Raw genomic sequence first — 144,179 nt, 5'->3', positions numbered from 1 at the left:
TAAGAGATTAAAATCCTGTACCTGTGTTGTATCAATAGACATTATTGCACAGAGTATCAGTATTTTTTTTCTGAATGAAAGGCATGTTAAACTCACTAAACGTGAAATTTTAATGTCTTTAGAATTTGTAATCAGTAAAAAATTGTTTATTCAATGTGTACTTGTTCTTTGTTGGCATGGCATTCATCTTTATTCTCTGTTGGGAAAGGGGGTAGATCATATTTTATAATATATAATATTAACATTAATTAGGAGCCATTCATGTTTAATTATCAGCACTAATAAACTGAGCTCCCATTGTTTAAAATAAATGCGTTGTTTAAAATTGTTGTGATGGATTATCTTGACTTTTCCTTCTCACTTCAGAGAACCTTCATCACAGCTGTTCCTCATAGGCAGTGTGCGACATACTGTATTTTAGACCGGGAACGAAAAAAAGATTAAACTAGGGAAGCAGTAAAACCGTTAGCATCCAATTTAGCACAGTGTTAAGAATAACAAGATGTTTTTTTAAAAGAAAGGTCTTGCAGTGCTTAGTGTAACACTTAGTGTAGTACAGTTTGATATGCTGTCATTTCTGATTATTAGCATTACATCAATTGGAAGTCTTGGTAAATAGCTTCCAACTTTACATCCTATGGGATTGTCAAAAAACACCATGAGACCTCACTGGCTACACTGGTCACACAATACAGTTAAGGACATTATATCTTAACCATTTTAAACCCAGGGACTGGCCCATCTAGGGGCTCAGACATTTAGGCCATGATCATCACAATGAAGTGCTTGCATCGTACCTTGAGCGCACATACAGTACTGTACAATTATCACAGGACTGCCAATGTTTTAGACCACATACTTCTAACACAAATTCTGTGTGAAAAGAGGAAAAGTCAGCAACATGTAAACAAATCATTATACACATGTCTAGTTTATCTTTAAAAAACAGTCAACGTTTAATAAAGTAAATCGTAATAAAAGCAGTACAACTTTAAAAAGATTGGTGTTCTTTTTTTCTCTGCAGTAAAGCAAACCGCTCTACTATAAAGCAGTAGCACATTCACCTGCAAATTGATTTTAAAATGAGTAGCTCTCTTAATTAAAACAGATAAAACATGAATTAACTAGAAATATGGATTTTTATAGTTATTTAGTTTTAGTTAGAGTTAATTCTCAGGTCAGTCCAGATTAATCCTACATTTTCTTTGGTTTTGGTATAAAATCTATTTCCAGTTTCTTTCATTCCTGTCTTCCAAGTTTGTAGGAAATTATACCCTATTAGCTGTTGTGTATAGTTAATGGCCAATATTATATACAGGCATGTATAAGTGTGGACAAAAAAAACACAATTTTAAAAAATCTAAAACTTTTAATGTACTGTATATTGATATACAGTATAGGGAATATATGTAGGGTAAATATACTGTATAATACCCTATATACAGTTTAAAGGAATTTAATCCTTTATAGGATTTACTGTTGTAATTGTTGGTTTAATTAAAAAAAGGTGTAAAGTTAGTGTAGTGGCAAATGTTTTATAAATGTAAAAAAAAATTCCTAATGAAGCAGAACTGGATGTTTAGCAAGCTTTTTAACAATGTTTAAAAAAAGCAAGATTTAAAAGACTGATCTTTTAACACACCATGAATGATAAATTCTTACAGTATATATAAATAAAATGCATACAATTATTAAATAAATCAAGTAGTCCTTTTGGTTTAAAAACATCCTAACGAGTTACAAAACAATTTAGGATTTATTTTTGCTTTAGGATTTTAAGATTGCGTGCATTGCGCAGTAAAAAACAAAAATAAATATGAATCCAAGTATCATCCATCTCACAGATTTTACATTCTTGGGATGAATTATGAAAAATACATTTTTTATAAAAATACAATGAAATGTAAATCATATAATTCTAGTTCAAGTGTTATTTACCTTTACTAAATGGTATAGTGTCATATAATTCAAATAAAATTACAAAATTCTTGTAATAAAATGTTCAGATTTCTGTTTTCTTTTCAAATAATTTTTCTAGCAGTCAAAGGAAAACACATTATTTTAAAATGCTGAGGAAGAACTACTGCAGATTCACTAATTTTATTTCTTCTCAGAGGGCTTGTACTCACATAAAGGTAATTCAAGGCTTCATTTTTCAGTCCTCATGATTTTAACCCATCGTGAGTCTAAAGTCCACCTCAAAACGCAAATTCTCTTTTTCCATTGAAGCATACCAGATCTCTTAAATGCTTCAGTGACTGTATAACTGTTTAATTTTTACACAACTCATTTTCTCATAGATCTGAAATGTTGTGTTTAATTATTCAAATTGTACAAATTAAGCATACATGCTAGGAAATTGGCAACCACTAATTTAATATTCTTTTTGCAATTTGGAGATATTTCTTTTATAAAAGATCTAAGTATTTATCTGTCCTTGCAATTCTTTCATTTTTCTCCTTTACACATTTATTTATGACTTTTTTTCCTTTTCTTGGAATTTCCTCTTTCTCTTCTGGAATAAAGGAAATTGCAAGAAAACATGGGTATACTGTACAGTATTGAAGATGAGTATGTATTTGATTTTTAACGCACTTGTACGCCTATAAAACTGAGATGTACAGTAAAAAGCATTGTAAATATTAATGAAAAATGCACTAGCCTGATCTTAAATTGAAGTTTATTAAAGTGCAGTGGCTAAAAATTTGATCATATATTTAAGTTTTCAAAAAACAGGACTTTACTGGAGTACTCATAAACCTACTCTTGTCAATATGTGAAGATGTTTTCAATGGATGGTGCTTCATGACAGAATGCACAATCAAACCAGATTTTTATAAATGTTGTGAGTGGCAGAAGATTCTATGGAAAAGACTGTCCACACACATTATACAGACACACACAATAGATTTTGTTTTGAAACCAATTCACTTTTAATTGCTGTTTCATTTTTTCTCGAGATTCGGAGGCAAGCCTCTAGCAGTGTGCTGAAGGTATGTTTATGCTGTTATGCCCTCTGGCTTTGCTGCCAGCCTATTCCCACAGATCTAAGCCGGAAGGCAGACTGCTTAAGAATACCGATCACCTTGCCCAGACCGAATCCTTTGAGCTCTCTCTGGCATCTTTTCCTTCTGCCAGTTTCCTCCTCTGCTCCTCTCTTTCCTTCTGAAGTTGACAACAAAGACATCCTCAGGGTCCTCCTTGATGTAAGACCCACGCTTGATGTTTTTTCCTATGTTTTTTGTACCTTAAAGTTGCACTACTTTCATATTCCACTAGCACAATATTTACACACCACAAGACAAAGAAAAAGTGAATCTTTTATGCAGCTTCAAATATATTAATCACCTCCTCCTCCTTCTTTAGAACTCGGATCATGTTTAACGAGAATAATAATAATGAAAAAAAAGACATAAAGAAATCTTCTACTGAGAATCCTCCCATCAGATATCAGGACCAAACCAAGAGGAAACTGATCCATTTTGATTGACCATAATGTTGCTTTTTCATCTTAAATTGCCTAACCGGTCACTTTAATATTAAATCACAGCCATACCGTAGCAGGATGAGAGACGATTTTCTATCAAACCCAAACTTTTGAACAGTTCCTGTCCTCTGTGATAGCAATTTTTCTTTTCATAAAAAGAAATCTCTAAAGAGCTAATTAGTAGTGGAATGGAGGCCAGGAAGGAACGGAGGTGAAGAATAAAATAGACACTGCGTGAGAGGCTGTGGTCAGGGCTGACAGAAGGTGACTGTGTGCAGGTAGTAACTGTAGGCTACTAACTGACAAGGACAATAAATAGTGCCTCTGAGTCTGCAAGACAATGACAGGCATTGCTTAGGTTCTCCAGAGATGTCCCATTCACTCCAGCAGGGATACCCCCTGCATACCAATGCCCTAGGGAAGCCCTTGCATCACCCTTTACTCTATATGGAGGGTATTTATAAATTAATTTGAACTAATTGAGTTTTTTCTTCAGCATGACATTGATGTGCTCCCCCACCTTGTGTTCAACGTTCATGCTGAAACAATGAGAGGGTTCCAAAGAGTCTCTTTCTTGAGACGGGCATTTAAAAAGGCATCATAGTAAAAACCCATTTGTGCTTTGATGCGCTGAGCACAGTTTAAACAGTGTTTCTTGTCACCTCAAGGCTTAAGGGTAAAACAGTAGGTTGGTTTTCACCATTGTAAAAAAAGAAAATCAGAAAAAAAACAGAAGTGTATTATTTGTATGACATTTACCAGGTTTTGGATACATATAGAAAAATACTGGCATTTAGTTTTCTTTAATCTGCTACTAATTGAATAATAATTTACTTCTTCTGCAAGGCAGATGTACAGTAGATGTAGAACAACAGCTATAAAAACAACAGGATGAAATGTGGTAAAATTGATCTGGGGAAGATTTTAAAATGATCATCAACCCCTTTTATCATAATAACTTATTATTATGTCAGTTCTTGTGAAAAAATATTAATATTTTTTTCTAAATATACAGTACAAGGAGTCTCCTTCTTTAATTTTTTTATTATTTTTAAATAATAAATAATAAATAAATAAAAATTTCAACACCTCTAGTGCTTATATTTGTTCCTCTTTCTCAAATATCAACTGATTTTGTGAAGTTTGCTGGGACAACTTGCACCAGAATCAGTACAGGGGATGTCTGAGTTGTATAAGGCTCCATCTGGTGTCACCCACGTGGTGTGATAAGTTTCTTCTTTGTACAGTATGTGAAGCTCTTTAGAGTCCTTTGGGATGAAAAGTACTTTTTTATTATTTTAATTATAGTTTAACAAAACATCTTGTGACTTTTCTGTGTTCATGTTATCTATAGTTGTTTTTTCACCTTGCCTTCGGAAAATAAAGATGTATTTTGTTCTGGAGCTAAAACAAGAACTAACAGGTGTCCCATAGTAAGACATCATTTTTGGTACATTTGACATTTACAGTTCAAATGTCTCCCAGAGGACAGGTAAAGAAGAGTTCAGAGTTTGAGATGAATGCACTACAGTTCTATTATCCAGTGAAGAGGAGTGCTCATTTACTTACAAACACATGTATAGTAACTGGGTGACTGAGGACAAGATCAGATTAACACAGTTTAGTTTTTCCAAAACATTCAAAATGTATTAAGTGTTAGACCATTTCTCTGCAAAAGTATCAAACCTTTGGTACAGATAATACAAATAAACGATTTTTCGGCAATGTCAGGCCTATTATCTACAATCATCAGTATCAATACTAATATTGATGTGGTTCAATATAATTTAACTTTTTTATTTCTCAGTTCCTCACAATTTTAAGATACAAGGTCATATGTTTTATATTGCATACAAATACTGTACTTCTGGAAACTTATCTAAATGCTTGTATTTTTCATTAATATTTCCCATATATAAAACAGAAAGCAATGTTATGTAAGATTTCAAGCAGTGTTACGTTCTTACTGTATATACGAATGAGTCTAAGCAGGGATTCAAAAAGTCATCAGAGTTTATTTGAAATACTGTATACTGTTCCTGCCAAGATTCGTTTTCTTGTAACGTTCTGAAAGTTATCTTTTAAAGATAAGTAATCTGGTAACACTCCTCAACTAAATTTTAAAACTAAATGAATTGCTTGTACCAAAGTACATGATTTTGTTTCTACTTGCTGTTCTGCTTGGTCTTCAAAACAGATGTATACTCAAATCACAGGTTTTACACATCAGCTCATCAGTAAAAATCCTCATGATTTTAAATTAAAACGGAGTGAAGGTTTAATACCAATTAAAATCTTTATGCATTAACAGCACCTGTTATAATCAGATTAACAGACTGTACTTCCTAAACACGATGCAATTTTCTTTAACCAAAAAAAAGTTTTTCAAAGTATCACATGCACACTTCATGTAAAAGCACGATCTTCGAAATTTAGCTTGGATCCCAGAAAATGAAAGGGATAAACAGAAATGGCCCCTTTCAAAAGCCTCTGAAATGGAACACCGTGTGTAAGGAATCTTAAAGAGATGGGCATCAGGAATCGGGGAAAAAGGTGGAAAAATCAAAGATGTCTCTATGGAATCTGAGAGTCTCTTAAAAACAGTAAGAAACTGTATATATACATTCTCTCTATACGGTATATACAGTATAAAGGAAACTGATTTCAAATATTGTGGTGAAGCCCAAGGTATGTGTGAGCAGATTACATGGCCAAGTTACCCATGTGTAAGTGTGAAATACCCTTCTGAGCTCCTGTCTTAGCATCAGAGAAAAGGGAAATTAATAATATTTCTGGCATGATCTTAGAAAAATAAAGTTCCCTTTGGTGCTCATATGGAATCTAAATCTTTTATAGTATTTCTTGTTTTTACCAATGAATAATTTTGTCCTTTAGAGCCCCACTGTGATGATCAGCGGCAGAAAATAAGCCATTATCACAGCTCGCTCTATAGCCCTTTGCAGAATAATTTGCAGTTTTGAAGTGGCAAGACTGGGGAGTTCGGAGGAAATGCATGGTTTTATAACTGCTATGGAAAGCTGTGAGCATGTCACTGACTTTGTTAACAGTACTTTGTATTTATAAATAAAGTAATTATAGCGATATAGAGAGTACTGAAGTTAATGAAAAGGTGTACAAAATTTACAGGAAAATGGACAGAAAAAATCAGCCGTTTTGGTACAATATTGACAACAGTGACACAGGCACTAATATAATAATAATAATACACTTTATTTTCTATTGCACCTTTAAAGGTGGCTTCTCAAAGCGCTTTACAGAACAACACCAACAATAAAAAATACACAAGATATGCACAATGAGGGGAGACAGTAGATGGGGGTACTGAATACAGTAGGAGCAGAGGGGTTAAGAATAGAACCAGTTACGTAAAGGCTCTTCTGAAGAAGCAGGTTTTGAGTCCAGATCTGAAGGAGTTTAGGAAAGGTGACTCTCTGATACTGTATATCTACTTATACTGTAGGTCTGTTGGTTTTCAGTTTTTTTATTGCTGGTTATTCAATTTTATTTATATACTGTATGCTACAGGAAAGGTATGTTATTTGATGTTTATGTCATAAATTTACTGTGATATAAAGCAAAAATATACACATCTATATAGAGAACTCTGTATTAAAGGTAGCCAAATTTCAAGAATCAATAGATTGAGAAGTATGAACAGAAGCAACAAAGTCTGCTAGTTGAAAAAGAGAGCTGTACTTGTTCATGAATAATTGGGGGATTTTTACACCACATCCCACCAAATTCTCCTCTTTTTTTGTATAACAAAGAACATTCAGACTCCTGTTATAATGCCTAGAATTAGCAGCAGCCTAAACACATCTAGACACATTTTTTAAAACCCCCTTTTAAAAACAGTAAAACAAGGAAGGAAGAACCAAATAATTACTGTATGAGGGTTTCTTACAAGCAACAAGGAAAGAAATAAAAGCCACAATAATGTAGAGACCGTACTGACTTACAGTCTTGGAATCGACATGTAAAATCTCTTTGATAGAACAGATCATTGCTGTGAGCCTTAGCCAGTTGTAAGACTAACGCTCAGCAATTAAGTGAGGCAGGAACGAGCCGTCATGTACTATAGCAACAACAGAACAGATTGTGTTGAGGAAAATGCCGTTTTAAAAACACGCGAATATCAAACGAAGTTTAACCAATAACGTTTTAAAATAGAGCTGTTACAACTGCTTCATAAAACTAAGAATTTTCTAGATAGTTGTGTGTACATACTGTTTTTTATTAGCCGTTTTTCACAATCAGAAAACATTCTGCCAAGTTACAATAGTATTTGCTCCCATATCAAAACAATTAATTTAATTGGAAGCAGAACTATTTGCTAACTGGTGAGCTGGTGAACTCCTCACCCATGCATTCTAATGTGCTACAAAAAGGTAAAAATGTCCATACTGTATGAAATGAGTGGTGGAGATTTCTGAAAAGCACTGCAAACTGTGTTCACTGGTGGCCTCCGCGTGTTACTGGACAGCTGCTCTTTTGGTTATTTGCTTTTATATAAAGTCAAGAGTCAAGTCACTAAGTTTGTGCTGCAAAAGTAAATTCTGATACTATTCAGAATGCAAAGCAAATGCATAACTTATGTGTTTCTCGGCAGTGGGGTTATACTACTTTCGGAAATGAAATGCCCCTAATACCCACCTGGGTTCTGTCATTAACAACCTGCGTCGCGATGATTCATTTTGAAATGATTCCAAGGTGTCCTATCTTTTGGTACCTTTTTATCTGAACAGCGAGTGTATGCAGCGCTCAGTTTAGCTTCCGTTATCCTTCTATTTCATGTATATGATTGTGGGGTATCGCTATACATTAAAGCATGTCGAAGTAATAGATTATTTTAATAGCAACTTTTCTCCCCAGCTGCATGATATCGGAAGTGAAAAGAACTGAACAAACCCTAAAACTTTTTTTTTTTAGAATTTCCAGAAAGGATCAAAAGCCTCCCGTAGTTCAAAAGGACAAAAAAAAACACAGTGGCAATTGATAAGTTTTGTAAATACGGCATTTTGCTTGGCCGGCGTTATAAAATGCTGTGCCTCACAAGCGTTTATCAAACGCAACGTTGCAAAACGAAAAACTTTGTATGTTTTAGCACCGTAAAAAAAAAGAGTGGCCGTGCACGGGGTTTACAAAAGATATATTTTTAATTGAAATTTCATTCATTTTCACAACAAGTGTCGTGGTGATGGTGGAGGTGAAAGTCAATTTACTGAATGACGAACGTTTTCTTTAATCCCCATTGTTTTACTGTATAAACCAAGAGTTGTTTTCTAAATGGGTCGCGTTTGCCTTCACATAAGATATAAACGAGTTTGCTACCCTTGATTTTCAGGATTTCACTGGGGAACTGTGATGTTTGGTCTCCGGTGTAAAGCTAAGCTGTGCAATCCTTGTATCGAAAACATATCCCCCAGTACATTGTAATTATGTACAATGATACTTTTTTCTTTTAATAGGATCTACTGGCAAAATGTGGAGAGGCAATTTAATAACACATTATTCATCCTAATATTTTCTTTTAAATGACATGAAGTTCTGAGTCTTGTAGAAGGGTAAACAGTTTAATGTAAACCTTACACATAGATCATTAAAAAAGGATGAAACTAAATTGAAAATAAAAAGAATGTTGTACATTGCCTTACAAGGACTCCGCCAGTCTCTAAAAATAGAGTTTTCGCAGTCTGGGGATTCTAGTTGAAAAAGTGCTTGGCTCCTCCAGCACAGTTGCTTAACAATGCTGTAATGAATATTTTAGAATGTACCCCAGTTTTACGCTGTGTAGTTTTTTCTTGTACAGTACATAGCACTATGTTGAAAGCTTGACTACATGCTGATACAACTAACGGATATTGTTTTATTTTCTTCTGAAAGCTCAAAACTATCAATTACAAATGCTGCCTTAACATGCCAGTAATTGCATATTTACCAGCATGATGATAATGAACCAAGTCCCTTGTTCCCCTCTTTTCTGGCAAGTGTGTCGCTAGCCTGTGCTGCTTTTGCAAATTCCCAATCTTACTAAATAATTCACTCTTTTATCAATAAACCTCATGGTACTGTATAATTACATTCAATCATAACCTAATTTTACACATTTCTACTGTCTTACCCGACCACAGAATAATCTAAAGTTCTAAAAGGCTTTTCAGAAGTTCCTGTATTGCATCGGTCAACACACCTGCTAGCTTATTACACAGTTTTGCTGGATTAGATTTCATTAACTCTGTGTGATTCATTAGAAAGACATGTCCCACTGTACCATCTGAGCTTGAGACTGTGCATTTTACAAACATTTGACGTGTGGCACGATAGGAATGTCTGTTTTTCAGTTCAAATTCAAATTGAGTTTGTCCATGAAACCGAACCTTGATCCACAAAACAAACAAATCAAGCAAATAGAGTAAATAAGGGTCAGACAAATTACATATGTAAAATCATAACACCTTAAAATGTTCATTTCATATCTTCAATCATGCATCGTGTACAGTATGTCGTTTTCATTGTTGTACGTCTAAAGGCTGCCCTCTGCATGAAGAAGACATGAATTCTGTGTTTGGCAAGAAAACTAGTGCACTGACACTGTCTTTCATTGGACAGGAATTCACAGGCAGCAACAACTAAAAACACTGCTGCAGGATTACTTAATTACACCATTGGGAAGTCATTAGACCTATATTTTTTTTAAATTATGGACTCTTCCATTGTGTTTATGTGACAGAGTGACAAAATGTGGGTGTGAGACAACAGGTATCAGGGGCTACGCTGACTTTATGTTTACATACATTAGAATGGCCAATGTCTCCCAAAGGGTTGAAGCTTTTCTCTCCTTGTCCTTGGAGCTTCCCATTGATCAAAGGCCCTCCTTGTGCAGACGCTAGTTAATGAGCACACAGCTCAGAGGTGACATGTGGGATTGTGAGACAGGTCTAACTGGACCTCAGACTGAGAGGGGGGCTCTGGACCAGGGTACGAAAACACAGTGCATCATTACACCTGTCCATCTGCATACAGTCAGTTTGTTTATCAGCCCCCAGCTGTTACCTCTGCCCACACCCAAGACAAAACTGGGAGACAATAACTAGGTCTCCTGAATGGCTCAACGTCTGCAAGGATCCAACATTTAATCAGCTGAGACACACAGAAGACACAGTTATTGACTGTCGGTCTTGTTGAAATTGAACTGATTAAGAATGTCCTTGTCAGCAACCATGAAATCAGAATTTAATAATGAAGTAGACTGATGTACAACCTTGTTTATTCCCATTGAAGCTTTAGAAGAAGCTAGTCCATACACATTTGTAGAAAGTGTGCCATTTATGTGTATGATTGATTCAACTCATTGAAAAACATTAGCAGAATGAAACTGTTCCATGTTACTGTTTTATATGGGTAATAGATACTCTGTACTCCCATGAGTCAAACAGATTAGATCTGAACATTAATTATTTCTTATGTGTGGTCACCCACAGGTGTGGAAAGAAATTAGTAGCAGACTAACAAGAAATTCACTTAATGTTGATTTCCAGCAAGACAAGAAAATAATGTTATACTTTCTATAAAACAGGCATGTACAACGGTCGTTGCATTGAAAAAGAGAGATAAACAGAAAGAGAGAACCACACAATCTAAATGAAAATAATCCTTTGCAGATATAATAATCCTCTTTTGAACTTTATGGCATCCGAACCTGCTTTTGTACTGTAGATGAAATTGTTGAGTAGTTTGAGGTTAAATATTAAAAATAGAATACAAAAGTTCAAGCAAACAAAAATGTTTTATGTCTTTTTACAGAGCTATCAACATACCCCAGAATGCTTTAGGGAATGAACCATTAGCCTTGGTCACCTGACCAGGTGGCACAAGACAATTTGTCAGGTGACAATTTAAAAAGCAGGAAGCAGGGGCTTCCAACCCTTGGTCTATCTTTTGTCTGGAAATGGAGGATAGATACTCTGCAGTGCCCATTGGCTAGAAGGAAGGAAGGAGAGATGGAAGGAAGTACTGTAGGATGTAAAGAATGAAGGGATTAATGGGATTTTGAAAGCACTTTTGAGAAGATTGTCATGGAAAGACTGAACGTTTGAAGACTCTCAGAAAATGAAAGACCAGAGTTTGAAATTTGTTTTGTGTGAAGGCTTTTAAACAGCTTAGCTGTCCAGCTACTTTTAGTTCAGGACTGCAAAGGTCAAGTTAGAAGTTCAAAAAAGAACTTAGATTTTTGCTTGTTTTAGAGTTTAGTAGTTTTCCTGTACACTGTAAATAAAAGAGCACTTTCTCTTTCTCATACATTTATTATATGTGTTTTATTCTGAGCTGCCTATGATAATCCTATTTTTTCACACCCTGCATCAGGGTGTGTCACAGTCAGCAAAACAATATCATGAAGGTGTAATGGATTCCCTTTTCTCAGCTTTTGAAAAGTACTAAAACATCTGGAACTTTGTCTGAATTAGTTGTATGTAGTTTCGCATAGATTCACAACAGTTAGAAGTTACATTTAATTTTTAATCTTAAATAGGATCTATAAAATATGTAGCATTTGAAGCAATCAGTTTAAGATAAGTAGAATATCTCTACTCTAGGTGACAGGCAAAAAGCTTATTTCTAAGATACAAAAAGTAAGATCATGCACTACATTCTATAACATACCTGTACTCATAGTCACATTGTTCAAATTTCTCTTGCAGTTGTGTTACTGTGTACTCATGCAGACACACCTTAAACACAAAGGGAATATGAAAACATATCTAGAAAATAAATTAAAATAATTTAGAGTTGTTATGTATCTTTTTCATTTTTTATCATATTTTATTATTTATTATCTATATTTTAAAAAGAGTTATAATATGTTCATCAATTAAATGCTACATACAAAAGTAATATAAAAAATATCCTCAGAAACAGTAGTAACACTGTTCAGCATTTCCTCGTATGCTTCCAATCACATTCTGCAACCAGAAAGTTAAGTACTTCAATCCAATCTGTCATCTGAAATTGTAGTCATTTTGTTGAATTGCTGCCTTTGAACCCTTCCTCACCAGTATGTGTTAGCATGGAATCCCACATCTTTCAGATATCCTCACAGATACATATTTCACAGACTTAAATCAAGTGTCATTGGTGTCCAAGTCAGTTTCCACCATGACTATAGGAACAACTGTAGCCTAAGATGTTTAATGATGCATCATGAACTTCATACTCTCTACAAAAGCTTCTCTATAATTCTCCTTTTGAAAATAATGTTTTGCAATGAAGGTTTTCATTCACAGGGTACGACAAGAGCTTGAACACCTCCTGTTGCATTGTGTTCTGGGATAGTACCTTTTTTATGTTCAAGCTGTGCATCTAGTTTTGTTTATAACATACAGTAGTCTTGGATGCTATTGGATGGAAAAGATATGAAGTCCTGATTTAACAAATTATGATATGTACAATAATGACTGTGAAAAGATGAAAAGAGACCACAGCAATTATTTTATCTCCATCATAGATTTTGCTTCTCTATATAAAATTTAAAAATACTTCAAACCTCCAAAACATGGTGGCGCTGTGGTGTTTGAAGTGGCACAAGATGGGAGGTGTATTTTTTACAGGCAACTCAGTATCTCTGAGCCTACCTATACTTGCCAGTTTTCAGTACCTGGTTCACTACGATTTGTATTAACCCATGTGCCCAGGCAGGCAGCATATGCTAACACCAACGGCCTGCTAACTGGGACTCATAAGGACAGGGTTCCATTTTTTTTAACCTGGTTCCATGACAGGGAATTGAACCCAATCCGTGGCAGTGAGCATGCCAGGACCTAACCCCTAAACCACAGAGGCAGTGATTGCCAAGAAAACCTCCTTTTTAACAATTTTGCCAAAAAGGTGTGTGCGTGTCTGTGAAACTAAGGGTGTTAATCAATTACAATCAATCTTCTTTTATGTCATGGCCTTATAATATCTATACAGAGGTGTAAATTGAAACATTTTTGGAAAAAGTGCCAGGATATGTACGGTAACTATATGTCATTACTTTTTTCTGGTTCGGTTTCCTATACGCTGATGTCCTAGAATTACCTCATAGAAGATACATGTACTGTATGCATTTAGCAGCTTTGGTAATTGATATACTGTATCACAGAAATGAACCCCCTTCAAACACGCACTGTGCTGCTCATGACAGTCAGATATGAGTAGGTGCATTTAGACTGGTGCAGACAGAATCAAGAAAGGACCATGTACAGTAATGTTCTCAGATGAGTGGAGATCCTGGTAGCCTTGTAGCCTTGTTACTGCAAGGGAATAATTACCCTCCTCAAATGGTTACTTAAAAATTGAATTTCTGTGATAGCAGTATGAGTGTTCTAAAGATAACAGAACTCAGGTTAACATCGTAGGAATGATTATCATTGAATTTGATAGGACGAATATGGACATCTTACTTTGGACAGGTACTGTACGTCATCAGGTTGTTTTGTTGCTGAACACAGTCTGCCTCACTGATGCCTGCCTCCACACAAAATGCAGCAGCAGGTCGTGGTTCTACAAAAGGAATGGCATTGTGTCTCTAAGATGTGGCTGATCTGACTGGAAAGAAAATACACTGCCAAGACTGCCTTAAGGTTATGCTGAACCAACCCGTTTTATGTAATGTAAAAAAGGAATTGTTGCCTTTGAGGCTACTGTAGGAGTGCTGCTGATGGAACTGCCTCACCTTTTAAGTTCTCACTAAGAGTACACTTAATTTATTCATATATTTGGAGGGGATTTATTGGGCTTTGTAATATTATAAAGTACTATTCTGTGCCTTTTGTGATCAGATTAGGTATTTATAGAATACATTTGAAAGATTAAATACAATTTTGTTTAAGACCAGATCAATTAATCCTGAGACATCTTTTTTTGTTGTAAAAACCTTGTGTTAAGTATGTGTAAAGAGAAATAAATGAGGTTAAGTGTAAGGAACCCTTGACAATGAGACATTTAAGTACTGAACATAACAGATGAGCTATTTGAGAACTTCATACTTGGAATTGCAAAAAAAGAAACAACAGCAGAGGCCATAATGTAAATTACTGATGCTAATTACACACTGTACATTCCCGAACTCCTGATTTTGAGTCTATGTCTAAGACTTAGAGAGAAAAACATAGATGACATGCTTTATTACATTATATTATATTATACATTGATGGATGATTATAGGTGTGGAAGTTGTAATCTTTTAAAACCTGTTTGGCAAATATTCTGTTATTTCTGATTCAAAAACCTTTAAAATGTTCTTATTATCTCAGAATTGTAACTTCTGCTTACACATATTACCTAGTCAGACAGACAAGGAGCATCTGAAGACTATAAGTAGTATATCTCTTTTCTCAAATTAAAAAGCAGCCAATAGAACTCATTCAATAAGTTTTTTTGATTGGAGTATAGTGACCTAACCACATTTACACGATACTTGCATATTTCACATTGTGTTATTTTAAGTTTTGGCTTAATTGCTTCAGTTACCCCTTACTACAGATGACCTAAATGACAAGTCAGACTGGAGAGAAGACTTTGGCAAGACAGTCAAATTTTTCTAATAAGAAACCTGGAAATGCAGTTCGATTTTCCCAGTTTCTGCCTTATTGGACATTTACTTGGCAATTGTAATCATTTTTTAGTTGATCAGACGCATAGGTTTTATGTTGCAATTTTGAATCTCATGATTATTAATTTTGGCTAATGGGTTAAAACAAGTTCCTTGCCAGAACACAAAATTCCACAGAAGAAAGAAAAATTTTTGAATCCTTATAAACCACCAAAGTGCTTTGATTATCCTCTTCTTGCTTATCAAGTTACATTTGGATATGAAAGTGTACTGTAAATATTTACCAAACTACTACTTTGAAAGAGCTTCTAACAGTTATTTTGGGCAAGATCTGTCATCCTAAAACTTATTTTAAGGAAAATTAAATATTTTATGTTCTGAAAAAAATTACCTGAAGCACTTTTTTTGCATTTCTGTAATAGATGTTTCACCCATTGAGTGTGCTAAGCACAAGGAATAGTTTAACGAGGCTTCTTTGATGCCCTTTGTGCACTTTAACAATAGTTGGAGTATGTGCACATACTCTTCACCTTTAGCTATGCTGTAAGATCTAGTCATCAAACATAGGATGTAGGAGAAGTGTACTTATTAATTTCATGCATAAGCCTATTGAGACTCATTCAGTGCAGCCATGTGCATTGCCTTTCTTTTCATCATCTCAAGGAAGCACAGAAGGCCAGGAAATCCATGTCATCCTTCTTTTATGTTTTCTACATCAAGCATTAAGAGAAATATTTTCCTCACCTTCTGTTGGCTTATTTTTCCAAGATTACTGCAAAGTTTTTCTGTCGTGCTTAAAGTGACACAAAAATCCCTGATAAAAACATGATCTCTCAACGCAGACTTCACCGTAGATATGCAATAAAGTTTATCTTGCGGAATTTGGCTGTAGTTTCATACTGAGTCTTTTTTCCCCAAAATAATAAAAGCAAACTGATTTAAAGTTTGATTTTGGGTTTTTGTCAGTTCATCTTCTTATTAAAACAAAATGGACAAATAATGCACGAAGCAGTGATGTACTGTATGAAATTGAGTTTGTAAATAAGTGAAACTTAGTCCCAGTTTTATGAATTCCAAAAATGAACAAAGTTTAATCATTGACAGACAAAGAGATAGATGAAAAATAGTCATTTCCATGTTGCTGTCGATACAGAGCAAAAAATATTACCTTACAACGTGTTTAGTGTTTGGCTAAGTGGAGATGACAGAATTATAACAGGTAGCCTTGTCCTCTAGAGACCTGATGTGCGGCCTTCTGACTACAGGAACATTCCTGGAGGCAACCTGCAAGGCCTGTCTCTCACAAAAGACTGTCACATGGGAAGCTCCAGAAGTCCATGGTTAGCTTGACAGGCTTTCTCCATTTTTCGGTACAACATGACCCTTGAAACTCTCTCATACTCTAAAGAAGGGAAACTTTTAGTTTAACGATGATGGCTGTCAGAAAGAAACTTGTGTCTTTTCAGTTTTGTTTTTAAATATCATGTACAGTATTCACAGGTTAGCCTTGTTAATAATTATGTACATGATTATTCCTCCATCTGATTATGTATAGTTCAATACTAAAGAATAAATAAAAAATCATATGAAAAAATCCATATCTCCAAAAAAACAACTTAGCTGGCTGTCAAGGTTTTTAAAGGTCTAGTTAGCAGAAGTAATAGATGAGAGATGTCAGTTTTGCAGTTTATGAGCCCTTCATATCTCTGGAGATCCACTCATAGCCTCTGGCCATTCTCCTCTTACCTTAGGCATCCTGTAGAAAAAAAATATACAAAAAACCTGATGCTTCTAGTCATTCTGCATCCCTGCATCTATCTGAAAATAATTGGTGAAGTACCTCTCCACAAACAAGAAGAATAAAAAAGTAATAGCTAGCAGCAACAAAAAAAAAAACTTACTAGAAAATTGGTGCTTCTTTTTCAGAAAATGTTGTGTTTGGGGTTAATACATTAATAGAAAAGTTTCCTAAAACTTCCTGAAATATTTCTGGTAACACATCTTTCTTTGCACATACTGTAAATCCCCTTTATTTCTTTGAACTTGTGCTAGCCTAAAAAACTTAAAGAATGTGGATATTCTACTTGCCCTCAGTTCTGAGACAGAGTTCTACATTTCCCACATAATAACAGTATAGTGACATTATATTCGAAGCAAAATAACTGTGGTTATTTCTTCAATTAGAACTCACTAGGAATAACAACAACCAGAAATTCACTATATTGGGGATGTTTATTGGGTGTTTTCGTCATAGTAAGTTTGGCTTAACCAGCTTGGCTGCAGGCTGTCCTCCTGGCCACAGGACAAGGAACATGAGATTCCCCTGAAGAGTGAGGAGTGACCAAGGGGCAGCTGCACAGGGAGGAGGAATGCAGGAGATGAATGTGAGGAGAAGGCTTTATACAGTACCTTTTTAACATAAGGAAATTATGTCACAAATGATTACATTTTAGGGCAGGTGAGGCTGGTTGAACTTGGCTGTTGTCATCCCTCCTGAAAGTTTGTCATTAACTCCATTATATTTCAAAGCAACATGCTGAAGCTCTTGGTATTTTACATAACTAAGATGTTTTACATGACAGATAGATATTAAAATAAAGTATTCTTTAAACTTGACAGTTTATAGTTCAGCTCACTATACACTACTTGAAGTATATTTTTAGAAAAATGTCTTTCTTAGAATGTGTCTGACAATAATTAAGCATGTGTTTAGCTAATTCTTTATTCTTGTTTATTTTGGCTTCTTGGAAAATATACATTGTTTGCTCTTTGTACAGAATATTATCTGATACTGTATTTCAGTATTATAGTTATGCACCTAAGAATATTCCAAACAAAATGCAGATGGTCTCCAAGCATGTATTGAACCTACTGACAGGTTTAGAACAAAAGAACATTGGGTACATTCTAAAGTTTTAGTAATGTTTGCTAAGAACTATATAATAATTTGTCTGACAAATACAGGCATATGATTTGCACAACCAATCTCAATTGCACTTCTTGATCTCAAGAAGAGTGACAACTTGTGCAAAAGTGATGTCTTTATGTTTAAATGTACAGTTGTTACAGTAAATAACAATGTCACAAGTTAACAATGTCACAGTGGAGTGAAAGAGGAAAGTTGCTGTGGCACTATCACTGGCAGGAATGTTTCATGACATCCAGTGTTCATTCATTCACATCACTAAACTACAACAATGCTAGCAACTGACAGGAAGCACAAGGGATCAGCTCAGACACAATAAACCATGTGTAAGGTCTCTGGAAGGACTGTAAAGCAACTGGCTACTGATCCAACTGGGCACCGTGGAAGTCTCATAAACCAATTACATTCATTATAGAATAGAACGATTCAGCTCAATGGTTCAGAGTTGATGCAGGTACCCCTGCCTTTGTAAGGTTAGGATTCTTTTCTACTGGACGGTATAACCATTGCTAAATACTTTGGAATACTAGGAATGGTGTTTTCTCATAATGACGTTTCTCATTTCTCATAGTTTTCTCATGATATTTATGTTCTGCCAACTTGGAACAACTGGGTCAGTCAACTGTAACCCTGTGTTTGCAGTGCTACAGTAGCTTATTTGCATGAGACTGTTGAAGCAAGGCTATCAGACCAGAGGTGACACCAGCAGCAGTGGCAGCATTTTTACTGTTATTATTATTATTGACTGAGCACTTGCTGTAATTTAGAACTAGTAAGTTTAGCACCCAACAAGATCTAGGTTTTCTTTTGCGTCTCAGCTGTAAAGTTTTTTTGCTTGCTTGTGTACTGTATTTTGTCTTCAGATTACCCTCGAAAAATATCTCAGTATTTATGCTAGAATTTTAGTGTTCAGTGTGTAACACTGATTCTGGGTCAAGGAAATATCTCTGCAGGTGATGGTTCTCTATTCCCCACACCTCCTCTGCAGGTCTGTCTGTTTAAGTCTTTCACTGAAACAGGGCTGCATGCTGGCACATGCAAAATCTTTCTGGGATTTCTTCTGCACAACAGACCCTCTGTATCCACAGTCTCTGTAACTACTTAAACAAATAATGTGTTGATATTTGTCTGGTCTGCAATTCCACTGCGTGTTATGGTGTAGTTGGAGACACACGTTCAAGAACATTCATTGCAGGAACCTTCCGAATTGTACATATCCTTATTTCTGGACCTGGATCCATCTGCCTGTTACCATCAACATGAAAAGACTAGCTCCTTTGAGACTTTGAAACTTCAGAGGAGATTGCACCGGGCTTGAGGCGGTACACTTAATAAGATGGTCAGTGTCCAAGACAGCCTGACAGAACAAAGTCTGCAGTGGATCTCTGGCTTTTTAAAGAGCTCTCTCAGAATGGAGATCTCTCAGAACGGAGATCATTGGGAACTCACCTTATGCATGGATGGCTTTGATTGGGGATGACCAGTCCAGATCAATTGATTAGTTCAAGATATTGACACCTTACAGTGGATTTACAAGGTTTGTATTCTTAGGCTCAATATCCTTATTCCGCAGCACAGTTTGATATTCATTTTCTGCATTATTGTTAGTATGTGTTGATGCCTGTCAACCAAGAATAGTTGAGTATCCGTAGAGATACTACTTACATCTAGTTAACAGTTTTTTGTTCATTCATCTGAATAATACTTTCCTACACTTACCTAGTCTTTCTATTGCAAATGCTACTGTACTGTAGGCACGAATACTGTATCACTGTCTACAGTTAAAGGACATGGCAGAATATATATTTTCTGTCATTGATAACGACCCTTCAGACAGAACCAAATAGTGCCAACAGATAAGGTAAAGAGGCTTCATGTCTGTCACCATACTAACCAAATCAGAATCTGTGTTACGACCCCAAGTGTCTAGGGGTAAAGGAGTGTAACATCCCAAAAGAGCCTCCATTAGTTTAGGTTGTCGGGTATATTCTGCACAAGTAGTTAATCTTTGCATTAGTAACACTAGTTTAGGACAAGTGAGTGCCTTTTGTCTTGTATGTTTTTTGTGTGGTTAGTGAAGGTTAGATAGGGCGTTAGAAGATGCCGAAGACCGAGTGTTTTGGGTTTTGTTTTTGTAGTTAGGTCAGCTTTCCCTCACTTTATTAGCCAGTTCCATTTTGTTTATTTTTTTATTTTCTTTGGCACGGCTCTAGTTCACTTTCCCTGTGTGTTATTGTGTCCTATTTATGTACCGGTCACTTATTCACTTTAAAATAAATCACTTTGCACCAAAACTTATTGCCACGCTTCCGAAGTCACTCACCAGAAACCCACCTGCATCCAAACCATCCTAAATGAGTTGGAAGTTGATTCGTACTTTGGTGCATTTGAGCGAATTGCCACATCGCTTCGCTGGCCTAAGGAGGTCTGGTCACTGCTTTTGCAGTGTCGATTAGTTGGCGGAGCTCAGGAAGTTTGCTCTACACTTTCTCTAGAAGAAAGTTTGCCCAAAAATGTGGGCATCTCATGGAGAGCAAGCTGGCGTATGTGAAAAGATGAATTCCTAATGCAAGAAATTGTATAGGGCTAATAAAGTGATGTTATGTTATGTTAATGGCGAAACAATGGATAACACAAACAAAGAAAGAACAAGGAGTCGAACACAAACCAACAAAGCCGAAGCTATACGGAAACACACAAAGCAAAACGAAGGAAACGAAGAGAAGCAAAGCCAAAGCAAAACGAAAAGCAAAGCAAAAACCGAAGCTGAGCCCAGCAGAACCGAAGTCAAGCGAAAGACCCTTTCATTCTGATAGCTTTCAAGTTATAAACTGAATAAGCTGAGTTCTGATTGGTCGAGAGTTAATTAAATACGGAAACGATGGTGTAATAATGGACCAATGGGGGAGGGAGAACAATCAAAGTCAGGGAGTGTGGAACATACCAACAAAAACACACATGGACCACACACTGGGACATAACAATCTGTATTGATCCAAAAGCTCACCAAGTAATTAAGATCATCAAGATCACCAGATAAGAACACTGCTTTCTACATACTGTTTACAAAGTAGTAGCTGGAATGCAGAATAGCAAGTATTCTGGGTCCTGGGTGAAATTAACTAGTGGCACTGACTTCAACTAAATACTTCTTGTAACTGTTTATCAGTCATTTGCATTGGCTTTTAGCAAAAGCTTTTGGCACATTCTTCATTATGGAACTGCTTCAGATTGACATTTAAGGGGTTCCTTGCATGAGACGCTTACTTCTGGTCCTGTCATAACATTTCCATGAGGATTAGGTCTAGACTGATCAGTCCAAAATGTGAATCTGTTCTTCAGCCGTTTGGTTTTATATCTGCTTGTATGTTTGGAATAATTGTTCTAATGCTTGTCTCAGCTTCAACTGACAAATGGATAACCTGACACACTATTCCAGAATTTGCTGATCAAATGCTGAATTCATGGTTCCTTCAATGATGACAACCCATCCATATTGCACTGTAGTGAAGCATCCAGATGTACAGTACTTTGGCAAACTTAAAACTTTTTCTTAGGATCGTTTAGTATCTACACATTTGGTAAAAGTATCTCCTCAGCATGGACTGGACAGCTTGTTAGGATTGAAGGATAATGGTACAGAGCAAAGTACAGAGAAATACGAGAGGATCACGTTTTAGTCTGCTGAAGACTTAAAACTGATGGGAAAATTTACCATTCAAAGCACAGGGCCAAAGCAACACTGAAGTTTAAAAATAAGAAAGTGAATGTCGCTCAGTGCCAGTTACCATGAAAATGCATTCTGACGGGAAACCTGTATCTCCTGCGAGCAATGTACTGTACCTACCTCAGGACAGGGACTGTGTTTGACTGCACCATGCTCTGCCTGTTTCCCCATCCATTCTGCACATGGGTTCACCTTACGAATCAGACCACTGCCTAATTCCACCTTCAGCAGTGGATATAACAGGTGCTGTGCAAAATTGGTGGAGACTGACCTAAAAAGACTTGTCTGTTATTGCTGCTAAACTTGATTCCACCTAATTCTGGGTACATTGATCTGAATACTTCAGCAAATAACATATTTGATCTTTTCTCCTTAGTTTTTGCTGGCATTTACTGTAAATCATTTAAATCTTAAGTCTTTATTTTGAGCATCCAACTTTTGGATACATTTTAAAAATGTGCAGGCATCACTTTATAGTTTCACAAAATGGGACATCGTAGGAAAGGTCTGAATACTTTTACAAGGCACTGTTTGTAGAAATCAGGAAGTAGTCAGCATGGATTAAGAAAAGCAAAACAAACAAGCAACAAAAGTAATGAATTCACAAAAGCGTATGATGTGGTGCATTTTCATTTTAAGAAGGCTTTGATAACGTTCTGCATAAAAGATTTAATATAAAATTTACAGGCAGTATGGTTTTAGGGAAATGTTAGTGTTTGGATTTTGGAGAATTGGTTAATAAATAAAACTCACAGAGTACATATAAGAAGCGAATGCTCATATTGTAGTAATGGAGTACCACAAGGATCTGTTCAAGAACCATTGTCAGAATACAGATGTATTTTTTAAAGGATACATTTTTGCCACATATGTGCAGAGAGCACCAAACTAGTATTAAAAATTACAATGATTATGGGTGTGGGGTTGTTCGTTGTTTTGAAAGAACAGTATAGTTTATATTTTTAAAGAAAAAATATATAACCTATAATTAGAGCAATTCCCATGTATTTATTTGCTTTTTCAAGATGTAAAGGAGTGCAGATTCTTCTCCAGCAAAAAGTAAGACTGGTGTCCTGAAATAAAACAAGAAGAGAAACAGTTGTAAGCACAGAGACAAGAAAAAAAAACAAGCCGAAATTAAGTAAAAAAATATTACTCTCAATGAGACGTCCTGGGATTGATCAGGCTACAAATCAAAGCCCATCTCTTAGGGTACTTAAACATTCACTTTAAAATATGAACCTGATTGTACTTTTATGGTAATTTCATGCCATCAATGACTCCCTTCTCTCCTGTCTTGAGGTCCTCTTCTTTCCCAGTAGATCTTATTCACTCCTCTTCATTAGAATTCTCTAGGTAAGAAATCAGGAGAAATGAGAGAAATATGTAAATTCAGGGGAAGAGGAAAGGTTCTGATCTTTCCCTTTAAAAAAGAAAAAAGTAAAATTGGGATGAAAAAATAGACAGAATTAAATCTGTGGCGAGAAAGGTCAGACAGGAGTTGCATTTATAAAGTAATAATTATTGGATTCCATCAAGAAAAGGAAGTACATAACATGGAAATATTTTTTTTTAAATCAAACAGTCATTTCAAATTTGACAACCCTATTGATGTGCTGATGGAAATGATTGGGGTTTATATCTAGTTATGGAGATTTGTATCTTATCTGCATTTAAATAATGACTTGAAGAACCCCATGTGTCATAGCACTTGAAACTGACAAGGATGGGTTTTGATTTGTCTTTGGTGCTCAACGGGACAACTTGTACAAACAGCTTCAGAGGGTTTTGATAAACATATTGTTAGGTGTTTCTGTAGGTTTGAAATTGTTTACATTTTAATGTGAGGTTCATTTCATAAATGTCATGAGTATGTTTGTCAACATTGTTCCTTCTGAGCACATTTTGTCTTTTATTTGGGTCATTTTTATACAGTATAAACTTTACCCCAGTCTGAAATTTGATATTTGATTTTTTTTTTCTGAATCAGCTCAATAAATAAATTAGATTATGATCTATATGAGGCCTTTCTTTCAAGAAAAACAATAGTATTCAATTTATTTCTGTTTAAGGAAAAAGGTATCTGTTTTTTTAGCTGAGGTATAAGAAGATTAGAAAATAGAAGAAAACCGAAGATTATGTGGCAACAATTATTCTTCCTTGATTTATATTTAATCACACATTTCAAATGCTCATTTTTAAGATCCCGTACAAGCTGGTGTTCTGCCTATTCCATAGGTTATGAAAAGAAAAGGAATGCACACCCCCAATTGTTGAGATTCTGTCCATTAACAGCTTCAACAATTTTCAGTTGTTTTCTGGTTCTTTGTACCAATTTCTTGCCTCTGCTCTTTTTGTTTCTTGCTGCAGAGTGTAATGCAGAACCTTGTTGTTTTATTTTTGGAACTTTAAGGTGAGCTGGATGGGCTGGAGGGTGTGACTTCAAAGATACTGTGCAATGCTTTAATATAAAATGAACAGGATGCACACTTTCTCTACTCCAAAATATTTTTTCTTATAACTCGTCAACATTTTGGCATACTCTTCATAAGGACAGTCAGAACTGGCTCCCGTAAAGTGTGTTTTTAAAGACCCTATGCGTGACGGTGCAATCCGGAAGTGTATGGAGAAGCACATCAGAAAAAGGCCGGGTCGACAGACGGGGGGCAGTGACAGTGGTGGTCCGGTGCACGGAGAAAGGGAGCAGGCAACAAATCCAAGGGAGGTCCAATGGGGCAGTTCGGGCGCAGTCCAATGCCCAATGCTGGGAGGTCCATCCGAGACAAAGACAGATAGAACTAGAACAGGAACTAGGATTGGGAACACAGAAGATAAAAACATAACGGGACTGGGCACTCCGAGCCCTGGACTCAGAGGTCAGGACGTCTGGAGATCAGGCCTTGCCCTCGGGCTGCTCCTGAGCCCGGAGAATAGGCTGGCCTTCAGATGTCCATCTTCCAAAAATATATATCAGTTTGTTATTATGATAAGGAGAAATAAATGAATATATATTGTTACAGGATGAGATAGGTGCCAATTGAGGTGTAGATGAAGCATGTAACGCCTGGCAGTATAAACATCTCCAGTTTCAAAGCAGAGGGGATGTTTGCTGAGATGTAGGAGGTCCAGAGTCTGTGATCAAAATAATCTCAAAGTTTACCTGCCTTTACTTAATTAAGTTCTGAGTTTCAGTCTGGTCTGGGATGAAGTGTCACTCAACAGTCCAGAAAGACACCGTAGAAGATCAGATCAAGACAGAAAGGAGGGAAAGAAGAAAAAAAAAAGAGGCAGACCACGAGAGAGAGAGGAGACAGGAGCAGATGGAACTTGAACTTGTGCCGGGCGAGAGTCTCTACTTCATGATCATCCGAAAAAAATCGACCTTGTCGTTACATACTGTATACATAGTGAAACTTGTGTGTTATATATGTATGTGTAATGTAGTGTAGTGTGTGTCACTGTCATTGTTAATAAATATTTGTTTAATCAGGTGTGCCTGAATTATTATTCTTTTTACCAAAGCTCAGCCAGAGAACAAAGAATTAACTTGCCTCCAAGTACAATATACCAGCTGCTTGTGTATATTCTTGGAAAAATCCTTACAAAATTTTTACAACTTTGTTATTGACTAAGCCATTTGGACAATTCCTGTTATTTACCATTTTAGTAACCTTCCATTTGTAAACTATATCAACCAACATGCATTCAAATAATTATCTTCATATCAAGAAAAGACCATTTGTTTTACAATGAAGGTATAATTTTTACAATTTTTTAGAAGAAATGCTTGAAATCAAATTACATGTTCAATCCATTTTATTAAAGTAAGAGATCCAAAAATACCCCCCCACACCTTTAAAAATATATTATTAATATCCCCACTCCTAGAGATGTGGACCTTTTTAATGAATTATATAGGTTAGAAATGGTCACTTATTAAGTGTACCGATATTAAATGAATTTTAAAAATTTATCACACATGCCTTGTTCCATTCATACAATAATTTATATTTTCTCCTTGCCCATTTGTCTGTTAGCATATGCTGATACAATTTTTGGAAACCATGCTGATTCTGTACTTTTATGTATACAATGGGTTATACTAAAACAACAAAACATAACACATTACATTAGGGACTGCAAATACAATTTACAACATTGAATATATTCTATACAATAAATCTGTTATCTAGTGTAATACTTTAATAATAAAGACATTTACATATGCAAAAAATATGTTTTACGTCACTAGGATGCTTTTCAGCCACAAGTAATAGGGTAACACTGCAAGCACACAGCAGAAAATATTATTAACAATGCTCATGTAAGAGGAAATATGCACATGAAGCAATGCAGAGCAAGACTTAGGCCATACCTGTAGGTAGGATGCCAAGCAGTGTAAATATTTTGAGATAAAATAAGGCAACACACTCATACACCATGTCTGCATTTTGGTGGATGTTTCTAATAACAGAGCACACCAAACGATGGCAGTGAAAGAGGATGTGTTACGGACAAGGTCTGTAGTCCGTGTCGGGTTTTGTAATAGACCCTCTGCGATGCGGTAAGAGCTGGAGGAAACAGGAGGTGTGGTATGGGAAAACACACAGGGGTTTAATGGTGCACAAAATAATATAAAAATACAAATACTCTTTAATATCAGCAAAAGGCTTATTAGAGCCAAAACCCTGTTGGACCCTCACTCTACTCCGCTGAAGTCTGTTATGCCGCAGTAGCCTGTCCTAGGGAACAAAAATAAAAGTAACAAAAGGAAAACATAGTTCAGGTTGGTAGCTGCATCAGCATGCGTAGGTTGCAAAGGAACAAGTAATAGGTTTATTCCATGCTGAAAAAAAGAAAGAAAACACAACGTTTCGGCCGTAGAGCCTTCTTCAGGTGACACCACGGCCGAAACGTTGTTTTCTTTCTTTTTTTCATCATAGAATAAACCTATTACTTGTTCCTCAAAAAGAAAACATGCCCACTTCCAGGTCTGCAAAGGCTTTACAAGAAAACCCCTCTTCTTTGATCTCTTCTATGGCAGATCAGGGAGCTCCTGCTTTCTTATTAATTAGCCCAGCAGTAGCTGTTGTCACAGGATGGTTGCTGAGGAGCTTGTCCAGTGTCCACACAGTCATGGCGGATGTGCCAGTGTGGACCCAGACCTGGAAATTGTAATAGAACATTGGCAGCTATCTTCACATTTTTTCCTTGGCTCTCATCAATTAACACAGTTCAAGTTTGACAGTTCTGTGGTGTCGACCATACCTGTAAATGCACACCCCAATACTAGCCAATCATCATAAAATACTACCCATCTGCATACTGTCGTAGCCATGTAGCCAGAAGCCTACTGTATCTGGAAGGGAGGGACAAAAGAGGGTGATAAACAACACACTCTAACACTTACCAATCATCATTCAATATTGGTCCTCAGCTGATATGTGTTTCACAACCAAACTGGAATCAGAATTTTTCAAAACAGGAAAGGATGATTCTGTATTGTTTTAAAGAGAAAATGCCAATTAGTGGAGCATTAGTCTAGTTAGTTTATAAGAGACCTATGTAATGTTTTTATTCATCAACAATCATTACTTACAGTGTCAAAGAATTATTTGATATTTTAAGAATACTATAAATACATACATATACTGTATAAAGTATACACATGTTTTTTTGTAAACGACTAAATCTTATTCAAAAAGGGGCTGACTGACTTTATGAACTGACAAGAACTGATGTTCCTGAAGGTTTATAGTCCCTTTTGATCACATACATGTGAATACCTCTGTGAATTAACTGGTACTTTACAAGAATTTTATTCTGACTGAAAATCTGCTTGTCCCATAGGCTTCAGGTCCGACGAATTGCCATATTTCCATCTAATTTTTCAAGCTATGAAAGTTAGATAAAAAGAGATCAGAATTTAACCATGGTGCTGAGACGTCTTGTTAAACAATACACACATTCACAGTAGTGACAAAGGTGGGTAATACTTCAGTACAGGGGAGTGAACATTTCTGTATACACACCTTATAATCCACAATACATGAAGATAATGTTAATACAAGTCAACAACCTGGCAGTAAGTGGGTCCACTGATTTAAATAGATTAAAATTCACAATGGTGAAACCATACAGTCCAGGAGGCTTCATTGCAGAGCTTTCAATAAATTTACAACAAGAAGAGTCAGATGCCCCACACTGCTACCAATACTCAACCACACCGAAAACACTGTGAGACCCTTTATATCCCAAAATATGACTAATTACACATACTGTGTGGGACTATAGAATGAAAAGTGAAATGAAATTAGTCTTTGTCCACTCTGTCTTTCCCTTCCAATTAAGTATTTAAAGCATTAACTGCTCTGATTAATGGATAAGAGGCCTTGCTGGTTATAGTATTAAACCATCAGTAATCTAAACAGAAATGCTCTATAGATGTCCTTGGACAGGTTCTTTCTGTGAGGGTGGTCATTGAGTTCTTTGTGACTTCTCTGACCAAGGTCCTTCTTGTCTGGCTGCTCAGTTTGGGAGAATGGCCTGCTCTAGAAAGAGACTGGGTGGTTCTTAATTCTTCCCTTTTCCTAACAGCCGACCTGACTGTGGTGCTGGGAATTTTCATCACCCTAGATATGTTTCTTTACCTCTTCCCAGATCTATGCCTCTTCACAATTATTATTATTCAGAATGATGAAAGCAATTCATAGATGGGGATTATTGGGAGGCCATGATTGGTAAGGGCCAATGGGAAATTTGGCCAGGTTACACTTCTACTCTTTTTGAGAAACGCCCTGGGATTTTTAATGACCACAGAGAAGCAGGACCACAGTTTTACATCTCATCTGAAGGATGGCACCTTTTAACAGTATAATCTCCCCGTCACTATAGTGGAGCATTAGGACACACATAGACTGCAGGCTGAGTGCCCCCTGCTGGCTTCACTCACACCTCTTCCAGCAGCAACCTTAGTTTTTCCCAGGAGGTCTCCCATCCAGGTACTGGCCAGGCTCACACCTGTTTAGCTTCAGTGGGTTGCCAGTTGTGAGTTGCAGAGTGATTATGGCTACTGGCTCAATTACATCACAGAGTTGTACAGACAGCTCCGTGGTTTTCAAAGTAGGGTTTCCACTCATACAGGCACTGTGAACTAAGGAATATTATACAGACAGGTGTTTTTTTCTGAAAGTATGTTACTAAATTGAACTGATCACAGGTGCACCCCATTCACGTGTTAGAGTGATCGATCCATCCATTTTCTAACCACTATATCTAATATGGGGCCACCTGTACCAGAACATACTGTACAGTATGTGTTAGAGTGATCTCGTAGAGAAATTAGATGTATCTGGTCTCAATATTGAGTGTCATAACAAAGGGACAAATCCATCAAATCAAGACACTTCACTGTATTCTTTTAAATTACATGCAAAAGAAATCCAGAACTTTTGTTCTACTTTGGCATTATAATATCAAATATATAAGGGGGGTATAAAGGGCCTCACAGTGTTTTGACATTATATTGTATTATGTCAAAGTAAAGTAATTTGTATAGATGAATGACAAAATAAATTCCATATAAATGCATTTTTTATGAATTCACAACATATTAAGAAAAAAAAGAAAGGAGGGCACTTTCCATCAGAAACTTGGGAGTGTTGCTCTGTTAACACATGGATCTCACTCAGAAGCAAACCTCCCGTCTGCTTGACAACCTAGAGTTTAGTTTCTGCGGTTCAGTGATGGTTAATGTCATGGCTATGCCACACGGATCTTGAGATTCCCAGACTCCCATACTGTAGCATGGTCTGGTAAAGGATTGAAAAGAGTTTCTGTAAAAGCTGCAGTCTAAGGGTCATGAGATGAACCCAGCAGCAGGTGAGGGAAACTCAAGGGGAAACCAGTAGACAAGTACAGCAAACAGGAAAAACAGACAAAACAGTCCAGATTCATAGTCGTAGCAATCAGGGTTTGAAGCCAGGTAACACGGAGTGAAAGTACAAAAGGTAAATCCAAAAGGCAGGTTTAAGGCAAGCAAGCAAGGTTTGTAGCAGAGGTAATTTCAGTTCAGTTGTACAAGGAAATAATGGGAGAGAAGGGCAAAACAAAGCAGGGCTGATAATCCAAGCAAAGCAAAAAACAGAATTAGAAATTAAGAAAAACTTTAGAATTTGAGAGGCTCTGATTAAACACTATGACAGAGCATTGTCAGACCTTAAGTAGCCTGTTTCACCTGAGATGGGGAGGTTGAATTGCCAACAGGTAAACCAACCTTCCTGTCTGATTATGTAACCATGGCAACCGACCCTAAATGAATAGGTGAAAAGAGGCGTTGTCACGTGAGCCGGTCCTGACTCCCGTGAAATGTGTAGTAAAGACCCTATGCGGATAGTATAATCCGGAAGTGGCTGGAGAAGGACAAAAGGGAAGACATGGCAAGGAATGGACGGGAGGACGAACAGGGGACGGTGACGGCAGTGATCCGGTGCTCGGGGGGCGTAGCCATCTAGTCCAGAGGGAATTCCAAGAAGGGGAATCATTGCACAGTCCAAGGTCCAGGTACCAGGAGATTCATCCAGACGAACACAGGGAAAAGGGATCGAGGAACATGGAAGGTAAAACCATAACTGAGCAAGGCGCTCCGAGCCTCGGACTCAGATGGTCAGGATGCCTGGGGAAAAGGCCTTGCCCTCGGGCTTCTCCTGAGCCCAGGGGATAGGCGGGCCTTCAGACATCCGTCTTCTAATACTGAGCCCAGAACAGCGGAGACACCAGGCTTAAATAATAAAAAAGGTAACAAGACACAGGTGTACAGTAGGAACTTAAACTAAAGGGAATACAAAAGGGTAGGAGTGCCCTCTAGAGGAGGGAAGACGGTCGTGACAGGCGTGGCCAACTGCTGTTGTAACACTTGCTGACTCCACAGTGCTCTAGCTCTAACAACAGCTTAACTTAAAGCAAGAACAGCTGCTGTAGTAAGCACTGAAACCTTGCAGCATGAACAGATCTTGTACAGCTTTGGAAGGAGCTGCAACTTCATATTCCACAAGGATAGTGTACCTGTTCTAACATTCAGCAGGGCATGATGTTGTTGAAGAAAGGTTAATGCTAAGATCAAAGGGTGGTGTGCTTCTAGACCAATGTGGGACTTGTGATGTAACACTTCCCTGCTGAGGCAAATGCTTGTTGTCATCAGCCCCAGTTTGTCAAGAGATGATTGATTCACAGAGTGAGCAAGCAGGAGGCATCTCTTGATACAGTAGGTCTTTACTTCGTAGAAGCATGTGACATTCACAGAGTTTTACTCACCTAAAGCACTAGGGTTTGGTAGTCATTAATTCTGAGTTTCAGATTCACTTAAGAATTTTTCAGCTAAAAAAAATACCTTATGGTTATATTATTAGTCATTATCAGTGCTTAGCACCATATTTTACATACTGTATATGGAGCTTATTAATTCAATGCAAATGAGGTGGCATCAGAATTGTGTTAAGTTTTCCCCTGTAAATTCTCATTTTCCACACAGTGATGGGAACACTAAATAAGACATTGCAGAGTAATGGATGGTACTTACCTTTTTTTCAAATAGTATATCCACTATTACTGTTCAGTAAATCCGGTCTTCAACACATATTAACAACATCTTTGTCCACACTTTAACACTATGAAATTAAAAAAGCTAAATTACATATTTCTGTGTATTATTTTTAATTTTTCAATGGAATTAAATTATACTTGTTTATGTGCAACTGTTATTTAACGGGTTGTGAAAAGTTGGTTGAACAGGTGAGATCATCTTGAAATTAAATGTAATGCCCATTATTTGGCAGTATGAACATGAACATGAACTGTGCCAGCTGCGAAAAATAATAACAATTTTAATTTATAAAGTGCTTTTTCAAACCTAAGGACATTGTGCATAGTGACAAAGAAAAAGACAAATAAGTACCCAAGAAGTAAAAGAAAGAAAATATAAACAAGAATATAGGGGGTTCATACAGATAGAATTTAGGTCAAGCAGATATTGTACCGAAAGCCCTAGTAAAGAGATGAATTTTGAGTTTGGATTTGAAGAGAGTCAGAGTCTGAGGAAGGGCATTCCATAATAATGGGGCAATGGTTGAAAAAACACACTCACAATCTAAAGTAAGGCCAATCTAATATGGCCAGCAGCCATATCACTCTGCAACTCACAACGGGCAACCCACTGAAGTTAAGCAGGTGTGAGCCTGGTCAGTACCTGGATGGGGGACCTCCTGGGAAAAACTAAAGTTGCTGCTGGAAGAGGTGTTAGTGGGGCCAGCAGGGGGCGCTCACCCTGCGGTCCATGTGGGTCCTTATACCCCAGTATAGTGACAGGGACACTATACTGTAAACAGGTGCCGTCCTGCGGATGAGACATAAAACTGAGGTCCTGGCGCACTATGGCTGCCGTTGCATCATCCAGGTGGGGCTGCACATTGGTGGTGGAGGGGAGTTCCCATTACCTGTAAAGCGCTTTGAGTGGAGTGTCCAGAAAAGCACTATATAAGTGTAAGCAATTATTATTAAAGCACACAATCTTAGTCTTAGAAAGACTAAGATTTAGTCCTGGGTACAGTGAGCAAAGAACCAGCCTAAACTTACTGGAACCTATGTGAAGGAGTGTAAACATTAAGGAGCTCAGAGATGTATGATAGAGCCAGATTTTTTAAACCTTTAAATGTTGTTATCAGGATCTTATACAGTATTGAATAAATTACTTAATAGGCAGCTGAGGTAGAGACTTATGCTGCTAAGGTATGGTGAGAGTTAAAAGTCTAGCAGCAGAGTTTTGCGCAAATTGCAACTAACTGAGCAGGGTGTTAGAAAGCGCATAGAGTAAAGAGTAGTGATAATCAAGCCCTGATGTTATAAATACATTGGTGATTGGACATTGGTAAAAATTGCTTAATGAGGGCAATATTTCTAAGAAGAAAAAAAGACTTCTTAATTAAAATTTTTCACATGGGACTCAAAAGACAGGACTGAATCAAGTGTGACTCTCAGATTCCCAAGTATATTCATGGCTGACACATGCATGATTTACAGTGAGTGACTTATTATTTAACCACTCAAAGAAGAGCTTAGGCTTCTAGTCTGTGTGATTTTGAGGATTTGGTAATTTTAATAATTGTTTTGCATTATAAATAAAAAGATCTGTCTCTGCCTGTTTTCTTGTGACCAACCTATTTTAAAGATTAGGAGAACCAATCCCAGTTGTGTCACAGTAGTGATACCAGATCCAAGAATAATTTAACAACAGTGAGACAGATCATTGTAAAATCTGAACACAGATTGAAGGCAGTTGGAATGGGATGCAATTAATCTGTAGTCAGTTTCATTTTAGTGATAAATTTCCAATAACTGCTGAGGAGAAAGCATGGACCACATGAAACTCTACAAGATGAGATCCAAGTTTAAGAGCTGTATTTGTTCCCTCACCATTGAAGATGCAGATATTACCCTCCTGTTATGTATAGTTTTGAACTAGCTCTTGCTGGTTATCAAGAGAATCAATGATAAATGTTTTAGAAATTCAGAAATGAACTTAAATAACATATTTTTAATAAAACATAACAAATAGCACAAAAAATTAATATGGAGAGGATTCGCATTATACTTTAAATCACTACGACATTCATGGTTTTGCATGTACAGTATGTTGTCAATGAATTTAGGAAGCTAAATTCAATAAACTGTATATCACGGTGATACAGACAGGCACTGTAGTGTGCCTTGACATCATACAATGACAATTTGTGTTCTGAAATGAACACTTTATGAGTGTGAATCTTAGTACTGTATATTTGCGTAAACCTTCCATTCATTAGCTACTTTATCCAGTACAGGGTCACAGAGGAGCTATTGCCTATCCTGGCAAACAACAAGTGCAAGGCACAATACACCGTGGATGGGGTGCCAGTCCATCAAAGGGCACACACACACACACAACTCATACCAGGACAATTGAAATCGGAAACCAATTACCTTACCAGTGTGTCTTCATACTATGGGAGGAAACCAGAGCACTCAGAAGAAACCCATGGGAAACTTTTAAACTCCACACAGATAGCAGCTGGAATCCAATTCAGTAGCTCAGCTCTGTGAGGCAGCAATGCTAACTAATATGCCACTGTGTCGCCCCTAAACCTTAACTATTACTGGGACATCAAATGTTGGCACAAAATGAAGCACGTTTAGCAAGAGGCAACATGATAGTGTCTCACTGTGAAAATTGATTTCCACCTTCAATCACTTCAAAACCTTTAATAAAAGAAGAATAGCAGCTTACTTGTCTTATCTATTTTTTGTGTTATTATTGTATGTATATACTGTACACCAAACCTTATGTTTTGGAAATGGATCTGAAGCTAATTACAGTATCGTTATGGATATTAAATGTCATTTATAAGTCATTTTAGAATAAGTTGCTTGATTCAGGAACATAAACTGGACTTGTAATGGGATCCTGTAAAATAAAAAATATTACATAACTGTATAAATTCTGGTTTTATTGTGCACTACTGTAGAGAGCATTTTTTTTAAAAAGAGAGAAAGGAATTCAATCATGTGGCCTCAGTTAAATGGTCACCTTTAGCTGCATTGCTGAGCCACATTCAGTACAGTAAAATGTTAGTTTGTAATGTCATGAGCAAGATGACCAAAGAGTTGTACCGACTTCCTGAGACAAATTCAAATTGTCACTAAAGATATTTTGACATTTTACATTAGATTGCTGGGATGAGAGTGAAAGAACACCTCCTGAAAAAACTGAAAACTGTCCTTTGAGAAAAAGATACTGTATTTGTATGCAATAATTCTGATTGAAATAATTACTCCTATGGAAAGTTCTGTTTTAACTGACTCAGCAGCATAAGACCTGCACACTTATTGTAAAAAACATTTATCTAAGCTCGATTTTCAGGGTTAAGCATAATTACTTGATCCTTCAGAGGCATGAGTTAATGATTAGAGTTCACCAAGATGTAATGAAACTCAGTAGCTCCTTTTCTGATACGCATGTTTAAAACAGATTAAATAAAACTCATTGTTGTAGGAAAAAAGATATGAAAGCACAGACTGCATGTTGTTCAATGGGTTACTATGTAAAATGAAATTTAAGGCTGCTGCACACAGAAAAATACTGAAGCCTTTAGACATGAAAATATTGTTGTTAATAATAAGTCTCTTCTTCCACAATGAGGCTTGCTAAACTACTGGGTATGCATGCAGCATCTCTGCAAGTCCAATCGTGTGACAAGATTGTAGGAAATTAATAGACCTTTCATCTGAAAAGATCTTCGGTGGCTGGAGGCAGAGAATGCAGGAAATGTAGGCTATAATAATTGCTGTCTGCCCTGGGAAATGGCATCAAGGCCAAAGCAGTCATGGCTGCAAACCAGCACATCCTCTAATTATTGAAAAACCTGAACAGTCTGGATGTTAATCAGTCTCTCAGAGACTTCGGCTTTATGTGGTTAGTACAGATTTATGGCATTTTTTCTTATACTTTTATTAAAGATGATATTTCACACGGAAGGAAAAATATCTCTAGACAACTGTTAAAATGCAAAGTTTCTCTCATGAAAGTGAACTGTAGGATTATTCCAAGGGTATTCCACAGAGGACAAAAAAGGATGGATGCAGAACAAAACATCAAAGAAGCGGTGAAAAAAAAAATGAAAAAGGAAAAGCTGTAAAATATTTAGAGCAGGCCCAACAGGTGGTCAAGAGTGCAGTGCGAGTCTGCGGTTTAATTAAGATTAATAATGCATGCTTGTTATACTTATGTAAATACGTATTTTCGTTCCCTAATTGAAAAAGAAGGGTTATCCATATCTAACAGAAAATTACAAAATTAATTTGTGTGAGTTGGTGTAATTAAATGACAATTAGGTTCTTTTTAAACGGAAACTTAATCATAGATAAGCGGTCCTAGTTAAAGCTTTTAATCCCACTATATAACGCCGGTTACTATAAATGACAGCAAAGAAGGAGGCTGTGCTCTCTTCTCATTGACAAAACCCTTTATAAATCTGCCACAGTGGAACCTACGTGCCCAAGAAATTTAAAATGTCTTCCCTTCTTTCTCTGATAGTTTCCAAATGCATTGGCTCCCAAAGCATCAGTTACCTAGAGTAGATGTAGGAAGATAGAAAAACATGGTGATATGGCTAATTGTAGTTATCACAGCTGATCCAGTAATCCACGGATCAAATATAATGAGCTGAGTTATGAAGATATTGGAACACAAAGCATGGTCATTCCAGAGACTATGATGTAACAAACACCACAATAATTCCATAGTAATAATGTGTAATAATGTCCAATACCATTTTTAAAAAGACATTGTACATACAGCATAAGATATAAGTTCGATAGTTCTAACAGCATCAAATATAAAATCACAGGGTTGTCTGCATTCTTACATGTTTGTTCATTCTCTCTTTTTGACTTGTAACTATGAAAATTCAATATAAAATGGGAAATGTGAAAAGTACAGTATTTCATAACCAAAGGCATTCAAGATTAATTAATTGCTTCAAATACTGCGGAAAACCACCTAGCTAAGAACTGAAAAAAAACAAGATTGAAAATAAAAATCATACATTTAGATTTCAGGAACTGTCCTAAGGATATACAGATACAGTATTAATAATGATATAGAAAGTTAAATATTCTTACAAAATAGCAAACAAGAAAATAACAATACAATAACTTTACAGTAGGTTACATAAAATGTGTACTTTTATTCTCTGGTACAGCTCTAATGATTACTTAACAAAACATACAGTAGACAAATATTTATTAATAATAAGACAACTATGCAGTAATTAATGTATGGCGTATGTGTATTATACTGTATATGTCTTAAATTTCTATAGACCATAATAGAACACCTGTGTCCTAAGAAAAACAGACATCACCAGAACTACTGTACATCTCCCACTCTAAAACATACTGTAAATGCCTACAAATGACTGGAACCAATTTTTCCTGTTCTAACAAAGCACTGCTGAAATAGGAGATACTTTTTTCTCCTATTAATCTGAGAAATCTTTAATATGGGAAATCAGATGTACCCAAAATCAATAAAACAGCAAGCTTTATTATATTAAATATTTTAATAAATAATAAATAATGCTCAGACCATAATCTGGTGTCCAAGACTGAAAGCAAGGCTTGCTTGTATGGCTCTTGCTTTGGATGGATACGATGATGACGTTCCATCTTCACTCTTCTTGGCTTTTCTTCCGTTTCTCCTGTCTCTCTTTTCTTCTTCAATGTATGCTGTGGATGCTGTGGCCCATTCGTATGGAGGCTGACTCAACCAGCCAGTCACTCTTGTATGTTTATTCTATAATATGGGAGCCCTAATAATTAACTTCAAAGTTAATTAACCCAAGTATATTATTAATCAACCAATCAATCACACTCTTTGGTGATTTGTGTCTTTACTTGTAAGTTGATACATTGGTAAACAGCAAACAGCTTACATTGTTCTAAGCCTTCTGAGTAAGCCAATCCAGCCAGCTAGGAACTGCAATTGTAATTAAAACAAACATACTGTACAGTACAAAGAAACAAAGAACCAAAAATGATAAAGAAAATGAAGTGGTGGTATTCAACACTGAAGGGTAATGACTCATTCTCTGGTAGAAGTTTATGGCTGAAGTGTGAAAGTCTCTCAGCTTGAAGAACTAATTGAGTGACATTGGCTCATTTTGCTGTTTCTTTGTAATGTTTTTCATTGAAAAATGAAGAGTAACTCTTTTAATCACAAAAGACTGAGAGGATAATTCTAAGAGAACGGTTAATATGAAAATAGAAAATCAGAATATGTATGCAGGTCATGGTGAAGAGAATGCTATCTGAAGAATAAAGTATATATCATTTGAGTTGCACACAATATGCTAAAATCCCTATCCCTGGTAAGTTCTTTGACAACAACTTATGGTCCAACAGGTAAGAAAAAAGAGCTGTTTCACACTACACTGTAGCTATATTAACAGCTAATTAATCAACAGCTTCCACTTTAAGCAAACATTTTCCTCTGTCTCCGTGTTTTAGACTGAGAAAGCAATTACAGTAGCTGGTGTTAAAGTTGTCTTGAATGTGAATACAACCAGGCTGAATTATTAGTTCAGCTAAGAGGTCAAATAGGGAACTCAGAGCTCAGCTGCAACTAAAACAGAGCAGTACTAGGCTGCTATGCACCAAGAAAAAAGTGATAATTAGGCTGTGAATACATTTGTCAGCACATGAAAGCAGACTGTACACTGTTGCAAATATTGCGCATGCTGTGTAATACTGTGTTACTGTTATTTTTTCAATATCCAAAGCTTTTTATTTTTATTTGTCTGGTCCATTAGAATTCAGAATGCAAATGGGGAGCTGGAAGTGGCCCAGAAACAACTTTTTCCAGGGAGGGCTTTCTACATAGGCTCCACTGGGTCTATCACCATAAAATTTATGATATGTTAAAAAATACTTCAGAACCTTTCTAGCTAACAAGGGATACAAGCTTCGAAGATGAGAAATAATTGATTGGCGTGAGGGACAGTGATTGCCAGCTGAAAATACCTATGGGTATTGTCTTAAATATATTGAAAAGCTAGTTTGCACTCTTTCATCTACATTTTATCAACTTGATTCACCCTCTTAGCAAATCTATTCCTTTACTTTTGGTATCCAAAGAAAATACAACACGAAACACTTCTTTTTGTTAGGAAAAGCCCTCCTTCCAAAAACTGAATCTGAGATTCAGTGATCATCTCTTTATTATGTTTACCCGTTATGTTCCTGTATATGAAATGGGTCCCAAGTGACTTTCATCCCTACATTCCTAAGACAACAAACCATACCTTAACTAGAATTATGATTCAATATAAAACCTGTGACTTTAAAAGACAGTAAAGTTTTTTTTTAAATTGAAGCTGCACCATAACTGAAAGAGGATGAAAGCACCATTTGTATTTTAAGAGGCCAACTAACACTTTATTTTCATAAAGTAAAGACAAAAGATACTGTAAGTAAAGTCTTCATTCAATTTTAGTATATAATAGAATTATTTAGGACTACAATAAAGAATTAGTGACTAATGCTCAACTGTCACATGTTTGTACATCTGAGCTCATACAGTGCTTTGCAAAAGTATTTGGACCCTTCCTGTGGTGTTCATTTTGTGAAATTACATAAGGATGCATATGCATTTCTGTACACTTAATATTTTATTCAAAGTCTGAATGCTCAGACTGAAGGCTTCCAAGGGTACGAGACGTTGCAGGAAAGGTCGGAAAAAACTAAAAAGAAGGAAAAAATGATTGCATAAGTATCCAGACCATAAACGCAATATATGGTGAAAGTACCTTTGGTAGCAATTATATCTTCCAATCTTTTTGAGTAAGTCTGTGCCATCTTTGAAAGCTGTCTTTTTTGCCATTTCATCTTGGCAGATTTGCTCAAGCTCTCTGTTGTTGCTAGTGGACAGTGGTTTTCAAGTCTTTCCACAGATTTGCTACAGTATATAATTTAGAATTATGACTGAACCCTCAAAAACATTCACCTTCTTATTCTTAAGACACTCCAGTGTAGTTTTGGCCTTGTGCTTTGGATCATTGTCCACCTGAAAGGTGAATTTTCATCCCGGTTGTAAGTCTTTTGCAGACTGATATAGGTTTTCCTTTCATATTTGCCCGTACTTTCCTCCATCTATTTTTTCTTCACTCCTAACAAGCTTTCCACAGTACCTGATGATGAGCAACATAGCTATAACATAATGCTGCCCTCACAATGCACCTCAGTAGAGATGGCATTGAATGAGTGATGAACTCCTTTGGATTTGTGCCTAAAATAACAGTTTGCTTTTAGATTAAGAATATTATTTTAGACTAATAATATGACCACAAAACCTTTTCCTCATGTTTGCAGTATCGCTTAGGCACTCTATTGCTTGATTTAATTCTGTATATGTAACGAAAGCGTTCTTTCCGGACCCTATGCTGACGACACAATCCGGGATTAAGTGAGAATACATGAGGGAAAAAAGGCATGCGGGAAGCGGGGATGAAAACAGGGGGGCGTGTCCATGAAGTTCTAGTGGTCGGGGGAGGTGTGGCTGAGGCAAACGATCCAAAACAGAGTCCAATGCGAAATCCAGGATGAAAGCAAAAGGTCCAAAGCTGGGCGGTCCATCCGAGACTGATGGTTAAAAACGGGAACTGGGTCAGAACCGGTAGGGGGAACGGGAACGGGAACAGAAACTTAAAACCATAATGGAGCCAGGCAATTCCAGGTCCTGGGCTCGCACGATACAGAAATCAATGCAGAGCCCCAAAATTAGTGGGCGTCTGGCTTTTAAGGGGGGCTGGAAGGAGGCTGGAACAAGGGGCAGGTGCACAAAATCAGGTCCGAAGTGAAAGAGCCGGAGCGCCCTTAAGGGGGAGGGACAACAATCGGGACAGTATAAGCCCTCTTTGTATAGTGACCAGGACATTTTCTCCCACCTCAGCCACTGAACTCTGCAATTCTTCATAGTCGCCATGGCCTCGTGGTTGCATTTCTCACCAGCATCTTTGTTGGCTAGCTGTTGAAAGACATATTTAGGGTGCCTTCTGCCTCTTAATGATGAAATTCACCATGTTCAAAGAGATGCTAAGGTTTTTGAAAAGTTTTTATACCTTTCTCCTGTTTTGTGCCTTTAAACAACCTTATCCCTGAGACATTTTGAAAGCTCCTTATTCTTCATCATTGAATCTTTACTTGAAATTCACTACCTGAGTGAGGGAGAGATGTGTATTTATTCATGTGAAATCATGTGAACCACTATTTTATGCAGAGGACACTAAACTAATTGTGTGGCCTGTGTAAATAATTTTGTGCATCTAAATTAATTCCTTTTTGCCACAGGAAAGGGTTTGAATACTTATGCAGTCAAGACCTTTCTTTTGTTTTTTGTATGAATTATCTGTTGACTTCTTTCTGTTTGATCTTTGGTTTAAATGTGTGGAGAAGGTTGTGGATTTGATCTGATCTGATGTAGGATTTGATCTGATCTGCTATGATCTGCTATGTTTGTCATTCTACATGTACGCTTTGCAGAGAATCATATGTGCCATTTGGGGAATAACTGAAAATAACCTACAGTAACAAATATCAGTTGTAACTTCACAGTGTCATAACAGCACTCTTTGAAACAACAAGGCGTGAAAACTGCAAGGGTTTGAATACTTTATAAGGCACTGTACCGGTAAATGTTATAATGAAATTAATGTATTTCACACAGTGAAAGCAAGTACTGAAGGGACTCTCTCACTACATGTCTGCCACTACCCCTGCAAGTGCAGTAACTTGTGCACACAATAATGATAACACAGATATATAGTATATCCTGTTCGCATCCCATTTAAAAGAATTGCATTTTGATGAGTGGAATTAAGCCACAGAATTCTAAGTACAAATTATTTGTACAAATAATCTACAATGCTACATTTCTGGTCAGTAATTGAGAAGGAGATGAGGTCTGAAGAAAAGAACGAGACAAAAGTAAGACAGATGGACACAGCTGTTGGTCCCTGACATTTCCCTGGCTGATGTTCATTACACAACTGTAAAAAGCAACAATATTATTTTACTACTGTATTTTGTGTATGTATTGTTTTATAAAATTAAATTCTGTAATTTTATTTCCATGCATATTCTTGTACTTATGTTTTTACACAGTTATCTGAATAATTAATTTTAACAATCTTCATTGCATATGAAAGCAAAATAAAAGCTAAAGCTTAGGGGAAAACATACATCATGCAATTGGCATTTCTAGCCAATTGCATAGACATAAACAGCATATTCCAAAAGTATTCACTCCCTTGAAAAGTTTTGCACATTTTGTTGCTATCTGAGCTTGCAGTTTTGACATTTTCAAATACAATTGTATATTTCGGATACTAAACAACCTTCTCTGAACTGGAAAAGCTCAAACATTCTCAGTGTGTAAGTCAATTAGATTTTTAAAGTCAATCAGTACATTTCCAGCTGCAAAAACCTTTCTGCTATGACAATCGTTAATCAGTTCAGGTGCGCAAGAATGATTTGAAAGGTCATACAATTACTGCAATGGTCCCTGTGTATAATTAAAGTGATTTAACCTGACTTCAGAGCAAATGCTTCTGCCTGTAAGTTGTATCAGATATTAAATTTCAAGCCACAATTCGTATGATAATATGACAAATTATCTATGAATGGTAAGGAGATCTTGAAACAAATCGGGGATAAAGTGGTAGAGAGGCACAGATCAAGAGAAGGTTACTTATGCCTTTGGGTACTCTTAAAAAGAGGACCACACTGTACCTTGATCATACTGCCCTTCCAAATTCAGAAGCTGGGCAAGCACAAACTGGTTAGGAATTCCACAGTGAAGCCAGTGACCTTGAAAGATGTGCAAAGTTCTATGACTGAGATAGCATTCTCTGTTCATAAATCAACAATATTCTAACACAAGGCTGGCCAGTGTAGGAGAACGGCAACAAAGAAAACTTTGCTGATAAAGACTTCTTTAGAGATCTGAAAAAAGGTTTAATTGTTAGACAAAAACTGATCTTTTTTGCTCTAAACGCAAAGTGTTACATCAAGCACAAGCTCAACAAAGCACATCACCTAGTCAGTAACATATATCCCAAGTATTAAGCATGATAGTGATATTGTGATGGTAGGTTATGTTTTTGTCATCAGCAGGAACTGGGAATCAGGATTGAGAGAAAATGGATAGTGCAAATTATAGGTGAATACAAGAGGAATGCCTGCTTGAATCACCAAAAATCTAAAACTGGGTCATAAATGAATATTTCACAATGACAAGAAGAGAGTAGTCCAGTCAAGTCTTGTGTTGAATTCAGTAGAAAAAATGTTAAAGATTGATTGATGTGTGCAGGGTATCGACAGTACCCAAATAACTTGTCAGATTTGGAGAAATATTGTTATCAAGAAAGGACAAAATAGCACCATATTACTTTGTAAATCTGGTACTGACATAAAAAAATACCGACAGCAGTAATTGTTGATAGAGATACAGTACTTTCACCAAGTACTAACACAGGGGACAGAGTGCTAATATATTTAATAAATTTTACTTTGTATATTTTCTTTGCAGGGTCTTCAAGTTCTTGTAGTGTCAGCATTTGGAACTAAATGCCCCATAAAGTGATATCAAAGGCTCAAAAACGTGTGTGTGTCCAGTAAACATCTGTTTTCATTATAAAATCCTAAAGATGTATACAAGTCCAAAACTTTTACTTATTAGTGCACAATGTGCAACAAGGAAGATTTGCTTTATTCTTCCAGTGCCACTTTGGTTTTGGACAAACAGAGGTTAGGTTGAATTGTTTTTTTCCTGTTGAAAAGATACATATTCTGGAATGAATGTTTAACTTTTTTAAATGTTTATCTTCTAAACATTTTTTACTTTTTTTGTTTAATCTGTATAACTTTCTGAAACATAGACCCAAATACTATGCAGAAGTGTATTTAATTAAAAAAATTATTCCAACAGAAGATCAGCATTAAAATAGTTTTATACCTTTGTGCTGAGATCAAACTGTGTGCTGAGATTGCAGCATGAAAGCAGCAGCATTGTAGGTTGGGGATAGTATAGGCCTTAAATAACAAAGTAATCAGTCTACATAAAACGTGCAGAAAATAATGGAAAATAAGTAATAGTATTAATATGATTGCATGTGAAGGTTTTACAGACCTTCAAGAATGAAAATTTCCAAAATGAACCCTGTGTCTCTGTGATTATTAAAATACAGCCCTAAGGGAGAACATACTGCAAGACTTGCAAACTACTTTATTAAGCTCTCCTTAAATTAGAGTATTGTGCGGAGCATCACTTTAGATGATTTGCTTATGCACATGTACATACTGTACATTTTTAGTTATACATAGTATGTAGGTTAATATCTGCACATTTTCCTTTGGCAATTGTTAAGCCCATTAATGATGACACAATTAAGACCACAGTTTAGTCAAGAACAACTGAGTAGGCATAAAATCAGAGAAGGAGAAGGTTTTTATTTTCCCAAGCCAGGTCCATTGTCTATCTGCCTTACAGGTACAGTAGGTTTAGTTTGAATTAATAGAATTTAATGGAAATGAATTTAGTTTGGCAATTACTGTGTCTGAACAGTGAACTAGATGGAGAAATTAGGTCAATTATCATATTCAGTATTTACAAATTGTGTTATTCAAACTAATTTAGTTTCTTCGGTTTGAATCTCAATCACAAAAGAATTTTTACATTAAAATGTATGAACGTTGTTTTATGCAGACCTGGAAATGTTACAGATCTTTTGCTCTTTGCAAGCCTTTGCAGCTTTACAAATCCACACTTTCTCAGGAGAATCTCTAGCACACTACAAAGGTTTACTAAATAACTGGTGGACATTGCTGACAAAAATGCAATGGACAGGCAACTGAGGTCTGTGTTTATTCCATAAATAAGAATAGGAAATAGCAATTTCAAAAGATCTTGCACACAGCATCTGTCAAATCCAGACAATATATACAGAAAAGAACTACTTAATACATAGAACAAAGAGAGAGCTTTGAAACAGTGGAGCACCAAGCTGGGGTGTGAACTGGGTAGAGTACCACAGAGAACAGTACAAGGGGTCACTGCACTGCCTTGTCTTTTATAGTTAGAAGACTGTCTCGCCGTGAGAGCTTTTGAAAACAACACAAAACATAAAAAAAAACAGATTCATAAATACTTAGTGAATATTTACTGTTTCTATCTGCCAAATACAAAAGTAAAAGGTTGTAATGCTCATTATTGATTTTGTTTTGGTGATAGGGATTGAAAGAAGCAAATAAAAAAACACACTTACACTAGAACTGTTGAGAAAGTTTTAAATAAAGTGTCACTATAACGTTATTTTTCAGTTTGATATAGTTCCCTGTCTTTCAAACATTTTTTGTTTTACTGTACTTAACATTTCTATTAATCCTGTGATAATGGATACAAATTGATTGCTTGACTAATGCAAAAAAAAAAACATTTTGACTTTGCTGAATGAATACTTTTGTAGGGCACTGTAGATTACAGTATCTGATATTTCCTCCAGACTTTTTAAATAGTTCATTTCTTATCCAAGAAACAGATGTATGTGTTCATTGTAAACTTCCACTACACATTTCCAACTGTGAACACATTGATCAATCACTCTGACACCTACTGCAAAGTAATTTCAATGTGATCATGAAAAAATAAATATATCAAACATTGAAATTGTTTAAACAGACACCCTCAGATCAGTTAGCTATTAACTACAAAATAGAGCTCCTCTCACTTGTAACTCCTCTTATGTTCTTAAATGTACAAGCATTAGTAGGCAGGCAATTAGTAGGCAGGATATTTTTTGTCATTTTTTGTTGTACATAATATTGATTTGTGTTTCAAAATTATGTTGATTTTCTGTTACTGATTTCATATTAATTTTATCTTCATACATTTATGTTTCACCACAGTTCCCTTGCATATTTAACTCATAGCCATTCAACAAACTGTAAATCATTTTGAATTTTGTTGGTTTAAGGTTTTGACAGTAGCAATTTTTCAAAAATAAATTGTTAAGACATCCCACCAACAAGACATATTTTTGAAAGATCAAGAGTTAACTTTTAAATGAGCAACATATGCGAAACCCAGGGAGATTAGACACAGGATATAACATCCTCTGATCTGTCAAGGTATGTTATCTCTACTGTGCTTTGAAAGAGATTGAAAATCACCTAAGGAAGCACAGTAAAATTTTAATCAGAATCAACAGAAGGTGGAAATAAAATCTATTCACACAATTTGATAGACCATAAAATCTAACGAAAAAGTACATTTTTAATTGTGTTTTTGAAAACTGGAATACCATGGCCTGATAGAATGCACTCAAGATGTTATCATCAATATCTCCAGATTCTTGAAGCTCTCTTTTTCAATCCAGTGTTAGTCTTCATGACCTTTCAACACAGATCACTTTGCTTGAAACTCCATGCCAACATAAGGCCTTAACCCTAAAGGCTTTAATGTGTGCACTGCACATGAAACTGGTGATGTCATCTTTATCTTATCTCAAGGAACCCTGGGGTAAAGCATGCTTCTCTTCAGCATTTCAGCAACACTAACTTAAACTCATTTTTAAAGCACACAGGGAAAAGAAAACCTGGCACAACATCAATAAACACAGCCTCCTAAAATTTTAACATATTTTTCCGTTTATTGTGTTGTGTTGTTACTGATAATATTAAAGTTAAAATGTTTATCTAAGACAGATTGGTATTCCTTTGTGGCCTCTTGCTGTCATTGTTGACAGAAGTAGAGTATTAAAAAGCAGATGGGTGAAAAGTGTTTTATTGTGAGATAATGCACATTTTACTTTCTGAATCCTCTACTCTTTTGCTGATCAGCTGCATTCGGTTATAAAAATCCACATTGAGTCTTGACCTTGTAAAGGAGCTTGTTTACATAAAAATTGCATGTACAGAATCTGTCAAAACACAGAATTATACCCTGAATGGTCATATTAACATGTTGGACAATTACATGTATCAGGGAAGAGTGCATGTGGATGATCCATATGGTATCTCTATGAATTGCATTTTTGATACACCAGAAAGTCAAGTAAATTAAAAATATATATTACTGTTTGAAGAAATTATGTCATAACTGAACAAGAGGTTAAATATATAATTTGCATGGGAAGAACTGTGAATCCCTCCAGCAATGAACAAAGAATAGACTTAGTCAAATATTACTTAGGTATTCACATAGTGAATTGTGCTGCCACAGTCGTCCAAGCCTCTCTTTCAAACTAGAAAAAAAAGAATACATAGAAAAATAAAGTAAGCTGATTTAGGTCTGACAATAGGAATAATGTTTTTACATATAGAGCAGATACTGTGAAAGCAACAGACTTACAGTATGTTAGCTTATGGGTCATTTCTGTATCTGAGCCCCATTGGCTCATCAGGCTGGAAGCATGTGACTCCCCCACTCAACAGGATGCTAGTCCATCAAAGGGACTGACCCCATTTATAGAGCAGGATGAAATGGAGCATTTGGTGTAAATTGCCTTGTTCAAGATACAGCACTGTCTTTGACACAGAGACCACCACCAGTCACAAGTCCAGAGACTAACCCAGTATGCTTAAACTGCCCCCCACATTTATACATATGCTCTTAATTCAGACAATGATTCAAACCATTCTGAATTTATCCAGAATGGCCACACCAGCTCTTATCTGTACTCTCTGTTTTCTATTTATTTTGCCTTAAGAATGTATTCAGACACTTGCACAGTTTTCGCCTTGTTGTTTTAAAGCATGTAGCCATACTGTAGCACTGTAGTATGTAGCAATTTAATTTTTTTGTATACAAAACACAACCTACTCCACACATTCAAAGCAAAAGCCAAAAAAGTACATAAAAAGAAAAATGGAAAAGTAATGATAGCATGAGTAGTCAACCTATTTGGTTGTTAATTTAGTGCACCTTACCTTAAAAAGCGCCACAATTATTTGAGCAGCCTCTGTCTGTGTGCAATATTAATGGTTTACATGATTTCACTATAAATACACCTGTCTCTGTAAGGTCCCTCATTCAATCGGGAAGTGAATTTCAAGCAGAGCTTTAACTATGAAGGAGCTTTCAAAACAACTCAGCGATAAAGCTGTAGAATAGCACAGATCAGGGGAAAGGTATAAAATAATTCTAGAAGACTGGATATCCCTTTGAGCACAGTGAAGCCAATCATTAAAAAGAGGAATGTGTCTGAACCCACCCAGCCACTGCTTAGATCTGACTATCCCTCCTAACTGAGCAGCTGAAAAGAGCGAGCTTTACAAAATGATTAAAACCAACATGATGCAGGAAAAGAAAGAGTACAAGGAATTGCAAGCACAGATAAAAAAAGGATACTGGAAAGGCCAAGAGAGAAAATGAAAATTTGGAAATGGAGGCTGAAACAAATAATACAAATTCAAAGTGATTTCAGTACAAAGAATCATCGAGGATGACGTGAAATATATCTGGGATCAAAATGAGAAGCGTCTGGGGAATGAAAGGCAAATGACCAATGTACTAAACGAGTATTTCACTCAGGTGTTCACTAAGGAAGGAGTTAACAGTATGCCTCAGGAAGGAGAAAGATCTGTATTAAATAGTATCAGCATAGAAGTCAGAAACGTGTTTTGGGTATTACACACACTCAAGATTAAGAATTCCCCAGGACCTGATGTTAACCTGCCACTTGTACCCAAGGAAACATGAGAGATGATATGCAGAAGGCATTACTGCAACTCTTTCAGCAGTTGCTTAAGACGTGAGTAGTACCCAGGGCCAGGGGAATTGCTAATGTAGGAAAATTGAATGAAGTTTGAATCAAGTCATGGAAACAGTTTGTAGCAGAGCAGCTGGACCTGAAGTGTCAAAATGGGGTTAGACCACCAGAGGGCAGGGTAAAGTCACTCTAGAAACAGAGAAAATGTATCATCTAACAAGCAGGACGTTATCAGGGGGTTGGTGTCACCTGTTGGAAGCCAGTTTCCCTATTGGTTATTGAGAGCAGGGGAAGACTCATCCTGTGTAGAAGCCTCGGTTGTTCCGATGTCGGCCTGAATGTTAGGTAATGAAGGCTGTAATGGAAATGACTGAATTAAAGGAAAGTTCCACTGTTACTAATAGTAAGGGACAAGACGGAGAAAGGCCTGCAAGTGATGGACTGGTTTCAGGTCGAAAAATTAAAGGGCAACAGCGTTGGTCTCCGCCTAATTCCACAGAAGAGGGTGTTAAAATGTGTGCGGATCTACACTGCTCTACCAAACAGCGGTAAACCAGATCTACCACACCGTTATAAAAACTAAACTAGAGTATAACTTATATGGAAATTATATCTTAAGAAATAGCACAGATTTAAAAAAGGTAGGTCTTGCCCAAACACTGGCTTGTTAAGAGTTCTTTGAACAAGTCTCAGCAGTATGAATACATATGGTGCATATGATATGGTGAACTTAGATTTTCAGAAGGTTTTTGATAAAGCTCCTTATTCATGTTTAATTATCAAAAAGCAGGTGGTAAACAGGGAAAGGCAAGATTTGGGATCGAAAATTTGTTATCTAGAAGGTACTGTATAGATAAAGAGTAAATGCAATACAATAAATTGGTGTGATGTAATTAGTGGAGTCCTGCAGGGATCTGTACTTGGACCACTGTTTTTCTTAATTGTAATAATTAGTAATCTAGATTCCAAAATAATTATTAAATTGGTCATGTTTACAGATGATACCAAATTAGAAGGATTGGAAAACACCGTAGAAATATCAGTGTGTCTGTGTACTTGGAAATTTCACAAAATGGGAGACCATAGGAGGTGAATGAATGCTTTTGTAATGGATTGTACTGTATTTCACAATCCTCAATCTAAGCACATGATGGTCTCATGTTGGACTCATTGGTCTATAACTTTTGTCAATTTTCAAAATCAAATAATTATATTGCTTGGCTAATACTTTACCGTCCAATTAGTACATTTTAAAATGTAAACACTACAAATGTAAATTAATTGATTATAGCACACACCTTTGCTCAGTTACCTCAGGGCAAACATCCTGGCCTTAATACTTTGTAGGTACTGTAGATGGGAAATGTATTTTTCCCACTGTTTTTTTTAACAAGAACTACAAATTGTAAATGGGTAAAGTTGCACAGGATATAAATATATATACAGTATATGTATGCCATATACTCATACACATAATAGGTACTCTCTATTATCTTGCAATAGATTTTGTCACAGACCTATTGTAGTCAATAACCAATGCTCACTGTGTAAGTAATTGAAAGCTAAGCTCTTCTTCTTGAAATCTGGAATCAGCAACAGGAAAAATACAGTTAAGAATCTTGTGAAAAAAGCGTTGCTTACAGGTTTCATACTTCCTTAAACATAGCCAGTTCCAAATTGGCATTAGAGATGCATCAGAATAAAGGACAGTAGAAACAATAATAAGCATAGTCTAAAATGCTTAGCTGCTTACACTAAAACTAGATTATAACTTACATGGAAATTATATCTTAAGAAACAGCACAGATTTTAAAAAAGGTAGGTCCTCAGCAGTATGAATACATACAGTATAGGGCATATTACATATGTATTACATATGGTGATATTACATATGTAAACACAAGTTTTTATTTTTTGGCTGAAAGTGTTATTCCCCTTCATATATACATTTGTTATTTCAAATTAGTTTAGTCTTATTTCATCTGTTATTATATGTATTGTTATTAGGGCATTGAAAGGGGCTTACAATATATCACTACAGAAAAATCTCTAAAGTAAACTGATGGTGTGTATAAAAAATAACTGCAATTAGTTTTACAAACACTACTTTAACAGCTACAAGCTTTGCTGCTGCTTGTAAATTGTCATTTATTAGATCTAAAACTTAAAACTGCATATAAAATGTATTAAAGATTGCAATACATCTTTTATGTATAAAGTTAAATAACTAGTTAGGAGAATACTCAGTGGTTAACATTAAAGGTTCAAAACATGTTAAAAATAGCTCTGTTAAGTCCTTTGCAAAACCATTAATGCACTATTTATGGTTTTTAAATCATTAACTCACTGTCATTTAAAATGTCTTTTGCAGTATATAAGACAGATTTTTTTACAGGTTTGTGAAGTGTGGTGCCCATCTGATATTTAAGCTAATCAAAAAAGGAACTACTATTGTCAATTAGAATATTAAGCCATGCAGAAAATGTGAACATTAGCACTAAATGAGATTGAATGATAGCAAATTTTCAAATTCAGAATGTTTAATTCCAAACGTTTAGACAATCTAAAACTAGATTCCAAAACCAAACACTCACTTTTTCTTGCCTATGCACACACACACACATTTTACAATCTCCAAAAGAAAGATGTTAAATGATAAAATAATAAACTAAATGAACTTAAGAATGTCAATACATCAAAAATCTGGATGCAAAAATACTGCAAATGAGATAATCAGAGGTCATATTTAAGATCTCATTAATCTATTGTCCATCAATTAATTTTATTCAGTTGCTTCAGTTGAATGCTTAGGTTCCAAAGACTTCAAATTATTGTATGTTTAGTAACTAAACTCCAGTTGCACTCATTTTCCAGTATGAACCTTTGTTAAAGGAATGCAGGAAAGGTGACATAACCTCGATGCAAATCATCTTGGACATTTTTTCTCTAGTGCTATTCAAAGCAGTTGTTTTTTTTCTTTCTGAATAATGTGAATAATGTGTTTTACTAATTATTATTTTTGAAAGTTAGTTTTCCTGGGGTTTTTTGGAATACATTTTCACTAGGCCCCAGTCTCCATTCATTTCCAATTCCAGTTTCTGGAGACAGGCATGGTATACTATATTGCTAAAATTGTAAATCTGTCAAGTATGGGCTTTAGCGATTAAAGAAAAAAAATGAAACCCAGGACATAGAGAAGCTGTTAAATTAGTCTAATTAACCCAGTAACTAGCTGATTTGCCTCCTTCAGAGCTGATCTTGAAATGAAAACCTACAGGCCACCCAGCCCTCCAGAAACTGCATTAGACAGCCCTGATTTATGAGACGACATTTCCAAATACGTGCCTCTTAATGCCTGATCCGTGAGGTTTGGCCTGGGTCTGTTGTCAATATGCTCTGATCCAGTTCTGTGGGTAGAACTTCCGGAGTGTTGTTATGGCGACGTTGTACACACACAGGCTCTGTGTAGTACAGCAAACGTGTTTGGATACAGGCGTGGAGGAAAGACTACTGTGAACGCAACGCAAATAGTAAGAAACTAAAATAGACATATTTCGAGTAGAACTTCTAATGATACAAGAAAGAAAATAAAGCCGGAAAAACATAATAAATTGTATACATTTTACATACTTTTTTATACGCTTCTTCATAGTTGTTTGGTATTGCAACTGTCTCAGAAAGATGGGTTATTGGATTGATCTCTATCGACTTTTAATAAACTCGTTTTATTATTCTACTATGATATTTTTCGATGCTAAATTTAAAGCGTTACAAAAGGTCCTTTTGATAGCGATACTGTTACGAAAGCTGGTGACTCGAGCACTGTAGTGCAATCGAGGTTAAAAGAAAAAATGCAGATGACTATTTTTTCTTCTTTTTTAAAATATTGTTGAACAAAAGTGTGAGACCCATTCAGTATTCTGTCTTTCACCTGTAATAATAGCGAACATTCTTTTTACAAGAACAAACATAATGTAGTTCAAAGGAAATATATTCTAAAAATACAGTTGTTTTTAGTACTAGTCTCTATTAATCGATTACAGCTATTATTAGATGTTCGAACAAGACAGTTGCATTATTACAGAGAAGTTGAAACTGTGAAGTGTATAATGGTACTGTTTTTATGGCAGTGGTGAAAGTGTTAATCACTGTTAAATAAACCCCTGTTAAATAAAAGACCTACAGTAACATAATTATTATTTGTCGTTACAGAACAATGAGTACAACATCTTTGCCAAGAATCAACACGTCCTTCTTCCCAAAGATAATCACCGCTGAAAACCACTCGTGTTTTCACCAACAGCGCCAAAACGGGGGACACGGGTGAGAAAGACTGGCATTTGCTTCAGTATCTGATTGCTATTGTGAGACTTCTTTTAAAAAATACAGTTGCTTTTTTATGCGTCTTCGACGTTTCAGTTTCATTTCCGATTAAGTTACACTTACAGTTGCTCTTCTCTTGCAAATGTAAGAACAAAATGTTAAGTGACACTCCACGCGATTCATAGCTCATTATGACAGATGACATTTATTCCATGTTCAATTTATATAAACCATTTGGAACCCTGGTGAAAAGATATACAATATATTCGTCAGTTTAATATTTTGGATTTTGTCTATACTTAAGTTTGCTATACAAAGAGACTTAAACTGTTAAAAACAGGATATATACTTGGAATTAAAATGACTTGTTTTATATCAAATAGTACAGATCCAGCCATTCAAAATGTGCGACGTATGCTGCAGTGAAACGCGGTGGACTATCTGCAACGAACTACAAAGTATATCGTATCTTTAAAAAATAGGGTGAAATTCCTTGTAAAACCACCAGGTGGAGATGGGCTTAGCTGAGCTGTCTTATGTGAAGCATTTAGTCTGTAGGCAGGAAACGTCTAGTTTCGAATCCCGGTCAATGCTGAGGGACAATATTTTGCCAATTACAGAATTTAAATTGTGTACTGTTCAGACTTTTAATAATGTAACGCAACGGGGTTCAGGTGGGCGCCCTTGCCACATCAGGTTGGTCCCCCACCGTCGAGGACTCGAACCCAAGACTCTGGCGTCACTCAACAGGGACCCAGCCTGGTGAGCTAAAGAGAGATCTCTCCACAGCCCAGTGGCTGTGGTCCTGCTATTACAGGGAAGAGCGGTGACGTCACCGCCCTGGTAAGCCGGCTCTTACACAGTACCTGTCGGCCGTATGCGTTTCACTCTCCCCCGCTTAACTCGCCATCCTCAGCGAAGGGCTATCCCACCCCGCTCTGACACCAATGTAACGCAACGGGGTTCAGGTGGGCGCCCTTGCCACATCAGGTTGGTCCCCCACCGTCGAGGACTCGAACCCAAGACTCTGGCGTCACTCAACAGGGACCCAGCCTGGTGAGCTAAAGAGAGATCTCTCCACAGCCCAGTGGCTGTGGTCCTGCTATTACAGGAAAGGGCGGTGACGTCACTGCTCTGGTAAGCCGGCTCTTACACAGTGCCTGTCGGCCGTATGCGTGACAATAATTTTAAACTGTGTATTACAGCATGTTAAACATTAAACCGATTAAAAGGTAGGTATATTTTATAAAAGCAAGATTGCTTGGTTGGACAAAAGTACACAACCTTCTACATTCATACTGTAAATATTTTAATTAAGCATAAATATTTTATGCATCAAAGTCTTTTACTTGGTAACTTACATTGGTTTGTAGTTTTAACGTGCTTGTTCTAACATTATAAAGCTTAGATACTGTACTTCAGAGAAAGTTATAATGTTTTATCCTTTTCTAATAATACATTGTAAGAACACCACCTGCTGTTATTGTAAAAAAATAAAAGTTGTACTGATTTAATACCTCTTGATAGTAATATTAATATGGAGTCATGTAACTAAGCAGCTAAAATATCACTAGGGGACATTTTGGAAACATTTGACGTTCGGTTTTAAAAAAAATATTATTGTCCTTAATAGGCATGAAGTGCGCTGCACCAAAGCAGTTCAAAGCCTAATCAGAGAATTACTTTGTTTCTTACATAGCTGAATATATAAAAATAGTTCACTTTTAAAGCTTATTGTTGGCTACGGTGTGTGTGTATCTGGATGAATTATTATAAGAAATGGTTTAGTGATTACGGATTTCTTCACGGAATTCTTTAAGTTAAAGGAGGGAAAAAGGGCTATTTTTACAAGTTGTGTATCGCCTCTTATATATGTGTGTTTTGTTTCCATTTTCCACAGTTCGCGACTTGGGTTGTCCTCCCTCCCCATTGGTTCATTAATTCATCCACCTTTCTATAATACGTCATTCGTAATCAGCTTCTCGTCCAATTAGAACTCAACTTCTTCAGTATTTAACTTGGATGTTTTCAGAACATAGGGTGCCTTTCGCTCTACTTCGGTTCTGCTCGGCTCAGCTTCGGCTTTTTCACTTATGTTTTGCTTCGGCTTCGGCTTCATCTCTCCTCATTTTCATCAGTTTCGCTTCGTGTGTATGTTTCCATATAGCTTCAGCTTTGTTGGTTTGTGTTCGTCTCATCCTTCTTCTTTCGTTTGTTTGTATTATCCTTTATTTCACCATTACCTTGCCCAAACAAGTTATATCACTTCTGTTTACCTATTATAATTTGTTACAACTATCTTTTCCCCCACACCAATGATTTCTTTCTGAACGCCTGGAATTCCCTTAATGTCGCACTGCATATGCCCCTAGACTATCAGGGTGTGTAACAATTCGTAAAAATATTCCAATTTAAATGCAATACGGAATATATTATTAATAATTTTGTAACAAATTCGGGTTCTTGGGCTTGTCCCTTCGCTGCTCCTGTGTTCGTCCTTCACTGCATGGGCTCGAACCTGGGTCTCCTGTGTTGCTCAACAGAGGTTTTGCAAGCTGAGCTACAGAAGACCTCTTTCAGCACCAGGGGCCAGCAGCCCTGTTATGCGCAGGGGAGCAGAGGGCTGTACTGTCACCGCGCTGCAACCTGCTTGTACCATCTGTATCCCGGCTGTTCGTTACAATATTAATAATGAATGTCTATGGACGAGTTGTGAACTGAAGAGTTAGAGAAGACATGTTGAGTCTTGTCTTTTCAGCTTGGAATTTAACCTTTACAGCAATCCCTTTGACTATACTGTATATTTTTATTTTTTACATAGCCGGATGAGTAAAAATAGATTGGATTAATAAATGGAGTAAGAAAAGATATTTCACACATACTTTGAAACCATACGGCTTTGGAACAGCGGGAGGTGAGACCGGGCTGTGGGGAGGGGCCGTATTTTGATTTTCCTGCGCGAACTGTATTCGCTACAATACTATAATGAGTCCCTGAGACATATCGTTTAAATGTTGGAATTATAAAAAATAAACCTTTGTTGAGTTTGCACAAGAGACAAAAGGTACCTTTTGAGAAATCGTGTACTGCTTGCAAAGTAGCTGATTTTGACGAACAGCCAGTTTTGCCTGAAGAGTTTAAAATCTGTCTGTACTGTAGCTTTATTTTTGAGCAGAAATTCACCTTGCTCTTACAAGTGGCTCTGTTAAGCAGAGTTTGTGTTAACACACCACACCCTTTTGAATGAGTTTTAATCAGCTTTGTCTGTCAAGGGGGGTTGGGCAGAGTGACGGAGAGTGAAATAAATGACCGCTGACACTTTTCCTTCCCCCCTGGTGCGGGGTGGAAAACGTTTTTTTTTTATTTACTGGGAGAGTGAACAGTGAGTGAGTACCAGGGTGTACAGTGAGATTAACACAGTGTGATTAGTGAGATGGATAATTTTAGTAAATATGTTGACAAATGTCTGAATCATTGCTTTCACGCGGCAAGATGAAATTGTATCCAGCTGTGAATCAGCTACTTGACCTTGCCCCCGTGAAATATTTAGTGGGCAGCATTACTCACAGTGTAGTGCCCATAGAGTGTTAATTTTAATACACTGTACAGTATAACAGTATAAAGCACGTACATTTTAAAATGTTTGTAATCGCTATTCTTGCAAGTAGATTTAGTATTCAGTTTGTTTCTGCGTGTTAGCTGGTGGGCAAACGTTCGAGGTGAAAATTCTTCCACAAGAAGTGTACCTTTAAAGCCGAGAAGACCACGCCAAACTTTTTCTCCTCTGTATGTCACTTAAGCCATTCCTTTTTGACACTTTCTTTAGTCACTGAGGTGGGAAGACCCCTTCCCCTTTCCCCTGTCTGACCTGTCCCCATTTTTAACCATTCTGTGTCCGAATCGCAGCGGGTGAGAGAGAGTACGGAGAAACAGAAAAAAAGTTAACCCTGTCTTAATCTTAAATTATATTTTACCTTCATTTTTTATTTTATAGGTACGTATTTTACTTATTTTCTGATAATCAGTTTTAACGTATATTTGAACTAAGTCTTATAAATTCATGTTTTTACAAGATGTGGAAGAAGTGCAACAATTTATCACAGTGCACATTTTAATACTAATTATTGATTACTAATAGTTTATGCTAACTCCTATGTTTATATGAAATATTGAACTAAGTGTGACATAACATCCAGAAATACAATTGAAAATAATCTATGGTATTTGTGTAGATGAAACGTTTCTAAAATTTATTTTTAAAAATAAAAGCAATTAAAATGTATAATCTTCCCAGATGTAATGTCATTAGGAAGTACAATAAGCAACTGCTTTGTTTAACAATGGTTTCAAATATAAAACTGATTGATGAGAAAGCTATGTTAAATGATAATTTAAAAGAGTTCAAGTTAAAAGAAATGATTTACAGTATGTTCCATTATTCAATTTTAAAGGGAGATGGACACGCTCAGCGCAAAGCTGCAGAGCGGGAACTCCATGCCTCCTCTCAGGCCCGCCTGTTATATTCCCTATTAATCAAATTCTAAAAATTATGCGTTTTTTAACTGCAATGAGTGTAAGTATTCATAGAAAAGGTTGAAACAGAGAATACAGAGGGAGTTTCAGAAATTAAACAGAGGTGTGGAACACCCTGTCTCAAAAATAGATGTTTAATAAATTGAAGGTTGTGAAAACAGTGACAAATCACCCCAAGCAAAATACAATTTTAAAATACAAGCAGTTTGAAATTATTAGTTGTTATTAATAAATAATTTAAGCTCTTGCTGAAATGGACAGGCAAACGTTTTCCATGTAATCGCAGGTGAATGATGTTTACAGATGTTTACAAAGAAAATGTACTACAGTAATAATTTGAGCTATATGAATATAATTAAATCCTTAAATTATTATTTTCTTTAGATACGCAATTTCATATTATATTTCCTATTAATCAAATTCTAAAAAGTATGCGTTTCTTTACTGTAATTCATACAGAGGTTAAAACAGTATGACTTTTTATAAGCGATATAAACTTAATATAGTAAAAAGGAGCACGTAAAATGAAATAGTTTGATGCTTAAAATGTTTATGAAGATAGTGGAATACTGCTGTGTATTTTTTATTTAAACTACCAATACCAGCCATATACAGCTTACTTAATATGTTTATATTCCTAAATTAATATCGTTTATGACCTTCAGACATGTTATGCTCCTCTTCTTTTTATGCTCAGATACCAAAAATTCCCTTTAGTTGTAAAATTCCATACTAATATTCAATATTTAGCAGATTTAAACATGCACAGTAAAGAGATTAAATGAAGCAATTGTTTCACTAACAACCAATGCACCAAGAGTGCCGCCTGTCGGTCATTTTGGCCAGCCAATCATGTACTGCGGTATTCCGCACTAATCTGCAGATAATTTCGCACAGTATGGGCTTTTACTGCGCATTTTGAATGGCTGCATCTGTATATTTTAACTTTACCTTTGAGTACTAAATCATATTTACAGTAGCTTTCTCTATTTAATGTAAGTTGGTTGTCCTGCAAGTCAGTACATCATGGATTTGATTACACAAACTGTAATTAAAACAGAATTTCATTTTTTCCAATTAAAAATTATACTTAAGAAATTACTGTGATGAACAATTGGCCTAACAATTCTTTATTCAGCTTGCCATTACATTAGCTTAAATAATGGCATTGGTAACTCATCACATTCTTCCCAAACTGTGCACTGCCTAGACTAGATATTTGATTACAAAGGTGCACTTTCATGTTGAAATGTAGAGGATTTAGCACAAAAGTGAGGAAAGTGTTTTAATTTGTGCCACAGCACAAATGTTTAAAATATTTTCTGATGTCTTCTAATGAGAACTCTGGTGTAAATGCCTCCAGTGTACTTTATTTTTGGGACAAAGTTTTTCAACTCCATAAAGTTCTTTATCTGATTTATATACTTTTGTATTTTGTTGGCTGTTCAATTGTACTTCCAAATATGTCTTTTCTTCTCAGGAATTTACTAATTTGTTCTACTACGTTGTCACCCCTGAATGTTTTATGATCAGGAGCTTAGTTTGAATGATTTATAGTTACTGAACTGTATCTATTTTAAAGTATTTGAGTGGGTGCTTTAATAGATGTGGCTTTCAAGTGTCACTTCCACCTTCAAACTAACAGAGTAAATGCTATTGCTATACTGTAGGTATGAATGTTATACTTTTCTTATTCATAAAGATATGCCTTATAATAAAACTTAATTTATAGTACAGTATATAATAAAGTAAAATTATAATGCAGTTATGTTCTGTGTAAACACATTTAATTTATTTTCAGGAATGTGGAAAGCGGAAAGCAAAGTGGAAAGGCACATCCCTTGAAAGACAATGACAAACAACCACAATTTACCAAGCAAGACATTGCAGTGTAAGTGCAATTTTTCCAATAAATCTAATGATTTACATTTAACTTGTACACTTTATGCTTATCCAGATATTATACCACATGTACAGTATCAGCAGCTAACGTCTACAGCATAAGAAGTATTGTTACATTTTGGTAAAGTTAAAATTCTGTCAGCGTTGAAATTAATTGATTAATTGTTGAAAGTGATTTGTTTTTTATCCTGATTTCTTTACATATTTAATAAATATAAGTAATATGAAACTTAATGTATCCATTGTTACATATCACAATTTGATAAATTGTATGTAATACAAGTAGAGGAAAATGTATGTTATGCCCCCTAAAAGTGCAGGCACAGAACCATGTGTAGAGCTGATGAAATGAGCTCATATTCAGCTTAATGAGAAATGTCTCTTCTCAAATAGTGTAATTAAACCGCTAGTGATTCTCTGTACTGAAAACTGGGATTCATGTTTCTCAGAATAGCTAGAGGAGGTGAAGAAACTTCTGACCATCTTAGGTCCATTATGTATAATTTCCAAAGATTTCCAAACTCCAGGAAAGAAACTTTCATTTTTAATGACAAATCATGAATTATTCTATTTATTGTATACATTGCTCTTTCAAAGGTACAAGACGGATGAAAGGTGAAGATGAATAATATTAGAAAATATATCTTTGCTGTAAAGTAGGACTTGTGGAAACAAAACTACACCTGTTGAACCTCATAGGATCTTGACAAAAATAAGAAGAATATAAATGAGCAAACTCATGTACGTGAGCCTCATATTTACCCCTCTTCTTTCCTTTGTTTCCTTCATATTATTTTTCCTACCTCGATACCATTCCCAAAAGAAAACTGCAGGTAAGGTAACACATGAGAAAAACATAAGGCAGCTGCCCCTAACGTCCACAACAACAAGAGGGATACAAGCTAAATCTTCACTCCTCTTCTAGAGTCTTCTCACTCCACAATACCCTAGTACTTGAATTGCTAGCAGAGACAGAATCTAACCGTTGTGTTCAGAAGTAAACAAGGAAAAACTGTAACCAGCATTGATGATAAAAATCTAACATGATTAATCAAAACCATCACAGCAGATTAGGCATTTTACTGCAACTGCCAATGTTTGTGTTTTCAGCACTTCAATATATGGTCTAAACTTTGGTTATCTGTTATTTTTATCACTCCACTGTGTGAAGAACCATACTTTTTATTAACTTGCAATCTCAGGTTCAATACATAGACTACAGTCTTTAGTATAGCAAGATTTGTATTGCATTTTTAAACCATGTGATTGATATTTGATTTGAAGTAATTAAAGGTATATACTACAGGTATATGTTAAAATGTTAAACCAGACCAGTTTAGAAGACAGTTAACATTATACTTAAGAAAGTATTTTGAATTATTTTTTAGTGATTGTTTTATTTAATTTTTTTCAAAAACGATAAAATACAATAGAGAAATAAAAATAACCCAATATGAACACATCTCACCAATTCTACACAGTGGTGTTTTTGATCAAAATTTTTCATTTAAAGAAAACGTTAATCTTTCAATGCTCAAAACTTTGAATTTTAATCTAAAATCAGCATGGAACTTTATTGCTGTGAGACTCAAACTCAAAAAATATAAACTGCAATATTTATGACCTAGCAAAAACATTAAGAGATAAATGGCTGAAAGTTTTGTGCGCAAATGTCTGACATCGAAGCGCAGTTTTTAATGGCTGACCGAATTAACCTGTACCACATTAATTTTAGTTATTTTCTTAAACCAAACAAAAGTTTTATTTAGTGTTAAATCTGGAGAGCAATAGTACAGTGCCTTCATTATACTGTATGTATAACGGAAAATGGCCAAACATTTTCTGTAACTATTATACTGTAATGACAGTGGCAGTCTACCATAACGTAAAAAAACAATTATACTCACAATTCAAGTATGGCTCTGAACTACATTTTGTTCCATATCTGATAGTATCTCTTATCAGGTTAATGTAATATGTTCCATGAATTGTGTTACATTTGAAAACTGATACAGTAATGTTGTACAAAATTTATGGATAGATTCTGTATTGGACAAAGTGGTTAGAAAGTGGAAGGATGTTTCATGCTTTCCTTTCCCTGACACAGAAATGTAATATGTTTACATAAAAATAATTTTAAATGTGTTTTTACAATAGAATTTGTAGTACAAATTATTGGCAGCAATTCAAACTATCACATAATAAATGAAGGATTTTCCAGTATTTAGGATAATTTCTATTTCTGATAGTATCATTAGGACTTATATTTATATACCAAATATAAATGTAATTTGTGTACAGTACGAAACTAGGAAGTAGTTCAGCCAGCATTTATTAAAACCTCCAAGAACTGTTTTAGGGGATGCTTTTTAGACCATTTGCCATTTGCAGTGGGTGAAAAATGGACAATATATTAAATTACCTTTTATAGAGTTAGCAAAGGTACAGTATGGCTGTGATCTCATAACACTTAACTGCCAAGAAGAGTTACATTTATCAAAGATAGACTTGGAATGAGAACGTCTCATTTAATTTTTTAATTTAAAAGCAGTATTCCACATGGGGGCAACACTCTTTGCTCTCTTCTTATAGAAAATTGTACTGATGTGATCTTGAGTAACATATTTGTTCACAGACAGATTGACATATTTGACAACTCCATAAGCTTAAATAGAAAGTAAGAAAATTGTCAGTGTATCTGTAGCCTCCAAGTGGCATATTCTTATGTCTTTATCGCTATACAGTATGTATGTTTATACATGCTTCACTTTATTACTGTGGAATTGCTGTCTATTACTGTGGAATTGCTGTCTGACTTATTAGTATATCATGGATGTAGTGGCATAAGTACATAAAATACATCTAAGTAATGTATAAGATATTTGAATAAAATGTAAGACTTGTAATAAATTGGTATGTTCTTTGAAAAACTAATTGCTCTATTAATTACAAATTAATATTAATACTGGTTAATTTTAGAGAAGAAAATCTATATTAATTTTAAGGAAAACCTGGAAATAGAATTGTTCTTTATAAAAGCCAGTCATCTAATAGTCATCTAATATTTCTAGATGACATGTTTTCAGCTGTTTTTGTTACAAACTCTTTGTTCATGGCTAGTAACTAAATTTAGTTTTCAATTGTAGCCTGCAATTCATTGGCTTCAGTTTATATAAGAAACTTACAGTACATCATCATTAATTTTTAAAACACTAGAGAAAGAAATGGGCTCTAAATTGATATTTATAACTTTCTAAGCACTCAAATTCAACAGAATAACCTGAACTATAATATGTTCATACGAAGTCGCAGAAATAATACACATTACCATGATTTACATTAAAGGATATTCCTTGCAAATAGCACTGCACTTTATTGATGTTCAAAAAACCTAAATGCCAGTACAAATATTCCCCAATATAGGAATAGCAGGTAAAGTTAATATTTTGCTAATTGTTTTTCCTTTATTTAAAGTTTTACCTTTTTTTTCAATGTATTCTTTAAAAAAAACATAATTTATTAATGGTTATGAATAGTTTTTGACATTCTGGATCCACATGATGTGGTTTTGACTCTTCTTTGAAAGGAGATCTTGTGTTTCTTTCTGTATTACCATAATGGGAAATTTGTACAGGAAAGGATGTGCTTTCCAGAATCGTTGATCTGTAATAGAGGCTTTTCTTTTTGCTTTTGCTTTTAATTATTATTACATTTCAAGTACCCTGCATCTTGCATGTCCTGGGGTTGAGCTGCATGTGGGGAGCATTTGGAATATGCAGCAGCTTGTAAACTAAGAAGTGATTAACTTTTATACATCATTAATTGATATTTCCCGAGGTTGTACTTGCATATCTTTTTACAGTTCTACATAAGGCAAATAGACGAGCAATTTAGAGAGATCCCAGATTTAGATCATTAAATACAGGATGTCTTAGTTAAAATCCAGTTAAGAAAATGTCTGCAGAATGGTAGTTGGTGGAGATCTGATGTTTTAATGTTATTAATTTATATGCAGTATTCCTGGTTTAGATTGCAGACTTGTTTTGATTTTTGTAAGTTAAGATCACTTGAGCAATTCTAGAAATAAGAAAAATAATTTTAATGACAGAAATGCTTTTGAAACCCTAAATATCGTAAGTATTTAAAATAATAACAAATTGTTATAAAGCTGTTGCTTGAGTTTGCTTCCATTTATTGCTATATACAGTAGAAAAATGTCAATTTGATCATCCACAGCTAGAGATAAATTATTGTATCTCTGGCTTGGTTGATTTTAGTCAGTTCAGTCAAATAAGTTTAGTTCTTGTTTCATTGTAATATATGAGAATAATGGAGTGGTGCTAAGCAATAGGGTTGAATTGCTCTGTATCTACGAATTGGGTTCTTACACCCACAAATCTGCTGTCACACATTCTACCCTCAGTAAATATTGGGAAGGACAAGACAGTCAAAGCTGTTATTTTTGCTTTAAAGCAAGGCAGTTTAGGTACACTGTAAATGTGAAGTATATAATACATTAATTTTTGGTTTGTTTTATTGCATTCTAATTATTATTTATTTATTTATTAATAAATGCCCTCTTCACTTTAAGCAAATTTCAGAGTGTGAAAGTCAGTACTGTATTTGGTTGCATATCCCTTTCAGGCAATAACTGCATGAAGTCTGTAACCCACTGAGCTCACGCATACTTTGTACTAACTTCAGAGTTTTTGTTTTCCTAATATGATCAAATGTATTCATGGTATTACCACAAAAAAGGGTATATTATAATTGAGCTTGTCATTTGTATTAATCTCCTAATGGGAATACAAATTCCTTAACTGTAAAACAAAAATAACAATTTTGACTTTGTTGTCCCCTTAATTGCCTTCATTCTTTACTGTATAACTCCTCTTAATCTGATATGTAGATTGACAAGAAACATGCTGAAGACATGTACTGTATATTCTAATCAAAGTTTAACTCATAGCTGCCACACCACTATCGTGTTTTTCCCACCTTTTTTAACAATGGTGGAAGAAAGGATGTCTTGGGAAGAAATGAAAGCAAATCACTTTAGAGATTTTAGGATCTGCAGTGAACTGGAAGAGGAACTGCAGTTCAGGTTTTTTTCTGGTCAGTACACTATGATCTACTCCTAGAAACAGAATCTGCTATGTTTGTCCATTTTTGTTATGCTTGCACTATAAATAATATATTGTTGGACCATCTAGAGTCTTTTTTGAATTATGAAAGTTTTAATCTTTTTCACCTCCTAGCTCTGTCAACTGTTACAATGTGTCTCAATAGGTAAAGCTAATTTTGTATGGCGAGCGGTTCAGTGTGGCCTCCCCAGAGGTCAGTCCTGGGACACCTGCTATTCATCCTGTATGTGCTACAGAATAGGAATATCATCAAGGAGTAACAAATAGGCTTTCTGTGTTAATTATCCACTGAATTGTAAGTCACTTCCAGTCAAATTGGCATGTTTGCTCACTGAATGCTTAAACTGAAATTCAGTCACAGTTGCCCTCTAATTAGTAGAAATTAAACTTACATTAAAATAGAGATTGTTTCTGAAACGGATTAATGAAATATTACCCTTTTAGAGTAGCTTTAGATGGCAATTTTGTAAATATTGTCTCTGTCAAGGGCTTGTCCAGAATTTTTCTCCTAGGTTATTTACTGGTCCCTCTGATCACATCAATGCACATAAAATAGCTTTTTAAAAACATAGTTATATATGCATCATTTTGTAATTTAACTAAATGGAACACCATAGGATAGGTCTCAATATTTTTGTAAGGTGCCATACTTACTGCTTTTGTACCAGATCATTCATGGAGATCCGCAAATGTCATTGTATAGGCTGTACAAATCGCCATTTCAAATAAACTGAAACAGGTCTTTTAGTTGTTTTGCTGCCAATTTTTTTAATTGTCTCCCGATTCACATCAGGATCTCGAGACATTTTTTAAAGCAAACAGAAATCCTATATTTGTTCATATGCTTTTTGCGATTAATTGTAACTGGATTTAAATTTGTGCATATCTGGATACTGTAGGCCTTGTTTTTACTTCTGTAAAGGTGTTCTGGGAAACATAAGAATATAAGAATAAATTTGTATTGCTTTGTATTTTAATCTTTCCTAAATTTACTAGGTCTTGATTTTGTTCTCAGAGTTGCAGGTTTTGAAACTGCCACAAACTCTGCAGCATTCTATTGAGCCTGTGCCGCTCATTACTCCCTCTGATGCATCACCCAGTGCTCTTTGTTTCTCTGATGTACAGCAGGATGTCCATGTATTATTTGCCCTCTGTTAGGCCTTAATTCTGTACATTTTTAAATGAGACTTTGCACCAATTCATGTCTGCTGGGTCAGAGATGCATTGTAGTTTCTTGAATTAGAAAAATGAAAAAGACTTTGTGGCTCCAAGAATTGTTTGGGATATAACAGTGTTTTCTCTAACGCCTTGACCACCATCAGATCCCATTCCTCCTGTGAAGGAATTCCATCTTGTTGTCTTACATTTGCCACAGACTCCGCAGAAAAGATCTGCTCTCTTGCTTTTTCATTCTCTCTTGACATTCTTTTCTTCTCTCCCTACAAAAGAGATTTGGATGCAATCAGACGTTGTGTGGTCTGGGTTTTATATATTTGATTTCAAACACCCTTAGATTTTTATCTGGAAAATATAATTCAGGGCAAAAGTAGCAAAAGAGTACCTCCTGCATACATAGTGGCTATGCAGTAGTAACTAGTTGTGTAGGAACAAGATATCTTCAGTCTGTTAGCCATTTTACATGATCATTTTTTTAAATACAATTTTACATACTGTATTAGTTTACATATTAGAAACCTAAGTTTTCCTTAAGTTTCATAAATGTCATTCCAAAGGGTTTTATGTATTTAATGTGTATTGTATTTTCTTTATTTTTCATATAATTTAATTTGAAAATGAATTAATGTAATTCTTTTTTAAATTAGTTAGTTGATTGTTTTACTATTTGCTACTTATAGTAATCAGTTGAATAATCTCATTAGCAATCTTCCATCATTACATTTCACAATATAATCCCCTTACCACATACATATAATAATAAAACCATACATAATTAAATAAGTGCCACTATGGTGGTATCTATACTGTATATGTCCATTGAATAATTTAATTCTGCCTGTTCATTTAAATGCACATTCATATCATCTATCTATTCATTATCAGAAAGCTATTTATACCTGGTAAGGATGATGGCATCCCAGAAGCTATCCTGCAAACAAAGTGTGTAAAGGAAGAACTACACCCTGCACAGTCTAATCTATTGCAGGTCACACACTTCAGTGACACAAATAGCCAGCGTGTCTGTAGAAAATGGGAGGAAATACTGTAGAAGAACTGGGGAAAAATCCATCCAAACAGGGAAAATGTGCCAACTTGAATACATAAAAAATATACAGATTCAATAAAAAATAATAATGATTTTTTTAAATATTGTGAAGCAATTTTGGTACGTGGATTAATCATCAAAGTGCACATTGTGCCTCATAACATCTTTAGGAGAATTCTCACAGTTTGATTCACTGCCAATTTGTGCTTCCTAATAATCACAATCATATTATTGATTATTTAAAAGAGGATCTTAATTGTAATGATAAATGAATTTTTTCAGAGTTTATTTTTGTGTTCATTTTGGTGTTGTACAGTACGGTATGTCGTGAAATTACTGTACAAATTCTTGCTCAGTGCTTTTCCTAAATCAAACCAGCAGGTGTCCCCATAAACCATACAAAGCATGCAGCACAATGTTCAGGAGTCGACCTGTACAATCTTAATACACGTCTCACCTTTTAACATTGCTTGTGACTTTTATTAATGTTTTCTTTGAAAGAGAATGCTATTTTCATGGCAAAATTACCAGAATATCCTTATTTTTGTCCTATGCCATTAACTGATGCGTGAAACAAGTATGTTAGCATATTGTTACAGGAGTTGCATAGCATTAGAGTGGAATTTAGCTAGGACAGTGGGGTTAACAGCCCTACTCTTTTAAATGGTTTCTTATCAAGCTCTCTTTTACATATTCAACGAATGGTGCCTCTGTCAATCATACTGTGGCATTAATTTTAGAATTATAGTCCGGCGGAAAGAGTGGAATGACCTACTGGTCCACAACCACTAGCAGGAAAAAGATGGTTTTCCTTGGAGGATTCCCATCCCAGTACTGACCAGACCCAACCATTCCTAAGCTTTGAGATCAATATACTGTACATAGTGGTTATGCTTCTGCCTTAAGTATAGCTATGATTATAATAACAATAAGTAGAATATTTTTATAAATTGGGGTTCACAAAAATTGAGAATTACTGAAATTAGAATGAGTGGGATAATCAGCAATTAAAATAATCATAACCCCCCACGTTGTAAAACATATGCCAAGAATATAGAGTCTATAGAGTCTATAGAGTCTACTTTTTCTCTACGTTTGAGGAATAATTTGCACCAGCATCATTTACCATGCAAAATAGTGCTTTATATAACTTCCATCACTTTTCTTTTAAAGATACATCAGTTCTTAAAATAGATTAAGTTTAGAAATAAATACAGATATTTGCCATTGTAACTTAAACATCATGTGTGATACATCAGTGTTGAACTTTGTGATATAAGAAAATCTGTAGAGGCCGTTAATCTATTGATATCACTGTAGCACTGTTTTTAATACCATGTGAATATGAAGAATACATGCAGACTCCACATAGAAGGCAGCCCAGGCCAGAACTGAATTCAGGACCCAAGAGTTGTGAGACAGCAGCACTAAAAATTATATCACCTGAAACTGTACAAATTTCTAATAATAAATACACTTTCATTGAATAAATAAGTATACTAATTATGAAAGAGATACCTCGTTAATCAATTATAGCAATTAAACAAGTAAGATGGAAACATAATTAATAATACATATAATTTAAACATTTCTGTGTTGAAATTAATGAAAATGTCAAGTAGGTTATACAGTTTTCTTTTCATAAAACAAGCTCAGTCCAAGATTAATGTTAATTTTGAAGTATGAAACAAGACCTCAAGGTGGTACGGTATGGATGGGGTCTGCAAATAATTCAGAATTTCGCTTAAGTATAGAAACCTGTCTAGAATGCATTGTTCCTGTAATTTCAAGTAGCTGTTTCATTTGAGTAAAAGCCACATACTGCAAGAAAAGTAAAAAAGCACAATTATTGTCTCGTGGTTTTGATATACTACTGAAGTAGAATATTTAAAATTTTGAGAAAAGATCATGTATAGACAAAACTGGTAAAATCTATAAGTCATGGATTTTCCTGGTGGGCATTCAGTTTCACAAAATACTGTGTAAAATCATGGGTCAGCTTCAGATTCCTTTACATTTTTAGAACATAGTTTAGAACAAATCAAGTTGAAATTTGTTTTATAATATATATCACCAAATGTTATCCTGTAAAGGTTTATGGCTGTTTTATATACACATTTTATCTATTTTATAAATATATATGTCGATAATTATCATAAAATGACTGTCAATTAAATACCCCTGTACAGTATATAATCAATTACCACATTTAGATATGATAAATTCACTTTTTCCATTATTTTAATGTGTTTCTTTTCATTTTTAATGGTCCTCACATGCTTTTTTGTCTAGACTTTAAGGACTGTTTTCCTAAGCATTTTCATCTTCATATGTTAATATTACCTGTGATAGGCTGGTGTCCCGTTTAGGGTGCACCCTGCCTTGTGCCCCTTGCTTGCTATGATAAGCTCCAACTCCCCTGCAAACTTGAATTGGAAGTAGCCATTAGAAAATGGATGGATGTTAATATCAATTAAGTAATTCTGCATTTTATCCAGAGTTTTTCTAGCATAAATAACAAGTGCCATAATGTAAGACACTAGATAAACATATGAGGGTATTGAATTGAATTGCATATTGTTTAATACCACTTAATTTCCTAAGGACTAATTGTAACAGGGACTTGCAGTGTAAAGGAATGGAATACCAAAGTTGCCCATCACTGTTTTGCAAACTGAGAATATTCATTTTCACTATAATCTGCCCTTAAAAGCCATTTACAATCAGTAATACAATTGTTGTGCATGCTGTAGCCAATCTAAAGCAATCACCCTTACCCAGACATTTCAGCAAAGGAATGAGTGCTTAATATCAGGTATATACAGTATGAAGATAATTTGTCAACTCTTATGCACAAACCTCTCTCCACATACTGTAGTAGAAATAAAATAGTTAAAACTGTGAAAAATCTAGAGAAAGTTTTGCATTTTCTTTATAAAACTTGAATGGGAAGAACTGAAAGGTAATGCATATACTCTAATAGTAATAGTAATAATAAAGAATGTAATCCTTTATAGGACTACAGTTCACTTACTGTATTACTTTGCTTTTGCAAAATGAAATGTATAGATAAAATAAAATAATAGATTCGTTTAATTCCTAAAGTAATAATAATCAGCCAAAAATAAGCATAAACTTTTCCAACCGTCTTCACCTCTAGCACACCTCTCTTCTTTAAGGGAGTTATATAATCATCAGTAGAAATTCATCCAAAATTCTATATGCATGGAATGGAATGTCAGAAGTTCTTTATACTGTACCTCCAAGGTAGAAATAACTAACAAAGAAATTCCAGGTTAAATAAAACTTTTTTTGTTCTTGTGCTCAAATATATGTTTCTTGTATTTAAAATGAGAAGACATTGCACAATAGATAAATTATTCTTATTCTTCCAATTGAGGAGAATTATCTTCTAAGCTGTTGCCAAGGAAAGAAGTAGTAAAGAGGATAGATTAAAAATAAGGTAACTGATTTCTTAATTCAAAATATAAATGCAATATGTTTGATTTTTCATTCAAGATTTTAGTGTTATTGATCAAGGTATAAATACTGTCCCTTACTATCAATTAAGAGATTAATATCTGTCACCATACTGTCATTGGTATTAATTAACTCTTAAATATGTTTTGCTGTGCTGTGCTCAGTAAGCACCGTTTTGAATTTTTGTATCATTGCTGTTACATCGCTTCTGAGAGTGTTACATTTGGCAAACCTGCTACAGCAACTTCTCACACTTTTTATGTATACAGATTTTTGTTTTATAAATTAAAGATTTTCACTTCAAATGTCTACACAGATCTAATCCTGAAAAAGCTATATAACAATAAGACTATTGCATAATGAATAAACTATAATTTGAATGTGAAAATATTTTTTCTTCAGATAGCAAAAAAAAAATCATAAAAGAATAATCTGACTTTGATTGTAAGGCTTTTATTTTAAAAGAGAGATGTAATAGGTTGTGCATTTTACATGTTGTGTGAGTGCCATCTGGCCCACTCAGTTTAAGGCCCTCTGCTCTGTGTGAATTGTGTCCGCTTCCATTTTATGTAGAAGGCCTTCTCTGTTTCCTAAGTTTAGTTTACGGTGTGGTATACAGACTCTGGCAGGGAGAGGTAGACCATTATTTCCAGGATAAAAGGCAAATGAGAAACCCCTCAGTCATCTGCATCTCCAGGAGGTAAAATGCATGGAGATGTGAGGCATAGCAGGGTACACAGATGTAAGCTAGAAGCTTGGGTGCATTGGGAGAAATTTATATCACTGTTTTTTTGCCTAAACATTAATGAATTCTGTTTTTCAAGACAAAAGATTCGTGAACATGGGTACGCTGAAAATATAGTTTAAATGCCAGGTTGGTTATTTTCAGCAGGGACACTTGGATGGTTTGACAAACAGAAATTATGTTCTATACATAATTTTTTAATTTTGAAGATTTATTACTAAATGTTTAATGTAAAATCTAATGCAGTATTTTTCAGGAAGGAATATGGCCCATTCTATTTTTTTATTACGGTCTACTTTGCTCATGGACTGGACATTAAAGTATCAGTGCATTTTATATGGGCACATACAATGTATAACAGACTGACATCTCCTGTAATGACTGTAATTGATTGCAAAAACAAATATATTAAGGGGCTGATGCATTAGAATTAACCTTTTAGTATGCTTTCTTTTTTCTCTATTCCCAGTTACAGGAATTCACACAAACACAACATCTGCGTAGACATGCTGCGCAAGGGTTATCACAAGTCCTTCTCTGAGCTCTTCGCTCTGATCCAGAAGTGGAATGCCTCTAGGGAGGCTGCAGGGCCTGGGTCAGCCATATGGCAGCAGGAGCCCCTTGAGGAGCAGCTTGATAAGCTGGATCAGCTTCAGCACTTCCTGACCAGGGCTGAGGCAGCCCAGAGAGCAGGTAAACTGGGGAATTCTGGGTACCAGAGCAGCAGGAGCGGCAGCAGCAGGTGCCTGGGGGAAGAATTGGAAATTGTTTCATCTATGAATTTGCCACATTTCTGAAAATTAGCACATAAAAACTTTAACCTGCCGAGTCCCCGTGATATAATATACTAGTTGAATCTTTACAGTACTTTATGTTACTTATTTTATTTTTAAGCAAGCGTCTGTACCTTTGCATTAACGTGGGTTTATTTTTTCTCCATCATTAATAACAGAAATAGAGGTGCTGAGAGGTCATATCTGAGATGTCTTTTGGGAATCCTTTTTTATTTCATATTTATGAGTTATCTGGCCTGTGGTTTATGCATGCAGAACATAAAAAATATGGCAATAGTTGCCTGAACTCTAGACACCTCTGTAAGCAGAAATATATTAAACCTGCTGTAAAAGCAGTGATATTGCGTGTCACTGAGAGCTTTTCTGTTGTGTGACAAATCTAATAACACAGGAAATGATATCCTTTCAGCTGGACTCTGAACTTAATGGTGATTGCAACAGTTGCATTTTTTTATATATTGCAGTTTTGAAGTAATGAGAAAATGTTTTGATCATTTAGAATACTTTAAAAAAATGGATGATAAGAAAGTATGCTGACTTAAAATCCACCGACTGCCCAAAAATTATAGTTTTATATAAATTATTAAACGAAAACTCATATAACTTTAATTTGTATAGAAACTGAGAGCTTGAGATCAGGAAACACAAAATTCTGTATTAGACATTTGTGTCTTAGATTTGTGGTATAAAATTAATAAAAACATCTGTAATTATACTGCTTTTTCTAATACTTTTTTATATTATTCAAATATCTTCCTGGACCATATGTTGTACTTACCCTTATCCTAAATACAGACCCTCTTACATCCTTTGGTTGGAATTGTGAAATTTTAATCTTCACTTCTCATCTTTAGGTAAATATATGCAGTGGTAGTTAATCGTTAGTAATTTCTAGAAAATCAAATCATTCTTTTTTATGTAGAGATTACAGTGTCAGTGATTGTAATATGCAAGTAGTGATTTGTGTTTTGGATTATTTCTTGCTGTATGCCTGCCACGGTTCTGTTTGAGGATGATGTTGCATTCATAGCAATGGAAGTTTGAGACAGAAGAAATGACATTAAGCTTGGTTAATGGCTTTTAATCTCAATGAATGGCTTAAATATTGCCACAACGATGCCAATCAATTCATAGATTGGTTGCGTGACTGTTTATATCGAAGCAAGTGTAGATTTGTCTGTGAAGTCATGTGCGTGACTCATTTCTAACAACTTATAAAGTGTCTCCCTGTAATAGTTGCGGTATGGTTCCCAAAGATTTGTGGAAAGAGGGGAAAGAAGCCGTATTACAATGTTTACATATTATCCTGATTTTAGTTAAAAGTACAGCTACTTACTGAGCTAATTGTGTAATTTCATGCCTTACATATGCAAGTAATATGCTGAATTTGTATGTAATGAACATATTTTGTCTTTACAATTGTGAAATGAGTAGACATGCAGATCCCAATGTGGATACATTTTAGATGATGATCCAAGTGTACAGATTGTGACTTAAATAAATTCAAGCTTGAGCTGTACTCATAAAATAATAAAGGAAGGATATCCATTACATGTAAATATGTAATGGTGAATGTTTTGCTTTCATGAGATATTTGCATTTATTTGAAGGGTACAGTGCACTATAGGTACTAATTGCCATGATTGTTTTTTTATTTTAAGGTCGTTATGAGGATGTTTACACAAATCAGGTGTCATTGGCACGCTATTTTGATAATTCAGAAGACAAATGGCTGTCGGATCACTTTTTCGAGTCCAGTCTTCACACTGCCTCCCTAATTAAGATTGATGGTGGCAAAAAAGAAGCTGAAGCCCATTCAAACATGGGTAAAGTCTACATGGAAAAAGGTACAGAAAAACTCAAATATAAATGATTTTGAATCAGATTTTAAAAGTGGGAAATTAAATATCATGCATTTATAAGATTTACTTTGCACAAAAAGTTTGCTTACTTGTCAAGCTTACAGTAATTCAATATTAAAAATCATGTTTTGCATCATCTTAATTCTACCCCCAATGTAAGGTGAATGTAATCAATGTGTTACATTTGTATAACCATTACAAAAATCAAAAGGTTTTACAATATTAATTTAATTCAAGGAATCTGTCTTTTAAATGAGTAATATACAATTATTGTTTTCTATTAAAAAATCCAATTAAAAATGTAAAAGATAGTCTTGCCTTGGATCACTCTGAGTGTACTATAGGACATAGACACTAGGGTTAACACTCTTTTTCTTTAGAAAAGTGCTATGAGATATTTAATAACTAAGTAGTTTATCAGCTCATCTGAAGGACAGTAGCTCTTACAAAACAGTGTCCCACAGTCACCATACTGAAGTATTAATTTGGAAATTCTGGGCCAGTGGGAAGCATACCAACTACTAGTCAACTAAGATCACTTAACAATGTGTTTTGTCTTGAAGTCCATAAGAACATAAAAATGGTTAGAAATGATATGGAACCATTTGGTTCCTTTAGATCATCTGAGAGTGGGAACAAATCGTAGGAGGTTGTAACTAATTGATTTGTGGATCTCATCCAGTCATTTCTTCAAATTTTCTTGTAATTGTTATCAGATATTTAAGACACACTGTTGTGCACACTTTTTAATGTGTTGGCTTTGGCATAAAATATTATTGTTCCACTTTCAAAAGCATTTATTCATATTACACAGCAGTTCCTAGTTCATTATTTGTGTTTTACTCCCTTTAAAATGCATTATGCATTAATTAATATGCATTAATTTCATACATTTGAGGAAACTTTCCTGTCTTTACAACTATCTAAATCTAGGATCTAAAATCTGCATTAGTTCGTTTTAATATCTGTAAGCTCCTTGATTGAGATGGCTGTGATTTCAGTTTGTCAGTTTGTCAGTCTGCAGTCTGCAGTTTAACATGGAGGTGGTCACATGATATGGATATTTAAAACAACTACTTTTTTTTTTTCATTTTTACACCATGTTAAAAACCAAATGAAGGCGCCTTTAAGGTTATACGTGTTTTTGTATATACTGTATAAGGTACTGAAATATTTAAACCTGAATATTGAAATGAGACAGAAAAATAGTTTGACCTAAATTTAAACTTAAGTCAGAAGGATGAATGACAGGTCTTGAAATGCATGCACTGGCCTTACTGTTCATATGCCCTTAATCCCAGTAAGACAAAGTTGACAGTAGAGACCACAATGCATTGCTCAGTTACAGAATACCAAGAGTATTTCCACCTGTGACTGCTGGATAGTGGACATATTTCAGTGAGAATCGTTTAAAAAATCCATTGTTTGTCCTTTCTTTTGAGAAAATACAGTATAATAACTTTTCCTGTAATTCAGTAGCATGCATTGAATTCTCTGATCGTTAATTGTATTTGTTTTAGCTACTGCTGTAATCCTGACCACCTGTCCATGCAATATAATGTTGGCAATGCTCTGTAGGAGCGTTTTTCTTTTTCATTTGTCTTAAACTGTGTACATGAAAAACCCCATGGTTAACTGTTACACTTATTCAATGCCTGATCTTAAAAATAAGACAAGATGTCAAATACAGTATCTGCTACTGACTAGCTTCTTTCAGATTTCTATGAACATGTGATTGTGTGCATACAGTACATATACAGCACATACAATTATCTACACAATTTAATAGTTGCCAGCAGCCATATTACCCTGCAACTCAACTGACATCCCACTGAAGCTAAGCAGGTACTAGCCTGTCCAGTATCTGGATGGTAAACCTCCTGGGAAAAACTAAGGTTGCTGCTGGAAGAGGTATTAGAGGGGTCACTGGTGGCCACTCACCCTGCAGTCTATGCGGGTCCTAATGTGGCAGGGACACTATATTGTAAAAAGCTGTCGTCTCAGTTGAGACACTGTAAAACCAAGGTCTTGACTTTCTGTGGTCATTAAGGACATCTCTCGAAAAGAGTAGTGTTACCCCAGTGTCCTGGCCAAATTTCCCATTGGCCTTTACCAACCATGGCCTCCTAATAATCCCCATCTATGAATTGGCTTCATCACTCTGTTCTCCTCCCCACTGATAGCTGATGGCTGCTGTTGCATCATCCAGGTGGATGCTGCACATTGGTGGTGGAGTGGAGTCCCCATTACCTGTAAAGTGCTTTGAGTGGAGGCTCCAGAAAAGTGCTATATAAGTGTAAGGAATTATTATTATTAATTGTATTTCAAAATGTACGTTTTTGTGATTATTCTCTTTATTTTCTTATAGCTTTTGCATATAACTATATTATTTTAAAATGATACATGGTTTGATTATCGATAGTTGTACTACTATTCCAACGAGATAACTAGATTATACTTAAATTGCTGTATGTGATAAAACAAGGCCACAGATTAATTTACTGAACACTAAGACTTAGTACAGTCCATTCTAGTGATGTCAGATCTAAAAGTGCAAATACTGACATTTAGAGAACCACTGCTAAATTACAATAAAAACTCAATAATGTAAATAATCTTTTTCAATTGATTATATATTGAACTCTGAGCTTTTGATTCTTTTAAATACACATTAACAAAAAGCAAAGTTAAATACACATTAACATTTCAGTGGGCCAGGCAACCATTGAAACACAGCAACATATAGCGTTCCTTGATGAGCACCCATAAGTATGGATGCAATGCAATTGCATGATTGCTACCAAGGGTAGGGTGGGATTCATAGCTCGAATTAGCATACACTTCTTCCTCTTGTGTGGTTAGCTGTTAGCTGAGCTGTAAAAAATTCCCATTTTGTGGGAGTAGATGTAACACATGTTGGTTTCACAAAAAAATTGGCAATCCTAAGTATGTAAAAATGCGAGAATGAATCGATTAATAATCTCCATAGAACACAAGAAAAAGATTCAAGAAGCTTTTAAGATATCCATGAACATCATTGGTATAAAAATCGCTTGGTTGCTATTGGTAAAATTGAAAGCAGACTGTAAGATATGTTATCGGTGAATAAAATGTTCTGCTTCAACAGTCAGTAAACTAGTGCAGAGAAACCAGCCAGCCAGCCCTGTTTGTTCCAGATGTAATTATTTTCAGTTTGCGGTAGCTACAGCATCAGAAATTTCAGAAATTGCACGACCCACACATCAGTAGAATTACTTCAGCTCACTATTTGCATGATCTAAATCTGTTCATAGGTAGTGTTGGCAGCTGAGAGACAAAACCACATCTTCTGTGGACCAGAGAACACCTGAGGTGGGGGCAGAAAGAGTGATGGTGTGTTTTATTGTTTGATGAATAATGTTCTGACCATGATGACCTTTAGAAGATATGTGGAGACGTTATGGCGAGCATTATGACTCAACTTTTAATAACTTTTTAAATGGTGGAATTGTGATTATTCTAATAAATTCTAAATTTCTATTGACGTTTTCTGAAGTTAAATTTTTAGTGACCACTTTTCCTCATTTGTAAATTCACCTATTCGCGTACTGCACAAATGAAGAGTAAATGTGAGGACACACTTCTGCAATATTTTCAGCCTGCAGATTTTCTTTGCCCAACCTGCATGTCTCCGTAGTAAAGGTATATCTTGGTTAATGAAGAGTTTACATGTTTATGTGCCAGTGCGTCATGGGCCATTCAGTTCCTTCAAGAAAGAGATAGATGTGCCTTGTGTGTAGACCTGTTACCTGTATGTAACGTAGCGTTGTGCTGTGAAATAAAAGAAATGCTAAATAACCTCCTTACTTTCTTGTCTGTTTTTACTGTGCTGTAATAAACTTTATTTCAGTACAGTAGTGCTGCATTTATAATAGTATAAAAAGTTGATGTAAAAAGTATAGAAAATGTGCTGCACTAAGAATGAAAAAAACAAACTCTAATGGAATCATAACAGTGATCTAATTTATTTGCACATGGAATAACTTGAATTATATGGGGAAAACAGTGCTTTTTTTAAGTTTCTAGTACTCAATTTCATTAAAAGTACTTACTACCAGTTATTACTTACACTACTGTATATCTGAAATAGTTTAGGAGTTATAACAAAAATATTACGATGGAAATGCTTATTTTGTGAGCCGCGGAACCATACCCTATGTTCGCAATTAAGTATTAAGTCCCGTATTCGCTAATTCACCATTCACAGAAACTTCTAGCTTTTACATAAAGCTTAACCCTTGTGAATACCAAGATTTTACTGTATTGGCGATTTAAGACAGTTTTACTGCCCATGGGATACGTGGACAAAGGCCTTAAGCCAATGGCTTATCTCATTGCATGAGCCAAACAGAAATCGTCCATTTTCTAGCAGGACAATTTAAGACCATGCAGTACTAGGATTACAGTGGTACAACAAGAAAACAATGCTAAGTCTTCCTATGATCAGCCTTTCTCCCTATCTATGTTTAACACAACATTTGCCTTCTGTAACTATTTTTAACTTCACAGTCTTATTCCTATGTGGATCCACTCTAAATGTTTTGTCATCTTGTATAGACGAATGTTTAGCTCAGCCCTGTGTTTGTGAGACCTCAGGCAATCAAGCTTCAGAGAGGTGTAATCTAAACATTTTTTAGGGTTTATTTAATTTAAATCTTTGAAATATCCAAAGTACTGTATTTACACTTGTTCTCCAGGTTACACCAGGGTTCAATTTAGTAAGTCTTTACATAAACCTACAGTAGGAAGTGACCCTTTCTTATTCATTGCATGAACACATATAGAGATCACTATTCTTGATATTGCAGTGATTCTCCCTTATTTTCCCTAGCTGTGTCAGTAAGTGAGGAAGGGGAGACAGGAGGGAAGAATTGCAGGCTCACCAGGGTTTATTGTCCTTTATTGGTTAACAGGTGTGTGACCTAATCTATGAGAAAGATACACAGAGCAAGAGAGAATATAGCAGCAGCTCTAGGAGACTTATGAAGTGAAGACAAAATGAAGGGGAAAATCTCCTTTTATATATAGGGAGAATAAATTAATGATGAAGTAAAAATGTTTTAAAACCCCATAATTAGTATAAAAAACAATAAATATGTCATACTGTACAATTTAAACGTATAGTGACATAAATATTGGAGAGAGAATTACCTTTTGACAAATTAATAAATACTGTACTATATGTTTCATTACACTACACTGTCTTCTTCAGTAATTAAACACAAAATAAAATACACAATAAATAGTGAAATCACTTGGGTACTTCCCTGACATGACTAATACAGGTTACTCACAATAGTCCACAAAAAAGCACAAGATGATATGAAGAGTTTGCCACTCATGCTTGAAAACAAAGTGAGACTACAGCATAAAATGGCACCCTGGTGGATGCTGGTGGTGACTACATGACGTCGACTCCAATCTTTTCACTCACAGAAGGAGATTACTATGTGCTCTTTACAAAAGAAACTTAACTTAAACTTTCTGTAACTCAACAGTTTTATTTGAGTGGAATTATGGGATTTTTTTACTCTAAGCAAATTTATGTATTGTAACTCGTGTCATTTAGCCTGTGGATTAAGTTGTACCTTGAAGAATAATGTTTAAATATTGTTTAAGTAATCATAATTTAAGTTCAAGCTCAAGTTTATTGTCATTATACTCATACAGGTATATGGTATAAAGAAATGCTATTCAGCTACTGTAGCTCTCAAACGGTAAGCAGTACAAAAAACAACAACAATACAATTGTATAAGAAAAGAAGGACAGAGACAACAGGCAATGGGCAAAACAACAACAGGTAACAGGTAATGTGCAAAACAACATCAGATGTGCAAAATCACACATCAACAGAATGAAATAAAGGTGTGAGGCAGAAATACAGTAGATTTCAATGTGTGTTTGAGTTCTGATAAAAATAGAAGGCACAGTGAGGGTTCAGACTGTAGGTGAGAGAGGCTGGGAGTTTAATAGTTTGATAGTGCGAGGGTCAAAACTGTCTCTGACTCTTGTAGTCCTGGCCCGAATGCTCCAGTACTGTTTCTAGATGGTAGAGGGTCAAACAGTCTGTAGCTGGGGGATGTTAGGTCTTTAATGATGCTTAGAGCTTTCCTAAAGCACCATCTGACATAAATGTCCTGTATAGATGGGAGGGCAACCCCAGTTTTCACCACCCGCTGTAGGGCTTTGCGGTCAGCTATACTGCAGTTGCCATACCACACTGTGATGCAACTTGTCAGTGTGCTTTTTGTTATGCATCTGTAAAAGTTAGTGAGGATTTGGAGACATATCCTAGCCTTTTTCAACTGTCTTAGGAGGTACAGGCGCTGTTGCACTTTCTTAATCAGACAGGTGACGTTGAGAGACCATGTGAGGTCATCCGTGATATGGACACGGATGTCAATAGTTTTCACTGAAGTGTCTTACAGAATAGTTGCTGATATAAATTGGTACTAATTTTGATAGCATAAAGAGAAACATATAACTTTTAGAATGATTTCATATGGTAATATTTGTGCTCTGATCCATTTTTCCTTTTTTTTATCCTGCTGTTACGTCCCAGTGTGTGGTCTATTTGTGTTTTTGTTATGTTCCACACTTCTTTGATTGTTCTCCCTCCCCCATTGGCCCACCATTACACCACTGTTTCCATATAACATCATCATCAATTAGCTTCTCGACCAATCACAACTCATCTTATTCAGTATAAAACATGGAGGTTTTCAGAAGGAAGAGGCCTTTCGTTTGACTTTGGTCACGCTCAGCTTCGGCTTTGTCGGTTTGTCGGTTTGTCGGTTTGTCGGTTTGTCAGTTTGTCAGTTTGTCAGTTTGTCAGTTTGTCAGTTTGTCAGTTTGTCAGTTTGTCAGTTTGTCAGTTTGTCAGTTTGTCGGTTTGTCGGTTTGTCGGTTTGTCGGTTTGTCGGTTTGTCGGTTTGTGTGCGTATTTTCGTATAGCTTCGGCTTTGTTGTTTTGTTGGTTTCTGTTTGTCTCTTTGTACTTTTGTTTGTTTGTGTTATCCTTATTTTGTTTGTCTTGTGTGGTTTTGGGTAGTCAGTGGAGGTTAGCTAGGGTGTGGAAGAAGCTGAATACCGTGTGTTTCGGGTTTTCTTTCGTGGCCAGGTTAGCTTTCCCTCACTTCAATAGCCAGCTCCATTTTGTTTGTTATTTTCTTTTCTTTGGCACCACTCTAGTTCCCTTCCACTGTGTGTTACAGTGTCCTATTTTGAACCAGTCACATATTCACCTTAAAATCATCACTTTTGCACCTACCCTTGTTGTCATGCTTCCTAAGTCCCTCACCAGAACCCACCTACTTCCAAAAATTATCCTAAATGTTACACCCCTTTACCCCTAGACGCCTGGGGTCATAACACCTGCTCATATGTTTTTCCATGAGTCATATTCTTCTTCAAACTCTACTTATAATAAGATAAAATGCAAGCTATGATCTCTATACATGTAAACTAATTATGACATTTGAACTAAATTACAGTAAGAGTTGTAACAGTAACATATTAATGTCTCTTCTGTGAAACAGGAAAAAGGCTAATTGTAATTCATGTTGAAGTACAAGTAACCCAGTCTCAAGAGAACAGTATTCAGGAAACAAAGTTTTAAAATTCTGATGCCATTCAGGTTTGAGAATTGGCTTGTCGTTTTTATTTTGCTGTGTTTTTCAAAGATGACTGAAATACCCGATACATTTGTTAAGAGATGCTGACATTTTTATCTTCTGAACTTTTTGGTCTTCATCTCTAATAGTAAATGGCTCGCTGTTTCTGTATTTATAATACATGTACTCTTGGAGATTGTTACAGGTGCCACAGTAAAGCAAAAATCACAATTATTTTGTTAGAAATTTGTCAACTTTACATTTAAATGTATTAATATAATTCTGTTTTTGTAGGATGTATATTATATTGTTTTAGATATTAAAATAATTCCTATATGAAAATGTTCATGTTTAAAAATGTACTTTTTTACTTTTTTACCAATTTATAGTGTCTGAGAAACGGTCTCTTTCACATTACTAGTCTGCCTACGTGACACTTCTCTGACTTAACAGAAGTGTCCCGTTCTGGGGACAAAAGCCCAGATGATTTTAACTATGAGATGTCTTGAAGATATAAGACATTCAAATTAGATGTTAAGGGAAGGGGCTTTGTAATGCAGGATGTCTTATGTTAATATTCTAATTTGAATATAAAAGAATCCTTGGCAGTTTTTCTTTGGATCATAGTTGAACACAGGGACCTTATGCACTGGTATTCCACACACGACTGACAAGACAATAGAAAAACTTAGCATTTTATCCATTCTTTGTTTATGACTGTAATGTATCTCCCTTATTGGGATCCAAAGAGAATTGTTGGTAAGCTAAGTCTGACAAAATTCAAATCAGAAATGGTAGACCTCCTTTCTTACTGTCTCTTCTTTATTTTGGTATTTAAAATTAATAGAACATTTCACATGAAGTTCACACTGTTGCACACTATTATACTAATGCTGGTGTGTGGTCTTCAATAAGAGACATGGTTTTGCACTATTTCTAGTTCACTGGTATGTTTATTGGCTTGTAACCTTCCACAGTTACAAGCATTCTAACCCAGTTACACCAGAAACTACAGGTTTCTGCATTATCAGGTTTCCACACTAAGACTGAGAATTTAGAATATTTAGGCTTTTGCTGCAGGTGCCTTTCATTGTTTTAAATCCCAAATCTAAAAGTACAAACTGAAATAACATAAAACATTTAAAAAGGATTAAAATACAAATCAATTATGAATCATAGATACAAAATATTCAATGGGGTTTATTATTGCAGTGAATAGAAGAATTTGTGTTAAAAGTTCAATGACTTAAAATAATTCACACTCTGAGGCCTCAGGTATCCTAGGCCTTACCTTTTAGGTCACGTTCTATACCCTAGCTCAGTATATAGTCATAGCAGACTGAAATTTATATTTTAATAAAAGATGTCAGTAATAAGAATGAATATATTCAAGTCAATTGCCAAGCTTGAAATATATTGTGGCAATGAACTAAGTTTTAAATTTTCACAATTACTTCCATAGGACCTACTACATTTTGTAGGACCTACTACATTACATCTTATCACTAGTTTTTAAAACTTTTAATTTCAATAAAAATGTTTACCCTATTTTTTTTCACTACCGAAATGTTCTTGTATGTTTTGGATTCAAATTTATTGTGATTAACTAATCGCAGACACTTTTCGTGATAAGAATATGATGAATGCAAACTACCGTGCAAAAAAAGTTTATTTTTATATATAAAAATAATAGATGCAAATTGGAATTGAATGTATAGTTGTTTGCTGAATTTCTGAAGTCTATTTGAGAACAAGAACTTTCTGTATTTCTTTTTCTAAAGAGTAAAATTCTAAATTCTTTTCTAATTTGTAATACTATTTTTTCATTATAATTTTTATTTGTATGGAAATATAGGCACATTCAATTATTGTAAAAAGTCACCTTTTTCACAAGTATTTATATTGGCTAAAAGTGAAATACAAAGAAGTAATATTTCTTTTGTTTGCAATTAGACTCTGCAGTACCCAAAACACACATATTTTATTAAATCTCCAAATTAAGGTATATTTCTGTTTGGCTTCAGCCGGTAACTTACTTTATCTGAGGTAAATTCATTTTTTTGTTTTTCTTTAGTTACATATTATCACTTGCAGTGGATCAAAATACAGTACATTTCTTGTTAATTTGAAAATTATACATCTTATAAAATGAGATTTGTGTGTTGAAAGTATTGATTGAAAAGTACACTGTGGAACCTCACACAAAGTGCACAAAATGGAAACGTGAAATTGTTCTGTGGTGTAGTTTTTCTGATATTTGAATTATTTAGTCAATTAAGTTTATAAGCAGTTTATAATAAATAAAAATCAGTTTAATACGTTTATAATCAATTAACTCTATAAACAATTATTTAAAAAACATTATATTAATAATTTTAATAATACCATTATTATTAATAGTAATGGTATTATTAATACCATTATTCAGGTATTGTTCAGGTAATAATAATACCATTTCTCTGGGAATGCCTGCTTTTCCCACAATATCGAGTGAATAGAACAAGAGGTAGGAAATATGAACATTAGCCATGTATTGGCCCACCTAAATGTTTTTGTGCTGTTTTACCTTTATTGGGTAGCAATTGACAGTTACTGTATAAACTTTGGAGGTTATTTCTGAGTTACTAATGCATATTTCAGTAGCTTTCTGTGCATCATTTAAAAAATTCAGTTTTCCATCATATAGCAAAACTAGCTGATATTCGTTTGCTTTCAATCATCCATTCTACTTGCCCATGTTTCCAGCTCAATTAGTGCCATGCTTTTACCTTCAAGAATGGAAATAGAAATAGTGTATTGCAGTATATATAACAAATTATTTTATAAATAGTTTTTCTTAAGCTTTCGTCACAATTGAAATTTTAATTTTTAAGAAATTGGAATCACCAATTAATTTTATTTTAATAACCACCACCAGACTTATTCCCAATCAATAGGAAACTATTGATCAGTTTTGGAAGGTAAGAGTGGTGGATGTCTTATTTTTAAATCTACTGTATATTGTAAGACAAGTCCTTCCAGTTTTCACACTGCAAGCATCATGGCAGAGGTAGCATGAAATGGAGGAGTGGTATTGCTCTCATGGATTATGCTGCAAGCTCGCAGGTCCCCAGTAAACCACAGGGATTGCTGTTATGTGATGTGTTGAGGACTTCTTGGATGTCTCAAGCCACGATGCTTTTATTAATAAAAGCCCACCCTACCCTCGTTGCTCTCAGCCTGTCGATCTGTCAGTGCTGTCAGTGCTGGTGGGAATCTAAGTTACACTCAGCTGATAACATTTTCTTATTATAGCCAATTCCTAACTGGATGTGTCAGTATATTTACTTGTTGACCAAATAGGGACTCCCCAGATGTGCAGTTTCTCATTCTACTAAATAAGAAGGCTATAACAGGAATCCACTAAAATTATTACCAATTAATAAATATCAATGTTTGCAATGTTTATAGTTCAATTATTTTGAAATCTTTTATTTCAAAATGTAATAATAATACAATTGAAAAAACAAAGTTTCTGGAGCTTTTAGAATTGCTACAATTGTAATATTTTTTTTAAAAAGGGTTGGTGTGGAGATGAATTTCTGAAACAAAGCATGTGTGAAAGAGCCTGCATATATACATGCAGAATGATGTTTTGCTTTAATTGGATATAAATAATGTAAAGGAAGGCAAATGTTAAACTGCACAGAATGTTACGATTTATAAATACATTTTTAAAATGTCAATTAGCATTGCAGGTACAATTAATAAAAGCAGAAATGCTCCTGTTCACTTTGATAATACTATTTACGTTTTAAAGAATATTTTTTTTTACTTCTGCCTGCTGTTGTGGTGGTAAGTCCTTTGTGTCATACAGACCTTTCTCATTAATTTTTCCAATTATTATTCCTTTTCTTTTTATTTCTACCGGCAAAAATCTACAGACTATATGAAGTGAAATAATTAGCTACTCACAATATTGCAGAGGTGTAGTGCAAGAGCAGGTCAGTCGGTGCATCCTGCGGATTCTGACATTTCAAATTACCTGAACAACACCTGAAGCAATCTTTGGACCTAATTAACATCCCACCTAGTTAATGTCAGAGCTAAATGTACACATCGTTTAAAAAGGTAGAGGCAAAGAATAATACGCATAGATTTTTCCATTTTTCCTATATGCAAAAATGCAGAAGCTTCTGGTATTTTGTTTGAGTGGAGTAACTCTTTTTCCATCAAGTAATCAATGCACTGCTGAATGAGTTCATTTTAATGCACTCAATCATGCCTCTAATGTTCATAGCTTACGGGCGCAAGCATCAGTAATGCAGGAATGTTATATGGCTTCAGTTTGGGCCATTTCATAAAATATTCATGGAATCAAAAATGTGCATCAAAATAGGGGCTGGGAGAATTACATTTATGTTGCTTCTGTAGTGGCAGCTGTGCATTTGCACTCATTTGTGTTTAAGCATATTTTTAAAACAAAGTATATAGGCTGTAGTATTTTAATTTTGAAGAGTATGTATCTGTAAGAACAACACTTGGGCTTTGGTTATGGAACTGAAAAGCTTCCTGGCTTTGACATTGCACAATGTCTTCCCATAGACAGTAAAGAAGTGATGCAAAAAGATGAAATATTACTGTAATGCCAGCTCTATTCATAGTCTGCCATTCCTCACTTTACATCAATCCATTCAGTCTTGCATCTCTACGAATGTGTTTGCCTTGTAGATGTCACTTTAATATTCTCCACGTTTCTCACAGTTACTTTGTGAACAGTCCTTTTTTCAAAGCAGAGATACAAATATCTCTTTCAATACTCCAAGTAATACAAAGATTGAAGCTAAATTCTTTGAGGTTTGTTTTAGAAATACATGCTTAAAATATTGTACAACCATATACATTTTTAAATTCTTCAAGATGGTCATGACTATTTTCCATCTTTTTGTGAAAACTCTGTAGCGAAAGAGGGAATATTCACATCTCATTTTATTATGACACATAGCACTTCTATAAACTGAATGTAAAATGTTATTGATATGAAACTGACATAGTCTGACTTAAAGTCATTTCAATGAACCTTAAGCATTAATATTGATGGACCAAGCTTTGTGTAAAATGTTCCATGTTTGTTCTTGTCAGTATAAACAAGGAAACCCTTAAATATTAAACTCATCTTTGATTTTGTTCCACTGAATTCTTTCTATAACATTCCTTAGCCAAGGGATAGATCTTTTTCATCCTCATAATCAAGAGAATTGCACTCATCTTCAATTTCTGTTAACACTTGCTATTACTAGTGCATTACCTCTCTCTTGTGTTCTCATCATTTCCAAATATAAGAAAATAAAACATGTTTACTTTATGTAATGATTAATGATCTTACTCAAGATGACTAATGACAAAGCACGTGTTTTACAGTATATCCTTAAATCATGAATAAAGAATGAGGATTTTATTTGAATGAAGATACTGTATTACAAGAAAATTTAAATATTGTAATTAAATCATTATCATAGTTTCCCAACTAGTTTCCCAGTCCCAAGTGTCTAGACTTTCTTCTTTCTGTTTGTTGTCATCCTCTTTATTAAGGTAAGATAACATTCGAATTTTGGATATTTCCCCTGTATAAAACAGCCATTGATGGGCAACTGCCATAAATATTTACCTGTTTAAAATAATCAATGCTGTTGTAGATTATTGAAAACTCTTAGTTGGTTATGAATAACAATAATTTTGAAACATAAAAATGGAAGGTTTTAGCTTTACTCTGTCATCTGATTCCCAAATGAGCACATTTAAATGAGGCAAAACTGGAAGAAAAAAACTGCACTTTGACATGCATTTGCCACTTTTCAGCTCCATGTTTTAATAAAAATACCAACCTACCAAAAAAGACTGTATAAATATTAGTATTCACAAACTTTTGAACAGTTTACTGTTATATATGTTATAAGAGTTTTCTTAATCTGTGAATAATAAAAAAAATCTCTTTTTGCCATTTCAGTTTCTGTGATGCAAGAAGTGTATATATCTGGTATATAAAAGTATAAATCTGGCAATTACATTTTTGTAATTTGTCTTGTAAATACTAATATCAACTAGATTTATAAACTGTATGTTATGGATTATATATTTTAGTGTACATTGTATATTTTTATTTATTAAGATACTACTAAAATGTTTGCACTGATATTCTCCAGAATCACTTTGAACCAAGGCCAACAAAATCCTAAACCATGGCACAATTCAGCTAGAATGTGCATTTTTGATAGGCATTAAGAAAATAAAAGTATTTATTTTCAGAAGAATCTCCAAAAAGAAAAACCACTTGAAATAACTGGTAAATGTTTACCAATGACACTGAAATCCATGAAAACAGGATAAATATCATCTTAATTATTTTCTTAATGAATATTCTGAAAACAAAATGTATGGAGATGATATGGTGCATTAGTGAAAGAAGACATACAGTCTCAATTTTATTTCCTGAAGTAACTAATTGGGTATTATATCACCTTTCCAGAACTTGAATTCTGTTCTACCTAAATGATCTTATTATTTCACTAATTTGTAATTATAACCACTTCAGCGCCCCTCAAATGTAGTAATGATATTGAGATTTAGAATGGAAATTTAAACAACTCATAAAATTAAATATAACATATGCAAAAAGAATGAAAAAGAAAACTTTGACTCTTGATGCTACATAAAAATACATTACTAGTAGTCTAGGGGCTAAATCTGCATTTGCAATTCAGATGATTTCTTTTCAGTTCAGCAACAGGTCTTCTGAATACAGTTGATAAAGTTAACTAGTCTGCTTCCCGGAGTAGGAGTACACATACAGTACAAATTTATTTTTTTTAATATACCTACATTATTTTTATCTTAGTTTTGCTAGTGTTCCACCAGTATCAGTCATCAATCTGTAAAAGTTTCAGACACCTTCAAAAAAATTTTTTCTAGGATTTTTAGTTTTCTACAACTTGTTGCAAATTTGACATCATTCTGACTGTTATCCAATGATATGTTGCAAGTACTATTACATTTGTTTCAGGAAAACAGAGATTTATCCATTTCCTTTTGAATCTTTTTTCCTTTTTCTTTTTTAGCCCCTTTTCTGTTTTGTATAATTGCTTCCTTTTATACCTCAGAGATGTTTTGTATTTTGAAAACTCTCCACCAGAGCCTGCTGTTACATACTCATGTGGATAGCAATTCAGACCTAATGTATGTCACCAAGCTCCAAAGAAACAATAGTAAATGCACTGACTTGTGTTCTATTTTTTTATTTGATAAACAAAAGTGCTTAAAATGTAATAAAATGATATGGTAATGTTCAATGGCAAAAAACATGTTTATTGCAGGTCAGCTGGAGAAAGCCACTGAACATTATGAAGCATTCCATCATCTGACATTGGGGCGGGCATGGAAGGATGAGGCAGGGCGTACTCACAACTCGTTGGCCTGTGAAAGTCTCTGGAGGATTTACACATTACTCGCAGACAAAATGCTCGAAAATAAAGAACACAAGCAGGCCATCAAAACTCTAATAAAAGCCTTTGAAATGGCAAAAGAAGGTGGGTGGAAAATAACACTCTCAGATTCCTTTCTTTAATGTGCTAACCCCCGTTCTCCCAGGAGAGAAACTAAAAATCATCATATGCTTGACTGGCTGATTATACCCCATGAATTCTAAAGACAAATGCAGTCAATATACCTGCAAATCTGACCATAAAACAGAAGTGCCTTTCTTTCTCTGGTCGTGCTGCTGATACAGTAGATCCTATTAGTTGCTTGAAAGCTTGACTACAGTAAATGAATCTTTTTTCTTAGATGCCTGAGAGCAACTTCTAACATATTTTGAAGGTTAAAGAAAATGTTTTCCCTTATCTGAAATAAAAATAAGAATCACTTTCAAGATGTCACCTCCTTATTTTGCTGTTTGCTTATGGCTTAGTGTTTCTGTTACATTAAAAAGCGTCTGCTGAATGATAAAAATAGAAAATGTCAATCAGTAAAAACAGTAGGGTTGGCAGAACCCTGAGCAGATCAACATTATGTATAATTACAGCTTGTTTTAAAAAGGAAAATGTTTGCCTATAGTATAATATGATTGCTCCTACAGCCCATATAAATTTAGGATCAGTCAGTGCTTTAGGGTGTCTCAGTGGAGAGTCGCTACACACTGTTCAGATTTGTGGAAAAATTCATGTTCTTCTTCCTATCAAGGTAATACAGATTTAATAAATGAATTAATAAAAAATACAAATAAAATATTTTATGTGGGTAGCTGTGTCAGCATGCGTAGTCTGCAAAGAAACAAGTAATAGGTTAATTCCATGCTGAAAAGAGAAGAGAGAAAACACAACGTTTTGGCTTTTAAGCCTTCAGGTGTGAGATGAATAAAATATTTTATTTTTGTATATTCAACCATATTTCCTACATCCACATTTCACAACTATATACTGAGCATAAAAAATAATCGTATAATTTTTAATAAACTGCAACAGATGTACAAAGATATTTTCAGGAAAATGTCAAATTGTTGTTGTTTTTATTGTAGAAGGTGCACAGATATTTTATTGGACAGACATTTCACCTCCATGTGGTTAACACCTTTGTGCCTTTGATATGTTAGAGACTGAACTTAGTCAGTGCACTGTCCGGAGTGTTCACAACCAGCAATTTCTAACTTGGCAAGTCATTGCACTCAAAGACAGTCCGTCAATGGCAGGCAGTGAGTTTGAAGACCACAAGTCGCAACACCTCACAAAGATGGATGAGGAGGTCCGAGTGTAAGTGGGCAGGAGCATATACAGTACAGTAGTTGGTACAGAACATCATTTGTAGTAATGTCAGATGTATGGTAACTGTTACAGTAGTAACCTAATGTCACCGCACCACCTTAATTAAATCCTGGTGCTGCCCTTCCTGTGGGTGCATCCTCACATTACAACATCCCAGCAGGAGAAATCGCATACTCATGTGCTTGTAAACATGTGGTAATAACTGGGATGACATGTAGGGCTCAGAGCCCAGTAAACAAGAACATGCTTGTGCATAAGAAGAATGGAACAATCCCACTAGACAGCATCCACAACCTGATGCAAAGCATGAATTGCAGATGTAGAGCTTCCAATGGAGACCACACATATTACAAGCCTGTTACTTTCCCTGTTGTTTATTATTTTCTTTACTGGGACATACTGGTTCTATTCTGTGCCTTTCTTACTTTTTACCAGACTTAACTTTCAACAAGTTAAATCACTTCATCACCTTTATCCAAAGAACTCTTTGACTAATGAGGTGCTTATGCAACATTCAAAGTCACTTAATTGTATAATGGTCAGTCATGTTTAAAAAAACCTATATTGTGATGTTATTTCTGATGTTCATTATACAGTATGTTGTCTTTGTAAGCTGTCAGTCAAGCTATTATGATTTTTTTTTTCATGGGAAACAACGTTTTTAACAGAAGCTTCATATTATAAACTCACTTGTCAAAAGGAGATGTCACAGATTTCAGCAGGTCTGCTCCAATATGCTGTGAAAATGAAATTAACCTCAATGACAAAGTGTTGTATCCTCAGATCTTTTCTTCTGGTTTCCTGAGTGATTTTCTTTTTATGAGAAGTGTCTGTCAGACATGTACTGTACAGTATGTAATATGTAGTTTTAAACATCGACTGCTCATACAGTACTCTTCTGTTCAATGTGGTTGATGATGGGACATTGTGTTGGCAATTGTAGAAGCATTGAATATTGAAAATACTTAAGAGCACCAGAATTTGGAACAGTAAGGAACATTGTTGAAAGAACATATCGAATTTGAAATCAAGATTCACTTGTGTGAGGTCTGCACCATCTATGCAGAACATGGCTTTTTACCTTTTATCATTGTACATTCCAGTCCTATTGCTTCATGCTTTAGGCTGTATATCACGTAACAATCACAAGTGCCACTTTTACCTGAAATTTCTCATGAGGATACATTCTTTCTGTACAGAAATGTTTTTCCATTTCAGTTTGCAGAGCTTGAAATAATTATTGGACCACAGAATCTGTAGATCTTATGATGTCACTTATCTGATTCATTTTTTTCATAGAGGACATACAATACAAGTACTCATCTATTCTCAATAACTAGATTCTGGCTTCATGAAGTCATGCTGAATCTTCAGAAATCAGAAATAACTGTAAACATTTTTAGTAAACCAATCTTTTATAAAGCCATTGCAACATTGCTGTGGCAAACAAACATCTAGGCACAGTATTTGTAGGTGACTGGAAACTTTTATCAGGAAAGTGTATTTAATATACGCACTATATGTCCATCTGTGTTTATCTTTGTACTTTCATAGATTTTTTTGTGTGAAACAAAATACTTTGCAAAAAAGAGTCATCACTGAAATCATCAAAGTTTCCCTTCATGGAAATGTGAATATAAAAATGTCTACTTTTGTGAAGTGCCAGCATCACTGAATTTGCAGTAAAATTCAAAGGCACAAGGACAAGAAACAGAGTAACTAGGTGATGAACTACCTTGCCAGTTCTGAAATCCCAGTGAGTGTGCACTAACATTAGCGTTCATTTTTATCCCATGAATTATCTGTAACCACTTCTCATTTTGGAATAAAGGATATACCGTGGCTGATTTAAGGTTTGGGGATAGCCTAGGGCAAGTTATTCTAAGAGCCCCCCAATGTCAATGTGACTGCCTAGCAGAATAAAAGCAAGAGCAATAAACCTGAGGAAAAGTACTTGCATTGAACAGGGGCTCCCTGAGGCAATGGCCCAAGTGCCCTGTGGTTAAATCCTCCACTGAAAATATAATAATCAAACTACAGGGATGAAAAGAACATTGGTAGTGGTAGCAATCCAAAATCAAAATATACATTTAATTTTTTCTAAGTCTTTAATCTTTATAATCCTTTTTTTCCAGCGGGTGATAAAAAGATAGAAGGAAAGGCTGCTTACCGCGTAGGACTAGCTTATCAAAGTTCTGGAGATCAACAAACGGCTATGACTGTAAGTGTTACAATTTGTGGGGGGGTTTTGTGCAAGTTTTATTGTTTTTACTTTCATTTTCATTACAAAATTCACAATTCTTTTTTACAAATATTTTATGTTTGCATGTCACATGTTGTAATTTAACTAAAACTTATACTAGGTTTAGATGTAGCTATTGGTACTCCACAAACATAACTGTGTATAATATTCAATGCTTTGTGTTTTTATAAGGATTATAGAAATCACAATACAAATATGAGAAATAGGTTTACCCTAATGTCATTGCTACTACATCGGGTAATTGTGATAGAAAACAACAAAGGGTGAAGTATTTGGACATATTGAAGTATTTATGGGACAAACGCTGTATACTGTACATGTGGAAGTTTGACAAAGGAACAGTTCAGAAAACAGCTAACTTATTTAGAAGTTTACCTTAGTGCTACATTTAGTGGATATTATATTGAAATGTTTTTTATTTGAAACAGGCTTTGTATTTGACTAGTCTTTTTTATAAATTTATCATTGTGGTATGTCTGTGTTATTTATTAAATTGTTAATATAATTAACAGTACTAATTCTTTTGTAACAGAATTATTATTTTTTTATACCCATACACTTATTATGAGCTGATATTGTTCTGCTTTTCAATATTTCCTTTTAACTGTATATAACAAGTGGCCGACAGATTTTTTTTTGCTATTAAAATTGCAAATTGTGATAAATTATTTTACTCTGTACACGCCTGTGGGAGAAAAACACACAGGTTTCTTGTTTACTGAAAATTAAAATAGTATATATATAATTTATTGGATAAATTCAATTTTAATAAAACTTTAATTTTATTATTAAACAAAAACTTCTCTTAAAGGTTTTATGATTTTTTTTTTCACAGGAGTGGAGTCGTGTGCTCACTAGAGAATAGTGAAGCATAATCAAGTATCAAATTCATATATATATTATTGTATTTCCGGAGGGCAAGTGTTTTTTGGAATAAAATATAGGAAGCAGTTAGCAGCCATAAACATTTCAATGAGGCTGACATAAATCACTTAGAGATAATACAAGTTCCATGACACTGTTTCTAGTGTGTTTTCAGTAAATATTGTTCTTTTGAATGCCATGGTGCAATTTAGTTATATAGTACTACTATAAACAAATAATTATTCATTACCATGTTTGGAAGTGGTAGTTTGAGGTCCATAAATTCAATTAAGGCTGACATTAGTCAAGTCCCAATGAAGTAATTCTCTGACATACAATAGAGAGCGGCAAGTGCCCCCATTTTAAGAATTATTGCCTAAGATTTACATTTACATTGTCATTTTAATGGTCCCTTCAACTGAGCAGAGCTCAGATGCATACAGGGCCGCAATCACAGCCTTCCCTCCCTTAGGACTTCCGTTTGTCATTACACATAGCTTGCAAACTCTTTGCCATTAGAAGTCTCTGTGCCTGGTGGTAATGTGCAGTTTATCTGCTGCCTCAGAGAATGCTAAAGAGGTCCTGACACACGGTGGGGACTCCTGGGGTCTGGGCTCAGGGGTCTCAGTGGTTGTTTGCCTGTTTTCCATCAGAGTTTTCATCTCCTTTATCCTTTTGTGCTGCAGCCCACCTCGGGCAGTCTCCTTAGAGGGGATCTAAAAGGAGCAGCTGCTGTTAAAGAGTGCCATTTCCTCCTGCTGTCACCACGCTGGCATTCCCCATTAATATGCATATGAACTTGTTTCTCTTAGTTCTGAACTCTAATGACAAAGCGGGAAAGCATATGCTTGAAATATTTATGATCTTATCCAGTAATTAAGAGGTAGAGAAAAAAGGAGAATGATGCTTGGATTATTCACCATGCTGGCCTATGAAATGCTATAAATAGTCTATTCTTGCTATCTGTCATCAGAAAAATATTATGTGTCTTTTTATCCTTAAAGAATTTTAATTGCCCTTTACATTATTTTATTTCTTATCTTTCAAAATGAGGCATATTATGCTGTGTCAGCCTAAAGAGAAAGGAATTATTCTGTTGCTTTAGTTATCTGTCTCATGCAAACAAACTCACTATACTTTGACTATAATGGTAATCAGACATGAGAATAATTTACTGAGAGCGCAAGTAATGTTGTCTTATGTACACTACCCTACTCCCTCCCTACTCTCCTACTCTTTTTTTAGCATGACCAAATTGCTTAAATACCAATGTACAGTACATGTAAAAAGGTTTTTTATGTCTTTGTTGTAAATACAGATTTAAGTCACAGCTTAGCTGAAATGATTCTTTGCCATTATAGGTGTACAGTATATGGAATAGCTTAAACAACTCATAAGAATACTTTTTAGTTCTTTTTATTCTTGATACTTATGTTTAATGCTTTCCAACCTTTTATTTTCAAATCAGTGTTACATGAATACCCAAGAATCAATAATTACTACAGTAGCTATAGGCATAAAAAGGATCCTTTATAGATACAGACTAAAAATATGTATTTAACAGTGCCATGTATCTTTGATGTTAAAAAGCCCTCTCATAAAAATCTATTTTAATCTTCCTGAGTTACTGTCCCAGACAGTATTAAGGATACCTTTAGATAGTTATAATGGAACAGCTAATAATAATGATAATGCTCATCAGCCTAAAAAAGGAATATGTTTATTTAACTGTACAGTACATTTAATAACATCAAAAAAATAATGTTACTATTACCTTTCAGTGTTTTATGTTTTAGGTACCAAAGATGCAAGATGTCTGGACATATATGTCATTTTTTACAATTTTGTAACATCATATACAGAATAACAATGTTTTCAGATTTTTTTCTGAATTTAATCTTCTGAACTTTCCGAATTTAGTTTAAATCCACAATTTTGTTATTTGGTTAGATAAAACCTAAAGATCAAAACCGGAGTGCAAAAATGTCAGCTTTATTCTTTTGCTCTTGTGCTCTTGTGTATATTTACAGAAAGTGCCAAAAGTAAATTGTTTTTTTATTTTAATTACAAGTAAATACTCAAGTAATTTTACAAGTAATTTTCATATTCTTAAATTCTTATGGGATTACAATTTAACAGTATTAAATGTTAAATCTAAGAAATTATTGAATATAATTGTCAACAACAGACATCGAGGTCTATTTATTGGCAAAATTATAAAGCAATTAAAACACTGCTTGTTCAGCTCAATTTTATTGATGGTATTAAATCATTCTTTGTGTTCTGTTATTTTCTTTCCCACTGTAGTTTTTAATTTTATTAAGTCAAAGCATTCTTGCTTCTGATCTCTTATAAATGCCTAGTTGTTCCTGGTTGTGCAGATTTCTCTTCATTTAAAATCTATGTAAATTTTCTAAGTGCAAACGGGAAGGCAAAAAGCTTTGATGTGGAAAAATAAAGGTAATAATAAAGTGTGTGGCATACCATTCATGGAATTCTCCTTCTAAGTACTTGAAGACACTGAGGCATGCTCATGCATACAGTATGAAATAAGGGTCTTAGGAGGATACTGAATCTTGACAACCAGGTATATTATAGTCGACACTGCCGTGAGATAAAAGTAAACCAGACAGCTGGCCCACAGTACTTCGAATAGTTCATGCATTTGCACTTACCAAAATGTGGAAGTCTTCGTTCTCCAGTTTCATGCCTCTTCTTCCCTTTTCATTCATGCAGTAAAGGTCTCACTTTCCAGTAGGTATTGCCCTGTCTACTGACATGTTATTTTGGGCCCTGATGGCACACATTGCACCGAAGAAATCTCGAGCTTATTGGGCTGCGGTCTCATCGCTACTTCTATCCCCGCACTGCTTCCTGCTTGTCATTGCTCAGCACTCAGCGCCACACTGGCTTGTTTTGTCAATAACCATTTATTTGTTGCTGGAATAGCAGCAGCCATTACATCTGACCTCCCTGTTTCATCAATTATGGATAGATTATTGGATGTGAACATCTGCAAAAGCTTGCTGTTGGACTCACCTCCTGGCTGGGATTAGATAAAGTATTAAACTGTTGTTTATTGTCAGGCCAAAACTCTACTGGGAAGCCAGGGGGAATTCCTGAACCAGCAAACTCCCATCAGCAGGCACCTTAAATTGTTTAGTAGTGCCGCTGAGCCCCATAAGATGTTAGCCATTTATTATTTACACTTATTACTAGTTGTTATAACATACATGATAAAAGCTCCTGGCAGACACAATATTTAGTCATTGTTTGTCACATCCAACAATGCAGGAATAGAAGATAAAGCCTGTCGTTCTCACATGGCTGTTAAGGGTAACAGATGGAGCTCTAACACCTTGCCAAAAGCTACTTTCTACTGGGAAATTCTTCAGTTGGCAAGAAAAAATGTCACATATTATTTATAACTGACCATCAGTGAGCTTGGTCATTAATGTTGGAGGACTAGTACTGGAGTCGGAGGACCAGTAGTTGGAAAAAATAGTATTTTTATTTGTTTTTTGGGGTGGGGAAGTGGAAATACATGAAGAACCGCTGTACTTGAAGCTGCATGTGAACCTAAAATATGTTTTATTCCAGAAACAGTACTATTTATTTTAGTAATAGTCAAACACAATAGTATATGACCCTAGACTGTGAGGTGTCAGCTCTGCTATTATGTTGGAGTGATTGCTTTGATTTTATTTTTGGTCATTGATCTGAATAAGTTGAACACTGTCATAATTTAGTGGTAAATAGTATTGCTAATTGCAAATAAAGTAGGATATCTAATAAATACTACCAATAATATTACTTTTTTTTTTACAGTTACTCATCGAAATGTTAAGGTGTGAAATTAAGTGAAAATGGGCCATTGTAATTATTTATTTTGCTGATCAATTTATATAACACAGCTTACATTTGTACTTATTTACATTGAAATAGTCTGCATGATACACCTTGCTCAGGGGCATAAAACAGTGCTTCTCCCAAGATTCAGACCCACCATCTTTTGGTTATGAGTCCTTAATCACATCTGTTTTTTCACACTATGTTAACTATTCAGCCCCATCATTGAAACTGTAAATGAAATTTATTTAAAATGCCTCAATTGTAATGAGATTGGAAGTCCATATTAGCTTATTTTTGGTCACTCTTTTTTGTTTATTGTACAAGGCAGAGAAGTTTATAGCATAGGGATATGCAAATTACATTGAAAATACACAGTATACATGTACTGTAGCTTACTGTACAGTATGTACCATAAAACACATTAAATGTTAAATTTAAATAGGATAGTTTGAAATAGTTTGCATTGTTTTAGATTAGAGATACAGTACATCTTTATGGTTAAATGTAGAAACTGATATACAATTTATCAAATGCAATTAAAATCTTTATAAATACACATCTGATTTGTTTGAATTTTTCTAAAATCCATTGAACAGGTGGAATACTGTAACAGAAAGTAGACTCTCAGAAAAAGAGGCAGTTACATTCCAAGAAAAAAGCAAAAGGAAAGAAGATGGAAATACAACACCAGCGATTGTTTTTCATTTTTAAAGCTGATATCCAGCGTTAGCATTTGGCTTGTTTAGTTCCATTAAATAACAACGAATATTAATTTTGAATTAATTTTTTTCTCACTATTACTTCTGCTGTTGTGGTATTCAATTCAAAGATGAGCATTTTGGAGTTCAGGAGTTTTTTTATTTTAAGCAGTACTACACAGAAATAAGCTGGACAGCTGGATATGTTTTTGGAGTTGACTTTGTTTTGGAGTTGTCAGACTGCTGGACTGGTGACTGGCTTTAGATACAGTGAGAAAATTATTTTAAATTCTATTTATTTCTGTTTATTTATTTACACTTAATTTTATAGTATTCCAGTGTCATTTTTTAAATGTTTATCCTCTTTAATTTGCATTTCTCAAATTTTCTTGTGACCAAATCACCATATACAACTCTAAATTGAAAACCAGGTATTTTCCTTTGAAAATGAAGCCAATATTCTGGTATTTAATAGGATAAAAGCTAAAGTATTTAACTACTGACAAACTGCTTTTTGCATTTCTTTAGATAATTCCCACTTTTGTGTTCATAATTTTGTTCATTTTCAAAAGGCTTTGATATTGTAGGATGTAGATAGGGCAATGGATAAAAACTAGAGTACTGATAAGGAATGAATGCTGATATTAGGGAGAGAGAAAGTTAGTGGATATACTGTAAACAAGTATCTGTTCTGGAAGTGTAGGTAAACACATTGCAGATGACATTGAATTTAGACAGCTGTGGAATGTTATATGCAAGTAACAAAAGAATAAATATAAGATAGGAAGCACTCAGACTGAAGAAAATTCATAAGAACATAAGACAGGTCTGAAATAACAGCAAATCATTTGGCCTATATAGCATTCCAACCATTTCTTGAAAAAAAAACAGCTTCAACAACATGGCTGAGAAGCTTGTTCCATATGTCCACAAAACACTTAGCATGAACTGTCTCCTGTTTTCGGTTATAAATGCTTAGCAAACTAGTTTCCTCTTTTGTTTATTCTGAAGAGTGGCACTGGGTTAACATTGTCAGTGCTTTTCAGGATTTTGAATACTTTAATCAGGATCATTCATTCCTTGTGAATGTGTCTAGGTATCTATGTAGATGTATCTTTTTCATTATCTGGAGAATCAAGAATGAATAAGGTAGACAAATCAAATGCTAATGTAATGATGTGCTCTTACTTGACTGAGAGCAGAAGTCCGAGACGGTGATGTAAACTTAGGTACAAGGCAGAGCGATCAGACAGTAGCCGGTTGTAGGAACAGGCTGAATGTGCAATCCTAGCCGTAGTCAGGGACAAACAGAAATTTGTAGCCAGCAGAGACAAGAAAGCACATAAGATAATCCAGGAACTTATCCAAAAGTACAAGCAAAGATCAAAAACCCAGGAAAAGCCAAACAGAATGCAGGGAAAATCCAAAAGTGAAGTTGAAAACACAAGCAAGGTCCGAAGCTGGAAATAAATGACAAACACAGGGAAAAACAGATTCTCTAAAACAGAGCAAAGGTGAGTGGTGAAATCAGGTCTTAAATAAGAATAAGGTTAGCACTGGTTAAAAGAGTACAGAAGGTTTTTTGCCACTTCACATTGTCAAGGTAATTGATAGATTGGATGGTGAGTAGTAGTTACACTGATGGCTCAAGAGTGTCTTCCGGTAGTCTGTCATGAGCAGGTATAACAGCTAAGCTATATAGTCAATAGGACACTATTGGAAACTAAGAACATGAGGCAACTCTTTACCCAGAGCATATTAGGAGTCTGAATAGAGCTACTGTACCTAGCCATGTAGCGATACCTGAGCGTGTTTCAAGCAATGGCTGGCAGAACTAGCAACTAAACAAGCTAGAATGACCTCCTTTTATTTGTGGCCTTTCTAATATTCTTACAAAAAGCCTTTCTCTTAGATATTGTAGATGTATGGACTCATGGATGTATGTGGTGAATAAACAAGTAAGATGCTTTTTCAGTGATGGTGACAGTACAAAGTTTTCTTCACCAAAAGCAAAAATGATTTAATATACTCGTATCAATTTGGTGTGCTAAACTAACAAATATTTTGCATGAATATATACCCTGCAACACGGTGTCAATATTATAATGGTAAAAGGAAATTAATGGCATTGTGCATTAATTTGATTTAATTTTCACAATCATGTGAGATTAATTTAATAATATTATGTTCACAATTAGAACACAGTTGGGTAATCTATACATAATAATCAACAAAGCACATATCTCAGAAAAATTAATCTATCATACCAATGCGCATGTTTCATTATTAAACAGATCTAATCAGAAGATAACCCTTTACAGATTTTCTGGTTTTAACTTGCACTACATGAAGCAATACATTTTAAATGGTTCATAGTTTGGTAGTTCTCTGCCAGAACATTTCCTCATTTATCTTTTTGTACATTTAAATGCCCACATCATTCCACGTGCTGTATGTTTTCAAAGCTTTTATGTGTTATATTGAACTGATGAAAGAAGTGTTTAGCAGAAGACAAAAACAAAAGGCAGTGCAAATATGAAGCTTGTGAATCCCATGGAATTGTGTTCAGAGACGCATTTGTCAAACAAAGAGGATCAAATTATGTCCTTCTTCAAAAGCACCTTCAATAATACATATGAAGTAATTCAAGAATGTTAAAGTTCCTTGTGCTACCAGTGTTTTTTATTAACTGTCTTTTCAAAAATATTTTCTGCCTTAAACAAAATAACTTTTGCAATTAAATCTACAAGAGCAGATTCAGTGCCTTTAGATACAAAGTTTTAAAACAGACTTTAACCCTCTGAATCTGTTTCTGATAAAATGCATTATTATTTTTCCTCCGCAAACCACTCTAAAACCACATAGCACCCTATAAAATCCAGATAGTGTCTTCAAACATTTTTTCATTCTCATATGGAATACACCATTTCCGACAGGGGAATGCTTCATCCTGGTTCTGACCAGAGACAGAGAAGAAAAGTGTCTAAAATCCCATGGGAAAAATACCACAATTCAGCAAATAGCAACCAAAGAACATGGATAAGAAGCATCTTGTGATAAGAAAGAATGAAATAAAGTGAGCATCTCACAGAATGCAATCACATTTTTTTCTGTACCTGTTACCATGTAACTACTGTACAGTACTCTCAATGTGATTTTACAGTAATTTTGCAGTGTGATCCTGGTTAAGCTCTGTCCTTTACTTTTTCCATGTTGCATTTTTGTCATTCATCCATAGCAGTGTGTTCTCACTCCTCTCAGTCGTTCTTTCAGCATTGTACAAGAGAAAATGGCATTATCATAAAATATTGAACACATTAAATCAAATTAATAATGTTAAAATGAAACAAAAACTGCAATAATCTCCATTTTTTTAAGATTAACTATCAAAGAAATTTGCTATGACATGGTTCTTGATTGCTTATTTAATGTGTTGATGTTTATAGAATTTTTTTTTGTTTATGATCCCAAAAAGAAACATTTTGTCCTTATATTCACACTTGCTATTGATTGAAAAAAATATGATTTATATTAAAAGTTATATAACAGACTAAGGCACACAGTCAGGGCTCTGTATATGTTATATTTGGGTCTCTACTATTAAAATTATTAACAGAAGTTTTCTATAGTATGCACTGAATTGAAAACCTGGCAGCCTTCAGAAACATGCAACATTTAAGTGTTTCAAAAATTGATTGTGCACTAAAGCACAAATACCACGTTCATTTCAAACTTCATAACTGAAATATGAACCATATCTTATATAAAATCTTCTTGTTACCAGATCCTACCTTGACAATTGGTAACCCAATTTGCTGAATTCTGAGAACTTTTCATTTCTTTGTCTTCCCTGAAAAACCATTTCATACCAAAGTAATGAGAAAGCTGATAAGAGTTTGTAAGTCAGGTCTAAATGCTCTGACATAAATCCCATAGTCCCAAACTATTGCAGTCCAATATAACTCACCCTCAAAGAAGAACCCATTGACCAACATAATTCAATTATGGTCTTTTTGTATAGTTCTTTCCTGAAAACAGATAAACTTCAGATTGATTCACATTCATTCCTTATTAATATAGCAGCCATTTAAAAAGAGTAATAATTTATTAATTTTAATGTTTTCCATACAAACTACAAAGATCAAATCTGATTTGGGTCTTACTAACGTTATTGTGCATTGTAAGAGTCTTTGTTTACTTTTAATTATATTTTTGCATAATAAAAGTAATTGTTTCTTAACACATTAACCTGTGGGTCATTATCAGGTCACAATGAAGAGGAATCACTGACCACATACTGTACATACTGTATTATCCATTGGTTCAAAAGTAATAATTAGTAATTCACTTTGGACCTGACTACATTAGTTTCTGAGAGCCTAATTTATTCTTAGATTACAAAGTATCCAGCACTACAGCAATTAAAGTATTTCACAAGACCATTGAAACCTTTCATATAATTGTTTACACAACCAGTTAATACAATATTTAAGCTGTTGATTGGTATATTAAAAATATTATCTTTGAAGATTTAATTTTTAGTGTCGTGTGGCATACTTTGGGCAATTTATGAAAATTATAAAGCATTTCTAACCTTTGATCTTCTACAGCATTCAGAAATTGAATCATTAGATTTGTTGCTATTTATGTACTTCTTACAATATGGTAGGATTCTACCATTGTTGTCATTAGAGTATTTTGCTCATGTGTTTAGTATATAATACTTTTATTGAGCCAAAGTTTAGATCTTTTTCAAAAGTTTAGAAATAGGTTTTATTTTCCAAAAAAGCAATAATCACTCAAATCTCTTCATTACTATTAAAATCTCAACCATTACATCACAATTATAATATGTGAAAATAGTGACTCATTTCTCAGCTAAGCACTATTTTTTGCTAAAACATGGCATTCATCAGTGAGTTTTAAGCAATAGTAAATCATCTGTGTTAATGTCTTGGCATTGCATACTATGAAAAAGCTTTTTGCATACATCATGTGACTCAATTACTAAGTGCTTTATGGGAAAGTGTCTAGCAACCATTTACATTAGCAGTCTACCAGCACCTTGTGAGCTGGATCCGGTAACATCAGCAGAAGCATTAGTACAGGTTGGTCTGTAGCTCTTTATTGCACTGCTTGTCAGAAATCATTAGTTCATGATCTTTGATTAATGTTGCAAGTGATTGTATGAATAGTATTCAGAGAATGGATTGCAGTAAGATTCTCCTTTCTCAAAAAATGGATGGACAACATTACATTGTTGAAAATAATGACTATTACCATTGTGTTCATAAAGGTGATGAAGCTCTGTATATTTTTTAAAAGGGCATTCCATTTTTACATCGCCCTCCTACTTTGCTATCTAGTGTAGAAGAAAATTTCAGTCTACCTCATCTAACTGCAGTCTGGAATGCAGTATCATACATTATTAAATTACTTTGATAGTAGAAAAGGTAGAACTTTTTCACATCTTCACCTGCAAAAATAGCTTGTATTTCATTTTATATTTACAGTGATTGTAAATTCTAGGAAGATTATTGAATGAGATCATTTCATAGATATATACTGTTAAGGTGTACATTTGTGTATACTTTTTTTCTGAAACTCAGTTATTAATTTCCACTTAAATAAATTAATCTGCATTGACTTAGTCTCCAAAATTAAAAAGTCAAATTTTTAAGTATTATTTTCCGTCTTTCCTGTGCTTACAAGAAATGTATATTTATGGATATACATAATTAAAGGTGTGGTATATTTCAAGAATCGTAATTTCTGTATTTTCCAGTCTGTTTTCTTAATGTAAGCTTGAAGCAAAAGGTGGATAGTATTATTAAATGATGGGACAATGGAATTATAAAAATTCTGTTGTTAAATCTCAAACACTACTACATATTAAATGACAGTTTTACATTTGTACAGGCTACAAAATAATTCTAATTCTAAAACTCTCCAGCGTACCTTAAAATAATAGTTCTTTTTATTTTCTTTCCATCAATTGCTGTGCCACTCTCAGTAGAGACAGACAGAGAGTGCTGACAGACATGAGTGCTATAGACTCATACTATATGCAAACTACATACTGTATAAACTCATACTATAAGACATCCATCCATTCATTTCTAACCACTTTATCCAATTCAGGGTCATGGGAGAGCTGGAGCCTATCCCAATAAGCAATGAGAACTGATAGGATACTCCCTTGACAGGATTCCACAGACACAAACATGCATGTACATGTTTGAGACAAAATTTGATAAGTGACAAAGGTGGTCTAAATATCTCTCTTATGCTTCAATGGCACAAATAATCAATAAAATAAAATGAGTCTTAGGCAAAAAAAAACTCCTAAAAAGTAGGTAATATGATGGTTGATTGGTAGTTCTCATTGTTTCCTGCAGCTCCTAGAATAATTCTTATGTTTGTCTCATTGGCCTTCGTGCACCCTGGCACAGTTTTTGTGAAAAACTATTTGTATTTAGACAGGGAACAAGACCATCACTGTACAAAATAAGCACACAACACAATCATGCTTTTCTGACAAACATTGCAGACACCTTATATTGTTACAAGTTGAGGAGTTAATAAAATAAAAAATACCAAGTGGGGTAAACATAACCTCAAATTGTAAAGATATACCAAGAACATACCAGAGTAGCTGGTATAGTTAGAGAGATCTAGGTTCTTTGTTCTTCAGCAAAGCTTTAGTGAAAGAGTAATTAATTAGATGCAAACTGGGATAAATAAACATTAATTCACAATACCAGAAACTAAATATAGACTTAGTAACACATAACACAATATACAAATGAACCTATTTGCAAACAGGGCATCTCAGAGGCCTACGGCTTGAGCAACCAGAAAACCCCAGGCTGTTAACCCAGTACTCGGAAATCCTAAATAATGCCTAAGCAAGCCAACATGAGAGATAAACCTGCATCCTAAATAAAACAAAATACAACCCAGAGCTACAGTAAATCTCTCTTTCTTAAAATGTGGATGCTTCACATTCTCATACTTTTGTATTATGAACTCTAATTGCAAACAGATTAAATAAATGTATGCATACTGTAAATGTAGCAAAAACAATATTGTTTATGTTTTTCAATGGTAACCCAGATATTATTAATCACAATTTTATTATTGATCACATTTTATGTCTGCAAAATAGATAATATGGTGTGGAATCGAAGGTGTGTCTTGAAGAAATTGCCTGTAGTTAGTATCAGAAAGGTAATTACTTAAAGTCACAAGAGGAAAACCTTGAAGATCAAAACCTCTGCTTAGGATGGAAATATATTGACCTAACTTCTAAATTTAATATGTCTTGGGATTTTGTTTTACTTGCTACATCTTATCTGTTTCCAAAGTAATAAAAATGAATCAATTGACTATAAACTGGTAGCCACAAGTGCTGTTGCTGTATTCTGGTTGAGCCTACATGTGTTAAATTCTACATATTCTGAATTTGAAACATATTTTCATGATTCATTACTTTTTATGAAACAAATGTATATATCTTTTCATAGTAAATCTTTAAAAAAATAATCACAATGGTAAAATTACTTTACAAGCAGTAAAGAGTCTTACTTTTTACCTGAAATCTCCTGTAGCCATGTCTTTTTGAATGGTGTCTTAAATTGGTTCACTTCACATTATTGCAGGGCTGTAGATTTCTGTAGAACATAGGTTTTCAGATTACTCAGGATGGAGAGATGTACTCACCATAGACAGATGGTGTTTATAAGTAGCTGTCCCAGAAGTCAAATTTCAATGCTTATACTGTAATTAATTAATTGTTTAAGGTGACAACAAAGAACACTGTGCACTGTTTTGACTGACAGCTATTTTTCCTTTTATTTCTCTTCAATAGTATTTGAATATGTATATGGAACTCTCAAAGGCTCTGGGAGATAAAGATGTCCTAGGTAAAGCCTATAAAGCAATTGCCAATGCTCTAGAAAGGTAAGTGTTGATAACATCTCTTTTTTTGACAACTCAGCTAGATGTTACATACAGATAAGGTTTATCCAACAAATTGTGATCTATTAAACTTAGATCATAGTGCCTTCAGTCACAAAATGTAGAATTCTTCAGTTAGAAATGCTAAACATGAATTGAGGCTTTAGTATTGAAAAGTCCAGTCAGAACTGTGGGAGAAAACTGGAGATCTGGGCTAAAACCCATTCAGATACATGGGGGAGAATTCAAACACCAAAAACTCAGACAGTGAAATTGGCTCAATTGAATGAAATTGAACCCTGCAGCTTAGCTAAACAGCAGTGCTAGCTACCATCCTACTGTACCACCTTCCTTTAAGTGTATAATGCATAAAACTGTACTGCCGTGATTACATGTAATATTATTGTACTCCATATTTACAGAATATGCAGAATATAACCATGTTAATCAGATATTCATCAACCTATCAAGGTGAAGAATGATAAAATTACAGATTCTACATCACACAGAAAATAAACTCATTTCATTTAATTACCTTGATGTGTTCATTTTAGCTGTCCTGAGCTGGCCAAAGCATTGTGTATACTTCCCTGCACGTGGAGGCAACCGAATTTGATCCGCTCATTCCGATTTAGTATTTAGTAACAGTTTTGCTGTACCCTAAAGTTCTGCTACACCATCCCAAAATAAACCAGGATCTCAGTCACATTGGGGTGCTATTGCATGTAGAATAAAAACTTACTTTTTATGATTATTTTATCTTCTGCCTCTACTTTATTTCATTGGCTTTATAATTTTCTTAATTTTTATTTCATTGTGTAATATGTTTTTTGTGTGAACATATGTGTAAACGTATAAACCTTCTGTGATATTAAAGGCACTAGAGTACTTAATGAACAAATACATTTAAAGTGTACTAATTAGATCAAAGGTAGCAATGCATCCAGTATATACATTTCAATGCTTATACCAAAATACTGAGATACTGAAGTCTTAACTGGGATTTCCAGTAGAAAACCTAGTAAATAAAGTGTTTTATTTTTAATAAAATCAATTAGCTTTTACCTTCTTGAATCAATTAAACATATTTATAGTCCCAAACATTCATATATTGATATTGCAAAAGTATTTTGAGAGTTTTGGCAGGTAGTATGATGGTTTCAGAGGGATCATGAAGGCAGGAAAGGGCATCGGCCTTGATGTTCTTGGAACGTGGGATATAGGTTATGAAAAAGCAGAATCTGGAAAAGAACAAAGTCCATTTGGCCTGGCGAGGGTTGAGGCATTTAGCAGATTGCAAGTAGGCCAAGCTTTTGTGATCAGTGAGGATAGTAAATGGATGTTGGGCACCCTCCAGCCAGTGCCTCCATTCCTCAAGGGCGAGCTTCATGGCCAAAAGCTCTCTATTCCCGACGTCGTAGTTAATCTCTGCCGGGGATAGTTTTCTTGAAAAGAAGGCACATGGATGAAGGGTACCTTTCTCTCCATGGCGTTGGGACAAGACGGCACTGACTCCAAGGCGTTGACTTCAAGCACAAAGGGAAGAGTAGGATATGAATGACGGAGAACAGGTGCTGTGGAGAACTGCTTCTTGAGACGGTTAAAAGCCAGGGGTCCACTTGCCTTGTCTAGGGTCTCCACGGGTTAGAGCAGTGATGGGTTCCACAATAGAGCTAAAATTCCTGATGAAACAGTGGTAAAAATTAACAAAGCCACTGTACTTGTTTCAATTTCTCAGGGGTGGGCCAGTCCCGGACAGGTGTAACCTTAGCAGGGTCCATATCAACCCCGAGTGATAAGATTATATAACCCAAAAAGTGTATCCTGGAAGCATGTAAGGTGCATTTCTCCAATTTGGCAAATAATTTATTAAGGATAAGTCGAGTCAGGACTTCGCGGACATGAAGAATATGGTCTTGTAAATTATGGAAAAAAATTAAAATATCATCCAGGTAGACTAGCACGTATTTGTGAATGATGTCTCTAAATATATTGTTCATGAAATTCTGGAAAACGACAGGAGCATTAAACAAACTAATAGGCATCACCTGGTATTCGTAGTGGCCAAAGGTGGTGTTGAAGGCTGTCTTCCATTCGTCCCCTTCACAAATGTGGATTAGGTTGTAGGCACCCCGAAGGTCAAGTTTGGTAAAAATAGTGGCACGCTGAAGTGATTCTAGCACAGAGGAGATGAGGGGAAGGGGATAACGGTTCTTGATTGTGATTTGATTGAGACCTCTGTAATCGATGCAAGGTATCAGGGATCCATCCTTTTTTTCAACCAAAAAAATCCAGCGCAAGCAGGAGAGGTGGAAGGACGTATAAAACCGGACTTTAAGGATTCCTGGATGTAAGTTTCCATGGCGTCAAATTCTTTTAGGGACAGAGAGTAGATTTTCTCTTTCAGGGGCAGGGATTCAGGTAGTAAATCAATGGTGCAATAGTCGGCCCGATGTGGTGGTAAAGAGTGCTTTTGCTGGCTGAATGCCAAGTGAAGGGGGGAGGGATCTTAATGGCTTCATCCTGAGGGACATGGGTGACAGAAAGTCTTAGCAGTAGCTGACAGCACTGATTGAGACATTGAGGTCCCCAAGCAAGAAGTTTGCCATTGGACCAGGAAATGTGGGGGTTGTGCTTTTGTAAATAGTTATGGATATCCCAAAACCAGAGGATGTGAAGGAGAGTGTAGGAGGAGGAATTGAATGTTTTCTGTGTGGGTTATGCCGATGCAGACAGTAAGGGGTACCATCTGCCATTCCACCCAACAAAGAGGGGATCCATCAAGAGTAACTAGACGAATGGGGGTGAGACAGGGAGAAGTGGAATGTTCCAGATGTTAGTAAGTCCAGAGTGTAAGAAATTTTCCTCGGCTCCTGAATCAACAAAAGCCAAAAGAGATTCTTGAAGTTTATCCCAGGAAATGGTTACAGGAAGAAAGGGCCCAGATGTGGAAGAGGAGGTAGGAATGATACCGACCTTAGCAGTGGGCGGGGAAGTGCAAGGAGGGTAGACTGGGCAAGAGTTGGACACCCCTCAGTAGAGGCAACACCCTTCACAAAGCCGGTGGCTCCTCTCCTCAGAAGATAATCTTGTGGGTGGTTGTCTAAAATTTAAATTTATGTTCCTAGAGTCTAATGTCAATCTCACAAAGGAAGGAAAGTAGAGTGGCAGGTATGGAAGGTGATCCTTGAGTTCATTTGACATCCTGGAGCGGAACTAATGGATAAGAGCTTCCTGGTTCCAGGGGACTTGGGAAGCCAAAAAGCGGAATTCTGTGGTATAATCCTGGAATGAACAGGATACTTGGGTGAGAGAGATGAGATGTGAAACGGCCAAATAATGTGGATGGTATTGACCAAAAATGGATTCCATGGTGGCCTGAAATAAGTTTATGTCAGTGGTCTCATATTTATATATTTAATATATTACATTGCTGTTACTGAAATGTTATCTATTCTTTTCTGGAAATAATTAAAAGCATTATATAGTAGGATGTCGACATTCTTGAAGGTTCAATGCAGAGAACCATCATAAATAGCCAAGTCCATAATGCATTACAGTATACAGTGTGTTTGGTTAAAAGAAATACAGTAAGTAACCCTGTCTTATAATTGAAGTACTAATGCATTGGCCTTAAGTAAATTAAAATAACATTGATTGACTATAACAAACAACAGTAATTGCAAACTTATAGTAATCAGCTAAAATTAATAACATGAATCCCTCTTCTATGTCCAGCGGATGCCTGCACTTTCTTTCTCTACCTCTGTGATTAGCACGCCTCACTGTAATGGAACGGGCATTAAATAAAATTGTCGGTGAGCCTATAAAGTCAACTCCCAACTCTCATTCCCCATGCCACTGAAATAGCTGGGAGTATTACTTACTGTACAAGACAAAATAACACCACGTTGAGGTGTGGATGGTGGATAGTGGGTACTTGGGCAGGCTGCAGGGAGAGGCTTTTAAAGTATGATATTTGTGTACAGCAAGTAGAGAAAGTACAGCTGTAAACATCGATTCGATTCACTGAACAATACAGCATATGCATGCACATATTTACAACACTTTTGACTTCACAGCTAATAAGCACATCAATGATAGATAAAGTTAAATTGCAAAAAATGTTCAGTGAAGGTCTAATACTGGTGCATAAAATAAAAACCACCAATGTCAGTTCAAAACCACTTGTGATGTGAGCTCAGGGGTGTATTTATAAGAAAGATTGCATATTTAACAACCTTAAAAATCATGATCCAGAAGATTCTTTTCAAAGGAGACTGGGTTCAGCAGCTGGCATCTTCCAAGTTCTCATATTCAGGAGTGGTAAAGGGTTCCATGGGCTCTAATTTCAGTGTGCACATATCCTCCTCAGGCCTAAATACTCCTTGCACATTTTCTGTTGGCACCACCCCTTAGAAGGAAAGACTTGATTATGGACAGGCTCATACCATATTTTTGTGAAAATGTCTAGATTAATTATTAAACCCAAAAATTACATTAGATAAAAACACTGCAAAGGAGTTTGTATTGTCATTGTAACAATACGGAGAAATACTTCTTATATCCATAAATGTACATTTTGCTATCTGATAACAACATTGGAGAAATGTTGTTATCTAAGTGCAGCACATCTTTCAATCCTCATTCACTGATGTATGAGAAGAAACCACTGAGGAATTGTTGCTGCTCAACTGGCAAGTTTCATGCTCTGGAGGACCATGATCAGTACTCTAATACTGTAGTTGCTCTTTTGTGCTACTCCACATTTTATGACCTCTTTTTTTAAATCTCCACTACCTTTCTTTTTGTAATGTCCATTTAGTTTTATTTTTTGCAGTATGGTATTTCACATTTTATTCCTTGCACATCGTGAAAATTTACACAAGCTGTGTGTACACTTACATCTTTTTCAAACATCTCTGATTCTCAGTTGGTAAACTTTATTTTTGCTTCCTGGTATCCTCATTATCATGCCTACCACAGTACTAGGCTAGCAGTTTTGGGATGTTAATTTTTCAGAGATTTTATGGAAATAAAAAGTTTACTCAAACCTGCCATTTATTGTTACAGACAAGTAATTCTCCACTGTTAATTATGGTACAGTAAGTGGTATTTGTAATTAGTGCATTGGCTAAGTGTGGGCCTTTTTTTGCTAATTTTTTGCTACTGTAATTGTCATATTGACAGTATATCTCCAACCAAATGTCTGCTCACCCTCAGAGAGTCAGAGAGTATGTAGATCACATACTGTATTGGTCTTATCAGGATCATGGAAGACAATTATACTCAACCATGTGAGGTTGCCAGTGATGATAATAATGAATTAGATGTGGTATGCATATATAAAAATAACATGTTATATAACAGTAGGTTTTCAACCAAGTCATTAGTTTCTATAGAGTAGAAAGCATAACTTAAAATATACCCACTATAAAATGAAGTACTGTATGAGAGCAGTCTTGTAATTTTCCTAATGCAGATTACCTTAGCAAAGGAATGTACAGGTAGCAAAATAATTACCAAAGTTTATTATTTTGTTATTATTTTGCAAAGTATGGCATTTTCTCCAATTGACAGAGTTAGGACCATTAATACAAATCCAGGTACTGTAACATAAATTAATAAATAATGACCACCTAGAAAAATAATAGAAATTACTACCTGCAGTTAATATATGCAAAAATGCAAAGGTAATAGGGAATATAACATACAGTAACATGTGTAATCCCAAAGACAACTAGTAGAATAAAATCATCAGTGTACCGCCTTCTAAAGTAGATTCCAACTACTGTAGGACTGGCAAGTAAAATGATGCCATGTAGAATATAAGTCTATATTATGCCCACAATATAGTTTCTGTAACCCTGAGCATACTGAAAGTATTATTCATATAAAGTAATTCAGTAGTACATACAATTACAGTACTTGCAAATTTTGCTTGATGTGATAGCCAACAATAATTACCCTGGAATGGAGTCACCTTTAGTGAAAAATAAAACTGTTATTCCTTTTATTGCTCTGGGTTGGTTGGCTTGGTATTATCTCTAGTTTATGCAGAATGGACCTTTTCATACTGGCTTGAAATTAAAAAGATATGCCTCCACAATTGTCTTATTTATATTTAGGTTTTCCAGAAAGTATCAACAAGAGGCAATATCTAAACAGAAATGCTATGTTTTAGCTGAATAACATTTTCCACTTGTTAGGTTATGCTTTCAATTTTTTTCATCTCTTCACACTTAGATTTCCCTTATATACAATTAAACGCCCCAGTAAGCTGAGGATTTTCATTAAATTGGACCTGCGGGTCTTATATGAAATTTCCAAAAATGACCACAGAAATAATTACATGGGTAGTGTTTACATTAATTCATGAAATAGAAGCAGCCTTTTAGATTTCCACCTGTCACTGATCCCATTCGCTTTATTGCTAACAGCTCAGGCCCACAAACTTGGTGGCACAATCGTCAAACCCCTGAGTGGCTGTTTCATCCCTGCTCTATTTGATTTTTCCACTCTGAGCAAATGATTAAGTTTTCATGCATTGGTTCAACCAAAATCTATGTTCACTCAACCACATCCTTTATTGATTACTTCTAGTGCAAACAGTAGGCCAAGTGTGATATACATAATTGGACAGTTGTCAAGGGAGGTGGGTGTTAACAGTCCTGTTTTCCCAGTTGGAAATTGGAAACACCTTGATACACAAATAGTCTGCACTATCTCAGTCTCAATCTCTGGACCCAGGGATTCTGTTTTCTCACAAGATATTTTAATTCATATCCCAACTATACGAAAGGGTGATATTTATCCATCTAAATGTTAGGAAGTCAAATGCTTTTATTTTATTTAATTAGTAACTTCCTAATTGCATTCTTTGTTTATGTTACATGTATATCAAGGTGTGGGCTTTTAAATGTATTTTAGGATTTGAATTGAATGGTGGAAATAAGAAAAATGAAGACTTGTTTGCCTTCAAAAGCAGTAAAATCAGGCAATCCTTATTTTATGTGGACTATATAATTATCAAAATCATTGAATGCTGTATGTATCTTTATATTACATTTTTCTATACAAAGGTTAAATAGTTTGTGTCTATTTTAAAACTGCTAAAAAGGTAATTTTACTCTCTTCAAAGATCTGCAATAAAAGTTGTTAAACTATTAGGGATATGAAAGCCAGTAATATGTTTTTATTATTCCAGTAAATTGTTATTACATTCCTTTCACCTTTCAACTACTTTCTTCTTTTATTGAAGGTAAAGTTTTTAGATCTTTTTTGCTTGTTTGTTTATTCTGTCACCAATTCCATACTAAACATGAACTACAAAATAAAAGGTACCAGACAAATGGAAAGATTTTATAGGAAATACACTTCAGCCGTTTTTCAAATCTAGCAGGGTTCATTGTAAGTGAAATAACTGTACGTTAAGACATATAAATACATTATTCTGAATCTCACTGCTAAAATACATAATGATTTGAAGAGATTTCTAATTATGTTTTGCATATGCAGTATTTAGTCAAAGTAATATGTAAAAAATAATTATTTGTACTGTATATACTGTATAAAAAGCAGAATTAGAAATCTCTGTTGCTGATCTAACCATGTGTGACCTGGTGCTGGTTGTGTATACAGTACAATATTCCTGCCATCCACAAAAGTTTGAAAGATCTACAGTTACTGCATCTACATGCAATACTGTAGAGTGACAGACAAGCTTTAGCTTGAGAAACTAAATTAATATTGGCAAATTAACTTCTCAAGCTAACATAATTTCTAAAGTGTTCAAATGGTGTAAATTAATTGTATTTCTGCTATTTGATATTTTAGTGAAGGAAAAGTTGCAGAGTCTGTTGAATACCTGGAGAAGTTTGTTGAGGTGTCACAGGGAAGTGACCAGAGTCGAAGTTTAGAAGAAGCTTGTATGTGCCTGGGAGTCATTTTCAATTCCAGAGTAAGTGCTTGTGTCTAATGTCATTAAAATAAGTATACAATATACAATGTTCTTGAAGAAATCCATATATCATTACATGTTGTTTTTACAATTCTTGAAATTCAAAATGATATTATATTTGTGAAATACATTAAAATTTAATCTACAGGTACCATGGGCAGTTCCTGTGAAGCACACAACTCCTTGAAAATCATATTTTTTTAATAATAATTCCTTGGAAAAAAAGAATAATTTTATTTATTTCAGCATATTTATATAGGTGTTTTTCATTCTGGTGTATCTCATTTTCAGACTATATTTTGATATTAATATAACTCAATTGTATAGTCAATTACATAGAATGACGTAACGCATTAGTATACTGTATAAGTTAAGACATTTGGTGTACAATGAACATACTCAGTATACAAAGGGCTTTATATTTAAAACAAGTTTAAAAATTATTTTTTCTTTATTGTGAACTATATACCAGTGTGGTGTAGCTATGTCCTTGTCTACTCATACTTGTCTATTGTCATTTAACAAGCTCAGCATTGTGCGGAATATATATATATTTTTTAATTTTGCAATATAAAATAGAAATAGTGCCTTGCAATTCAGAACCTTTCTACATTTGCTATTTTTACTGTTAATACACAAAGAATATGAGAAAGCAAGAACTATTGTCAACGGACGTAAGCAGTTCTCTTGTTGTTAAACAATTTGAAAATATCTCAAATGGCTTCAAGCAGCCTCATAGGAGAACAAGCTATATTGGAAAAACAAAGTATTTGTTGCTGGTACTGGTATGAACCCAAAGGCCCGTCGCTACACTGCAAACTAAAGATATCCTGGCTCATTTAACAAATCAAACAAACAAAAGGTACAGAGCTTATTATGCACCACCACATAGGATCTCCTGTTTGCAGTAAACCAATAACATAGATCAGACGTCAGCCAACTATGTCTGGAACAGAGCTTGATAGTTTGTGATAGCACAGTGTATATTTTCAGCAATCTATTTGTGATACAACCTGGAGCAGGATGTTGTATATATGAACATTTATAGATAATTCTAAGTGAAACAAACATAAAACGCAACCATAGGGTAAATAAATAAGTGCTGTACTGGGGCAAAGAAAAAACTCCAAAACCAAAACTAAATCCTAAACTTTCTCATTTGTTTTGCACTGTCCTTAAGCACGGGATACTTTCCCTGGCAGCCGCTCTCCAGTGATTTGACCCAATGTCAATAAAATGTTGGGTCAAGCTCCAGAACCCTTGCCATTTGACAGCAGTCTCGAGTTCAGAGTTAGCAAGGGTCAGTTTGACGTATATGGCCAAACTTTGATTCCTAAGAAAATTATGTGATTTGAGTTTGTATTTTTCTGCCTGAGGGTGTACAGCTTTTAGTGCCTCTTAAGGCCTCTCGCCCCTGTTTTGGTTTTAAATATAAGTAAAGGTTTGCATGCAGCATTTTCATCTCCTTTGCATTTACAAAATGTCACCTTAATATCTGCAAAGCATTGCTTTTACCCTACAGCAATGCATAAGTTACAGTCACTTTTCATTAACATAAGTTTTTCCAAACAATCTCTGGTCACTTCCACAATTGTGTTCTAAAATAAGACTATTACCCTTTCAAATACAGCCAAACACATGATTGTATTTTATTGCTTAAGTGCTTTTTGTTTTCTTGTATCATAATATATTTTGTATCTTGTTCTAATTGGTTAAAAAATTACGATACCAACTCCTGATTGGCTGGAAAGAAAACCAATATTTGCAGCCTGGGCATTTATTGCTGATATTATGCATATAGTTCCTGCATTTTGGCATCCTATATGCATGTATCCCATTCTTGCTTGTCCCAAGAATGAAGCTCTTTTTCTTTCCCAATCCTGTTCTCATGTGCACCCTGTACCGTTTCATCCTAAAAAAGTCAGCACCTATTTTTTCTCTTACTGTGGGACCCCTGATAATTTTTGCCTGGACTGTACAACTTAATCTGTTTTAATTATGAATTAGTGTCATTACCAGTTAGATAAGATTACTTTATTGGCCATATACAATTTCTTGTATTAGGAATTTGTCTTTTTGCATACTCCAAATTGCTCCACATGACATACACAGACACACAGACAGGGAAAGAAGCTTGGGGTCAGGGCGCAGGTTCAGCCCCCTGGAGCAGTTGGGGTTAAGGGCCTTGCTCAGGGGCCCAATGGAGTAGGATTCCTCTGCCGGCCGCGGGATACGAACTGGCAACCTTCCACCCACAGGCGCAGAACCTTAGCCACAGAGCCACCACACTGCCCCAGTTAAGCCCCTCTGGAGCACTTTGGAAAGGATAGTTTCTAATTTGTTAACCTACAGTATTTAAGTCATACAGTATATAATACTGTCCCCCCCAGTGTTACCAACTTGGCCGAATCTGTCTGCCACAAACAAACCTGAACCTAGCATTCACCCTAAATGATAAAACAAGACCTAATCAAATATTAAAAAATAAACATGAACAGCATGATTTTGAGGCAACCAAACTAATGTAGAATTTCTTCTACAAATGCTTCTGTTTTTATGCCAGCATTTAAAGAAATGTCTCTAATAGGGCTGACACGGCTACAGAGCTGTGTGTCCGAACAGGTTGTTAGCAGTATTGTGGCTCCACAGGGGACTGTCCTTGCGCCATTCCTGTTTACCTTTTACACCTCTGACTTCAAGTACAACTCTGATGCATGTAATCTGCAGAAATATTTGGATGACTCTGCAATTGTGGGGTGTATTAGTGAGGGCAGGGAGGAGGAATATAGGAGCCTGAGTATCAGCTTTGTGGACTGGTGTCATCTTAACCATCTCCAACTCAACATCTGCAAGACTAAAGAAATGGTCATGGACTTTTGGAGGAATAAGTCTCTGTTGACTCCTGTTTCCACCCAGGGTGAGGACATACAGTTGATAGTGCAGTCCTACAAGTACCTAGGGATACACCTAGATGATAGGTTGGAATGGATTGTTAATACTGACACCCTGTACAAGAAAGGTCAGAGCCGACTCTATATTCTTAGGAGGCTCAGGTCCTTGTGTATGTGGAACACTGCTACGAATTTTTTATGAATCGGTGGTGGCAGTGACCATCTTCTGCGCTGTTGTGTGCTGGGGCAGCAGCATCATGGCAAGAGATGTGAATAGGCTCAATATACTCATCAAGAAGTCTGGCTTGAGGCTGGATGTGGTGGCTGAGAGGAGAATGCTGGCCAAGCTCACAGCTATCATGAACAACGCCTCTCATCCGCTACACGGGACTGTTATTAGACAGCGGAGCTCTTTTAGTAACAGACTGCTCCAGCTATGGTGTTCAAGGGAATGTTTTTGCAGGCTGTCAGGGTGTTTAACACTGCCCTAGGCTAGGCCTGTTAGCCCTTCATCTGCTCATCTATGGACAGCATGTTGCACTCGTTTACTTTTTAGACACTGCATTAATTTACTGTTTATACTTTAATATTTTCGATCTGTATCTACAGTATTTATACAGTTTATGCACATTTTGCACATCTTTTATTGTTTTACAGTGACCTTTAGCATATTTTGCACACACCTATTTTGCTAACTATTTATTTTATTTTGTATTCTATATACTTATTTAATTACTCTAATGCTGTAGTTATTTTAATTTTAGCCTATTCTGATGTCTGTCTTGCTTTTCTTGGGCTGGGCTGCTGTAACACCTCAATTTTCCTTTGGGATCAATAAAGTCTTATCTTACCTTGGGTTTACCTTATTATCTCCTTTAACAGCACTTGAGCAGCAGAGAAATACGTACATGTGAACTAACATTTAACAATGTAATAGAGTTCACAATTATTCCTACATACAGTAGCTGTATAGAAAATCACAAAATGTAAAGAACAACAGAGTACGTAACTTAACATTTTACCATGTTTCAGAATGTATTTCTAAAATGTGTAACTGAATTGAGTGTCCCTTCATCATCTTTGGCCTTCACATGACTATTTGGGTATTGGATTTAAATGGATTTAACTTGGATTGCCTTTACAGAAGATTTTCTTTCCATTGTAAAAAAATAAAATATAATAGTTATATGTTTAAAGATTTTAAAGATAGACAATATACTGTAACCCATATGGCGGACATTGCAGGTTGTTCGAGCCGGCTTACCAGCATGGTGACGTCACCACCTTTCCCAGCGAATAGCTGGGACCGCAGCCACCGGGCTGACGGGAGATTTCTGTGCTTAGCTTAGCCAGCTGGAGCTTAGCTGGCTGGGGCCTGCTTAGTGACGCCGGAGGCCCGGGTTCGAGTCCCCAGTGGTAGGGGGCCGACCTGAGGCGGCAGCGGTGAGGGCGCATACCCACGTGAACCCAAGAGCGCTACAATACTGTTCATAAATTTTGCTTCAAAATTTTAATTTAAGATGATGACACACTGGCAAAGCAGTTAATATGGCTTCTTCATAGCTCTATGGTCTTGGGTTTGATTCTGGTCTATTTACCATGTTCTTTGATTGCTTCCACCCTCCTATAGACATCTTGTTGTCCTGTGATGGACTTGTATCCCATCCAGAGGGTGGGTAGTCATGTGTTCTGAGGCTGACAATGGATGGATTATGTCCTTTATAAGGGCATATTTTAAGCAGATAAATGCTTAAACCCTACAAAATGTTCCATATGCTTGTTTTCCTATGAATTACATGAAGTCTCTGATTAATTAAAAAAGTAATCATTTCTAATGTTGTAACTTCTAAATACAGTTACTTTTTCCATATAATTGAATTAGTACATGAACAATTAATTTAATTAGCAATGACAATAACTTAAGGGTAGGAATCACCATGATTAGATGTCTATAAGTGTTAATTTCTCAGTGTGCATGAATCTTACTTTAAATAAGATGTCATATAGTGAGGATATAAAGCCACCAGAAAGCTGTGCTTTTGGAATCATTTAGTAAGATTTTGTTTGATAAATGTATATTTTGCATTTTCACAGGCTTATTAGACTGTGCACAACAATGTAAAAATCATTTGTCATTCCTATTTAATTTGTTGTATTGTTTCTATGTTGAGAGTTTACTATAATGAAAATGGATCTGTACTACAAGCTTTCAGACATCGAGTGTGTTACTTCTTTTCCCAGCAGAGATCCAAACAGATGCATAATAAAACCTAAGAAAATAAGACTTTTTCCTAGCAGGCCTCCTAAACCAAGCCCCTAGGCCCATCAGAAAAATTGTACAACTTACCCTTGAGACTGACATGATCTAGACCTGCAGAACATACAGCAAGTTGAGTTGTACATAACTGTGTTGCACAACATACTGTACAGCTGAATTATAACTGGCTAAATAGGTACATGCCTACAAGCTACCAAGGGGAGGAATTTATACAGTGGAAGCTGTGATGAAGCCTTTCATTACTCCTACTTTAGAGACACTTTAACTTATTGTAAGAAAGAAAAAATATTTATCTGTGTTCAGATGTCATTTTACAAACAAATTGTCATGAAAATTTCAAGGCAAGGGTACTATGGCAAAGAAAAATCTGTTTTATAAAAATTAATTTTGATTGCTTTTTAAAATGGTGTTTTTGCCTGTTTCTTCCCATTTTAGTTTTCAGCTGTAGGAAGAAGCAAATGTTTTTCCCATCAGTTTATGATTTATTAGGTAAATGCTGGCTTCAAAGAAATCATCACATTAATATCCTAAAGTTATCTTTTTTATCCACTTGTTTTGTTATCAGCTTGTGGTAAATAATAATATTTCAAACTATTATAAAAAATAAAATATAAAAAATAGATAAACACAGTATTGTTTCAGCTCCTGATATTTGAATAAAACCAGGGTTTGCCTTTGTGTTTTGAGAATGAAAGGCAAACATATACCTGATAACTCTGGAGATTGCATGACCTTTTGTTCTCTTTTGATGAGATATTTTAACAAAACATAATGTTAGTGTCACCCTGCTACCTCTGGTATTAGATTGAACAGAAACAAGAGGCAGAGGGAAAGAGGAGGGGTACATATATCTTTATAACCTCACGTTCCACTGTTGACTTAGTGTAATACACACAGTACACTCAAAGACAAAATTTCAAAGTCCCCCAATACCTCTTTGTTTCATATTTTAAGGAATTCCCGGCACACAAGTTATAAGGTTACTGTCCTATTCTTGTTTCATAAGCAATCTAACAGCATCTGAAGTGTAACCCTTGAATTACCCACGTGCATTTGCATTATAAAAACATCCACTTGCAGTGAGGGCTCCTATTGCACAATCCAAATATGCTACTGGATGCTAAGTGCCCCCCTTATCATTCTAAAATAGCCCCTTCTCAGTATCTTTCTTTCTCCACTCTGATCTGTTTTAATAGGGTCAATATGACAAGGGCTGTGAGTATTTCGCGAAGGCTTATGAGATCACCAGGAACTTAAGAGATCTGCCACTGCTACAGAAAACACAGGTGTACCTTGGTGCTGCCAAAGCCCGCAAGATGATGACAGCGTTTAGCAGTCATATGGAAGCAACTGGACTTGTCAACACAGAGGAGCTGCTGGCATGGAAGGATAGTCGAAATGACATGTTCAGCGATCCAAGTACAGTGTGTAAGTCATTGGTCACGAAACACATTAGTGCTGGCCTCCTAATGGGCAAGCTTTTTTTTTCCCGTTGTATTGTGTGTTAGATATTATGATGATGCTACATAATGGCAGATTACTTTATAGCAAAGGAAGATGATACATTGATATTAGATTTCTCAAAGAACCCATAATAGTGCATAATGTAGATATCCTTCTTTATTAATAGCCCTAATATAATACTATAATTTAATCATTTATCGTCTAACTTTTATTTTTCTTATGTATAATATATGCAAATACAAGTCTGATCTATTTAATAAAAAACAAAAAAATATATCTACAGTATATATGAAAAATATAAGTGTATTTTACACAGCAATCAACAGGAATTCTTATACCACATGATTGCTTGTTAAAGGTTTCAGTGCTTTATTCCAAAAGTATAAAAATATTTGCAACTCACATATCCATAGAGTATACTATAGGTGGCTGTTTATTTGTTTTTAACATAAATCAAGTAAAAATGTAACATTGTTGGCATAGTCCACTTATTCACGTATCTCCTATCTGGTTTTGTCATGTCCCTTTGAATGTGCCATCAACTGGAAATCATTCAATACAAATCGTGTTAATTTCCTTAAGGTCTGCCTTAGATTGATCATCAATCCAATCCAATAGTTAACAAGCCCAGAATTTTCTATGGTTTGAGAGAGTAATACTAAGGTACTTTCAAGTCAACAGTGCCTTAGGTATACTTATATGCAGAAGTCAGTGCTATTTCGTCTGCTGTTATTCAGCAGTTCATAGGTGCTGTAGCCTTGTCCTTTTTCAAACACGAGAGCAGAGTATCGAGTTATTAGAACTGGCATCTGCAAGAAATGATTCTACCTATCAGAGAATCAAGAGTTAAGATGTACTTTATCTAAAGCAATATTCAGCAGAGTTTCTGCCCCTGAATCATTGAGTAGTCCTAGCTAATGACTTGTAGCCTATGAATCCTTGGGACTCTCAGGTGGCTTCTACCAACCAGTTTTTGCAGAATGATGAAAAGCCTGAGATAAAATAAACTGACAGTTGCTACTCATTGCAAGCAGCAAGCTGTACCCCAGCAGCTGAGACCCTTGGAGCCCTATTTTTTTTAGTTCTTTTTTCTTTTTTTTTCTTTTTTTTAAGGAGGCACTCACTACAGTCAGCAGTGATTTGCAAACACAAGACAAACTGCCAGCTGGTGACCAATGGGGGGGCTATCATAGGAGGGAAACTGGGTTATCCAGCAATTGTTGGCTAATTAGAGGCCATTCCCACCTATTTTATTTCAGGCCATTAAACAGAAAACACTTCTCATCTTGCTCTCGCCTTTGCACATGACATTATACTCCAATCAATACACTCCTACTGGCTGCCTCAGTGCTTTTAAATTAATACCTTACAGTTCAAGAATTTAGTAATTGAATTTGGGGAGAAAATAAAGCCTGAGTAAAGAAAAGTTGTTTTAAGATACCACATATTAAGAACTTGTTGCATCAAATGTTTAATGTAGTACAAATGTTTTTGCACATGTTTGAAAGAATTTCTTCCTGTTTCTTATTTAAAGCATACAATTGAAATTACATGTTCATGTCCATTGGTATAAAGTAAGACATTTCTCTCTCTAAATATATTGAAAAATTATATATTTTTCTCTACTGATCAATTAATAGTATAAGTTACACAGCAATGATTTGGGATTTTAGAGAATTAAATACAGCCACAAAATACAAGACATTCATTTTCAGAATTTTTATATACATACAGTATCTTTCTGGTCTTTGTTGTTTGAGCAATAAACGGTTTGTTTACTTTGCCTAGCATTTTGAAACATAGGAACAAGTAAAGGTTTATTCGATTCTTATTTTTTCTTTTCTTCTCTTTTCAGCGTGGAATAAACCTTTACTTGTTCCTTTGCAGCCTACACATGCTGACACAGCTACCTACTTGAACATATTGAAAAATAGTACAACAAACATATCTATTATAGATATCTCAAAATATATTATAGATATCTAAATATCTATTTTTATCACTGGTATAGGTTTTTAGAAAAATATGCTTGTGTTAACATTAAAAGTAGTACTGAATGTTTTTCTAGATTTTTAAATGCAGACATACTGTATAATAATACAATTGTTTTCTCAATCTACTGTATAAATGATAATTGTCAATACAGATATAATCATTTTAGAGTTTATAATATTGTAAGTCATATGAGACCTGGAGGAGTTAAATTCTAAAATATGGATGAAGTATCAAAATCAATTTAGAATCATGTCCGGATAAAAGTTTTACTTGGCAACTAAATAATAAAGATCAATAATTTTAGTCTCCAAAGTATGGGATCAGCAAGCGGTACATGGCACATGTTCTATATTCTGTGGTAGAGAATAGCAGAGTAATAACATATTGATAACAGAGTAATAACTGGGCCTAAACTTAGAAAAGACAAATATTAATTAACAATAAATAACAATAACACAATATTACATAACACACAATGATTACTCTATACACATAGGGTACCCTGTACACATACCTGTACATACAGATACGTACAATTGTGTGAGTTGCCTACCTCCTACAGACAAATAAAAAATCCCAGAAATCTGCCCCTATCACCTTAATAAACAAAGCGCCTTAATTAACAAGTCTGAAGTAAAACTGTAGGACTCTCTCACAGCACAGCTTCTACAGTAATGATGATGATGATGAATGTCCTTCTTTCATCGTGTCCATTTAATGTAGTAGCTTAATACTTTGGATCCTTACATTGCAATGGTGGGTTGCCCAACTGTTAAGTCTTTGTTCTGATTTTCACATTTTGCTTAACAGCTTTAACATTTTCAGAATCTCCACATTACCAGCATTTACAAAACATGCAGCAGCTAGAGTAGGAAGATTAGGTCTCTTTTGAGACTTTCAAAGTGTTCAAAGATGTTAAAAAAATAAGTAGGTTAGAATACAATTTCTATGTATATAAAACATTGAAACCACGACATAGAAAAACTATAGTCAAGTAAATGTATTGCGGCAATTTTAAAAATGAATAAAAAGGTATTAAATCAATGGGTTTTTCAAAATCTGAAGCAGTATGTTCACATGCAGCTCAAGATACAGGTAAAGACTTACTGTTGTAGTAGTCTAAATGTGATGGCTCTGTATGCATTGCAGAATGGCCTTTTGAAGTCATAAAATGGATTTATCTCCAAAGCATTGTGATACAACAAGACCCAGATTATTTTAGTATTGCTTTGTATTTATACCCACCTGCATTCAGGTAGGTACTGTAGGAATTATTTGTAATTCTATAACAAATTTATTTTGTGAATATCCCTTGAACATTTTTGTCTTTACTCATATGTGCAATGGGCACCAAAAAGAGGTGATTTTACCTCTTTATGATTATTCTGTGTTCTAAGTAAATTTCATTCAACGGCCATTCAAGACAATATTAAGTTTATATATTTGGTCACATTTTCCATGTTTTGTTCCCAGGAACTATGCTGCTCCTTATAAACCAAGCCTGATAGTATTTATAAATATCAATTGCACTTTAATTATTTTGTCCTAGTATTTCTGTTTTAGCCGATATTGAATGACCTGCAGAAAAAAATAATGTGCAAGCCTCAATTTCTAGTGCTTCAACCTTTAATTATTGTGCTTTACACTTCTTTGAACTTAATTCATTTTCTTTTCAACATTTATGAGGTACAGTTCTGAAAAGCAAGTCTACTTACACCCATTTCCTTTGTTATGTATAGTCAACAACACTCTCACAAATGCCTCTGTAAGAAAGCATTTAGATTTTTGCTTTGCCATTTTTCAGTCCATGTTTTTGTTTTGAGTGTCATAGCCTGCATGACACACAGTCATACATCAGCTGGAAAATATTAACTTTCTTCCTCTCTTTTATGGCTACACATTGAGTTGCCGGAACAGTAAAATGAACAGTTATCATACTGTAGTAATTAGTTCTGCAACTTTATTGCTTTATTACAGTACCTGTTATAGTAAAAAAAAATGAAAGAAATGTTTGGGGTCATGTAAACAAAGGACAGAACTTTAATAATCCTTGTGTTGTAGTTATCAATGTTACAGTTATCAGAGTTGTATCATATTATTTCCTAACTAAATACATTTCTATTGCAAAAGTATTCAGACTTTTGCATAGTTTTCACATTTTGTTGCTTTAATTAAAACTTGACATTATGACACTTTGAATTAGCAATTAATATTTATTAATATTAGTTTTGAGCATCTCATACAAAAAACTGAGTCACTATTCCAGCCTATTGGTCCTCTTTCCATTTGCACCTTTCAGATCCCCTCTCAGAACCTAGGAGGTAGGCTTTTACATCATCACTATTAGTCATTTTTTGTGGTACATGAGCTGGTTTCCCCAGTGCTACACCTTTGAATAGCTCATTCGTAAATTATTATACCCTTTTAACTGTGACTACTTTCTACTTGTTATTATTCAGCCTGAACTTGGTTGGCTATCTTCCTCAGAACCAATTTTTCCTTAAGGATGGTTAAGTGAGTAATGTTGATTTCTTGTTGGGTTTTCATAGCTTCTTATTAGTCTTCAGTTATATGCCCTGTACTAGTGCTTTAACATGTCTTCCATATCTGATAATATAGACAAACTCCATTTTTTCAAGGATGCCATAATCCATCTTTGCTGCCATAGTGTATGTATTTCCCTAGGATAAGGTAGCGCAGCTTAGAACAGTACTGTGTTCAGTTCCTATATGGTTGCAGGGAACTGCTTGTACTATATGTGCTGGATTTCCTCATGATACAACCGAAGGAAGAGAACCAGTTCAATAATTGGCATATATATAATTTCCAACAATTAAGCAGCACATGGTACTGTATGTTGCTGTAGGTTGGATTTGGTATTCTCACTTTAAGGAGGGATGTATGCTTCTGTAGCGAGCTAGTTCAGATACGGTGACATCATCGCCCTCACTGCGCGTAGCAGGGACCTCAGCTGCCTGGGCGTTACGCCGGAGACCCGGGTTCTCGCCCCGGGTGCTGCGGGACAGAACGGGGTGGCGGAGGGCACGAGCCCGCGCGGAACCGTGACAGTCACATTTCCAGAGATTTTATACATGTTTCAAATTGATATGTGTATGTCTACTTCTATAACCATAATGTCATAGATATCACAACTTAAGACTTTAACAAATCTGCCTAACTGTGGCTGAATTGCCTCTCATAAAGGAGCCTTTTTCCCTATCTCTTGCATTTTGCTCCTTATTCAGTCCTCGTGTAAATACAGTACTTTACTGAAACTGCCACTAAAAATTGGCCACCTTCCACCTTTAAGGGTTCTTTGGGGGCAAGTCTGCTCTGTAACCCCACCACTAGTCCACCTGCCCTAATGTAACCACACTTGTAACTTTCCTTTTGTTAGCTTTCCTTTTGTTATCATAAAGAGAGATTGAAGAAGCCAAGGTATTTTATTGGGACATTCTACTCCACGTGCCATATAAAAACCTACATTCCTTTGTTAGCTTTTGAATTTCCATGCTAAGCATCCATGCTTCCTTTCCATCTAAGAGTTTTCTCATTTTACAGCCTTTTTCACTTTACAGCATGGTCTGGACTGTTGGAAATATTTTTAGGTTTTTTATTGTTTTTTTTAACCATTGAAAGCAATGAACACATGGGTATTTTGAAAAATCGTGTGTTAGTGCTAACATTATTGAAACAACTCAATTTTCTTCAGTTGTTTTTTAAGCTGTTACAAGGCAATATAGGACTCTCTGTACAGATACATTACTTAAGAACCTTATTGTAACAGTTTCTTGAGTTACTAGTCCTGCAGCTCCCATGCTAATTAGAAATGCAATTCAGTAAATGTGCCAAGGCAAATATTTAGCTAATTATCAATTTTTAATAGTGTTTCATACCCGGCCCCTTTCTTAAGGTCCAGCAGATGCTATTAAATTTCACCCCATAGATACACAGTTATGACATGTAATAACTACTTGAATATAAAAGAGATTAATAATTTAGAGGGAGCTAACAAATTAGGGCCATCATTAAAAAAAACTAGGCTTCAAACCATTTCGCATAAAACTCAGTCCAAGGTAATGCTCAGCTCTCATGATAAAGAATTACTGCATTAATTCTGCAAAGTGAACTTATTGCTCCTATTCGTTTCAGGAATCCCTGGAGCATTAAAAGACAGGAAGAATGAAATGATAACTGCATTTTTCAGGCACAATGGCTCTTATATTTCCAATTCAAACATCAAACACCCTCTCCCTTTCCAAAAACAGACGAGTTATGCTTTTTGTTGCTTTTTCTGAGCGTTGTGATTACCAAGGTTAGGAATACGAACACTATAATGTTTACATTTGCAGTTCCCCATAGACATATAGAGTAAACACCAAGTAAGCCTGCAGTGCTTCTAGAGAACAAGCCTTGCTCTAGCACCTACAGTACCCATCCAAACAGATTTTATTGTCTTTACCCCTTTGTACACAGGTTTTTGGGTTTTTTTTAATTTGGCATCAGAATATTTACTGTGTGAACTATAACAATTTCAACAGAAACAGGGTTTGATTATGTAAATTGCTAGCCTGTGCAAAGATGAGATTGCAACAATAACGGCAAATAAATTAATGTACATTATACTATTGAAGGCCCTGATTAAATAAAATCCCAAATTGCTTATTGAGTACTGATTGCCAGCTTTCACGAGCCCTCTTGCTACCTTAAAGGGTTTGTAATTTGTAAATTGCAAAGAACCACCAAAAACAAATAGTAAACCCATTGCTGTATGTCATTTTGAAGATCTGCATTTAAAGCAGACCTGTGTTCACAAAGTGACTGCATACTGTACGTTTACCTACAGTATGATTGTAACAGATAGAACCTGAAAGAATATTTATTGAAGAGCATGAATCCTCTGTTGCAGACTAAAATAACACATATATATAACTCCACGTAATATAAACATATTGTAATCCCACAACACAAAGCAATTTCCATAAAACAAAATTATTTTTGTTTGTAATACTTTTTCAATGAAATAGCGGCAGGTGACTTGGAGATAGTCTGAGATGTATTGCCTCCTATTTTATTCCAGTGAGTTTCAGAAGTAAATTTGTTTGGAGCCATGACCTGCATGGGCTCAACCAGGACAGGAATTATGCACCAACCAGCCATGAAGTGGAAGGCAGACAATGCTGTTAGTAAGAATGATAATGAATTAACCAGGGCTATGACTATAAAATACATATACAAATACATTTGTAAATATTAAGAATAATTTATATACCACCTGCATATTCATAGAGAAGAGGTATTTCCCAGATCTATTCACCTGCTCAGAAAGAGCTGGAGGTTTAAGCACCACGGGTGTAATCTATTGCTCCCAATATGTTGCTAAACTAAAAATGCCAAATAAATTTATTTTCATGTCTTACAAGTCAAAGCCGCCTTAATAGGACAAGAGGACCTTGTGCATTTGTCTTAATGAACCATTAAGCATAATTGGTAATGCACATGAAAATGTATCCTGGGAGATGGCAGCAACTGCTGCTACAGAAAAGAGCTGGTGGAGGAGTCACACATAGGGTGGATAATAATCTTATCACTGCAGGGATAGCATGGTTTCGCCGAGTGACAGGCTCAATGTGATAAGATAAGTGGTTAGCAACCTTTCAGAAGGAAAATGCCAAGAGTTATCTCATGCACTTGTTTATATGGATTTGTGTGCCATACTTTTGTAAAGTCAACAACAGCCCTACATTTTAATTCATACAAATTTAATATTAAAATATAATTATATATAAAATTAATACATTAATATACACATCTTACCATTCAGTGCTTCTTGGGCAGCAGAGTTTGAAACTGCCTATGCATGAAGGCAGAGCCAGCAACTATTCGCTATTTTCAGCACTATAGTCATCACACTGTTAAGCTCATAATTAGTGATCTTGTCACAGAGATTTTCCCGATAAAAAGATACATATTTATAACTTCATAGGGTGAAAACAGTAGTGCTACCAGCCCTACAGGTGTACTTATTGTCAGACCTGGTTCTCCCTCAATAAAAGGAATGGATCTTGTAAAGTTCAGTCACAATCAGTGGTATGGATTGCGAGCCTTTTTGTGAAAACAATAGGCTAGCCCCACTATATATAATTCTGTAAATAAACTACTGTAAGTGATTTGTTTTGCAACAAAGAGCTTTCAATGAGTAACATTTTATGCAGAATTAAATCAAATTTTAACTTAATTTCTTTGTGGATTATATGACCCCTATGTTAAATTATCAAATACCTGTTCTTAATTTGGTTTTCAGATATTTGAAAGAGAGCAGTGAGGATACCAAAATACCTTTTATTTTCTCATCATACACACCACTCAGCATTGTCGAAGATAGTGTCACTAAGCAAATACAGTGGCCGAGTTTAGGGAATGGTGTTTTTTCCCACATAAAAGTTTGATGACCAATCACCTCCACACTCCACAAAAGTTGCAGGTTTATGATCCACATATATCCCATAGTGAAAAAGAAAGAAAATCAGAGTCCACACACACATTTCAGGTATCCATGAAAATGTTTGTCTTTAATTGTATGTTTCACAAAGGTATTTTGTTTAAAAGGGGATTTTGTTGATTGAAATGAGGAGCTACATTTGTTAAAACCATTACAATGTCTGTAGTGTTGTAACTAGATACAACTTTAAATGGTCAAAAAGTTTCATTTTATAGATACATGAGGCTTGTGATGCATCTAAAAACCAAAGGCACGGGAAAGAAATCCTAAGGAGACTTCAATTTTTTATTTCAAAGCTCATAACATAAAGGTGAGTTTAGTTCCCGCTGTGCAAACACTGCTTTGCTTGTCCTTTACTGAAGGAATGAAGCGCCTTGCAGTGTGAAATTCAGTCTGTATTAAAGAAAGTGTTCATTCAGAAGACAGAAGAATTGCTTTAGGCATCTGTACATAATCATCTGACTTAACGTGGTGTTTTTGTTGTTCTGCATTGTATTTCTATTGAGGTAGAGAGATTTGTAACGGTTATAAGCCGGCAGTCATTTCTTGTTTGACTGGCTTTTTTAAACACAAGGCAAACTAGAGGTAAAACAGGTGTGCAGGTGTATTATCTTATTCCTTAGCCCCCCTTTTGGGGACCATCCTCTGCTAAGATGAAAAGGTAGATTTCCCCATGGTTACATATTCACATTGCTGCTGTTGTGAATGACTACTCATAATTTCAGGAAACCTGATCTTGTCAGTTACACTACTGGATTCTGTTGCTTTGAAAGGGACTGAATAAATGTGTCATGTTTAAGATATATAGAAATGTGCAGCATTTGAACTGATAAACCAATACTTTTCCCAGCTTTTCCCATGACTGCCAGTCAGCATGGAGTTGAAAGTTATCCTGAGAAAGGTCTTGTAAATTAATATTTTTGCATTAATTATAATGGTATTTCTCCTGTGAAGACAATAGGAGATAATAAAGGTGTAGGTAGTGTTTTATGTGAGAGGTATAGAGATTTCATTTTGCAGTTCCAGCACGTAAAAATACTTGAAAGCTAAAATGACCAGCAGTCTCTTCAGGGAAGTACAAAAGTCTAGGAATGGAGCCACCTCATTTGTAACAATAACATTTCACATTCATCGTTGTACTTTTCAACTATCCAAATGTAAAAAAAGGACAAGCTATATGCTTTCGAAACGCACTTTTTAGCATTTAGTAATTTAAACATACAGCACGTTTGTGTATTTCGTAACTACATAGGGTGAAAACAGTAGTGCTACCAGCCCTACAGGGCTGTACGTATTGTCAGACCTGGTTCTCCCTCAATAAAAGGAATGTATCTTGTAAACTTGTGAGGGAAGATCTTTGGAAGCAGATCTCTACAGATTTTACATCAGATTTCAGAGACAACAAAGGGACTTATAGAGGTTGCCTCAGGATATTACAATCTTGTTTGAACAGAATATGCACAGTACATACTAGTTCTTTGCTTCATCAGTGTGTCTTACAGCATTGCTTTCTCAGGGAAACTGAAATCAAGATGAGATCTTTATGATTTTTATCATTACTTTATTACATTTTTATTCAGTTCAAGTTCAGTTCAAGAAGTGAACCAGGTAGCACACTGGTTTGTACTATGTGAAATTAGATTAGGACTCTGATTGAAAGATTATGAAGAGCCTTTTATTCTCTGATAACAGAAATGTTAATTTTATTAATTTGTAATGTTTCTGTGCAAGTACATACCAGTGATCTCTACTATTGAATGCATGGTGTCTTGGTTAAATTTACAGATACACACAAGATTGGGGTTATAAGGGCCAAGGGCCTTCTTATTCAACTATCATTAGGCCTTTACAACATTTGCCAAATGACCACCAAACCAGTCCTAAAGAACATTGAATTAGGTTCTCAAAATCTTTACTTCAGAGACAATTATCAATACAAGCAGTAATGTTCTAATTTTCCGACTCAGTAGATTCAAAATTGAATTTCATACTATTCATTCAAAGCTATAACTCTTATATAATGATACTTTAACTCCTGTCCTAAGGACATGTGCAAAAAACAATCTGGAAAGCCAGAAACAAATTCAGATTTTAAGAAATTTTGGATATGGAAGAGAACAGATGTGTGTGTTAATGAGAAGAAACAACACAAGGTCGTTTCTTCAAGAGTAAAAAATTGTAGCTAGTGGGCAAATAAGACAGAACTTTTTGTTTTAGTAGACTGCCCATCAAATAAGCATAATTACAATCAGAATTCTTACAGCGTTCAGAAATTCCTGAAGGCAATCAGCTTCACTCAAATTAGTAACTCAGATAAATCACCATTAATTAGCTAATAAAAGCCAGCAGGTGGTTGGGAGCCCAGAGACATTCCCTGGTTATTTAAATTATGTATATTACGCCACAGCACTGATAGAGTAAATGAAAGGGGAACAACAGACATAAGTCTGTGAAACCCCTGTGTAGTGATAATACTCAGCTAAAATCTCCTGCAACTCCCAGATCCCACCCAAAGGAATACAAGCAGCTTTGACCCTTGCTCAAATAATATAATACATGAAGGTTCTGTGCTGTGCTTATTTAAACATTGATTATGTATGCAGCACACAAAGTTTGTGTAGTCCTTTTCCTCCAAAGACTGCTGGGATGTGTTTATTCTAGAAATATTATCAATAATTACAACTGGGAAACAGGGTTTGATTGAAGAAATTTGCTTTTTAATATGGCTCCAGTACAGCATGAGGTGACAGAATGATGCCTACATTACAATATCAAATATTAGTATATATATATAGTAAGGATTTATGATTCTTAACAAAATTTAAAACACTTTATCACAATTCTAAACTATAGATGATGATGATGAGTACTATTATTATTATTCACTAGACGTACAATATAGAAAATTTGCATTGCATCAGCACAAGAAACAACAAGCACAATAATTGCTATGCAAACAGAATTGAATTGTGAGGATTAAAACATTCTACAGAAACTGTAGAGACACAGTAATGTAAAGTACACATCCATGCAAACTAAAAGACCCTGTTTGTATGTATTCCTTGTTTGCTCTGAATAAGAATAACAATTAAATGGTTATGTTATTAGTTTCAGAATTAAAAACATTAGCACAAGAGCTACTGAAGGAAGCAAATTACAGGTGCATACCAAGCAAATACGTCGTGCACGTTTAGATGTAGGGAGAGTTAAGTGACTGAAGATAAGCATAGTGACTGAGACAGCAATAAGCTACAGCTAGGGTCTTGAATAGGAAGTACAGTAGGTGATAGAGAGTCAGTGGAGGTACTCGAGTGATAGACTTACATTCACCAAGGCCAGGACAAGTAGTCAAATAGTCAATAAGAATGTTCTTTTTTTTTTGCATTTTATAGCCCTTTTCACCCTAAAGGATCTCAAAAGGCTTTACATATACTGTAGTTGGTGGATTATGAGAATCTTAATCAAGACAAGGCAGCAGGAACAAACCAGATAAGGAAGGTGCTAGCAGTAGTAGGGAGAAGCATCAAAAGGGACATGGATGTCCTTTGCAAAGGAGAAGGGGGATAGGGTGGTGGTGGAAAAGTGAGAATAGGGGAAAGGAAAACAGAGGATGATTAGAGCACCATCCACAATAAAAATAAAACGAAAAGCAGTTTGGAGCAGATGAAAGGTCATGAGGAGCATGTGTAGGTAGGGGACCTAGGACAGAACCATGGGGGACAAAATTGGAGAGAGAGTAAAGAACAGAAAATGAGCCTCACCAGAAGACCCGGCAGGTGTGAGGAGTACTAGAAATACCTAGGTCAGTGAGTGCTATCAAGAGAATAAATTGATCCACAGTGCCAAAGGAATCCGGGAATTCAAGAAAGGGTATGACAGAGAAGATGAGTGTGGCATGAGCTGAGTGAAGAGAATGAATAACACAGAGGAAGGCATGTCAGGTTGGCCACGTAAAGCCAGACTGGAGAATGCCAAGCAGCAGGGGGTGATGGAAGAGGAAAGCAGAGAGCTGGCAGTGCTCTACGTACTTGAGGCGTTCAGGGAGACCCAAAGAATAGAGACAGAGCAGTAGTTGGTTCTGTTAGTTAGGTAGAACTAGTGGTTAGTTCTGATGGGATGATGGGATGAAGAATCAAGGGTGGGAGCTTTTAAGAGAAGTGTAAAGTAGACATGTACAAAACAGGATTAATACAGCCCAAATGTAGAAAGGTGTTTAGCAGAGAAGAAATATAGGGAAGGAAATTGGAGGCAGCAGCCTGGACGAGGTGAATGTTTTTGTTTTTATTTAGTCATATTTACATTTTTGTTTCAATGTTGATTGAATGACAGTCCTACACCAAGGAAGGATATAAAGCACTGGTGCAAGAGATATCTCAGCTAGAGTGGAGCATGAAGGAGGAGGTTGGAGGGGACTGAGGAGGCTAAGGGTGGAGGGTGTTGAGGGATGGTGAGTGTGGAATGTATTTTTAGGAATTTATAATAAAAGTAAATGGCAGTTGAAAGTCATTTGGGATAGCACAGCTCATGGTGTGTCAGCAATAATGGTCTATGATCTGGCATGTTTCATATATTCCTGTTAGTGGGATAGTGGGATGTACTTAGCTCTAAGACCAAGCTAAAAGTACTTTTGTATACCACATTATTTAGCCAAAATTAAAGTAAATTCCTATTTATCAACATGCACACTTCACGACACACTGGATTTTTTCAATCCCCATGCCACCCGTTTTGTGCAGTAAAATGTATAATGATATTCATTCCTGAGAACTTGGCAATATGTATATGTACATACTGTATGCATATGCATGAATAGTTTTTCATACATCACTTAATTTTAAAAGGTTACTGTTGTAGTTTTTCATGTTCAAGTAATTAAAAAACTTACCTTATCATTTACTGTACATTTTTTTTATTTACTCATGTTTACATTTTTATATTGATGTTGATTGAAAGACAATTCCAAATACTTCAATTTGTAGCAGCATGTCAGGTACCACGAATTAGAACGAAAGGAAATAAGTTTTTTGTGTATACATGGAATACCTTTTGTTATTTCATTGCCTTGTGCTTGTTTCTGATAAAAATAAGCTGCAGCCTGTCGTCACCAATGGTTTGAACAGTACACAGTTTTAAAGTGAGCTTGAAAGGTGTTCATTGGAGAAATAGAAGCAGTGAACTAATTTGGTGCTTATAGACCTGCTAAGAGATCACTCCTGCACCATCCAGTTCCTTGTGATGAAAAACATAAAAAACTGTTGTGGTGTCACAGTGTTTCTCTATAACACTGACAAGATAACAATGTCAGGTTATTTTACTTGCATGTTGTTTTCATGAAGCAATACTTTCTGCTTCTTATTTTAGCCTATGACCCTTAAACATGCGTTTAAAAACTTAAATTAATTTCTTGAAGCAAATTAAATTACTATTTTTTTATTATTTATTATGATTTACAAATGGAACATTATCAGTATAAGTGAAATAATAAAGTTTGTAACCACGATTATGAACAAAAAAATAAATCTAACTGTATATTTTTTTAATATAAAAACACTGATTGCTGTGAACAAGTAAGAATCGTGTTGGCCTAGCAAAGACAAAAACATCTAAAGTTTCAGAGAGCAAATCATTTTCTTCACATTGTTGTGACCCACTTATCAAAACTGAGTTTCCAGCTTTGTCTTTTCAAGACCTAAAAACAGCAACAATATTAGCATAACATTATCACTTTATAGAACACTCTCATTATTTATTGATTGATTTTTATATTTGCTTTAAGTTACCATAAAGGTTAGGATATACTTAAAAGTATTCCTCAAATGTGTGATACATTCTGACACCACAATTAAGCGAAAGCACACTAAAGCCATTGTAATACAAAAGAATGCAGTGTGAATATTTACAGCTAACTGAGTCTGCCTTCCTGCTTAGTTGTCCCTAGGCAGATATTTGGTGTTTCATAATAATAACAATATTAATTAAAAAATGGTGAGACTTACCAGACCTTTGTATGAGCTTGATTTGATTGAATTCTTGTTTTTTGAAATTCAGTTCCTTTGCAAAGACAAATGTGGAAAATTTAATTGAATTTTAAAATGATAAAAAGGTACTTGTAGATTCACAGAACTTAATTCCAGGAAACATTTTCTGTTTTAATTATGGTAACTGTCAGGTGGTAGGATTTTACTTTTAAATTATATGAAAAGCACCCATTCTATAAATAATGAAAACTACATGATATAAATATAAATTTGTATATCTCTCATTATTTTATTTTTTTTGCTAATAGACTATAATCTCAATGTATACCTTTAAAAAGGTAAATTAGTCCTGGATTGAGTAATATTGTTTAGAAGATGTTAATTGAACTAAAGCTTGTTTCTTTGTTTTAGTTATTTAAACGTGGTGTTTTAAAAGTGTTTGCTGCTAGTTTTGGAATGATTTCTAGTTCTAATTTGATTAAACTGAATACATGATTATGACATACTCATACATTTAAACCTTGATTTTCAATAAGATAACTGCACCTGACCATACCAGCATCTCACAGTGTATAACTTCATCACTTAAATACGTCAGTGATTTTGTACAGAACAGGTCAATTGGACATTGACAATGTGTTGAACAGGAGATTATGCTATTTCATACTAGGCCCTCCCACTACTGATGGAATAGCCTTTTCTCAGAGGATTTGTTGTTTAGTGAAAAGCCGGGCTCCATCAGAATCAGGTCAGTAGTATCAGCCCATCTTAAATTCAGTCTTATTCACTTCTGATCCTTCTTGGTTATCATTGCCCAATTCTACACACAGCAGACATGCTGGAAGAAAAAAATGTTCATACTAAACCCTTTTTAGAACATTTATTAATTATGGTAAATTAATTTTTACTTTCCACAGAAAAGTTGTATGAAAGAAATTCAATTGGAAAGACGTTTTACACTCGGCTTCAAAATAATGCTGTAGTGACAGGGCTTTCTAAAAATAATATTAAAATATGTAAGGCATGCCTTGACTTCAACAGTTTTACAGTCCCTCTATTAATGAAGTAATGAAATATCTGCTGTTTTCGGTATTAACCTACTTCCACATTATATCTAATTGCGTCCTGTGGTTCGTGTTTCACTGTTCATTCTAAAGAAATCCGCTTGATTGATATTGTCAGTGTTTCTAAGGATTTTAAATACTTGAATTACATCCCCTTCCTTTGTCTTTTTTGTTCAAGACTTAAAAGGTTCGGTTCCTTCAGCCTTTTAATGTATGACATTTCCTTTAAGCTCCAGAATGGTTGTTCCTCTCTGTACTGATTCCAGAACAGTGATATTTGTTCCTTATAAAGGTGGACACAATTCTACAAAATATCCTAAATGAGATCTCACTAATACATCATACAATTTGAACATTTTATCCATTGATTTGTTTGATTGTTTGATTAAAATCCATTGATTTTAATCATACATTACATTTTGTTTGCCTTTTTATTGTTTCTTTAGATTGTCTAAAAGATGTCTAAATGATGTGTCACCATACACAACTAAGTCCTTTGTATAAGGGGATCTGTTAAAGCTTAGAATTTCCCATTTTATATTTATAGTTTTATATGTCTTTGTTATCTGCATGTAATACTCTACATTTACCTAAATTAAATATCATCTGCCACGTGAGAGGTTTGCTAGTCTTGAATTCTACCTGAATCATTTTGAATTTTATCTGCTGCTTCTATCGTTTTTTGCTTACTCCCCATATCTGGCATGGTATTGCAACCTAGAAGCTATATCACCATACATCACAGATAAAAATTAAGAAAAGCAGTGGTCCAAACACAGATTTCTGTGGTATTCCACTAATAACGTTATCCCAATTTGAGCACTCCCCCCGTATCTGTAAACACTGTTATTATGATTATTTTCGACACCACTCTACTGGTTTCTAATTCTATTACAACAAATCTCAGTTCGAACAGAATGTGAAGCAAATACAAAATGTGAGGAATGTAAAAACTCTTAAGCTGTTATTTTACAACAAAATGTATTTGGATATAATATTTTTAAGAAGTAATATTTTATTGTGGGAGTTGCAGTGGTGCAGTGTTTAGCATTGCTGCCTCGCAGCTCTGGGGACTTGGGTTCACTTCCAGACCCAGGGTGCTTTACTGTATGTGTGTTTGTATTTTCTTTCCATGTTCCTGTGAAACCTCCAGGTGCTCCAGTTTCCTTCCACAGTCTGAAGACATACTGGTAGGTTGATTGGCTTCTGGGAAAATCAGCCCAGGTGCTAGTGTATGTCTGTGTTTGTGTCTGTGTGTGCCAATCAATGGACTGGCGTCCTGTCCAGGGTGTTTCCTGTCTCGGGCCTGTTGCTGTGAGGATAGGCTCCAGCTCCCCCACGACCCTGTATTGGATGAAGCTGTTAGAAAATGGATGGGTGTTCTATAGTATCATTCCATAATACGTTTATAGACTGCTGTGCAGATATTAACATTGTAGTTAAGTAATGTTCTCCACTGTTTGGTGCTTGTGTTCCAATGTGTCAGTGTATTTTCAGGGGCAGTATTTTTAAGGCAATTTTAGTGTGAGCATGCAAGCTTTCTCAATGGGAATTGCTTAGGTCTTTGTACCTTAACCCACTTTTAGTATTTTTTATTTAAACCTTTTTCAAATAAATTTAAGTTACAAGGAAGTTTTATTTTAAAATAAAAAGTAATAAGTTGATGCAGACTAAAGTAAAATAAATCTGTCGCTCTGGAAAGCCTGTTGCTTCCACTATACACATGCTTTGGCATCAGGATTGGTACACCTGAAATGTCCCTTGTTGTATAGGATACCCAGCTTATTTAGGCTCTGATCCAGCAAATTACAGGAGCGCCCCTCAGAATCACACTTTGTGTGTGTCAAAATAGCTTGTAATTGCATCTGGCACATAGCCAAAGAATATAAATAATTCATCGGAAAACAGATAAAACCAGAACTCTGGGAAAATAAAATCCCAACGTCCTCTACAAATATAATAACCGAGTTTTATTGGAATACACGTAGCATGGATTTCATCCAAAAACAGAGACTTTCTTTGAATTGTCTGGCCCTTAGATTATTGAAGACACTATCAGGATTAATAATTAAGTACTGAGACTTCCAGTTTGTACTTACGGCAAGTACTGTTTGTCTCCCAGAATAAATGTCACCTTAACTTTTTTAAAGTGTAATGATTTTTAACAATAAAATGTAACCGTTTTTTGGGAGAAATACCCAATTCAAGAGCAAATTCACATTTAACAGTTGCCAGGTTCATTGAATACAAAGTTTAATATTAAGCAGTGTTTATTTCTGTTCTCTACGTGTAATGAAATAGTTAATATTTCATTTATTATTTTTCTGTTAAATGTTTTCAGATGTGTATTTTTTTTTCCAAATTTAAGCAAAGGAACTGTAGGTGTAAAAACATTAATAAAGTAAGCATACCTGTATGTGTCGTACGATTACCGGCTTGGTAGGTTTCCTGAAGTCATTCAAACACAATTTCTGTTACTCTAAATCTTTCTCACTAAGTATATTCAAACATATTAAGTCTTCAAACAGTTGCTGTGCTGAATAAATTGCACTTGATTTCAACCTAATCATTAGAGCCTGATTCCATATTTGACTTGACATACTCAGAATTGTTTAGTTCAGTGACAGATTTAATACATTGGGATTTGCTCAGTTTTATTTAGTTTAATAAAAAAGATGTTTCCACATAATTACATCATGTTTTTACCATTGTTTTGATTTTTATTAAAAATGATGTTCAGAGGAAAATGTACATATACAGTATATACACAAATATGTATACCAGTAGAATTTGCTGCTTTTCAAACGGTTCTTAATATAGCGAAATGCTATGATGATTTAAAAAGTAATGCATTAATAATTATATTTTTATTTGTGATTTTGTTGGAAATGGATTGTTGTTTTTTTTAACTAGCAAGTGCTTTTAGCAGTTGCCATATTCCTTTCTGCACCATTGAGAGTGAGATCAGGAGTGTAGAGCTCACTCGTCCCTGTCAAGCATGTGAAATATCATTTCTATATAGCATGCCCCATCATAATTGTTTCAGGGCACTTAGACAGACAGGGATTACTTAGATGCTTCTTTTTCCAACATATCTAAATTACGTCATAAGCTAAACTGGTTTTTGTAAGTACAGATATGCTCACCTTTATATGGCACAGAAGGTATCTCAGTGAAATGCAACTTTTCCCATCAACTTCAAGAAATTATTCCTAATGGAGGTCTTTTGGAATCGTTAACATTTCTTTATGTCCGTATGAATCATTTTGCATAGGTTAACAGGAAGCACAGCCTTTCAGCATCACTCGGTCAGGCTTCTGACAGTACAGGGTCTGCATCTTTAATGCAATAATAGCCTGCAGCGGCCAGCTAAATGATATACCAAGATAATCAACCTTTGCAATGACTATTCAGAAGTAATTTCTTCAGCAACATGTAATATAAGTATTTGAAGAATTTTGCTGAGACAATGTTGCCCTCCTCTTATTTGTTCTTCCTCATTCAGTTTAGACTTTCACTCAGTGGATATTAAATAAATAGGTCCATAGTTTTTTCACACCTACTTTGAATATGAAAAGTAATTATAGTAATAGAAGCCTCATATTAACAGTTTAAATTGAATGCTCATAATGCTATAAACGTAACTGTTTCTCTAAAAATGTGTAGAAAATGAAAGGAAAAATATTTGCAAATAAGATTTTTTGCTCCCATTTCAGTTGATTATGTCCCCTTTCACAATAAGACATTTAGATGAAGGAATTAATAAAATCTAACAGGTCTCACAACAAAAATATTTAAGAATCCACTAAGGTATTGGTGATGTCAATCCAAGAGACAGCTCAGCAATCAGTTTAGGACATTGAGTCACAAGTGGAAAGTAGGAGGAAAGTAGGAGAAGATGAAAATAAAAGCCCCTTCTTAACAGTTGTGCTTTTGATTAGCTACAAACAAGCAAGCAGACTGGGCAAAATGAACTGTTTCCATTTGGTTTACTTTTTGTCAATGATTCACACTTGGTGAAGCAGATGTCATCATTTAATTGAAGCAGAGTTTCATAAAAAGGTTCAGTACTTTTTTCTCCATATAGTCCAGCAAAACAAAAAATCATTTTTGATCATACCTCTTCCACCCTTATGTTGTCTGTTTTTAGGTTGGCAACATCCAATTGTGACAGTTTCCTTAGAAAAAATTCAACAAATGTTTTTCTTGGTAAAATTGTTTTAAAAAACTGTAGGTGTTTGTATTTCATCAACAGAAATAAGGACAAGATCCACTTCTTTCCAAACACAAACTGTTATATTTATTAGAACACAGTTCAGTTAAATTTTCTTCTTTTTTGTGAGGTTTATATTATTACTACTCTGGCTGGTTAACAAAATTTTAAAAGCTTTTACTTTGTGTCATCATACTCATATCATTATGATTGTGTAACCCAGAAGTACATGTTCTATGGAAGAAAAAAATTATTTTAAGACTGCACTGAAGAGAGATTAATTGTTAGAAGTTTGTAAGTCTATAAGTTGCTTTATTTAGCTGGAGTATTTTCACTATATAAACATTGTAGTAGCTCTTAAATTATCCCGTAATTCAGAATTTTTAGCATTGATCTTATAAAATAGTTAATGGTTAGTTATTTTTGATAGAGTGTCTGCTATTGTATAAATACAGCTGAAAGTATGATGTACAGTTTCAATCTTTAAAATGACTGTTAATTTCATCACAGAAATGAGTTTGGCCCTTATCTTTTATGTATTCAATAAGCTAATATTCTGTTTTACACAACATTGTTGAAATTTGTTTTAGGAAAGGCAGTCTTTAACTTAGCATAGCATTTAGCATTTTTCCTTCCTCCCTTCACCAGAGAAAAGCAGAAATACTTCACCTACAGAGCAACAAAATAAAGTCAGTCATACTGCTTTTGCTATTTGAGAGTTTTAAAAAGTGACGTCAAAATCATTCAGTTTGAAAACCAAAAACTTTAAATATGCTAACTAAATGTCTAGTGCTTATGTAACAAAAAGTTTTAATAACAGCTATTGTGAGACTAAGTAGTTTTTTTTTATTTTTCTAGAAATATTATTTATTAGCAGTAATAACTGTTGTGGCAGTTATTTCCATTCTTATATTATAAACCCATGTATGTCTGTCCATTTTAGGGGTATTCAGATCACTTATTTGATAACTGTATTTAAATTTAAAGCAAATGATAGTGTATAACCTAACTCAAAAACCTTTCATAAAAATAATACTAAGGTTATTTAAGGAGCCAGTTCAGACAAAGTGTTGTTCAATTGTATGCTCATTGTATAAATTACTGATAGCTGTATGTATAAATGGCCATTGTTTAGAGCCCATTCTTGAGTTCAGTTCAGTGAAAAGGCAGAGAAAACAGGCCAGGCAAATTAATACAACCAGGGACATTTCCACTTTTTTTTTTGCATTGAGCTGCTGCCAGTTCTCTGTCATTCAATTTGAATAAATGTGATAAAACAAACTGAAAGTGTTTTTTTACGAAAAAAGATTTTAGATGTTTTCAAGAGGAAATAAAATCATAAGATAACAGAGAGAGATTATTACAGCATTATAAAAAGGTAAAGTACATACCAGAGCCACAGTGGTTCGTCTTGTCAGAGTTCTTGCTGGTTTCTGTAGAGTTAACAACAGAGCATGTCTTCCCACTGGATGAAATGCCAGTCTATCACTGGGATTAATTAAACAATATTCCACTATATTCTGTGTATTACAGTACAATCTAAGCTAGACCTCTGAGTACAATGTCTGAACCGTCTGAACCCTCATATTAAACCCTTATCGGCTCATGGAGTAAGAATAGTTTTTTAGACAACTGGCAGTGTCTCAGTTACAGTTAAAAAGAAGAAAGTAAGCTGTTCTGATTGACTGTCACAAAATTAGAAGTCAAAATGAATCAAACCATATCCTGGTCACAAGGTGTCCCTGTTGCAGAATGTTTCCCATGGAGCACGATAATGAGGACGAGGTGGTAACCTGTCTCCACTCTGATGTTAATATGGTCTACTGTATATGGTCTCTGCCATATTGGAAATGGAATTTGACAATTCCAATAGCCGATCTGCTTTCTTCTTTCCCACAGTGTATGCACTTTAGGCACCTTATTATACAAGGGAAGTTGGCAAGATTGCCCTGTTTCATGTTTTTATTTTTATGTGCAGGCATAATCCTTTGCACTTCTGTAACTGCCAAAGGTAATTTTAACCTTGACAATCATTGTCATATGCTCCTTGGCCTGTGGCTCCACAGTCGAAACGTTGTGTTTCTTTTCTTCTCTTTTCAGCATGGAATAAACCTTTACCTGCTCCTTTGCAGCCTACGCATGCTGACGCAGTTACCTACATGAACTAATCATGGGCATAGCCATTTTGTCTCTTCTTTTTTTAAGTAAAACTATTGTACAGCATGCTTCTAGGTAGGCTCCACGCATAAAAAAACTTTGCATTTTCTGCATAATGACCATGAGGAGAACTTTAAAAATAATTAAAGTAAAACTGCTTGTCACTACGTTTGAAGTTGAACTATTCTATACGGTTCAACAAGTAAGAAATACTATGACACAATTAAAATAGCACATACTGTACTGTAGAAAGAAACATTTTATCAAACATTTTCATTCATTAGAAACTTTTCCTCCAATGATACAGAAACGTACTTTAATCCTTGTGATGAGGTACTCTGTTCTTAGTAAAGACTCTATGATGATCGTACTTACCTCTTCTGAGTTCTTATAGTGTATGTTTTGACACATCAATATTTAAACTAGTAGATTAGAGGACTATTGCAAAAATTATTAAATTCCTAAACAGATTCTGAATAAAAACTGCTAGAATTTACCCATTTGTAATAAGAATTTATTTCCAGTAAAATGATTATAGTGGGGAACCATGATTACAGTGGGGAGGCCAAGTGTTGAGCATTGCTGTCTTGCTGTGCTGGAGCCTTGGGTTCAATTCCCGGGGTCTGGTCCACGTTGAGTTTGCATGTTTTCCCCATGTTCACATGGGTTTCCTCTGGGTAGACATACAGTACTATACTAGTTGGGTAATTGGCTTTTGTGAAACTGGTCTTGGTGTGAGTGTGAGTGTTTGTGTTTCTGCTTGTGCTCTGCGATGGACTGGCATCCTGTCCAGGGTGTACCCCTCCTTGCGCCCAGTGCTTCATGGGATAGACTCTAGGCCACTGTGATCCTGAATTGGATAAGTGGTTATTGAAAGTGATGGTGTGGTGTATTTGTATTCAAACTTATATTTTCAAAAAATATTAAGGTTTAAAGCAGAACTTCAGTCATTTTCACAATGCACATAAAATTAAAAAACAAATAATGTTCTGAAATATCTGTTTATATTTTTGTTCCAGATATAGTTTATTTTGCCAATATTAGTGTGGTATAAACATTAATTTATTGCTACAATCTTACAAAAAATTAGTCCATTTAGTAATGAAGTTCTTTTTTTCCCGTTAAAGGTTTTTCTGTCGTCGTGTCACAATTGTTTTCTGTGTTCAGCCTTGAAGTGTAATGTTTGACTTTTGCTTTTTAAAGCATTGGTAAGGCAATAATATAACCATTTCTATTTATTTTAACCCCAGGAATATTTTTGTTTAGCAAACTTGAGCAGTGTTCGTACCAGGGTGTTCTGTGGAAAACTGCATCAATAACACCATTTAATTGCCTAGTTAAGGGGATTATTACTTCCTCTATACAGTTTTTAGACACCGAGTTGAGGCAATAATTTTATACCTTAGGCTTTAGTTAATAAAGGCTGCATGTTTCATTGTGCACTTTTTGTCAGCAGTTATAATTCTCTGATTTCTGTTTTTAACAGAAAGAAAAAAGGAGGCAAGGAAAAACCGAAAGGATCAACTACAGATGATACAGAATAGGAGAACCACCAGTGAGCACCTCATTAGTCACAAAAGATCAGAAAGAATCAGATAAATAAACGCCTCTGTCGGTCTCCATGATTGTTTATTCTTTACCTTCCATTTTTGAAAAGACTTCAGTATGCTACAGTTGTCTCAACAATAATATCACCAGATTATTGTTAACATAAGAGAAGAATACTACTTTTGCTCCCATTTTTCCAGATTTCACTGGAATGGAATATTTCGAAAGGTATACAGTTCATGAGAAAATATATTATCATTTTTTGTTTCAATGTTTGTTTTCATTGATAAAACATATTGTGTTTTTAAATAAGCTCTAAGTTATGGTTTAGGAATACAATTACAAAAATTAAAATTACCTTCATAAAATATAGATGAAATCCAATTAATCAAAATATATATTTAAGGTCTTCAATTTTGTTACTCAGATTTAAGTTAATGTTGCATTTCAATTTAAATCTTAAATGTCTAATGACTCACAATGAATGCATTTTCAATAATTATAATCAATTAAATTCAATTCGTGCATTTTCAATTATTTAAATCAATTAAATTCAATTGATATGGCAATTAGGTCATTAATTGGAATTGGTATTCATGGTACTACATTTATTTAACTGACATTTCTCCTGATAATACATACTTTTTTGCATTTTTTGCGTTTTCCCATATTTTATCCTGTTCTTGTGTTCTTACTGCATACAACTGATGCCATATAGAGGATTCTCAAACATAAGTCAATATTCACAAAACTGTGCCTGATGTATGATATATTCTTGATACGAAAGACAATATATAATCCCTGTGATCATCTGCCCACATCTTGTAAGATCTTTTTCTCTATACTAAAAACAAAACCTCAATTGCTGATTTTACCAGAGGTTGAAAATATTAAGAACTTCATATACATTTATGTCTTTAACTGCATATTTGACATTCA

General features: G+C 35.1%; 1 protein-coding gene across 6 annotated transcripts; it reads left to right on the top strand.

The window, feature by feature from the left end:
- Positions 1 to 51,502: 51,502 nt before the first annotated feature.
- On the top strand, positions 51,503 to 143,312 carry ttc29 (tetratricopeptide repeat domain 29). Of its 6 annotated transcripts, none has more exons than XM_088633143.1 (12): positions 51,503 to 51,632; positions 52,315 to 52,425; positions 58,760 to 58,849; positions 70,923 to 71,146; positions 72,909 to 73,094; positions 88,112 to 88,324; positions 91,690 to 91,775; positions 105,102 to 105,193; positions 113,027 to 113,150; positions 119,516 to 119,747; positions 136,476 to 136,512; positions 143,179 to 143,312. In XM_088633143.1, coding segments are annotated over exons 2-12 (1,392 nt in total). In that variant the 5' UTR covers positions 51,503 to 51,632; positions 52,315 to 52,318; the 3' UTR covers positions 143,180 to 143,312. The 6 variants fall into 6 exon arrangements, with proteins under 6 accessions (XP_088489269.1, XP_088489268.1, XP_088489271.1 ...); XM_088633142.1 differs by having other exon boundaries at positions 70,896 to 71,146; XM_088633145.1 differs by lacking the exon at positions 72,909 to 73,094 and having other exon boundaries at positions 70,896 to 71,146.
- The last annotated feature ends 867 nt before the right edge of the window (positions 143,313 to 144,179 follow it).

Source organism: Lepisosteus platostomus, chromosome 1 (genome assembly GCF_059453375.1).
Source record: "Lepisosteus platostomus isolate fLepPlt1 chromosome 1, fLepPlt1.hap1, whole genome shotgun sequence".
In the NCBI taxonomy this organism is placed as follows: domain Eukaryota; kingdom Metazoa; phylum Chordata; class Actinopteri; order Semionotiformes; family Lepisosteidae; genus Lepisosteus; species Lepisosteus platostomus.
Note: the sequence above shows the minus strand (reverse complement) of the source record. Positions and strands in the feature narration are given on the sequence as shown.

Excerpts from the sequence above, each read along its gene's own strand:
- ttc29 (XM_088633142.1), top strand. The coding sequence starts at position 52,319 with ATGAGTACAACATCTTTGCCAAGAATCAACACGTCCTTCTTCCCAAAG. Across the intron at positions 71,147-72,908 it reads TGAGGCAGCCCAGAGAGCAG|GTCGTTATGAGGATGTTTAC; the intron begins GTAAACTGGGGA and ends TTTTATTTTAAG. Across the intron at positions 105,194-113,026 it reads ATTGCCAATGCTCTAGAAAG|TGAAGGAAAAGTTGCAGAGT; the intron begins GTAAGTGTTGAT and ends TTGATATTTTAG.